Source organism: Lathamus discolor, chromosome 4, assembly GCF_037157495.1.
Source record: "Lathamus discolor isolate bLatDis1 chromosome 4, bLatDis1.hap1, whole genome shotgun sequence".
In the NCBI taxonomy this organism is placed as follows: domain Eukaryota; kingdom Metazoa; phylum Chordata; class Aves; order Psittaciformes; family Psittacidae; genus Lathamus; species Lathamus discolor.
In genome coordinates, this window is record NC_088887.1 from 60,052,988 (window position 1) to 60,165,683 (window position 112,696).

At 39.5% G+C, this 112,696-nt stretch overlaps 1 protein-coding gene across 11 annotated transcripts; it reads right to left on the minus strand.

Annotated features, from left to right (window-relative positions):
- Positions 1-924: 924 nt before the first annotated feature.
- Positions 925-75,281, minus strand: INPP4A (inositol polyphosphate-4-phosphatase type I A). 11 transcript variants are annotated; one of them, XM_065677653.1, is made up of 26 exons: positions 75,231-75,281; positions 48,660-48,717; positions 46,063-46,281; positions 45,191-45,235; positions 43,669-43,787; positions 43,438-43,554; positions 42,361-42,440; positions 40,407-40,518; positions 39,352-39,442; positions 38,729-38,876; positions 35,744-35,874; positions 35,285-35,389; positions 34,373-34,481; positions 32,721-32,738; positions 30,014-30,197; positions 28,438-28,656; positions 26,969-27,107; positions 23,362-23,394; positions 18,850-19,022; positions 17,340-17,463; positions 16,351-16,477; positions 15,825-15,965; positions 14,443-14,540; positions 11,476-11,588; positions 10,970-11,124; positions 925-1,109 (listed from the first exon to the last, which is right to left on the minus strand). In XM_065677653.1, the coding sequence occupies exons 3-26, from the start codon at positions 46,166-46,168 to the stop codon at positions 977-979; spliced, it is 2,820 nt and encodes a 939-aa protein (XP_065533725.1). In that variant the 5' UTR covers positions 46,169-46,281; positions 48,660-48,717; positions 75,231-75,281; the 3' UTR covers positions 925-976. The 11 variants fall into 11 exon arrangements, with proteins under 11 accessions (XP_065533725.1, XP_065533720.1, XP_065533722.1 ...); XM_065677648.1 differs by having other exon boundaries at positions 26,837-27,107; XM_065677650.1 differs by having other exon boundaries at positions 40,407-40,560.
- Positions 75,282-112,696: the final 37,415 nt, after the last annotated feature.

Genomic DNA, 112,696 nt, shown 5'->3' on the forward strand with positions numbered 1-112,696 from the left:
CACTTTCAGCATTTTTGTATTGACATACAAAATTGACATGAGAGAATAAAAATCAAATACCAATAAAAAAAATGTAACCAACCCCCCCAAGATACTTAAAATCCAGAACTGACATAAAAATTCATGGGTAAAAATGTGTTAATTAATATACGACACCATGGGAGAGACCCAACATGTCACATGCAACATTAGCAACCTGCTTGTTGCACTTGCTCTGTAGTGGGGAAGGGCAGAGGGAACTGTTGCTGGTGTTAATGATTAAGCATCACCGTGTTTCCAAAACAGTTCTTAACATCAGATGTGTGCCCAAGTCCTTACTTGCCAAAGAAAACAGGAATTTGTTTTATTTGGACAGAACTAGAAACCAGACTTCATATGCCTGGCCTTTTCTGTACTGTTAATCTCGTTTATGAAGATGCCATCCTATATACAGTAAAACAAATTATACTCCTGGCTTTTATTGTGCTGATTTTTTCTTTTTAAGTTAAACTTCTGTTTCTTGATTGTAACAATGCATTCTACAGCTATTAGACCGTCTAGGATCCAATCCCTTTTTATTTACAACTTTTGAGTTTTACTCGCAGTTTTAAAAAGTTTATGAAAAGCTCAATCTCAAATTCAATTCCGTATAAAAAGATGTGACATGAAACAGCTGCCCAATGCCATTCCTAGAGTCCTTGCCCACCCAGGAGGTACCTAGCTATTTGCATATAGATAATTAGGAAGTAGCACAATATCTGGTCGTCTTACATACACTGAAGGCTATTTAAACGGGCAGAGCGTTTTCACACTATTCTCAAGCTAAGGTGTCAGAATAATTGTTACTAGAGATTCCAATTCTGTAAGTAACATGCTCTGGATAACCTAGCGAAACGTACAAAAAGGTGATTTATCTCCTCTGGATGACAAAATCACGGATTAATCTAGAGTGTATCCACACGTTTTAATGGAACAGCAATTAAAGGACATAGTATGCTTATGTTTCAACTTTTCCATAAGTTCCTTCTGGAGGCCTGTAATACTTTGGGAAAGCCTTCAGTTGCAGGGAATTAAATGCATACTTGCGACATCCAACATTCTTCATTGTATTTTCTCGGCGACAACCCTCACTGGGGAAAAAAAACAAGCACAAAAAATGACAGCAGTAAAAAGGAAAAAAAGAAAAATAAAAAAGACTTAAACTAAGATGAAATGAACTGGTTATTTTATAGCATTGAAAAAAAAAGTTGGTTATATTTAATGAGCGCTTAATTGATTTGCCACTGCAAATATTAAAAATGAGGACTCATCATACAATGCCAGTCAGAAGCACACAGGATGGACACATGCTATGTCAGATTGCTAGTTTTGCATTTCTAAAAAGCAGCAGCACATCTACTGAAAAAAGTTCTCTCCCCGATGGTTTCATGTATTTCAGGAGCTCGCATGCCGCTTCATTGCACAAGGGATCCCAAAAGATTGCTTAGAGGCAGTTCTGCTAATTTATTAATACATTAAGCTGAAAAAGAAAAACTGCTCATCTCTCAGTAAGAGCTTGGAAGTAATTTTATTGTTCCCTGTATTATCAGTACTTACTTAAAGATTAGAGCTGATACAAAAATAAGGACTTTCCAGTAATCTCTGCATGCATAAATTGACTTGAAAACCAACATAGTCTAAAAAAAATCTTAATCATGAAACACCAGCTTTGTGTGGGGGCAAAAAAGATTGGATGCACTGACAGTCATCACTCCAATGAAACAAAGCTGTGGTGAATTCAATTTTCACTCAATGCTTTGGTGCAACTGCCCCACATTACAAAGAGGTTCTGTGCTACAATAAAAAACTACTCCAGTTATAAGGCTTCTTTACACTCATAAATCTACTTCACAGTTCCTTTGATTACATCCAGAAACAGACATACAAAGAGGAAGCACTATTGTTTACATATATATTATAGATCAAGTTAGGCTTGCAGGAGAATGTCTTTCCCTGATAGAGGACTGAAACCTAAACAACGAATACTAGAACTTCATGGCAAAGTGTACAGTACAGCATCTTATGGTGGAAATACCACTTTATTCATGTCCTGGAGATGCTGCAGCATCTACCAAAGAAACTGTGGTCATCTGACTGAAAAGGAGGGTTTGGATTCCCATTCAGTTTGAAAGCTCTCTCACTCAAACTGACCTCACTGTTCTTCTAATTTTGGCTGGTTAAACTGACCAGAACTGTGTTTTGTATGTACCTCCTAGATCGACCTTGTAAAATATAGTAACTTTTTGCTTTAAGACAAAGTTTAAGCGTGTTTGAAATTTGTCTCCAGAGCACATTCTGTGCCTGCCTTTTGTAGAATGGATTGTACGTGATGACACTATTTTCATGGCACTGTTTTGTGTTTTACAGGAACCCCTCCTCCAGAGGCTGCTGCAGTCAACCAGATTAATCAAAAACAGGCACAAATTATACTTCGGAGTACTAATAAAAACAATGGTTAACTAGCAAATACGGCATACCAGATGAGCATTTTCACTCCAAAGTGAACCATTCCGTTCATAATTCATCCCACTGCATCTGATTATTGCACGTGCACCTCCATGGCACAAGGAGGCCACAGAGATGGTGACAAAGACGTATTTCACACACCATCTTATGTGCTGTGTTTCTTCTTCCGGAGGCACATAAGCAGTGTGCACTACAGCATTTTAAATCTGTATGCCTGAATGACAGCATAGACCAAGCTAAAAATAAAAAAGATGAAAACTTGTTCCCACTAAGGCTTAAGAAAATAACTAGACTGTTTTCAGAAAGCCTGGGGTTTTATTCTAGATGAATTTAAGGGTGATCTTACTGCAAAACCCTAGTGATAGTCATGAGCAAAGCCTTTACACTTTATTTAAACAGATTAATAATCTTAGGGAGTTCAGTGGAGATAACACCTACTAAAAATTACTTTCACATCTTGTTAGACTGAGCCCACAACATTCATCACATTGCAAGAGCAAAGGCACAGTCCAACCTGACATTTGTTCACTTTGTAAAAAGGCAGATTTTGGTACCCATAGCAAACGAACCAGTGTTAAGCAGGAAGAAGAAATTGTATGTACAGAGACACAGTGGTACCAGATACCAGCACAGGGTGTGGATGTGTCCAGTACCATCATACCACAATTTTAAATCTCATCAGCAGTAAGGATTTACCTAAATCCATTGCAACTAAAAATAAATAGGATGCTTAAATATCTATATGTAAATATAGATAGATATCTATTGGCTTTCTGTTTGGTTTGGGGTTTGTTTTTTTGTTGTTTTGGGTTTGTTTTTTGTTTTCCTTTTAAAAGAAAATTGGAAGAACAGTGAGGAAAACTACCAGGAGACAGTGTACTGTACAGTCTGATTTCATGAAGATACAAATGTAACCACATACTTTTTTTGGTTTTAGTTAGAATATTCACCAAATTTAGGATTTTGCTCTATTTTTTACTCTAACTGTGCTTTTTTCTTTTCTTAAGCTTACCTCTCTCAGCAGGTAATTTCAAATTCCATTAAGACTGATAATAAAAGCTATAGCTACCTATGGTTTTTAAGCAAGTTAATAATAGTAGAAAATAGAAATCACAGTACTAGGAGAATTCTCCTCAAAAGCCCAATTTTCTGTCATCTCAGGCACCAAGCGAAGTAAATTCCTTCATGAATTTAGCAAAGTACATTAAATGAGGTTAGTTTTTTTAATCAGCTATTGCTATTGACAAGCTCTGCCAGACAACTGCAGCAACAAAATCTTTCAGTTTAGTAGGCCTCTTCCAGGTTGATGTTATATCAACAACGACCAAATTTCATCTGCAGTTATTCTGCGTGACTAAACTAGGTAAGCCGCTTTAGTCTCACCACTTAAATAAATGCTAACTTACCATCATTCATTTATCTCTAAGCCACTATCAACATCATAATTTATTAAAGCTGTCCAACACTTAAAAATGCAAATAACAGTAATATTTAGTCTAGTGTAATTAAAGCGCAGTGGAAAACCTCGAACCCACCTACTAAAGGAGCTAACTGATAACTCCCTCTTCTTGCCTGAAATATTAAAGACTGGTATCTTTAACTTCTAGGATGAGAATGACCCTGTTTCAGAATAGGTTCTATAACAGAGCATCTGAAACAGATAATGGACCATTAGCAGGCCAATGCAAATCACATCCTCTTTCTAACCACAAGTCATTCACTTCATGTCTTTAATACATTACAAAATGCAGATCTACAAATAGAATGAACAAATTCTACATGCAGCGCACTGCAAGTCATTTTCTGAGTGGGTACACTGGTCTGTTAGAACATACTTAACCATGAGAAAGGAACAAGACTATGGCTCTACAAATTGTTCAGCAATGTAATTTGGATATTATCGCTTGAAATGAAGGTAGAAATTTGTTTATTTCGTTAAATAAATTTCTTATAATTTCTTATAAACCCCACCCATGTTTTTATTTTTCTCTTCATACCTCGTAAAAATGAAAGGCAAGATTAGCATACACCTTAAATATACAAAAGATACAAATTCTTTTCAGACAGAGTTCCTTTCTCTGGAATACATGAAACAAGTAACACAAAACTATATTTGGTAAGAGATCTTCAGGCCGGCTAAAGTAACGAGGTAACAGGCCAATGTCAGACTATGTTACAAGCACTGAAAGCAGAACAAGAATTTAAAGTTTCAATACAATTCTTTTTGATAAAATAATTTGATGTGTATTTACAGTTTAGTACAATAGAAACGTAAAATTGTAAGGCATAATAATAATTCCTGGCAGACAATGCTATGACACATTCCTTTGTCCAGCAGGTACCGAGTGGCAATACACATTCAAGCTTTTTTTTTGCTTTTGTTTTTAAACTTTATCTTCACTTGCAACGTAATCTGGCCACCAGGTAAGCTATGCTCAGAAACAGCCACACAATCAGTAAATTGGGGCTCAGAGCTAGTAAAGGAATAGAGTAGAGGAGGCTGGGATCTAGTCTGAAATCACGGATGGGCACCAAGCCACTCAAGTTCTTCTGGGTGACTACCTCCCGTGTTCCAATGCTGTGAAAAGGAAGAAGGTTGGGAGGAGGGAAATAAAACATAAAGGAAGATGGACATGCAAATGAATGTATAAAAAGAGATGGCAACACAAGGTGGTCAAGAAAATGAAAAAACATGGAAGAAAGCACAACAAAATCCAGAAGATGAAGTAAAGAAAGAGTGGGAAAACGTCTCAAAAATATGTGTCAGCACAATTACAGAAATAAGGAGAGGGAAAGAGAATAAAAGAGAAAAATAAGAAAGAAGTACTGTAGTCCACTAAAAATAAACACATGTAGGTTGAATATAAATGGTTTTCCATGTTCATTGTTTCAGATTGCCAAGCAATAATATCCCATGCTGCTCTGCCATGCCTTTGCATGCTGCAAAGAAGTGGAGCTCTGAAAAGCAAGCTGAACATGAATAACCATTATAGTATTTGACCCTTTCAAACATCCTTCCACTTACGCTGCAGTGATATAATTTAACTTCTTAACTACCTGCTCAATATGTAAACAAAAAAAACCCCAAACCACCCACTTAGTTTTCTGCTTCAACATGGATTCACATGTGTATTGATATGCTTTCTAAAATGCATGTTTCTGAAGTGCCTCAATATATGCATGTAAAGGCAAGACATAGCACAGCCCATCTCGTTATGCCCCTGCTTCCTACATTGCTTTGAGCACCAAAGACTGACAGTAGAGAACACCTCTTCAGGTAACTTGAGGCTTTGTAGTGTGGTGTTTCATTTTAGATTTCTCTTACACCCTCCCCAGTTCAACTCTACGTTTAGTTTACAAAGCAACAACTAAATGCAACCTGTGTTGCACTTAGAACAAGTGCACTCACTCCATCCATAAAAAGTGGTACATAACCTTGCTGGTTGTGTAGCAAGGTTAGGTAACCAACAGACAGTGTCTTGGAAGACATCAGAGATACCCTAAATGTGGTGGAAGAGGAAAAAAAACCTTCAGAAGCTGGTGACATTTCAAGTCAAATGGAATTACGTGGGCAGGGAACTAAACCAACTCTATTTCTGATCTGGATTAACACATCAAAATTGGTGATGCAAATGTTTTCACCTCCTGGTGCCTATACTGGATAAGGGCAGATTGAATCTGTGATGCCTACACATCCTGATTATCTTTGTAGTGGTGCGGACAGTGGTGTGTGTGCAAAGTGCTCAGGAGAAGCAGAGTATGTGGAAAGCTAATGCTGACTGGAAAGTTGTGGATAAAGGCTCAACAGAATAGCCTGGAGGAAAGAAAGTGTTTTAGGATATAGATAAGGAAGTAAAACAATGGGAGAGGGCGGGAAGGAAGAAAGGCTCAAAATGGCAAGAAGACGTTATGAACATCACATGCCACATCTGTACCATTAAAGCTATCAAGCTACTCAACTTTACACAAAGACATATGCACAAACACATACAGTGCAAATGGAGGCAAGAGCTGGAAAGCGTGTTCCTTGTCACTGTTGGCCCAGGTAGATGCTTCCACCTGAGGGGTGAAAAGTCACCTCTGGAAATAACAAATATACCAAATTGTACAGTGTCTTGAAACATTCATCAGCAGACTACCTCTAGGAGAGGACCAGGGCAAAGAGATGAAGCAAATTCCCTGCTAATCGAGCATGTGTATGGGAATCCTCTGTGTGAGGAGAAGCTGAGTCTGCCCTGTGTTGAACACATCTGACTCCAGCCAACTCAAATGGACCCACTGCAGGCACAACCAGGCCTCTCAGCCAAGACAGTGGTGCCTTGGGCAAAGTGTATGTAAGAAAAGGCAACACACTGCATGGCAGTGAGGAATGGCAAGAAAATATGTGAGAAGCAGCCGTATTAACACCAAAGTCAGGGAAGGAGGGAGAAGGTGCCCCAGGTGCTGGAGCAGGGATTCCTCCGCACCCAAGGAGATGAGTACAGTGGAGCAGATATCCACACTGCAGCCCATGGAGGGCCTGGCAGTAGAGAAGGTGAATATTTCCTGAAGGAAACTGGGCATGTAGAGAGTCTATGCAGAAGCAAGTTTATCCTGAAGGACTGCAGCCCATGGGAAGGACCCATGCTGCAGTGGGGAAGAGTGAAGGAGGAAGAAACAACAGAGAGAAGCTGCTATAGACCAACTGCAAACCCCCATTCCCCATAGAATCGTAGAATAGTTATGGTTGGAAAGAACCTTAAGATCATCTAATTCCAACCTCCCTGCATGGGCAGGGACACCTCACACTAGACCATGTTGCCCAAGACTCTATCCAACCTGGCCTTGAGCACTGCCATAGATGGGGCATTTACCGATTATTTGGGCAACCCATTCCAGTGCCTCACCACCATCACAGTAAAGAACGTCTTCCTTATATCTAACCTGAACTTCCCCTGTTTTAGTTTAAACCCATCACCCTTTGCCCTATCGCTACAGTCGCTGATGAAGCGTCCCTCCCCAGCACCCTTATAGGCCCCCTTCAGATACTGGAAGGCTGCAATGAGGTCTCCACGCAGCCTTTTCTTCTCCAGGCTGAACAGCCCCAACTTTCTCAGCCTGTCTTCATATGGGAGGTGCTCCAGTCCCCTGATCGTCCTTGTGGCCCTCCTCTGGACTTGCTCCAACTGCTCCATGTCCTTCTTATGTTGAGAACACCAGAACTGTACACAACACTTCAAGTGGGGTCTCATGAGAGCAGAATAGAGGGGCAGGATCACCTCCTTCGACCTGCTCAATATGAGGAGGAGGTAGAGGAGTTGGGAATGAAGTAGTGAAGTACTTGAGCCTGGGACAAAAGGGGTTGTGGAGGGAAGGTGTAATTTTTGTCCTTGTTTCTTACCACTGAAATCTATTGGCAAAAGTCAAGTCTGCTTTGCCTGTAACACTAACTGGCATGGGATCTCCCTGTCTTTATCTCAACCCACAAGTTTTTTCATCATATCTTCTCCTCCTGTCTTGTTGAGCAGGGGGAGTGAGAGAGCAGCTGGGTGGGAGTCTGGCAGGTGGCCAAGGTCAACTCATCACAATTGTATTCTTAAAACAGGTCAACCAGTGAAGAAATCCGACACAGCTGTTTATCCTGGCTGTTTTATTGCAGTGAGTGATCATATGCAAACACAGCTGTCAGTGGTTCATTATGTCATCTGCTTAGCTGGCTCCATGGCAGCTAGAAGAGATCATTTCCCTCACCCCATTTCCAACTGCTTTTCAAGAGCCCCTATCAGAGACAGCTTTTCTTTGTTGGCTGAACTTCCTAATTGGTTTAATGAAAATGAGCTGGGCTACCTTAAATGTTTAAAGGATTTTGCTGCCCAGACTGATTCTGGATTGGATTGGAACATATTCACACAAAGAGCTCCACTGGTGTATCTGGCAGGCCAGTAACCGTGAAGGGAAAGGGAGGTCAGGTAATCACAGGTCTAGGGGGGAGTGTTGGCACTGTTGCAGATGGAAGAGGCTATGTGAGCTAGTTGGACTTTGCCTTTGATTTGCCTTACCAGCCAGGCAGTCATTTCCTCTGTAGCTTGGACTCCCAGACATACCATCATGATTTACTATTTGTAGGCTGTGAGTTACCATATACTTGATTTGGGGCTGAAAAAGCCACAGCTTATTTAACAGAAAACTGAGTTTATTTTAATGGAATATTTGTTTCTAAGGTGAAAACCACAAACTTGTATCTGTGAATTTCTGCAAGAATCTGCAATGCGTACTCAATGTTCTCTCCCTGATGTCCTCCTCACTGAACATAATTATCACAGATACATAATTATCACAAGGCTGGGAAGGAAAGGAAGTCCCTGAGAAAAGTATGTGGGAACTAACACCTCTAAAGACCAACATCACATAAAGAAGAGGGTGCTTGCTTAACTTTTCGAGAAGAGTATAAGCAAGGATGCTTTTCTTGTTTGGAAAGTTATCAGTAGAGAAGAGCTGAAATGCTTTCATTGAGTCCCACTTTCTGTAAGTACTTTTCCTGGCCTTCCAGCTGCCCCCAAAATTTTAGAAGTCTTCAAGGCTGAACCAAGCCTTCATTTTCCAGTGGTTGCACTATAAAAAGATCCAAGTTAAAAGAAAAAGAACATTTTCTGAATGCCTGGAAGTAATTTGCTACCTTTTCACTTCCTATGTCTGTCATCTAGCTCAGATCATCCTGTCCAGCCTGAAATGGATTTGGGTGGAGCTCGACTCCTGTATAGTTGTTCCGTAATGCTCACTCTCTTGTTAAGCTTCGTTAATTCTGTGCCATTGTTCTGAGCAGAACTGGCAAATAATTTTAAAACCACAACCACCTACCCGAAAGAACAATGAGATGTGAGGAAGAAAGAGTGATGGGCTTGAAGGATAGTCTAATCTTAGTATTCCGTCAGGACTAGTCAGTATTTGTTCTGCACAATCTCTCTCAGTCAAAGATTTAACAGGAGAGAAAGTCGCATCTTTCACCTATCAGGGCAAGTCTCTGATGTTGCTAGAACACATGAGCCCAAGGTTTTGATTAAATTTGCCTTCATTCAATATCCCTGTGTAGGTCAACATAAAGCAGTGCTTTTCTTGGGTCAGTATTTTATCTGATCCTGTGTTATATTAAATTGATAGTCCAAAACAACGTTATTATTAATCTCTGCCTCTACTGTGTCCATAGCTGCATTAAAAAACCAACATTTATTCAGTAACAAATTTAAAGAAACAAAATTCCTAATATTATACTCGATTAGTTTTTATTCTCACTCTAAATAAACAACTGTGCAACAAAGCTTTTTTTCTTTCAGATGTCTAAGTTGACAAGTTGCATAATTTAAATAAAGATATATGAGAGCTGCTTAAACCCATTTTAAGTGAATAACTTCTCCCTCACAAAACCATTCCATTTTGTTCCTAGTATCAAGGCTTAATTAGTCTCTGACTGCAGTTTTCATGTACTGTACTAACACTGTAACAATGCAGAAAAAAGGGAAAATAAAAAAAGTCCAGTGACATCCAATCAGATGTAGATATAAAACCCAAATTATTAGTGTAAGAGGCTGCAAGTGTTATTATATGAGACATTTTCCTTCCAGGTAACTGAAGAGTAAGAAAGGGTCAAACAGCAAAAACATACAGAAAGGATAAGAGAATTGAACACTCTAGAGAATTTGGTGAGAAGACACACAGTACAGTACATTCAGTAAGAGTGAATGTTGAAAAACAGGACTGAACAGCATTGTTGAACTACATTGAGAAGAGACTAAAGCTAGATTTCTTATCCTTTCTTTTGGTATGTGAGTTACGGAGTTTTCCAGCAGTGCTTGAAACAAGGCATTGAACAACAGTAAACAGATTTTCTTTTTTTTATTAGTACAGTATTTAACTCTGCAAACATCTCTGCTGCTTCAGAATACAGAACATCGTTATATCAATATGACAACAGCACACTGACACGTTGTGATGAAATTTGGTTGCTGTATCGTGAAACACCCATACTGACATTTCTGCCAGTGAACAGTGTTTCACTGCTAAAGAATACACACAGCAAACCATTGCAAACTGCAGGTGTCTGTGTTTCCAAGAACAAAAGATCATCCCTGAGAAACCTGCCTGATCTAGAACTAGGAAACCCAGTGCTATGACAGTTCAGGTAACCCCATCATTAAACAACATTCAAAGAAGAACCAGTTTTCTGTTCTGCAAGCTCAGCATTAACTGAAAACACATTCTGACATGCTTCTCTGAAAAATCCCAATTCACTGCTGACAACTAAAGCCCATGTGATGCAAATCTGGTAACAACCAGCTTTAGCATATGCAACTCACTAATACATGCAAGGGAGGGATGATTCCAGCAGTCAGTTTTGCCATTTTCTGACTTCATTTTTTTTTTTCCCTTTTGATAGAAACAGAGACCTCTGCTCCTCTGCAGTTTGCATGGTTCTTCATTTAGGAATAAGTGACACAAGTCAAACTCTTACCTCCTCATACACTCCAGAGCCTGGGTGAAGACCTGTGGAGCCATTCCATGTTCATGCTGTAGGATCAAACACTGCTCTAGGGTGACCGACATGGCAGTCCTATCCTTGGCACTTTTACAGCTTGTAAATCGAACACCATTTAGTCTGCGGCATATCTAGAAATGGATATACAATTCATCATTCCTTCCTCATGCATAATCTTCTGTCAGAGAACACACCTGTACTTCTCCTTAGAAAGACACAAATGTTGTGTAGGACTGATGTCAAAAGTTGTCATCTTTGAGAAAGCAGAGCTTTGTTGCATGAGTTGTAGGGAAATTACTGATGTGGAAAATACATTTTATCTCCCCATATCTTATTGTAGAGGAAGCGTAACCTGTCAACATTTCCAAGCTTTGTGCAAGCAAATGAAAAAATTGGAACATATCAGTAATAAAAGAGGTGAAAATACGTATGCATAAAGAAAATCAGCTGAACTATGCAGAGATGCTTAGATTAATAAATACCTCAGCAGCTTGCCAAAGGATATCAACGTTCTTATTTTTCCTTGCATGTACATTTTGTCCCAGAAATCTTAACAGTTCAGGCAGGCACGTCTGACTACGAGATCGAGGTAGACCTGTAAACCAAACAAAATGAACTCCACTTACTTATCTGTATTCAACACTTCCACAAGATAAGTTACGTGGAAAGTCTTCCTGCATGCCTGTTGGAAATGCAGTCACGTTTTCTTGGGTCAAAGCTTGTAAGCAATTCTTAATTAGTACCACCAACAAAACAAATTCAATTTTAATTAAAATCAACTGGAAATGCACATTCATTTAAAACTTCAGGGGCTCAGAATCTGATAGCAATATAATAACAGAGTAAACAAAGGGAGTAAGACTGGCGGAAGGGTAAAGGGCACAACTCTTATGAGGAGAAGCTGAAGGAACTGGGGAAGTCTGGAGAAGAGAAGGCTCGGGGGACCTTATCACTCTCTGCAACTGCCTGAAAGGAGGCTGTAGTGAGTTTGGGGTCGGTCTCTTCTCCCAGGTAACAAGCGATAGGATAAACGGTAATGGCTTCAAGCTACGCCGGGGGAGGTTTAGACTGGATACTGGGAAAAATTTCTTCACTGAAAGGATTATCAAGCATTGGAACACGCTGCCCAGGGAAATGGTGGAGTCCCCATATCTGGAAGTATGCGAAAGACGTATAGAGATAGCACTTAGGGACATGGTTTAGTGGTGGACTTGGCAGTGTTAATGGTGGGACTTGATGATCTTAAAGGTCTTTTTCAGCCTAAATGATTCTGTTCTATGATTAGCAATATTGTGCATATACTTGTCTACTCTGCTTGAACTCTACACCTAGGAAGAAAGTAATACCTGTAAACAAAAAACATGACATAGACCATCTCCCCAGGTATTTCTAAAGACAAGGAGCTAATGAAGCGAAGACAGTAATTCACTTAACTTAGAATTAAAAGCACAGAGGACAGTGGATCAGGAATCAACTTTCCTTCTGTAGTATTCTTGAAAGGAACATTACCTACAACCTGCCAGCAGATACTTCACTAGGCCTCTTGTCCTGAAGAATAATCCATTTGATTTTTCTTTTTCCTCTACTTACTACAGACTACATCACTGGCAGGTCATAATAACCACCTGTTTTACAGTTACATGTAAAATGTTATTCTCTCTTGACAAGGGTTTATGGAAAAGTGTGTTTCACTTTGTACGTCATAAATATCTCCCCAGAGGAGGTAGGTACAAAACACCCTCTGACCTTCCTTATAACAAGCAGAGCCCCAGGTTTGTCTCAGTTGTCCACAGAGCATCTCTAGCACACTTGCTGGTGGGGATACCATTATAGTTTTTTTTCCATACTTTAATCAAAACTCCTGCTAAATCTTTATAACCACAAACCATTTGTCCAAGCTGGATTGCAAAACCAGATACAATATGTCTACATTTACTCAGGACAAACAGTGAAGCAGAAGGAAGTTTTGGCATACGGTGGGTTTTCCCTCTTTGTGGTATCCATTTCATGTGGCAGGGATCAATGTAATGACAAGTAACCAGAGTAAGGGAGAACACGCAGATGGACACAAGACTGTTTTGTTTTCCTTCACTGTTAAGAAGCATGTTAATGCCACCTGTCCCAACACTCTATGCCAGCCTTATTCACAACTTCCGGTTACTTGAAGAAAAACTTTTAGTATAAGGCATGTTACTGGCAAATGGGAAACTCAAGGTCACGGCACCAGTGCTCTTTAAAAATAGAAGAAAATAAGTATAAAATTAAAACAGTTTTAAAGACATGAAAAGGGAAGGAACAAATGACTGGGTACAAACCAGACTGCAGGGTTAAACAGAGTTTCAAGAAAAAAAAAAGCAAAAGCTAAAAGACTATTGGATCCACACCAGAGGTCTGGGGACAAGGGAAGGGACTAAAGTAAGAAAAAATAAAAGGCAAGCAAAATCAAAGAGGAGAGGAAGAAGCTGAATGGGAACTATTATTAAGGAAGATTAGACAGAGAAATGAAGTAATTGAGAGAAAAGTAGAACAAAAATCACTTTCAATTGATTACCTTTTGAACTTTACAAAAAAGTCTAATACTAGAATACTGTAAATAAGAAGTTAAATTTTCAGAGTGAAAATTTCAGAGAATTAATTGTGCAGGATTACGAATGCCTGGAAGGAGGGAAACAGCTTTTGCTCTCAGCTGCATCAAAAAAAAAAAAAAATCAAGGATAACTGGAAGTACAATAACGTACTTTAACATCAGAATTCTCACTATCCCGTTACATGTTACTGCATCTGTATTTCTGCAATAAAACTGCAATTGTGAGACCCACGAAATTGGTTTACAAGAGGCTTGATACTAATAACAACAAATCAATGAATTTTCCCCATGTGTGGTCACACAGAAATAACATTTATGGCACTGCCTCCAAAAACACATTAACAAGCAAGAAATTTTCCTATGTAACCAGTAAAATTCAAGCTTGTAGCTATTATCTCTCTTCCAGGTGCTAGACTTCTCTGTTGGTGGCTGCAGATGCAACTATTATAGGAAAGTGCCAAAGGATAAGCAGAGGGAAAGTGATTAAGTCCCTAAAACCAGCCAGTTTTTCTCTGTATAGGTTATCATAAATGTAGAGAATGTGACCAAAAACTGCACATAAAAGTGCTGCTGCTATAACCTGTTTTTTTTATGCCTTTCCCTCACAGCAATCTAACTCCCTAGCTGTATGTTTATACAGTACATAATGTCACTTAGAAAGAGTATAAAGTAAAAGGAAACTGAAAAAGGAAAGTTAATCAGACTGACCTTTAAACCTCTTGAATCTATTCTACTCAATACCGAAGTATTAAAAGAGATTTCTTGGAAGTAACTAATGCAACATTTAACAACTAACATGAAGCAAAAACTAGCCTGAATTGTGCTGTTCAACCAAATTTGCCATTAATTACCAAATACTTACAATCATCAGGCAAAACTTCCTTGAACTGCTCAAAATATGAATTCAACCGCACTAAGCTTTCCATGTTAATTATTTCTTGCAGTGAAGTGTCTCCAAACCTTTAAAAGATGAAGAATGGAACAGTTAAGCCCAAGGTAAAAGGCTTCTCCTCTTCTTTGAAACACGGGCACTTGCCAATATGACTACTAGAAAACAGTTTAAAGAGTCATCCCATGAAATTCCTAATCATTCAAATGCCAAGTAAAGCGTAACAGAGAAGTGTTGTAGTGATTCATTACAGAAAAAGAAAATACTTGAGTGTGAGGTGAAAAGTGGGAAGGGAGGCGAAAGAAAAATCTTGTAGGAAATAGTATTTAAAATTCTTTGGCTTTTGTGTATCTCTTTCAATATTAAATACCTCTCTGGTAAATCATTTCACCTAAGTTCAAACATTTAATAATGGATTTACTAGTTTAGTTCATAAGCTATTAGTAACCATCAGTAGATAGGATTGAGAACTTTGACTTCAGAAACGTAAATGAAAAATATGGATCTAGGAGTTAAAACCCATGAATGTAATAAATATTGTCAACAATGCATCTCAGCTAACTATAGCTACATACATAGATAAACAGACGAGTACTGACATCTGTAACTATGTTAGTCACATTTACAGGCAATAGAGGACAGCAGTAACTGTGGGATAACTGCTAGCTATCCCCCACTATACAGTCTACCCTGGTACCAAGGCTGCTGTCAAAACATGCATGTGCCTTGTCTCACCGGAGTTCTCCATCAGAGCACTGATCTGCAACGTATTATTTACAGGATATGGCCATAACAGAGGGAAGCTCTGGTGGCTCTTTCCCTAGCAAGTATAATTATATAATTATATATTTCAGCTTTATAAAAACAGTGTTGCATTACATAAGTACTGCAAGGAGATGTTAAAACAAAGGTCCACCTAGCCCATTATCCAGTTTTTGACAGTAGCCACAAGAGGTTGCAAAACCAAGAGGGCAAATACACAGCAATACTCAGAATGATTTCTCAGCGTTTAGTGATCCCTCACTCACAGAGGTCTAAAGTCACAAGCAGCTCCCTGCGTTAAACAGCTCATGATAGATTTCCTTGTCTGTAAATTCACTTCTGAACCACATAAACCTGCACTAGACTCAAACCCATGAGGCAAGATGCTCCACAGCGACATGCCATATAAAGAAGGACCTCCTTTTTTTTGTTTTGCACTTGACAGCTTCATTTAGTATGCCCTTGTTCGTGTACTGGAGAAACTGAATCACTGTTGGTAATGCAACACTGTGACTGCATAGAGACATTCTTCCATCAGAACAGGAGATTGCTGAGCTGCCATTAAGGTTGAGTTTGCATGACTGAATACATACTTCTCTGCTAGGGTTTGCTGCTCATTGATGCCCACATTGAAAAGAACAGGCTGAACCCTCAATAACATGCCACTTTGAATCTCTCGCGGCAACAAATCAAACAAGGCGCTTGGCAAGGGGATCCTCACATTAAATCCATCACTGCAAATAAATAAACAGACATTAGACATGAAGATCAAAAAGCTACATTCTGAGAGTGTATTATTTATGGAAAGACGGATAACATCTGGAACATAATACAATTCTTAAAAAAAAAGTGTCAGTCAAAACTGAGGACTTTAAGGAACTGCCACAGCTTGTTCCTAATCAGAAAAGCTATTCTAGTTCAAAAGCAAGCCTCCACAACCTGTAGTGTTGATTTTACATTCTCATGGACATTTCACTTAGATTTCCAGTTTCCTGAACAAAGCTGATTTTGTTCTGCTCATTAATACCGCAGCTCTTCTACAACTTGGGTAGAAAGAGACCAATTTTGGCATGTCCCCATCTGACAAAGAGCGAAGTATATTTGTTTTGCTTTGTTTACCGATTTCCAGTGATAACTGGCAGCATGTCAGTAGATGTATTTGATGTGGCCTGAGTTACTTTAAAGGTTACATTCCTCAAGTCCATGATTCCCAGACTCATGTCCTCCAGCATTGCCAGCTCCTCACCTAAATCATGGAAGAAAAAGTGAATCATAATCAGAACTCATTACGTACAACTTCCCTTTATCAATTTGATGACAACTGTAGGTCACCGCTCTCTTAAAGGTCTATGGACAAAGACGCTCTGAAGACCAGGCCTCCACCTTGACCTACAGACTGTAGACAATGTCATCATTGACTTTATGAGTTTGGGAAACACCAATTGTCTAGCACAGTCCAGACTACTGTTGTTCAAGTAGATTATATATGCTGATTTTCCAATTTAGTGATGCTAGTAAGTACCTCTGCATTGCCACAGACATGATATCCTTTGTGTTGTAAAAGTGTGTTGGAAAAGTTACAAGATATTCTGCATTTGTTCAACAAAGCGTTCCCTAACTGACATCCAGATGGCTGTTCAGACACAGGACTGAAACATTTTGAACAAAGTACTATCCCTTTTTGTATTCTCTCTTTAATCTTAATTTGTGCTGTAAGATTACAGGAAGCCAAGGAAATTCAAAAAGCATTATTTTGGGCACAGTTTCTCCCAGCTTACCAAAACTTCAATCCATTTCTTTTCTGAATAAAGAATCACTGAGATAAATTTTATTTTTTTTAAAAACCTTTGACATTACAGAATCATAGAATAGTTCGGGTTGGAATAAAACAGGTATAGTTTCTCTTTAGAAGTAATTCAATTAAATGTGAAGAACTTCAGAGTTGTTAGCTAATTAAGTGCTTTAGATATAATGTGCTTTTGCAATTCAGTTTTCAAAATCATTTTGTAGCTGAGCTGCAGCTTGTCCAAAACACTCGTATTCTGCCAATTTAATGCAGAATTTGCTGGCTCAACAGTTAATACCACCCACTTGTCCTCTGCCTTTACCATAAGTACTCAGCAGGCTCTCAAACTGCGCCAGCAAGCCAATGGTGTAGAGTTGTCTTAGAAATCCATCATCATGCAGGCAGTTCCTCAGCTTGATAATGAAACCACAAATGAGAGCCGTCAGCTGTGGGAGAGAAAACACACAAAAGTGAAATTGTTCAAGACAAAAAAGGCTCTTCAGCCCCAAACAGAAACAATATCACATATGAGAAGTGCCATAAAATCTGTCAGACTGATGCTCTTTTCCCTTCAATGTCACCTTCTTTCCCTTACAGCTGAAAAGAGACAACTGACCAACAAAAGCCCAAAACATTCATAAAATCAGATTTAGGGCACACTGCCTTCATGTTGCAAGCTCTCCCAAAATGAGAATGCTGTTGATCTTGCATCTATTTGTTTTCTGGATACAATCACCTGTATTAGGGTCTACAACTTATGAATTACAAAAAAGTCTCCTTGGAGAATTGTTCTAGTTACAGATGGAAAAGCACCACAGCTAGTTCCATGCCATGGATTTTTACAGAATGAATAAATGATTATTTTTTTTTAATGGCATCTTAAGACAGCTTTAAAATGCAGTATCTGCATTATGCAAAGATTCCAGCTCTAGTGTTACAAGATATTCGGGACAACATCCTGAAGACCTAGTACTAGATCAGTACTAAGGTCTAAGATTAGTACTAGTCTTAAGTCACTCTGTCAACAAAGGAATTTCCCAGGTGATTGCCATATACTATGTACACAGGTGTACGACTTTGTTACAGAATTAAATAGAAGGGAATAAAGTTCTGTTTATGATGGGTAAACATAACCAAAGCACTGAGTTTAAAAATTATCTGCACTATGAAGTGGGTTTTGCATAGAAAAAATCCCTGAATTTATTTCTATGAGACATTACATTTTTGGACAACAGCCCTACCAAACAACGTCCAAGAGATAAGCTGTTTGAAATAAATGAATGAGATACTGATTTCACAGGGAAGTAGACACACTACAGAAATGTAGTGGGCAGAAGAAATGTGGAAAGCTTTTTAGTGCAGCCATCTGCTAATCAGTGAAAGAAACCCCAGCAGGCCCAGAAACAGAACTTCTGGGGAAAAGAAACCCAGCGCTCATTTCCCTCCCTGTAGCTAGACTTCTCTCCTTAGCTACTACAGGTCCTGTTGGTTTTCTCAATGCAAAAAACAACAAAAAGTAACTGAGGGAGTACACTTTCCATCTGCTGGTTTTAGTTTGGTGGCAATAGAAGGCAAAGCAGTATACTTTCACTAGTTCTGGAGTAATTTTTGTTTAAAATAGTGAATGTATATGCAAGGGGACACTTCAGTTATATATTGTCAAATGCATGTAAATGACCGGTAAGGACAGGATCTCCTGTGAGAGGAGATCACAGTGTTAAACCTGAGAGTAGAACAGATACGAAAAATTCTGAAAACAGTAATCTTTCAGATTTCATCAGACCCCACCACATGTCAAAGTGCAATCAAATCATCCATATTTGCTTGCTTACAGTTTGGCAGAAGACAACATCCCTGCGATACTGAAGGCTCAGGCAGAGCCCTATTGTCGGGGCACTGTCCTGCATTAATAAAAAGACCATGGCTTTCTTTGCCTTGTCACTCATCATGGCTACACAGTCTGTGAGTGTTGTCAGCAAGGGATAAAGAGCTTCGCTCCATTCACCTGGTTAAAAGAAAATAAAATAGCAGCACTGTAAGTACTTTATTTGAAACAAACAAACATGCATTAAAAAGAAACTTCATGTTGCAAGTTGAAGTTGTTGATAACTCACATTTAGGGCTTGTTTTATTTTGGCTGATGGTTACTCCCTGCCTGTTATTAATTAAGTAATCTTACAGAGTGGTTACCACATGAGGAAAATATGGAGAATTCTACTCCACAAGGCAGTTATGACTTTCCTGACTGTAATAGCTCCCAGATTTGTGCCCACAGAACAGGCTATATAATAGTTGATTTGGAAAGCATAATAGAAACATGAATATCTACACACAAGTGTATATAACTGTGTGTGCATGTTCAAACATACCCTTTCATAGTGTGTGCATGGACAGACACCATGAAGTTGATCATATAACAGAAATAGTGAACATCTTAGCCATTTCTGTCAATGAGATTTCTCCCAAATATCTTGCCTTTGAATTTTTTGTGGACTCATAGGTGTATCATTCAACTGCCTCACCATCTTACTGATCCTTGTTGCACCTCAGTGAGGTAAGACAATGCTTATCTCCCATTTGCAACATAGGACTAATAAGGCAGAGAGGTGAAAAAAATCATGTAGGTACTCTTTTAAGTGTCCTCTGTTTGCTGAGTTGCTTTGAAGGCTTAGAGCTAGCTAGCAAGAAACACTAAGTGATTACAATGGGAGTTAGCCAGATCCTTGGAAGTAGTTCAGACCTTGACTTTCACTGAAACACACAAGATACATCCCAGAGGGACTCTGTTCAAGGTCCTAAACAGGAAGCACAGAAATGAAACTGGGTTGCCAAAGTCCTATTTTAGTACACCAAACACCGTGCCCTTCCTTTTGCCTAAAAGACTGCTCTGCCTTAAAATGCCCCACAAGCTCAGTTTTTCTTTCCTTCTTTCATCTTCTGTCTTAATCAAACACCAATTAAAAAACCCCATTTCTATGACCGTATGAAAGTTACTCAGATGCTATACCAAAATCCATTCTGTCTGCAACATAAAAAGAAAATAGGACAGTGCTTCGGTTTTGCCCTACTTAAGCAAGGTGAAGTTGAAACAGAAACATGCCTCTCTTTTTAAAGGGAAGGACAGTGTGTTCAATTTCTAAAAAGCACTGGAGCTCACAAACAGAACACACAACCCCCATTCTGGTTGGCTGTAGAAACAAGGCAATGTACAGACCAGGCCCCTGAAAGGAAGTTGTTTGGGATTTTGACTCAAAGGCATAACTACGAGCTAGTAATAATGAACATTTCTTTGATAAGCAGCCAATGAGGTGAACTTTGGAAGTCTGCTAACAGAATCATAACTGACAAGATTACCAAAACTATCCTTTTTGCTTTTGTTCTATGCGGTAGATAGATAACCTAATAAACTACACAAAGGGGAAATTGTTTGGCTCTGCTGTTCCATTGCCATTAAAAAACAAAAAAGCAGGAAACATCAAAAGAAAAGGCAAGGAATTGCAGCTTGTCTTTTATATTCTACTAAGTATTTTCTCTCAAAATAAATCAGATGCCATAATATGGCCCCATGAACACTTAAAAAGCAAAACACAGATGATACAAACAGTGTTTCTCGTCCTGCATTTAAGAGCTTTTCTATAAACAAATGAGAAAGGCAAAAAGAACTGAAAATATCTTCCAGCACATCATCATCTCATTGCCTGGGTATACATAGGTGTATACAGTTAACTCAGTGTATAACTCATGTATATGAGTTCTCTCAGGGGAGATTCACAATTTCAGTGTGTCTAGCAGCACTTCATTTGAAAGATATGCTTATCTGTGGTGATCACAAAGCACACTGGTGGTACACGAGCCTGTCTGAAGATAAAGCAATTGTTAGATGGTTTTTTTCCTCCCAGCACTCACATTCAATGCAGTGGCTCATCCAGGGTAATGAGCAAAAATCCTCTGCGCTGTGTATTCTCTTGGTTTAAGATTTTGGCCATGATAAAAACAAGCCCTTGTCAGTCTGCAAAATTCTAAATGCTTTTTTCCTACCTATGTCACAGAGGTGTCACCTGTGTTCTTTTAACTTTTTATTCGATGGTAGTTTCTATCAACAGTAAACATGAATAAAAGGAGTTGCACTCCTAGGCTCAAATTAGGTTGGAACATTTCACTGACAGCATTCAAACAAATGTGAAAGGATTCTTAAGTGCTTACTTTTCACCTTGAGTTCCCTGTCCTTCTGTCTTCCCCTCATTATTTTTCCTAACAGAACTTTATTACTGAAAGCATATTTTCTATCAAATCAACCAAGGGCACTTTCAAACACCAAGAGGCACCAGGTCTAATGTGAAATCTACTCTGAGCTCTGCTGTTATGTCCTGTGATATAAACTGTTACTAACTCCACTGGATAGATCTATAGGTAGGATGATTTGGCATAGGTCCTGAAACAACAAAGATGCAACAAGGTGTTACAGATTTAAGACAGCTGGAGACCTAGTCCAAGCTAGCTGTTGGTATGGGCCACAAATCACACTTTTTTATCAGAGGTTTCTTGTTCATGTTAAAAGTTACTCCATTTAAAAACTGGCACGGTACAAACCAGCAGGATGCCTGTCATTTGCTTTAGGCACTTTATATTGTACAGTAAGAGAAGTCCTGCAGTCTCCACTCAGACAGCTACAACTGAATTCTGGCTGGTAAATAAGGGCCAGATGTGGCTCCATATGTCTTTGCCACTTTTCTTATGACTGCTGCTGACCAAAGTCATACTTTGATATATACTTTGAAATGTAGCATTTTGAAAAGCAGGGAGGGGAAGGGCAGAGAGGGAGTGAGGGAAAGAGGGATGCTATGAGCTCACACAGTGGACCTTCTCTGACTATACACAAAAAGAACCCCAAGTGTCTTGTTTTATGCATTATGTTATGTCTAACATAATACATAAAGCTGGTATAAATCAAGGATGTAATGTCAGCTGGAAAAAGCTTTTGCCTTTTTTCCCCCCAAGAGTTTCTCTTCTACAGAGCAACAAAAATTGCATTAAAGTAACTGTCCTCCAGAGCTCTGAAAAGATATCCTTAGTCTTTTTACATTAAAAACCACCTAGTATCCATAAATCAAAGTACTGGGCATCAACAGTTGCCCTTGGTTTAGGTCACGGTTGCAAGGGCTCATGGTATCTAAAAGATATATTTGTTAATTAAGTGGTAGTTGCTTAGCCCTGATCAGTAAAGTATAATCAGCAACCCATTAAGCACACAATCGCATCACATTTAGCTTCAAAGGGAAGCAGGCATTATGTGCTCCATTACATTGCAGCTTCAGCCACTGAAGTTTTAAGATGCAGTTTTGGGGATATCTGGGTACTCAGCTGGGGGGACCTGACTGCTTTTAGTGACTCCCACCTTAAAAATAAATATATAACATTCATTTATACACTATAAATTTTGCAGAAACTAAAGGGGTGTTCCAAGAATTAAAAACTTGGGGAGTCTTTTTGTTAATTAAAACATTTTCTCAGTGATAGAAGGAGTCGAGTTGTGTAGCTGAGAAGACTATTTATAGGAATATATTATGTGAATATATATGAATATACTTTGTGAAGATGAAAATCATACTTGAACCGGGGCTTTATTTCCCATTGGTTTCACCAATAAACCCAGGAGCCCACGCTGAAACAGTTCAAAGATTGAACTTTCACTGAACTCAGATTCAACTACTCTCAAAAGGCAGAAATCACAGCCATCTGGCTGTGAGAGAGCAGTATTACAGAGGCATATTATTCAGACCTTGGAAATGCAACGCAACACTGTGGAAGCACAAGGACAGAGCAAAGAAGGCTAACAATGGGATGAAAGTGTCCTAAAATCTGCATTCTGAAACACTAGACTTGCAGTGCCCAACACTGCTTGGTTTGTACCCACAACAAAGATTTTCCATCAGCGTTGTTGACTGCTCCATGTTCTGCTCGAGTTCTCATTCAGAAAGGCCACCTCAACAGCATATATGAAAGGGTATGTCTGAAATGTGTAAATGTCAGACTCCCACATACTTCAGCGTCATTTGGAACAGGCCTCAAATCATTGTCACTTTCAACAGTTTGCTAAAACACATTGACTGGAGAAACCAAAGAGGCCAGGAACAAGTGCTCTTCCATACCTGGGCATGAGAAGTTAACAGATACCCCCTTGCACTATTATTTAGGAAACAGTAACTTCCAACATGCTTAGGTAACTCACGTGATATTGCAGAGCATTACCACTTCAATCTTAACAACAAGGCACTTGTTCAGTTGTTAATTATGAACAAACCCCTGCAATTTTCCAAAGAAGCAGAAGCCATGAATGCACATACCTGGGGCAGATTCTTCCGGAGTGGGGCTGCAATCTGCACAGAAATGGAGGGGCGACATGCATGATTAAGGAGCAGCAACACAGTCTAAATATAAGCAACTCAAATGCTTAATGCCAGGGTTCTCAAACACTTTCACTGAGTGAAGAGGAGCTCAGCAGAGATACCCCCTTGCCTGTGGGCACTGAAGGCATGGGCTTTCTCCTCCACTCCACTGTTTCTGATCAGAGAAATACCTGGATGGAGACTTGGAGGAAAGCCAGTATCTGCTAGCTCAGGGGATCTCTGTGGATTACCAGCAAGGGCACTGTCAACCCTCAGTGATCCACAATTTGAGAACCACTCACTGGTTTAGTGCAAGTATAGAATAAGCTGGCAGTAAGGCTGCTAAACAGAATAGCAAAAGATTAGCAATAAGTTCAATGCACTTAACAGAAAATGACATTAAAGCACCCACAATGCAAGAGTAATAAAGAAACAGTACTTTACTATCTTGGACAAATTTCCATTATACAATTTCTGAGGTTGTTAACACAGCACCAGATTGTATATCAAGGGCTGAAACCTCACCAGTGAAGCCTGTGAGTGTTCAACACCCACTTCAGTGGGAGGAACAAGCCGTCAGATGAAAATACACTAGAGTGCAATGCAAACAGTAAAAGAAATTAATACATACACTGTTATAGCAAGTCTTGCACTAATGAAAAGTAGTTTATTACGCTAACAGGATTTGAACTTCTGTTGTTTATATCTAGAGTCACTAGTCAATAAATTACGAATTTGAAAATAGCAACAGAAAATATCAAGTTCAACTGTATGCATTAGGACAATCAGCTGAGTTAGACATCCGAGATTGTCTAACCTCTCAGGTTACCTCTCAGTAAATAAAAACTCATGTTCATTAAAGAAGCTGTGTGTCCCCATGCAATTTTAGTAATGAATACCTAAGCCTATAATAAAAACAAATTTAAAAATAATTTATTAAATCTCCCTTCTACTATTTCAGGCAGTATTTTCTTTCACAAACATTCATTTCCTGCCTCTCTCTTGCCAATTCTGAAACTGTCTTGGTTTGCTGGGTTTTACACTGCTTTCAAAATTTCTGGCCACTCAAGTGTCATTTATTCAAAACTGGGAAATACTAATAGAAAAGTGGTAGTTCTCTGAATACATGACAAGGAAAAACTTTAAAATGTTGGGATTCTGAACACAAGGAAAGAATCTTCCTTGTCCTTCAATTATTCCCATGATCAGTTGTGAAAAGTAACAATGAAAGGGAATGCAGAGAATCATAGAGCGGTTTGGGTTGGAAGTGACCTTTAAAGGTCATCTAATACACCCCTCCCCTGCAATGAGCAGGGACAACTCCAACCAGATCAGGTTGTTTAGAACCCTGGCCTTGAATGTTTCCAAGGATGAGGGACCCACAATTTCCCTGTGCAACCTGCTCCAATATCTCACCACCCTCATTGTGAAAGTTTCTTCCTTGTATCTAGTCTAAATCTACTCTCTTTCAGTTTAAAAGCATTTAACAGGACAGGTTTGGTGTGGAGTCAAGGGAAGTAACTCAATGGGAAAATTCCCACTGATTTCAGTAAAACCAGGTTTCTTGATTGGATTGAACTCTCAAAAATACTGACATTAATTAGGAACTACATCTGATGAGACTGTAATGAAGCACTCAGCTTACCCTGGTTTACAATAAACATCCCAAGTGCAATTCAAATTACTCATTAAGACCTACAACAGTGTTTGCACCAGATACTTCAGAAACAGGATTCCCTCTCCACAATTTTTTAAGTTAAATTCACCCAACACTGGCTGGCAGTCAGACTTCAGATCTAGTCCTTACACTTATGGAACAGTGGGAAATGGCAACATGCTTGTTAGCTTTAAAGCTTGCTACACTTCCTGATTTAATGTTTGTGTTCCAGGTTCTGTGGATTAAAAGGAAACATATTTTTCATCCCTATTTTGAGAAATAGGCAGGAAAGGTTACTGAAACTCTTGGCACAAACAAAACCTTTGGTAGAAGTGCAGCTAATTCCAATTTTATGTGGCATAAGTGTCAAGTTCTAAAGTAGATTTAAAAGTATGACTGAAAATGAAAGAAAATTATTGTTTTAAGATGCCTTCAGCATAATATTATCTTGGCAAAAGCTTTGGTGTCACCCACCACAGATTTTTCCTATTCTTTTTAATATGAAAATCCACAACTTGTAATCATTCATACGAAGTGGCTTTGAAGTTTACTGATAAAACTCCCATGTAAGTACATATAAAACTTCATGTAAACTAGCTTGTAAATAAAAACATTTAAAGGTATCAAACTGATAGAAGAAATTTAGTCAAAGATTAACAGACAATGCACTCTGAAACAAGAACCAATTCTTCTGTTCCTTTATAATACACAAAACTGTCAGTCTAATCTAGAAAAACACGGTCATTTGAGATACAATACTACACAAAAATATATCAACATTTAACTTCCTTCTTGCTTTTTTTTCCCCCCTGAAAGTATTGCCTGCAACATTAACAATGGGATGGACATGAAGTCACAGACATACGTAAGGGACAAAGGGCCATCAAACAATAAGACAGAACAGGAAAAAAGAAATGAAAACACAAACTAATCTTACTAGAGCTTATCTTGGCACACCTGCTCTATTAAGTGGCCAAATCATACTGGCCACATGTAAAGAATGTAAGAATAACCCAATTATGTACATATGTAAATTAAATAATCCTGAAATCTAATGCATGACTGCAAAACTGTCAGCCTAAACTGATAAGGATATCTTTCACTCACATGCTTATGGCATCATGCTGGATTCAATGCAGCACCCACTTTACCTCAAATTTTGATAGGATTATTCCACTGAGAGCTTGCACTGCCAAGTCCTATCTCCCAGATACACGAGGTTTAATTGAGTGCCTCAGCCCCACAGCATTTGACAATTTGCGTTAAAAACTGCTTTAAAATCCTGTAGGTTCACCCAAGTTCAGCTCAGTCGAATGGGACTGCTTGGGTCCCCCCTGTGCTACGGCAGTCCAGCTGGGACCATTACTGTTGCCAATTGCCCTTGCACTTCTCTCATGTTTTATTTATCTTTCACAGAGGTTTGTTGTAATAAGCTTTGATTGCTGCAAAGAAGCTGAAGCCAACAGGAAAGCTACCAGAGGTGGTGTCTGACACATGGTAACCCAACCACCTGTTTTACCAGCTTAAAACACCCAGTGTGAAAACCAAATGTGACTGTCATCAATGGATTTGGCAAAGTTTTCAGTGGGATCAGGATTTCAAAATAAGTAATGGAGCTTCGCAGCTCCCAGGACACCACCAGCCCTTTCTGTGTGACATCAGTGCTTAATACCACCACTGAACTAAAAACACATTGAAGGATGTAACAGAGGCTTAGGGATGATGCCAGCGCACAGGGAGAAAGCGGTGGTGAGAAGCAGTGTCTGGCATACGCACTTGTCTTTCTGAGAGAATGGCATGCAGAGGATGGTGTGGATGAAGGTGGTGAGGATGATGAAGGTGATGAGGATGATGAGGTCTCATTTAAATCTTCTGGGTTTATCCAGTAGGCACGAGTGTCCCGATTACCTTTCTTGCTAGTACAGCTGACGTCACACTGGAAAACATCTTCACAGCTGTCACTCTGCAAGCGCTCCTTCTGGAGAAGTTTGTCCACTCTCTGTATTATACACTCCAGACTTTTGTCAACATTCAACCAAACTTTCTCCTTAAAAGAAAACATTCCTTTCTCAATTTAAAAAGAAAAGAGACACTGGGTAACAAATCCCTTGGCAACGTATTTTCTCCTGTAATTCTAGTCACAATTGCTCTGCAAAGTTTCCTATGAGCTATCCTGCACACAATTTCTGGATATATAAATAACATATACCAGCATGTCAAGAATATGTAAAAACATGACTTGCGTGGCAAATTGTAAAGCTATTTTCTAAGTAAATTTGCTGAGCAATTATTTGCAGTATTTCAATTTCCAGCTGGCAATATTGTTCATTCTTGAAACTCATGTTTGACATAATAATTGTATGCAATCACACATCTCTTTTCCTATATAACACAGTGAATAACATGAAATTACTGTACTGTATTACTACCCAAATAGCTGAATTGGCTTTCTTCATATCTCATTACTCTGAGTTTGACTATAAGTCAATGTATGCCAAAACAATTAGAACAAGGATCTATTTCCAAAATGACCTGGATCTCATTTAAAAATTGGTATTTCATAATATAGAATCATAGAACGGTTTGGGTTGGAAAGGACCTTAAGATCATCTAGTTCCAACCCCCCTGCCATGGGCAGGGACACCTCACACTAAACCATGTTACCCAAGGCTTTGTCCAGCCTGGTCTTGAACACTGCCGGGGATGGAGCATTCATTAGATAGATAGATAGATAGATAGATAGATAGATAGATAGATAGATATAGATATTGATATATATAATTTTTTTCATTAATCTCAACAATTTTTGAGATTTCATTAACTTCTGTTTACATTATACAATGACAGAATTTACACAGCCAAATTCTTATTTCAGTTCGCAGTGTGTTGAGGAAAACCATTTAAATATTTTGTTCAAACAGTATTAAAATGGTGTTCACAATTAAAACAGAGTTGGACTGCAAGTTCTAAATATTTAGATGAGAATAAAAACCAGGAAGGCTGAATTGGATAGCTAATGCACACAAATTATGCTTTATTTTGGAGAACTGTAAATACCCTTTGTAGTAGAGTCAGGTTTTGACTTTAAAAGCTGTTCACTTTCCCTTGGAACTGACTACAGAAATGCCATTCACCTACTGTAATGATTTCCACTGTTTAGGAGACCTGGAAATATTATTAAGGCCTGTTTCTATCCCCTTGCCAAGGAGGAACAGAGCACAGGATAGAGTCAATGTCTTTGCTAGTTGACCAGTACCTCTAAACCACTTGTCCTATGTGTATCTGGTGAGCAATTAAAGAGCTTATAGACAAGAGAACACAGCAACCAAAAAAAATAAAAAGAAGGAAATATTCATCACTCCACTAAGTAAACATACCCATTCCTCTTCATGCCAATCCACCTGCAGAGAAGATCGGCTATTTCTTCCTGTCCATCTGGCCACAAGTGTATCTTGATCATTCCTCAGCATCACTTGCTCCCCTTCTCCAGAGGTTGGAGATGCTTTTGAAGCTATATAGTCTGGCCTTGCAGCATTCAGTCCATGTATTGAATTTGCTAACAACTTGCAGTCACAGACTGTGACAAGTTGCCGGGTCTAAAAAAGTGATAAACCCCACACATTTTAACAATTTTTCATTATTCCATACACCATTTATACTAGATTCTTTCACAGAAAGAAAAAAGAACTAGTATTCTGTAAAAGAAAGGAACCATTGTTTAAGAGTATCTAAGGTGCCTTTGCAATCATTTAACAGAATGGCCTTAAAAAGCAACATAGGACACCCAAACACAAATGGTACATTTCCAAAGTCTGTATTACTATATTAGCCTTGCAGTCGTTGAAAATCTCACTGAGTGTGCTGTTCATCTTTATTTGCACTTCACTCTTCATTTGACAAAAGCTTAGAACAACGTGCAGACAATTTTATAGCTCATACAATAGTTGCCATACCAAAACCCATGTTTAGACCTCCATCACCCTGTCTGAAATCATAACAAGACACAAAAGCAAGACTAAAAATATAACCCACCAATAAATGTAACTTGTTCCCTGTCTTATTTAGTGGTGCTGTATTAAAGAATTTCTATAAGTTACGTGACCATGAAAAGTATCTGGCCTGCGCATCTATTAAGATAACAACAAACAAGCCCTTACTACGTTATATATACATGTTGTCCAGCTGTAGAAAATCCCACAGTTCAGTTATACACACTGTACTCATTTGGAGCAAATATTATAATACATAATACATTTACATTGGGTCACACTGTATTTTGCACTCTGCAAAGCTATATGCATATCCCCTCCACTGGGACAATTTATGGCAAGCTGATTGGCCATTACTGCTGTTTAATAGCCTTCAGATCTGCTTCAGGGATAGAAAACATCAGTGTAACAGTATTTGGGGTTTTTTTTTCCTGTAAATAAGACTGTGTTCAGTTGTGGGTCTAGTCTGGTTTCTGTTAGCATTCATCAAGAAATAACTGATTCACATCACTATAACTCAAGCAAAGGCTGTGTCACCGTTATTCCTTATTTTGTCAGTGGAAAAATACAGAATTGTTTCATTAACTTTGGCCCAGTAGATGCTGCTTGACAGATGATTTGGAGGAACATTACAAAACCCCAGGTGGTTATGGAGAAAAGAGTATAAAAGAAAGTGAAAAATGCACATTTCTGGAATATGATGAATGGAGGGAACCAGAGGACATTGCTCTCCACTGCACTCCCAAGAAGAGGTGAAGGGAAGAGTGTGAGAAGTAAGAGACAACCTAAATAAAAAGCAGCAAATTGTAAAGGCTGGTCTGACTTAGTTTTTTCCTTAGGTCTGTACACATTACAATACACTACTGAACAAGGTAAAACAGATATTTCAAGAAAACCAACTAAAGATAGAGACAGAGAAAAAAAATACTCTGTGCTTTAGTGTGGAAATGCATTATTCTCCTACCTTGTCTGCCAGGATGGCAAGTGTTCTTTCAAGGCCATTAGCTGATCTATCCTTGGCAGCTCTAGAGAGCCTTTCTGCATAGTAACTGACTTGCGTTTTCAGGGTGTTGATTTGTGCAATAATTTCCTTTGCTCTGACAATGTCCTGTGGGATGTATATTATAGACTGGGAACTTGTTGAAGTGCTGAAAAAGAAAGACTGATGTTACAGAGAAAACTGATCTGGAGGTACACACATTACAGTGGCATGCTGGGGAATTAATGGCAGACAACAAAAATTTACCTAACTAGCAATCAACAGTGAAAAGCCAGTGGGCAATTGCACAGCAGGAACATGATCCTAGAGCCTTCTCTGCCTTTACTGAAAGCATTCAGATGAAGATTTACTAATCCCTTATGCCAAAGGGTTGTGGGCAGATTTTGTATACCAGAGGGACAGTTTTGCTGAGGAGAATGTGGGTGATAGATTTTGCCATTGGATACAGAATCACTGTTTGCAGAGACAGGTTGCCCCACTCTCCCTCTCCTTATCACACAGACACTTTACTGAGGCCTGTTCTACAAACCTGTATTATCACATATCTACTAGGACCATGAAAAGAAAATCTGCACTCCTAACACAGAAATGCCACCCAGATCCATAACGCAAATACTGTGGTATTACAAAAAATCCTTGTTAGTGTACCTTTTCCCTTGTTGCAGGCCTGATTCAAGTTACACCAGCAAAAGCAACCTTATGATATATAAAAACAAAGTGTATCTCCAGACTAACCCAAGGACGCTGTCCTTGCTGTACCTTCTGTTAGCACACACTTATACTAAACTAGGGACATGATTTAACTGTCCCTACTCTAAAATCAGCTGTAACAATGTAAAGCAATACCAAATTTTGGCCTTTTCAAAAGAGTAAGGGTAATAAACTATAGTTTCTGTTGTCTAAATTTAGATATCTACAGAAGTTGCTCACAAGACAGATGTTTGGATTTCCTTTGTAAAGAATAGCATTTCTAAAGGGTGATTTAATCCTACCGGAGAAGAACCTTTCACAAAAGCTGTCTTTTAGCTTAGAAAATTACTTTAAAATGAAGTTGTGCTCTTAGTTAACTATTTGGAACCAACCCACCACTATTCTCTTTGTCACGCAATATGCTGGTTTTTTCCTCCCAATAAGAAAGCTATAAAAAGAGCAGGCCTTTACATCAGCTCCAGCTGTAACAAGTGTGATGTCCTTTCATGACACGGCATGATAATACACCAATGGTATAGTATCTTAATTTTATTAATTTATTTCCAGTAATGAGTGGCTTCAGCATAATGACAGCAGAGAATAACCGACTGCTTGCACCAGTCTCAGCACTGTTCACTTCACGCAGCTCCAAGACTACATAGGAAGGAGTTTCTTTTCCAGGCACAGTTACCTCAGATCATGACCTCTGAGGAGTAGGAATTTCCCGACTATCCCTAGAGCAATGCTGTTAATTTCTGCAGCGTATCTGTGAGATAAGACAGGAGGGTTGTGTGGGGCACACTTTAAAATCATCGCCACAAATACCAATTCGCATCCCTTAACTAATATTAAGGCAAGGGTGAAGCTTAATCCCAATATCTGTCTGACCTTCATTACAAGAAAAGATGGGGGATTTGTTCTCAAAGGATATAATGCGTAAGTAATTCCTGAAAGGTTCCTTATTTGTGTCCCTCTGGTCACCCACCTGAGTGGAGCATAGAACAACCACTCCCCAGTACTGCTACACCATACAGTAAATTCATCTCCGCTTTTAGGACTTGTGTACATGATTTATGCTCGTTATTGACTGGTGATGTTAGTGACAATTCCTCTGAGCAATTTCTTTCCACAACAGTGTGGTTAACATGCATAAAGACGTATTTGGCAGGAAAGGCCATGCAGCATATTGAGATCCGATTTAGAATTATTACATTTTTAATCACAAACATTTGCTGGGATGATCAGGGGTAAAATTTATGGTGAAAAATTCACATATATTTACTTTCCAACCTGCAATTGCTTTTTCAAATGAACAGCTCTCATTGTACTATACCAGCAAACTGTAACACAGCCTTAAACTCCCAGTGAATTAGGGGTTCAACCTTTAATACAAGTAATTTAGAGCAGAAATTCTGCACTGTTGAACCATCAAGTAATATTTCCTTTTTGTAGCACTGAACACCACAACATGAAGACAAATAAACAGAATTTAAGTGAAAATGCTTAAATGAAGACATGGGTTGCAAAAATATAAACCATGCCCAATCTATCACCATAAAGATTTAAAAATACATAGAGTTATCTGAATTATCTTCCATCTCTGGTAGTAAGTTTCTCTCTCCAGGTAGTTTTCACTGGAAATAACAGAGGAAAAGATATAGAATTGTGTTCTGATCCACAGCTTTCTAACTTATGCTTGGAGAGAGCCAAGAAGCTTGCTGTTCATTACAAACAAACATTGCAGATGAAATGAAATTCATTCACACATCATGTTCTACAAAGCAGCTACAATTACTTAGGCACAATTAGGGATGCCATGATGCATGACATTAAAAAGCCCTGCACACTTTAAAACACACCACATCTTTGCCAAAACAAACAAACAAACAAAAAAAAAAACCAACAAAGAAGGAAAAGAAAAATAAAAGAACCCAAAGAACAGAAACCCTCTCTACAGAGCTCTCAGAAACAGAAAACTCACCAACACTCCTCATAACTGCTAAAAAAAAAACAGAAAACCAAAATAAAATTAGCAGATTGTTAGCAAATACCAAAGCAGAAAACCAAACAAATGATGTCTGGGGAAATAACTTATTTGAGTCATATTTTCAACAAGGCGGGTACATAATGATTAAACTTGTAAGCAAAAAAAACACAGATTGCCAGATGCCCATGTGTTGTTCTGGGGAAATGTGGATGCATCAAGCACAGTTTTGCCAATGAAAAAAGAAAAAACTGAATGATACCTATGTAACAGTGCAACTGAGGAGATGGATGTCAGTTCTACTATACTGACTTTTATGATAACACAGAAGTACTTAAAAGAAAATATATTCTTCAATTACTGAACCTCGGTCCATTCTCATGGACCCAGAAGTAGCAATTCTGTAAATCTTAGAGGAAAAGTACTGAATAGAAATCAAGCTCTCTGACCAGCTTAGTTACTCTGGGGAGGGGGGAAGGGAAACTAGGTATTGCAGGAACAAGGACCACTTCAGTTGCTGAGCTCACAGAAGGATTTTCTTTCAGAAAGCAATTTCAGTGGTATCAAAAGAATAGTATAGCAGTGCTTCCAGTTTACAGTTTCTCACATATTTCTGCACCTATCTTTTTATCAGTACATATCTGAATGATGTTCATCACAGGATGCTGCTATTTACTTCTCTGCTGCCAAAATGAATTCTGCAGTTGGCAGGGCCTGGTTCCCATGTCACTCCCTCCTCCCATCAGCTTCAAATCCTACAAATCCTTTCTTTGGAAGGGCATTATCAAAGTCTCCTTATTCCTGTCTACAATGTCCTTGTCCTGCTGCTCTCATTGTTCCTTAAATTCTCCATGGTGCAGCACAACTACTGCAGACCCAGACAGCGTTAGCTCTTCCTTGAGAGCTGAAATGGGTGCCATGTAGGTCTCTCCCTTTAGCATATGTGACCTTCCCAATATCTGCCCCTTCCCCTAACACATATGGTTGCACTTTGAGAGAGGTCACTAGAAAGTCCCTGAAGACAGGACTGTGGAAGTCAAGCATCCTCCCTGCAGAGCAGAGTAAGGCCAAATTCAGGAGCCTAATCTGTGCATAAACCTTTAGGTAGTGCAGAAAAGCCTAAAGCAATAGTCCCAGAACGAAACCCAAGTCGTCAAAAGGGAATTTGCCTGTCAGGCATAGCTGTACTATGCCTGTTGTACTATTAGCTGTACTAAAAAGAGTTCAGTGACAGAACTTTAAAGCTATGAGAGGTCTGAAAGTCTCCTGAAAATAATGGGTTGAAAGCATGATGTAGTGCAGCTGACGATGTTCTACAAATATTCTAGTCCACAATTAGGCAGTACACAATACCTAAACCAGCTAAACTAAATGAAGTAACAAATATTTGGGAAAATTAATGATTTTACTAAAAAGACTATCAGAAAGGGCCCATCAGTAAGCAAACAAATAAAACAAATATGGTAGTATAAGAGGGAAACTGTTTTCCCTCTCCCTCTTGGGAAAAAACATGGAATAATCTTTACATTGTATAGTAGAACCATTGAATGAAGGGCAACAAAACCATAGAATGAAGTAATTTTCCAAATCACTGAGCATGGACCAGGACAAAAAGTCACAATAACAGTTGACACAACATTTCTACTTACTGTTTCTTTGCCTCTTCAAACTTATGCAGCTTTTTCCGCAAGCCACCTGATTTAAAGCCTTGACAATGAGCTGCTGGTGCTCCTATGGTGACTATGTCGTAGTTCTGATCTGGGATGGACAAAAAGGACTTACGGATGAAAGCCTGTAATCTTTAATGTTGACAAACAATTGTGGAAATTTAAAAACTACTCTGAAAGTAATTTTTGTAAAACTTTCTGCTTGTGTTTTGAAGGACATGGAAAACTGAGTTTGTTTAGATGTCCTGGAAATCCATCAGGTACTTTTGAGGTGAAAGAACCATACTTGAATGCAGGTCCTGTGTTTCTTAATCTAGAAGACTGACAGTGAAAAAGAAGACTTGAACACTGGTCTTTATACAAAGCCTGCCATTACTGGAATCCCTCATATGGATGCATGGAACAAGGGTGTGCCCCCTGGTTAGTAAGAATTACTGTTAAAAGAAGGGAAAATGAGGTTATTTATGAAGAAATAAGCTTGATGTGAACAAGCTGCTGTGATTCCGCATAAGTGGTTCCAGAGACAAAGCACACAAGCTTGACAAGAAACAAATCAGAACCTTTACTATTCTGCTACAATTCAAAATGACTAGAAGAGACATAGCAGCTTAACCCAATGCATTCTTTCATATAAAGGCTGACTTGTGTCACCTAGGGTACAGTTAACTCCAGAGCCTAGTTTTGCCACCTGTACAATAGCAATAATTATACTTTTCTTCTGGAGAGATTTGGAATATGAGGATAGACGGTGCTACAAAAATGCCAAGTAGCGCTAGTACTACAGAGCAGTAGTTTGTAGAAAGTTGTCTATATGGTTGAGGAAGGAAATGAAAAAAAAAAAAAGGAGAGAAAAGTAACAGAATAAGGTAAAGAAAGAGAGAAAGAAACAAATACCTGATCCTCCATCATCCTGGACTCTCATTCTCTGTATGTGTAAATTCGTAGGAACAAATTCCAATTTTTTATCAGCTTTCAAGCTACTGGCTTTAAATGAAGGACCTGAGAAATGCAGGAGAAAAGTAAGCATAAAACCCCTCTGTTTCTGCTTATGCTAAAACATTCAAGGAGTGTCATTCACCATTTGCTACATGCTGAAAGTAAAAGAGAAAAGAAAGAAAAGAGATGTATCTTTCTGTTACAGGTCATAATTGTTCTGTACTTTCAGGGTAAAATAAGAGAATGAATAAAGCAGACATATCTCACATGATGAGCAAACTCACAATAAATGTTAATGAAAAAATCTAACAATAGCATTTTTTACTTATCAAACTAAAACATTCTGGATTGCCAATTTCAGAGAAGCACTAACAATCACAGCTGTGAAATATCATGTTATTATGAAAAAGAAATCACCTTTATACTGGTGCAGATCAGTTAGATTTTCCTGATAAGTTAAAATAATTGTTTGGTACTGAGTAACTATTTGTCGACGAAGGCTTTCCCAACAAGGGGACAGTTCTCCCAGTTCTTCTAGTTCACAGACCCTAGGCGGAGAGAAGAAAAACAAATAAAAAAGAAAAAGAAAAAGAGAGGTGTTCAGTTCTATAGTCCTCTTGACCAATGGGTTTCACATTGTACCAATGTAGCACCATCCTCTGCTGACACATTCTCAATTCACTCTCACCAGACTGGGAATGTTTCCAAAAATAAGCCCTAAAGAACAGCTGTTGGGGCTCTACTTATAGATTCCTCACAGGCAGAATACACCGAGCTCCCCTCAGCAGACTCAGGTATTGGTCAAGACCAAAGCTTCCTACCTTTCTGCAGGAGCTCCCAAACTGTATGAAGATTTGCAAATGATGGGCACTGTCATCCTGTCAGGTGATCACGGACAATGAGGGACCTTTTTAGGCAACTCCACTGAACTTCAATGGCTCTCAAATTAAATCAGGACTGTGACAGAAGTCAGGTGGGATGTTAGCACCTATCTGACATTAGATACAAGGAGTATTTGCCTTGGCCAGGTATCTAACACAACAGTTTCCAAGGCCAGGCCGGGAAGGCCTAAGAAGTGTAAGCATGAATAAGGGTTTGGAGAGACAAAAGATAAACCAGCAAAACTTTCATCTGAGGTTCAGGATTTTAGGCACCCAAGTTTTACTGCAAGTGGAATAAAAGACAACTGGATACACCTGGAATGAACAGGAACTCCCCTGGCTTTCCGTTGCAACCTGTCTGCTAGGTTTTCAGTCACACACGGCAATCTTGTGTTATGTTCTGTTCCCCAACAGCACTGCTGAGGAAATAGTGTATTTCACATCACGCTTGTATTACTGTCTTCTTGGATTAAGATATTATTTTGGAATAAAGCAAGAAGGCAAAAAGTAAACAAGTCAATGGCAGATACAGTTCAACAGCACATTACCCAGAAAAGTAGAGCAATCACCTACAAAAAGGATCCTGCAGGTTTTTTTGCAGTTCTCTCAGTATCCTTAATCTGCAGTTTTAATCAACTGTATATAGTTTAAGACAGTATTTCACAGAACAATTCTTACTGCACAATATTTAGGATATTAATAAAACAAAGAAAATTTCCAAGAAAAACTCCAGATTGATTAGCCAATAGGCAACAGTGTAAACTGTATTTATTAGTGACTTGGAGAAAGACATTAACAGTTTCATCTTGTAAAACTGCTTCGGCATAAGATGCTATTATGACTACCTTGACAAACTCCCCGCTCAAAACTAACTATGCATCTGAGTCCAGGTCTTCCTGAAGTAAATTCATAGCTTAAGACTCAAGTTTACTTCTTTGTCCCATGGGGCTGAGACAGCAGGGGATGTGTCTGCCATAATTAGGTAGTCAGCATATCCCCCTGGTTAGATGTTTCCTTTCAAAGAGCTCTGGCCCAGAAAAGCTTTATATAAGAGACAGCAGTCATGATTATCCAAGGACATTTTAAAAGTCACCAGTATGTTAAGAGAGAAGCAGCTGTGCTTGTGTAGCTGAATTCCTCTGGCCTGCAGCACAGAGCATGGAGAAAACAAGAGTGCTTGGCCAAATCTGAGAGATCCTATGAATACAAAGTGTGGCTGTGCATGTTGTAGAGTGTGTCACTTCAGCTGGACAGGGAGAAGTGAGTCTTTCTCTTCAATTATATGAAAGTCATATTTACCTTTGTGCCAAGTAATTCGGCACATACAAAGTGGTACTAGCAATCACCTGGGCTGTTATTAACCCATAACTGCATAAAATATGTAACCAATCTCTGCATGATTTTAGCAAGAGCCTCTCAACAGTCACATTCTGTGGCTAATACCTTAAGAAACTTCATTGCCCACAGCCTTATGGAAAGCCACATCTTTTTCCCCCATTCACCCTAAATTCTCCTCTTACTATCTTCAAGTCCTTGAACTACATCCATCATAGATGGCACCTTATGGGTACTCTTGTCAACTCTTTAGATTCTTATAGCTGTACTTCAAAATGAATAGGTTGTTTTAAATGTACTGTGAGGAAAGCTGTAGAGAAACAAAGATGTAAAACGAACAATGAATAACGTGTAATGGCATATCCCAAGCCTTCTCCATCAAGATCGTAGCAGGACAGCTAGAAAAGACACAGTATTCACTCTCTAGAGTCTAACATCTGACTACTCTGAGAGAGCTGGGGTGGTTCAGCCTAGGGAAGAGAAGGCTCCAGGGATACCTTCGAGCAGCTTCCAGTGCCTAAAGGGGGCCTACTCTCAAGAAGGGGAGAGGGATTTACTACAAGGGGATGTAGTGACAAGACAAGGGGCAATGGCTTTAAACTGACAGAGGAGAGATTTAGATTAGATATTAGAAAAAATTTTTCACTGTGAGGGTAGTGAGGCCCTGGCACAGGTTGCCCAGAGAACTTGTGGCTGCCCCATCCCTGGCAGCGTTTAAGGCCAGGCTGGATGGGGCCTTGAGCAGCCTCATCTAGTGGAAGGTATCCATGCCTGCGGCAAGGCGGATGGAACTGGATGATCTTTAAGGTCCCTTCCAACCTAAACCCTTCTATGATTCTATAATATAGATAGACATATAAAAAGATAATGTATTCTAATGTTATAGACCTAATACAGTCACATAAATATGAAACATATCTTCTGTGGCCTTAACAATACTTTTATGAGAGGAACAGATAACCCCTAAATGCAGCTAACTGCAGTATGATCCCAAGTGTTCACTATTCCAACAGTGCCACCGTATGCTCACATTACCATACACTCAAGCCTAAAGTCTATACTCTGACATGAAATCTTAATTCACTGTAACTGTACAGTCAGCAACTTGCTGCATTAACACAGATATATTTCTTGGTAACTCAATAACAGCCGTATCACTGCTGTACGTAAACTGGCCTGAACTTACCTTGCAGCATCTTCTTCTAGAAGAAGCTTCACAAATTGCCTAGGGATGTGTAGTGACAGGATGCTCTCTGCCATTTGCTCCAAGATTCTCAAGTGGTTTCCATCAGTGGTTGGGAAGCGATACATTCGGCAAATGGCGCCACCAAACACTGAAGAATTAAAATCATGTTATTTAAGTTTAAAGTGTACAAAGCCTCTCCTTTCCTAAATAAAAGGCTTCAAATCACTAATGTGAACACTGTTGTAAAGATCTGGTTTAAGCAGGCATCAGTTCTAGCTTTTCCAAGTACGGTCAGTCTGCAGTGACCATTCTCCCAGTGTTTGTGGGAAAAGCCTCCAAATTATTTAAAACACTAGTAAGGAAATACTAGCAAATTGCATGGAAAATTTTATACTACAGTCAACTTAATGACATAAGTTTCCTTCTGCTGGTTTTACTCTACAATATAGTGCAAATGACAAAATAATTTATTCTTGTATGACCCTCAAAGGGCTGCTCAATCAGCAGCCTGCTCCTATTCAAATAAAACATCTGCTTAAACACCCTGGAGCCACAGGCAGACAGCAAGAGATTAACTTTTACTGATGCCCAAAGCTTACTTGTTACAGCACACAGCAGCTTACCAGATTTCAGTAGTGCATCTTTCCGTAATGAAGCATATTTGGATCTGATTCCTAAAGATTCTGTTAAACTTTCATCAACTGGCAACACAGTCTAAAGAAAAAGAAAACCCAGAATTGTAAAGAAAAATACCTCAGTGTCAGGGCAATATGCCTGTGATGACCCTATTTACACAGACTTGAAAGGAGTATTCAAAGCAACACATGGTTAAAATAAATATTTCAAATATGTTTACTGTGGACAAAAAATACTGCAGGCTGAAACAATAAATACACCTAAACCCTCCAATCTAAGCATTCCTATTTACTTCTCCAAAAAAGTTCAAAAAGCTGTAAAACTTTCCATCCGGCCCTTCACAATTATTTTTATGTTAGCATAGCTCTGGAGTCCTTAAAGGTACTGCACCAACATATGTAGCTACAGCTACAAAGTGATACTAATGAACATTGTGACTGTGATACACAGATAGGAGGGCAACTATCACCAGGATATTCAGAACACAAGGTTTACAGACTTAAACGTATGTCTAGGCTGAGAAAGCACTATAAATGTCTGCTCTCAGACAAATATTTGGGGCATCAGAAAATAAAATCCAATATTCAAGTAACTTGTTCAGTTTTATCAAAATGTTTAAGTTGCCTGTGGAAATTCCGGGTATTTCCTGAGCATCCCCATTACAGCTTGCTTAATGGCACCTTTCAATTCTAAGTGTGAACTGGAATAGCACATCTTTGTGAAGCTGGTTATCAATGTACCAAGTGCAGCAACGTACACTACCACAAGCCTATTCTGATGAAAGGCACAAGTACCTGAAGCTAAAGCCTAACCACTGTAAATTAACTTTTTCCCCAAGACTTTCACCCCCAAACATGAGCACCAAGAACACTGCAAATACAAAACTACTTCATCACCATTAAACTGACATTTACAGTATTTTGAAATTATAAAGCCCTACTAAACATAAAGATGGATGGGAAAGTTGACAGCAGACGTCAACCTAGTTTATCCTGGCAATGAATCTGCACTTTTCTGAACTTGATACAATGCTCATACTCACCCTTCCATTAATTGTATCAGGTGACCTTGTCACTGGAGGCCTTTGGTCAGTTTTTTCCTCCATTTGCCATCCAATAACTGTAATGTTACCTACACGGTCACTTTCAGCCGACCTGCAACAAACACTCTGCGTTGAGATTTTTTTGGAGGTGGACCTGTTTATCAACAAGGGAACACTTATAAAAGACTATTAATCTTCAAACTTAATGAACATTTTAAATAGGAAGCTTTTCAACTTCATTTTACATATTTTTATAACGTATTATTCCAACAGCAAAATGCTCTCCTCATTCTGCAGGGATGCTGTACAGACCTCCTAATTGAAGGCAACCTAAAATCATGCATGTGTGTCAATTATTCAGAAGACCCGTGACTTACAGTAAGTTTGGCAGAGACTTTATGTTATTAAGATAAATTCTAATTGTATTTTAAGATTGTTGTTTACATGTAAAAATATGCTTGGACAGCAAGCAAAAAGAAGTCTCTGGAACAGACAATATTGGGAAGGCAAAAAAATAAGCACACAGGATGACTACAAGAAAAAGTTTATGTAACATATTTATAGATCATGCTCAGCATCCAGCTCATACATCTGAGAGGTAACATGACAATGAGAAGGCAAGCATGTATTCACACACTTTGATAATCAGAATATACTTGATATCAAAACAAATAGAGTTTAATAAAGTCCATATTCAACTTAGTTATGAAAGAATAAACCTAGCAGAATAACCTTGTCTAAAACACATTCAACTCCTGCCATCACATTCCTCTTTTTCACTCCCTCAAAACACACTCATCTTCACACCTATGATAAATTTTAGCCAACATCATACTTCTCATGCCTCTTCTGACTCGTTCACCTACTCCCCCCTGTTAAATCATATAATTTTAAATGTTTAACATATAAGTCATGTCAAATAATTTTTTCTTTACAACTCATTGTGAAAAAAGCTGAAAACCTTACCTATCTCTTCTCTTAGCAAGAAAAGCTTTGCCCATGTTTTGTTAGTTGTATCTGGGCTAAGAAATTTCTGCAAGTTTATCACAGTAACTGTTTCTAGTGCTGATTATGCAGATACTACCAACAGCATCTTCCTCAGTCTTTCTGATTGTTTTCTCCCTTAGACTGTCTTCCCCTTGCCTTCTCTAACATGGATGCATGTCCTATTTTTAACACATACTACAATGCGCCTTTACACATCAGAGCTCTCCTTCCTTAATCTCACTTTGCTGTCCTCATTTTTCTCCAACCCTCTACTTAACTGTGTCCCACACTGGCTTTCAAGAGTATGATTTGATTCCTATGATTATAACTACTACCTTAAGCATTGGTATGAGACTCACACTCTCTTTTTCATTCTCTCCTGAGTCATGTTCCTTCCTTGAAAGTTTCCAATATGAATTAAATTAGAAAATTACATCAATCAGTGCTATTGTAATGTGACTCCTTCTATTCCTAGTGCATTATATCGATAAATACACTATTTAGCAACAAATACACAATTTAGCAACTGGTAGGGGGTGAAATAGAGCCTAGATTTATCTAAGCCAAGGTATTCCAAACAACTAAGATACCTCTCTCTTTCAACGGGCTTTATTCTTCCCATCACAGGCTCTTTACACATCAGCACAGTCAAAAATAGTCTATTTTGCCACTCTTCATGGCCATGTGTGCTGAGGTGATAGGATGAAATGCACAAAAATAAAATTGGTCTTGAGAATACTTTCTTGAATTGGAGAACTAGAACCAATGTCTAACATTATGCACCATATTGGAAAGGTCTTGTTCTGATTATCATGCAATATAAAATAGGTTTTTTGTAATAGTGGCCTGGAACTAAAAAACCCAACCAAACAAAAGGTTTTCTTCATATCTTAAAGTTTTCATCACATCTTGAGCATGCTTTCAGGAATTAAGAATTAATTCCTAAATGGAGCAGGATATTACAAACCTTAGTGTTAAGTGCAACCTGTGATTCTTCTCCTGAAGAAGTTCTTTTACAGTGAACATCCCAGAACCCAACATATACATCTGAAAGAAGATGAGTACCAGAATTTTACAATGAATAAAGACTTCGTCCACAGCACTGAAGCCCAAAATACAATTATTATGCACAAAAGTCTGAGAACAAAAATATAATTACATATGCCCGTACATAACTAATTAAAACTTTAAAATGTAATAAATGTGGTAATCTATTAAAAATCCTTTTTCTACCAGAGGACAGCAAGCGTTTTTCTTTCCCTAGGATTTGAGAGGAGGTACTTCAATATATACAAGTTTAGGCCAAGCAATACAGGAATGCTGAAAGCAATGACTGAACAGGGCTCAGACTGACTAGGTCTACATTCATAGTCCCTCCCTGACCCAGACCTGGCTCCTCCTGAAAAACTTACCTCTCCCTTTTTCCCTAGAAAGCACTGTACAGAGAGGGACAGCTCTCCTGCCCTTAAGGAAGCCTACATGGGGCCTGGAACTGTATTTTCAGCAACAGTCTGAAAATAAATGGCTGAGTTGCACCCAGATACATGTAGTTACATGGGAGGGCTGGCACTTAAACTTTTCTCAGTAGGGAAACAAATCTTACCCCCGAACAAAATCACTAAGGTATCAAGGTAGGGCAATTTCTAGAATTCAGCAGCTCTGTTCAGAAGGACTGTTTCATCATGGGCCCAACAAGTCCAACATTTTGACAGAGGTTAGAGGCCTCAGTTAGGGGGGTTGGATCCCACTCATTATCTAGCTTAGTAAAAAGGTCCACGACATAAGAGAAAAAGTGACAGGACCTCTTAATTTATATCAGTGTTCCCCAAACTTGCTGCAGACAAGCCTTATTTGAGAATACTGGCAATGGTCCCCACTCTGCCACAGCATTTGTCCCTCCTTTCCCTACACATCTTGCTTTCTCCAGGATCAATGCTGCCACACCATGTTGCTTTCTTCCACAAACCCTACTAGTTTTATCTCCTTGCCTCTCATTTCCTTGCTTAACACTGACACAGCAAGCAATGAAATAAAGAAAACTTACTGTTCCCTGAGATCTATCTTTGACATCATACACGGAAAGTTTGATTTGTGTCATTTGATTGATAAGAGAGTCTTGGAAAAAGGCAATGCTGCTTAGGAAGATAGGATTACTTGTTCCCTGTAATCATAAAAAAAAGGTCAAAAATTAATGCAAGGTGGTATTTGTTAGGAAGAAATGCTTCCTGTATTAGCTTCAATTTTAAGTCTAATCCAGGAGTACCTCACCACTTACCTCAATAATTTCTGTCTGTGCATGCTTCGTCCAGAACGCCTGAGGAGGTGTCGTTACACTCACTGCTACAAAACTATTTGGTTTTCGATCTAGCGATGGAGTTAGGAGCTCACTGCAAGCTTTAGGTATGCAATAAATAAATAAATTTAGATACAGGCTCTTTTTCATATTGCTGTAAGAGTCTACATTTGCAGAAAAGATTATTATACACCCTGAGCAATAAACCCATGAAGGGCCTAATATTCTTTCTACCACCACACTGTAAATGCAGACATCACTCACCTTTGTGCATGCAAACATTAAGCATGCAATCAGATCAGTTTGGCTCCAAGCTGTAGAGCTGTAATTTAAACTTGTTCCCTTCTAACACCTGCCTATTCATGCCCCTGGCACAACTTATTAGAACAGCGTACAAACATAACTTTTCCTCTGGGAATCTCACGAGCATGGCTGTAGTTGATTTGAAGTCATGGTCCATTAAGCCCATTACCAAACGGCATTTTGCCATGGAGAGCCAATAGAAGTGCTTAAATATTGATCAAGCAGCTCTACTATGTGAAGAACTAGCCTGTAATTGTAAAAGGACAGTAATTTATTTCCTCTGAAATGTTATTGTGAGTTTAACTGCTGTGAAGGGCCTATGGGGAGTAGCAAATAACTACCAAAAATCACAGGGAGTGACTCTATACAATTATATTAAACTTCAGTGCCAAATTCTATCTAGCTACAATACAGGTAACTACAGTGTGGTCTGACCCTAGGACCACCAGCTAGGTACAGAAATTTAATTCTGAAATTTACCTGGGCAAGCAAAATATTTAAATGTACACTAACCAGCTCCGCAGTTCTCGGTATTTTAATTTATCTGAAAATATCCAAAGTACCTTACTCAGCTCTAATTCTTAAGATTCACAACATGATTACATCTGAGAAAATGTTCTCATTTTTCATTTCAAGCATATCGTTAAGAGCCTAACCTTCAACATCAGTCCACTGTCAGGCCTAGAAAACCGTGCTGCACTTGAAAATGTGGACTGAATTCTCATGAAGCAAGTATTTTTCACTTATTCTTCAAGTGAGGTGGGTTAATACCCAACGTTCTTGTCCAAATTTAACCATCTTAGAAATTAGGTCACTTCTGCATGTCGAATTATCCCTTGATAACAAAGGCCACAGGAAAGTGGCTGATGTACTGAGATACTTCTGAAGTACTGATATACTGAGACTGAAGACAGCTTCACAGTACCTTCACATAAAAAACCCAAACGTGTAAAACTTACACTCATATAGCAAATATTTTAAATTTTATAGGACAGATGTTTTAATTACAGACTTTCAAGAACTGCTGGCTGCTTATCAAAAGATACTGTTCAGGCAGCAAGAAAATGGTACCACATTTCCATAAAAATCAAAGTTTCAATCCTTACTATATGAAAAGCGCTTCAAAATCAACAACTACAAAACCACACACATACTCAATAGCATGTATCATCAAAATTAGCATAAAAATCACTAAGCCTACCTAAACTGAACTCTAAAATCGGCTCATCTGGATCCTGAATGTTTCCTGTAAATCAGAAAAATTAACACAAGGTTAGCCAAATACTGCTGTCATGTGAATCCTTTCCTGAAGTTGCAGTCATGCAGAGAAAGAAATTCAATTTTATAGTAAAAAAAAAAATTGTATTTTTAATGGAATGAGCCATGACTGGTATTTAAAATACTTATTAGCTAATCTTTGCTATTTAAAAATTATCTGAGAAACCTGAGATGATCTCATTTTACAAAACATGCTAAAATATGTAGCACTATTCATTTGGAATATGGGAATATAACATGCTGAAGGTCAGTAAAAAACAACAGGATTAAAGCCACTTAGTGTCTGAGTCACAATTTACTCCAAATTACTAAATCAGCTACATCTCCTCTGTGATCAGTAAATAGGGAAAAGTTTGAAAGTACCTGTCTCTTTCACTAATCAATGAAGGCCTCTGGGGGTTGCAAATCCTAATTTTCTCACCATAAAAGGGAGAAAATTCTCAGCTCCCTCAAGTCTCTTGAAAATTTTATACAATGTCAGACAAGGAGGTTGCCAAGACTGTTCCTAGACCTTGGCATTCGTTTGTTGTTTTATCTTCCTGTTTCTTACTTTTGACTGATAAACACAACTGCACAAAACCTAGTTTAATTTCTTTTTTACTCCTCTCTCAAATTTTAATGTTTTGTCTATTTTAAAAATGGTAAGTTTAAGATTTTTTAATTTGTTTATTGTAATTCCCTCCAGCTAACCAGCCATATCTAAATCTTCAGGGATTCAAAGAAAAAACCCAATGTTAGTACAGAGTAGAATTCTGAAAGGAGCAACAGAGCAATAGCTGACAAGAAGGTACATACCTGCCAGAGAAAGGCCTAGCATTTCAGAGGTGACATCAATGGTGGAGGCCCGTTGCACAGTGCGGGATTTTGCACCATGGCGGGGACTGTGTTCTCTTGCTGTCATTTTGTCATGAAGAACCCTTCTTTTCTTGCCGCTTGGCTTTACTGATGTTTGTCTTACAGAGCAGCAGAGTGCAGCAGGCTGTCTCCAATTGCTATTCCTCCAACATTACCACACTAAGCAATAAAGACAGAAAAAACATGCCAAAATTTTAGGCCACTATCAGCTACTGGTTTTCTAACAGCAGCCATAAAATTGCCTCAGGTCATTCAAATAAAATGCTCAAGGCAGATTAAATGCACAGTAACTTAATTTGCATGAGCTGTACATCTGTAGCATTTTACTGCAAATTGTTGAAGACTGTACCACATGCAAGAAAGGCTCTTCTGTCAGAGAATGGGGGTTGAGAGACTCGTTAACAGACCAGCTGCTCTTCTTTGTCTAAGTTATTAAACCATCCTTAATGAAGTTTCCTGGTTTTCATAATCCCCAGAGAACACAAGTAAATTCATCAGATGGGGCCTCTGTCTGCAGAGGTAGGACAACGGATAAGGACAAAGGGACAACGGGTCAGCAGAACGCAGAACAAAAGGGCAGGAAATGTTGTTAGTGTCCACACACTGTGTTGTTCCAGGCTCTACTGCCATGTAGGGCTGTTGAAAACTATAAATAAAGCCTACTGGGTCAGAGCAAGGTTGAAATTCTGAGATGGTGATAGCAAGTAAAAAGGGATGCCTGCTGATGTGGCACATGGCAGCGGCTGTGCTTTTCCTTCACCCTAAACTTTACTGCTTTACAGACATCCATGACAGCTGCTCTTCCCTTCACAATTCCTATAAAGTGAAATGTTATCACAACAATGGAACACAAAGCATATAGCAAATTTTGTTACATTGTTATATGTGGTGCTTTTGGTTTGGCTGATAAATTTGAATATTCCTTCTGACAGCCACACTAGCATTGCAGTTACGGAACTTTAGTATTCATTTCATACTATTATGACAAGCTCCATTCATTTAGGAAGTGAGACTAGGAGTAAAATCTGATAAGCCTGAAAGGTAGTAATACAGTGACTAGTACCTTCACAGGAGCCCCTCATTTATTTTACAATATTTGAACCATGCTGCATAATGGGAGCGTATTTCTTTTCCTTTCAGGTTGATGGGCCTAACAACAGGCAAGATGCATTCTAAGTAAATAAAGCACCTAGCTTTTACTTGTGTTTAAAATGGGTGTTTCGAAACTGAAGCCCTCCAAAGGAACACTCAAACTGCCTAACTTAAGTCTCTGAATTTAACTAGTCAGTATCTCCCTCTGGAGGATTTGAAAAGAATCTTCCCCTCTTCACAGGAACTCAAGCATCTTCTTAACTAGCACTGGTTCACTGGACATCTGAAATTCAGATGCAAATTAAGCACCACTGACAACTGAACTAAACACAACCTTGGTCATCTACATGAGCTTAGGAATGAGATTTAAATGGCGAGCTCATTGCAGGCTGGAAGGAATTTCAGCTGCATCCATTAGATAGGTCAGTCTGTTGCCAGTCAGAACAAATAATTTGCCTTGGTGATTCAACTCGGCTTTATACAATATAATGTCATAAGCCAATTCCAAATAGGAAAAGAAAGAACTCTTGAGTGGAAGAAGCAGAAATTGACAGCTCTGAACATCCCATCCCTAAAAGCTTTGAAACTCAGTGACAGCATACAAAACAACACTCTGCTTACAGATATAATTAATGACAGACAAAAATTAAAGCAGGCAGTTTTCCAATTCATACATAATCACAGAACAGCTGAGCTTGGAAGGGATCTCTGGAGTTCATCTAATCCAAGTCCCCTGCTCAAAAGCAGCATCACCTAGATCAAGTTGCTCAGGACTGTGTCCAGTTGATTTTAGACACTGGCTGTAACGCCTCTGGCCAGCCTGGTTGTTCCATAGTTCAATCCCTCTCAAGTGGTTAAATGGCTAGTGAGCCACTGATCTTTCTTGAATAGTACTGAATGTCCTAAGATTTGGTCAAATAAAACTTCCACCAAAATTATTTGCCAGTTTCCAAGTCTTTCCATTCTCCTAATTATTTTTTCTTCTTTCAGCAGTTGGTTTTCCTTGGTCTGTTGTTCAGGTAATGTAGTGTTTCGTGGATTGCAAGCCCATTAAACCTAAGCTAATGAAACAGAAGACTAATGAAGCAGAATACCTACAAAATGTGCTTGCAGAAATTTAGACAGGATGCTATAGCTCCTTCCCCCAAATCCTACAGATACCTTAATTAAAGAATAACTAACAGTTCACATAGGTACAGGTCAGACAGCAGTTAGGTTAGAGTCCAGATGTTTTTCGGCTAAAATGTCTGTAGTTGCTGACAACCTTAAAAAGGGTAAATCCTTGAGAAGTTAAAATAGTGTCAGGTATTTGCTTTGAAACTATTTCTATTTAAGTATTACTGAGCATAATAAATTTTCAAGGCTAAGTTCTCAACTATTCATTTAAATTGCAATATTAATTTCTCGCCTAATGATAATTTTCAGCTTACACTGATCATACTTACAGAGGGCTCGTTTCCTCATGTGTGGAGGGACTTTGTGTATCATCGGTTAAGTCCACATCTAAAAAAATAAACAAAATAATCAGCATAAATAATAAATCTTTTCATACAGCATAAATCACAACAAACAGGCAGGTATCATTCTTAGATTAACTGTAAATTTAACTTCTGATTAATAACTCTCACATTAATGTTTATTGAAAATGAAAAAACAAAGAGTATGATCCTCTGCTGAACCTCACTAATCATAGCAATAGCCAGTCAGAGCAAGAGCACGAAGAAATAAGGTTATGCTGAAAAGGTCTTCAGGTCAGCATTTGGTGAGTGGGTAGAATAGCTGTAAGAAACATATGTTAACATGCTTGCTGAAAGGCTTGGTGCTATTAAGAAAAAGGAATGTATATAGAAACATAGAATAGTTAGGTTGGAAAGGACCTTAAGACCATCTAGTTCCAACCCCCCTGCCATGGGCAGGGACACCTCACACCAAACTATGTTACCCAAGGCTCTGTCCAACCTGGCCTTGAACACCACCAGGGATGGAGCATTCACAACTTCCATCGGCATCCCACTCCAGTGCTTCACCACCCTCACAGTATTCTTCCTTATATCCAATCTAAACTTCCCTTTTTGAGTTTTAACCTGTTACCCCTTGTCCTATCACTACAGTCCCTAGTGAAGTCTCTCCCCAGTATTCTTGTAGGCTCCCTTCAGATACTGGAAGGCTGCTATGAGGTCTCCAGGCAGCCTTCTCTTCTCCAGGCTGAACAGCCCCAACTTCCTCAGCCTATCTTCATACAGGAGGTGCTCCAGTCCCCTGATCATCCTCGTGGCCCTCCTCTGGACTTGTTCCAACAGTTCCATGTCCTTTTTATGTTGAGGACACCAGAACTGCACACAGTACTGCAAGTGAGGTCTCACGAGAGCAGAGTAGAGGGGCAGGATGACCTCCTTCGACCTGCTGGTCGAAGATGATATCTTGAGTATGAGACTTGTCACATGCTTGCTTTTCTATAGTTAAACGTACAAAATTTTGCTGCTTGGAAGAGTTATAATCACTGTCAGGAGAAAAGATCCTGTGTCAAACCACAGAAGTTCAAGAGATGAAGATGTAGGGCTTTCTCTCCATTGAGTGAAATTACTATGTGAGGTAGGCTTCTCTGAACAGCTACCGATAATCATACAGGAGAAGTGAATTACTTTTAAATCTACTATGAGTTAACTGAAGGTCTGGAATTGCTAGTAGTACCATCTCATTCAAGTACATATACATTAATAGCATACACCTTTTAAGACCTCCCATGTATGCCATACTACAATAAAAGAGATGGGGAAGCCCAGTCTGAGCTTTTTAATGTAATCACCAGGCCTACCAATTACCCATGACTACTTAAGAACATAGGTATAAGCTCTTATCACTTATAGAAAGGTCTTTTATCTCATCTAAACTGCACAGGAGGCAGGTATCTGATCTCAGCTCACTGCCCAGGGTCTCTATATAGTCAGTGGTGAGACATAGGCACTTCCAGAGAATGAGTCACTGGTTTCCAAGGTAGGTGGGGTGAATCACCACAAGAAAGAACCTCTCCTCCTCTCTCTAACTATACAAAGAATTTAGGTGACTAGGTTAGGCCCGATGCTGCAGCTGGGCAAACTGGATCCCTCACACAGTTGTGCCAGCTCAGGCAGGGGTGACTTCCCTCTGTTCACTGCATAGGCTGACATGACCCAACCGACAGGTGCCCTGACCACACTCTTGAATTACAACCTTTTCAACAATTACAACTTTATAATAGGTGGAGGTAGGATTCCTACCAAAAGAAAGGTAATATTAACATACTGGATAGCTCCCTCAGATGGTACCAAACACTGGTTCCAGTTCCACAGCCAGCAATCCCAAAGGCTGATGCAATTCATGTCCAAACAAACCCTATCCTGAAGATGGAATGATGCATCTATATGTAGTCTTTGGCTTTGCCCTTAATATTGCAGACAGTGGACATTGGCAATGTGTGCAACTTTGCACTTCATGAAGTTTTGCTGCAAGCCCAGTTTTCAACTGTGGCTTCAACAGAAGTATGAAAAGCTGCTGTTGACCCCCAATGGTCATTTTCATTGTGCAGAAAAGGCTTCTGAACAAGACTCCCTTCTATTATGTAAATATTTATTGGGTGCTCTATTAGCACAAAAGCTAATAATCAGAAGAAAAGATCTTCATCAGATGCCACTTCTGGCCTGCTGCCTTCAGTCCTGGCGGTTGGCCATGCAAAGCAAATGTCACTGCTCAGCTGCATGGCCTCACATCCTACAGGCCTGAAAGTTTCAGATATTTGGTCTCACTCTGACTGCTTAAAAAATCTCAAGCAAAACTGATGATCATCTCAGCCCCAAAATAATCCCTTAATGATTAGGTTGTATATAAGTACCAGCTAATACTCTCCTTATCTCTGTTCTCTTTGGTCTGTTCCCTTCTTGGAAAAAACAAATTTCCTACCAAACTACTCCTTCAAACAAACATGTCAAGTGAGATCAAACCTTTTTTCACCTCAACACCCACTTTTTTTGACACTCATTTTACAACTGTAAGAAACAAGATTTTTCCAATTCACACATCAATAAGCAGGAGAAAGAGGCTACTCCAATTATAGACTAAATCAAAGTCTACTTTAAGACTTTCCTACCGCAAAACTGCTCTGGGCTCATAGCATTTGATCCAGCAAAGAGGCATGCCAAAGCAGAAAATGCCACAGCAGCAGAATACTAAATGTTATTGATACATCTACATGAAGAGAGTAAGAGAAAGGGAGGGTGTGGCAGCCTCTTTAATGCTTCTTTAAAAATGGGGATACAATCCTACTACAAGTTCACCATCACCTTCAAGAGGGAGTGGAAAAAGTAGTTGTGAGATACTTACTGAACTGCAGTTAGTTTTACCACTCTCAGGACCCACTGGACTGCAAGGTTTACTCTCTGAACCTTACGAATTTTTACCTCCAACCACAGAAAACCTCGGTAGTGAAACAAGATTCACCATGTTTGCTCAAGACGAATCTTCCAGCAATTCCAGCATTCCATCTCCAACAGCAATTTCAAAGAAAATGCAAGGAACTTTCTTAAACACACTTCAGGGTCTGAAGTGAATGTCTGGATCAATCCTATCACTCATGCCTGAAGAGGCAGCTCAAGGGCAGAACATCAGCTCAAAGGTCACAGGTTCCAGTGAAAGCCTGCTAAGACTGACACCAATTAAGAGCTTTCTTCTTTTTTCATAGTGTCAGAAGCATTTCACTTTTCTGTTTCATTTAATGAGAGACTGAATGTCCTGAATCTCACACAGATCACAACAGCAGCAAAGCTCAGGGCCATGAGCTTGACACTGCCCTGGTTTAACCCCAGCAGGCAACCAAGCTCCGCAGAGCTGCTTGCTCACTCCCCCCTGGTGGGATGGAGGAGAAAATCAGACGGCTAAAAGTGAGAAAACATGTGGCTTGTGATAAAAGACAGTTTAATAGGTAAAGCAAAACAAGGAATTAATTCACCACTTCCCGTCAGCAGGCAGGAGTTCAGCCACCTCCAGGAAAGCAGGGCTCTGTCATGCTTAACAGTTACTTGGAAAGACAAATGCCATCATTCTGAATGTCCCCTCCTTCAGATTTATGTGCTGAGCATGATGCCATATGGTGTGGGAAATCCCTTTGGTCCTTTGGTCAGCTGTCCTGGCTGTGTCCCCTCCCAGCTGCTTGTGTACCAGCAGCCTACTCGCTGGTGAGGTGGTGTGGGGAGCAGAAAAGACCTCGACTCTGTGCAACACTGCTTAGCAATAATGGAAACATCCCTGTGTCATCAGTGCTGGGTTCAGCCCTTAAATAACTATCCCAGTCAAAACCAGCACAAACACCTTGAGCAAGATTCTTCCCTCCAACCAGACTCATGGGGACAGCAACACAGACTGTGTTTACTGCAGATCCATAAGCAGGCAGCAAAGTTTCACTCCAGTCACTCCATGATCTAGGACATATACCTTACCATGCCATTTGGGAAGTCAAAAGAAAGCAAGTGGTGCCAACATCCAATACAGATCTTTGCTTCCCACTGAAACTACTTCCCCTTCAAAAACATACTTGGACAGGTGCTAGTCTGTCAGCAAAGAGCCTGTATTTCCCCCTCTCAGTCTACTCCTTAAGTCTAAGTTCCCCTCACAAGCCGGCTGAATGTCTCCCTCTCCCAAGGACCATAATCTTGATTACAAAGGACAAAAAAATAAGTTTGCCCTGAAGAGCCTTCTTGCCACTCTCCAAAGCCCTCTTGAGTATCCTGAGCAAGTGGGTAACCTCTGCAAGAACAGGGAAAAGTCTTCCACAAGAAAATGAAATAGGCTACCACAAGACACAGTGAATGTATTTGTGCAGCATGGAAATATCCAAACGCAACCTTTCAGTGATATTTGGATAAAAGGTCATTTCAGCAGCAGAAAGTAGCTTGCTTTCTCTTTGCTTTCCTGTCTACCCTCTCCCTTACAGAAAAACATGCAAGTCACACACTTTTTTTTTTAATCCTTTCCTGCTATGAACTTTAGCAAACTCGATTAATCTAAAAACCTTATTTTATCTCTTTAATACATTTGAGTACTTTTAATAGAAAACGGCAATTTAGGCCACTTAGTTCTTTGTGCAAATTAAGACTATTTGTCTATATTCACAACTGAAATAGAATTAGCATTCTTAATGAGACATTGTTTTAAATTCATTTGTCATCACAACAATTCTGTTTCTCCTGTACTCCTCCTATGAGTCAAAAATATGTACACCCACAGGCGGAAGTGAGCATTTGTAACACACACATTTGCTGACTAAAAAGGAAAATGCACAGCTCTGTTTCGTTTTGTAGAACAGCTTTCATCAAGTTGAGCACAACACAGTGCCATGGAAAATGAGAGCAGTTTGAAGTCCAACCCTCTCAGCCTCCTCTGTTGTTTTACCAACAGAAACTGAAACAGCTTACAAATGGTCTTTATCCTTAATTAATCTTTTACCCTCTTCACAAGAAACATGCTGGGTACATTGAGGTGAAGTTTCCTGTGCATGGGTTGACCTTCCTCATGACCCGAGGTTCTCACACTGCCTATACAGACATGGAAAAGCCCATGAGGGCAAGGGACATATTTTCTATTGAGGACTTTGGACTGGAAACACATTTCTGAATCTGATGGCCCTTTGAACACAATCCTACAGCCTGCCTCTTGTCAAGCAGTCTTTCATCATAACCATGATGCTCACAGTGCAGAAAGAGCATTGCTCTAACCAGAAAAACAAAGAGCTTAACTCTGTCTCTGAGGTCCTCTTGCTGCAGGAAGGGCTGGGGCAGAGGAACAAAGGTAGGAAAAAAAAAACCAAACCTGACAAAAAACCCCAAACAGTTTATGATCTGAAATGGAGACGACCCAGGCACACATACTGCTGTTGGTTACAGACAGAAGGCAGTAAAATATCCTGCAACATACATGCAATGAGAAAGTGGGACCACAGAAGACACAGAGGTATAAAAACACTGAATAGTTTCAGGTTTACTACATCTGTAATCAGAAGTTTTGGTCAAGCTTGGATTACAACAAAAAGCCTAGGGAATTATTGGAATCACAGGCTACTGTCAGCACTGTCCTCTAAGTGTTTGATGGGATCACAATGCTCCAGAACCATTGTGCTTCACCTGTGCAACAGGATTGTGCTCCAGGGTCACAGTCTAAACATATGTTTATTTTCCTGACACTACACTTTCCCACACAGAAGGAATGCTCCATTGTGTCACAGGCACAATGGGAAAATCTCCCAAGCACTCTTCATTTTTATGTGGCACTGGTCTGGCTTGCTGTGATTCCAATGCTTACTGTTTAAAATGTTTACCTAAATTTAAAAACACAGAACAGCATCCAAGGACGAGTGAGCAATGAGTGAATTCTTTCTCTAACACACGTATTTCCAACAAGACATAACTGACTCAGAAAATGAAACCGTGTCAAGTATTTAGAAAACTTCAAATAAATATTACCATGATTTAGGCAGCACAGCAAAACTGAAGTCTTACACTATAATATAAACTTGCCTAAAAAGATGCACATTTCTCCACCATATTGTATTCCTGAACTGTGTTCTGTGTGTGTATTCCTGATCTATACATTTGTTTTTCTTATACAATGCATGCCTAAGCTAGGTCTAATGGCCACAAAACCAGATGTCTTTTCAAATTAAATAATTATTTTTTGGTTCCAGATATCTGATCCCTTTGTGCTGTTTTCCTTTTTAATTCCTAGAAAATAAAATGATCTGTGTGTTTACCCTGATCTTTCTAATCAATGGGGGAAGAGGTTGTTGCAGGCCAAGATGCTGACTACAAGGCTCTTTCCTGGATTCCTTTCTGGAGTCATGTAAACAAGTGGTGGGATGCCGGCAGCATAAGAATCCATCACCACACAGGGCAACAATAGTCTATGCTTTCCACTGCTCCCATTTCAATGCTTTGGTGGGACAACTGTCCCAGTGAAAGGAATCCTTTTTCATGCCAGTCCTACCCTGTGAGTTAACAGTAACATCACCCTGTAAGATACAATGGGGGTGTGTATGCGTGTGTGTGCTGCACCAGTGTCTTGCCAGTTTCTGAAAGTGTTTTCCTTGACAATCTTATTTTGACAGCATGCAGACCCCACTTTGCTGGCCCTGTCAAAGACTTCAAACCCATCCAGAAAACCCTGTCCAGATTCCTAGGACCTGGGCCAAAGGCCCCCGACAGTGGGTTAGCTTTCTTGCCCAAGTTGTGAGGAGAAACTATGGAGTTTCACAAAAGGTTCTCCACCAGCAAGAAAAAGGGCAGATGTGAGCCGAGATGACAGCCAAAAGGGAGTAGGGCTGCTGGGCTTGAGGAAGGATGAATTGCTAAGCTGCTTCTCAAGAAGTGGTAGGACTCAAGACTAAACAGAGCAAAAGACATTGCTCATCACCTGCCAGCCATCAGCTATGCTTCAAGACAGACACTGAAAGAAGAAATAAAACTATTTATGAGCAGTCTTGAGCAAGATGCAGCCTTTATATACTCAAAAACATTTATACATTCAAAAATTCAGGAGCACAAGCACTGGGAAGGAGCAAGAGCATGCTCAGGGATGACTAAAGGGACTATGTTATCCTGTGTTTGCATCCCCCAATGCAGCAGGTACACTCTGGGTCAATGGATGCACATCTGCTGTCCCAGTTCTTCCCTGCACCCGATACCCCCCTCCCACATGCACACACAAATACATATACACTCCCTCTGTCCTTTAAGAGACACTTACACCAGCTGTATTCTGATCAAGGCCAACAAGAAAGGGAAGTGGGAAATCAAGTGACAGCGTCTGAGATACATCAATTTGCCCAAGTGCTTCTGCTATAGGCAAGAAACTGCTGCAGACACCTCTCTTTCAGAAAAGGAAGCCACAATTTCATTTCCCAACAAAGCCAGAAAACATTAAAAAGTCATTTCTTACAATGTCACCATCTGTCCATTGTAGGTCACAAGGAAGACCACAACCGATGCTCTTCAGAAAGGACAGGTTAAGAGTTCAGAGAAACCAACATTTCTATACTTCAACAACGATGGTTTTATTTTAGTGGCTAAGCTGATGAGAATTATCAGCAGCAGACAGTACATCTATAATTTAGGTAAGAAAAAAGAAATAGGAATATGTAAGCAAGGCCCAGTGAAACAGTTCACAGAAAGCTGTAATGGGACCACATGCCAATTATATCTGCTGATCAACATATCTGCCTAGTGTTTTCAACAAGGAATAAACTTAATTGTGAGAGAAGGTACATTTCACCACAATTGTAAAAAGCAAAGTCCACATGAAGTATAAGCTGAATTGTTGCTAATAGGACCTGACAATCACAGAATCATAGAATGGTTAGGGCTGGAAAGGACCTTAGGATCACCTAGTTCCAACTCCCTTGCCATGGGCAGGGACACCTCACACTAGACCACGTCGCCCAAGACTGTATAACCTCGCCTTGAACACTGCCAGGGACGGAGCATTTACCACTTCTTTAGGCAACCTGTTACAGTGCCTCAGAACCTTCATAGTAAAGAACTTCCTTATACCTATCCTGAACCTCTGCTGTATAAGCTTAAACCCATTACCCCTTGTCCTACCACTACAGTATCATTTACCAAATGGATTCTTAACTTGTAGCAGAGCTACTGAAACACAGCCATGCAGGAAAGATTACAATATTGACAGCCATAGGTCATTTGAAAACATACTGGAAAATACATTGAAACTTGTCATATTTGAATGCTGAATTTAAAAGACCTAAATCAGTGGCACAAAACTGGAATAAATAAAGTACACGACCTACAAAAAATAGATCATAAGTGTCTCACGTGTCTTTGAAGTGACCTCATAAGAGGAAATAAGGCCAAATATCACTGAACTTTTTCTACAAATCTGATTATAAATCATTCTCCAATGCACAACTGGCAGCTTTCTATTAGAATATCATATTTCAACGACTGTCCTCTACTTGTGAAAATTCTCATGAAGTTCCCCAGCTTTGACCCTCAGCCTCACTGAAATACTATATTCTTTGTTGAGGTCTGATTGAAGAAAGGAGCTATTACAAAATAAATGTCTTGCAGTGGATATTATGATCCTAGCTCTGAGACATAAAAGACAAAGATAAAACAAACTTTGGAAGGAGTAACTAAAGGTATTTCTCCTACTCTGATTGGTTTAATGTGTAAAATGGGGTGATAAATGAACATCTGTGGACAAAAAAAAAAAATATCATGGGTACTTACTTAGAAGGTTCATTACTCCTTGGTCTAACATATTACAGGTTAAAGGGGCCTGTTTAGACAGAAAAGGTAGCAAGTACTTGTGTAGCTGAGGTGTGCAACATTTTATTCCACTACAACAACATTGTTTTCTTTCACGCTCATCTGCTAACAGACCAAATGTAATAAACATTTCAGTCCAAAATCCAGAGAAAAATAAAGCTTCCTATAGGGCATGGCCATGGATTTCTGGGGTCCAGGGCTTTTAAAAACAGTTTTCAAATAGCTGCAACTACAATCTACTGGTTTGTTTGTACTGTAGTGATCAATCTTTAGAACTGACATAGTTTAGTGGGTTTCAAAAGCTTATTTTTAAAAATAACAACTGCTGCAGGGATGGTAGCAACAATCGCAAAAAGATATAAATGCTATGCAAGGCCAAAGGGCATATATTAGTGGAGTTCTTTGCAGCACTCAGGGCTCAAAACTATGAGCTTAAATGTCAGTGTTTTGTCAATTCTCCAAGCACTAGCACACTTCATGAAACTGGTGTGTTACTACAGGCCAAGTTTATCTGAATCTCACTTTTTTTTAAAGCAAATTTTGCATGGATATAGAAAAGGTTGAAAATGTAAAGGATGCATCCCAAATTACTTTCTGTTCTTAAAGTTCATGACTAACTCACTCTCATGACTGATATATTTGACTCTCAATTTTTGCCTGCTGAAGGCAAGCAACAGTGATGCCGACTTCTCCCGTTAACTCCTCGTGCCTCCCACCACACCTTATCACAAATTCATAAGCATGCTGCCTACCTCAGTAGTCAAACCTCCAAAGCAAGGCAGCAGAGATTATATTTCTGCCCACGACTATCCATCTTGCTCTTCCAGCCCAGATGAGAACACGTACTTTCTTTTCAGGCACAGAAGTTTATAGTCCACCATCTCATCAATGCCACTTTCAGCAGCTGGTTAAACTAAGATACTGAACTGCATCTCAGTGTGGACATGCATTTCTACACCCACTGCCTTCTGGCAAAGCGGAGGGACCAAAGCTAAATATGAAGACTGGGCTGGAGAAAAATGTTACTGGAGCCTAGGGTCCTCTATGACAGCAGGCAGGGCTAGTCTGAGAAAAAGAGTATAATGAGCAGTACTGGCATTTTGTGAGCCATCTCCAGGTTTGTACTCCTAGATTCAGCTCACAAGCACCTAGGAACTTTTTGAGCTGGGCATACACATCCAGACCTCCATATTTAATGGATGGTGGTAACATGACAGCTAAAGTGTTACCAGAATTCATCATGGGCCCTTGCAGCACTGTTACCCTATAGCTCTGTAATACCATATTGCCAACACCAATGACTACTGGCCATAAGCCTTGTAGTGGAGCTTGCAAACCCTGAGGACCTAAGGCTTTTCAGGCTTGCTTTGCCTGAACTTTTCTCTATCTGCCGGTAACTTTGTTTTAGCCTGCAATTAAACTTGGTTTAGTTGTAACAACAATTTTTCTAACCGCCCAGATGTCTGTGGCTAAATGGTTTTTACTTTTGTTTATCTTTGTATGGAACCATCCATCATTTTACAACTCTAACACAATAATGTTGTGTAGAAAAAGACAGGCCTGGTGTGATAGCAGAGGCCTTAAGAACTGGAGACACAGGATAAAGAGGAATACAAGCATAGGATAAAGAAAGATTAGGCACACAGCTGACACTCAGAGACAGCTTACCCATAGTTAACTAAAGAATTGCAGACTTAAGGTGGACAAAACTTAATTTAGGGATAATAAACAGAACAGATAAATAGTATCTAATATATATGTAAGGTACCACATTTAGTAAATTTGGATGTAATGTTGAGCTGCAAACCAATGAAGAAAGAGCCAAGTTTAAAAGCTTGTTAGCAAGCATGTTAAAGATCCCAAGTGAGTCCTAGAGTGAAGAAGAAGAAACTATCAACATAGAATCATAGAGCAGTTTGAGTTGGAAGGGACCTTCAAAGATCATCTAGTCCAAACCCCCCTGGCATGAGTAGGGACACCTTCCACTAGACCAGGTTGCTCAAAGCCTCGTCCAACCTGGCCTTGAACACTGCCAGGGATGGGGCAGCCACAACTTCTCTGGGCAACATGTGTCAGTGCCTCACCACTCCGACAGTAAAGAATTTCTTCCTAATACCTAATCTAAAGCTACCCTTTTTCACTGTAAAGCCATTCCTTCTTTTCCTGTCACTATATGTCCTTGTAAAAAGGAACATCATATACCTCCTATCAGCATCTAAAGTCCTTTAGATACTGACAACTGCTAAAACACCTCCACATCCCCACCACCAGCATGAAACCACCTCAGGACCTAAAGCAGCTGGGGAAGAGTGTGCATTACAGCACGATAAAGAGGTAGACACTTTGCGTGTTCAACGATTTTAACTGTATTGTTATCAATTGAGATCTCCCCCTGTATAGAAGCATTCTTTCTTTTCCTGTAATTATTACATTTCAATGAGCAATGACTCCTGGATTAAACAGTAAAGACTTTAATTATAATAACAACTTCTTGCCTTTAGATATAAAATGTGTTTCATCTTTGCACATAAAAATATTTTGAGTGTAACAGCACAGATGTGGAATTTAGCATCATTCTCCACTGCTTACTTGTACCAGCAGATGCTGTTGTCATCCAGTGTTTTAGGAGATAAATTTTCGGACAGTGGGGAGCACTAATTTTAGTGTTTCCAGCTTTTTCAGGTCATGCAGATTTCATCCCTACATTTACACAATTTTTATAGACTAAAGATGCAAGAACAAGAGCTAGACATAACATTATCAGGACAGTTTGTGATCACTGGGATAACATCTATGCTCTAAGCACAACTTGCTTCCACTGAAGACATAAAATGATCACCTGCCCACAGTGAATCACTGTGAATCAGAGACATCAGTGTAATGCATCTTTGTAAAACAGTTATTTTAAAACAGTAAATGTCATACAACTAATTTTTTTAAGTGTTTGAAGTGAAACAAGCTAGAACTACGTCAAAAATAAATGGATTATTAAACTCTTATATCAATAGCTTTTAACCTTTTCTGATTTGAAAATTCCCTGAAAATTTCCCAGTGGAAGAACCCTTTGGTACAAGCTAATTTAAAGCTACTGATCGTAGGCTTGCTTTCCTCAGTCACTTCCCACCAACTTATTTGCATAGTTCATGGACAATTTCAAAACACTAACTTGAGCACTGAAAGAACCAAACAGCAATGATTGATTGTCAGGACTAATTCTTTTTTTTCTCATTTTATATTGTTTCCATCTGCTCAGAACTACACAAATTATTCACCTAACATTCTACATTCTTCCATGTTTGGTCTCAATTTAGAAGTAAATTTGTATTCAGAAAGTGTGAGCAAAAGGCTTTGTGGGCATTCTCCAGTTCTAAAAAGGGAAAGTCTATTAATAACGTCTTTATCCAATTAGAGAAAAAAACCCACATATTTTCAACAAATTAAGTAAAACCAAACTATAGCTGAAGCCCTACAGGGCAATAGTGCTTTATAAGGTATACGCTTCCAAAAAACTCAAACAAGCAATTTGCAAACCCGAATAAAAGTAAGTTAGAGCAAAATCAGAGTCTGGCATTACCTACGGGGAAAGGCAGGGACCACTGATTGAAATGCAGAAGTCTAGCACTCAATCCAAGCCCTGCAGATCTTTTAATACTGAAGTAACAACAGTGTCACATTCCTACGAAAACTCAGGCTACTAAAGGGTGATGCAGTAACAGTGGTATTAGTGTGCACTTAGCAAGCACTTTGTTAATGGTTCCATTTTGAACAGCTCTGAGGCTGAGTATCCAAGGGATGGTTCTGTGGTAATACAGCACCAGACTTTAAGGAGAACTCCACATGAAACAAGCTATCAAATCACATTCCTATCATGGCTATGAAATTATTTGACTGTTAGACGACCTCAGGTATGCAATTCACAATATAAACTCTGAAAGCCACAAAAATACTGTTTTCTATGCTTCTGCTGTACTACAAGTTTTTGTACGACCTAAGCCCCACAAGTAGTTTAGCTAATTTAAATGATTGGAACTATAAACTCTAATCTTACAAATGGATGAGTGTTTTCAGAGATCCAGAGGAGGTGAGAAGGTAAAGAAGTTTGGTGGTACAGTCAAGTAGAAGATGCAGAAGTTTATACATTTATCAACATTTCCATTTTAAAAGTATAACCACTGCACAAATGGGCAGTTTTGCTTGCAGTTAAACTGGCATAAAGGCAAGTGTCATAGAATCACAGAACAGTTAGGGTTGGAAAGGACCTCAAGATCATCTAGTTCCAACCCCCCTGCCATGGGCAGGGACACCTCACACTAAACCATCCCACACAAGGCTTCATCCAACCTGGCCTTGAACACTGCCAGGGATGGAGCATTCACAGCTTCCCTTGGCAACCCATTCCAGTGCCTCACCACCCTCACAGTAAAAGACTTCTTCCTTATATCCAATCTAAACTTCCCCTGTTTGAGTTTTAACCTGTTACCCCTTGTCCTGTCACTACAGTTCCTAATGAAGAGTCCATCCCCAGCATCCCTATAGGCTCCCTTCAGATACTGGAAGGTTGCTATGAGGTCTCCAGGCAGCCTTCTCTTCTCCAGGCTGAACAGCCCCAACTTTCTCAGCCTACCTTCACACGGGAGGTGCTCCAGTCCCCTGACCATCCTCGTGGCCCTCCTCTGGACTTGTTCCAGCAGTTCTGTGCCCATTTTATGTTGAGGACACCAGAACTGTACATAGTGTTCTAAGTGAGTCCTCACAAGAGCAGAGTAGAGGGGCAGGATCACCTCCTTCGACCTGTTGGTCACGCTCCTTTTGATGCAGCCCAGGATACGGTTGGCTTTCTGGGCTGCAAGCACACATGGCTGGCTCATGTTCATTTTCTCATTGACCATCACGAAACTGCAGCTATATCTTTTACAACTGTAGATAAAATTACATTGTCTGGGAGTGGACATCAGTGACATCCAAATAACTAGTGTTAAAACATATTAATTTCCTCCCCAGTGACAGCCCCCAGGTCACTCCTCCATAACTGGGTACAGAGTTTGCAAACACTCACTCAAACAGATTTTCCTAATGTGATCTCTCATATTATAAAAGCAGTCTTCAGTTTGCTAAGATTACAAATCAGACTCTGGGAGTCAATACTGAAAAAATCCTATGAATTTCTCTTCGGTTCTGGGAAAGCTGTGACCATGTGGTAATTGCTGTGTCTGTTTTTCAGGCACCTTTACAATCACAGTCTTTTCAGCTCTCATGTTCAGATTATCCTTTTTGACCAGTAATATGGAAAATAGCCTCAGGACAGAAGGTATCTTACTCCTTTTGTTCTATATGATTTCAAAGCCAAAACACTAAGCTACAATATGCCAGTGCTGTCTCTGTAGTGATGGATGCAGCTGGACATAGAAGGGATCTTTCCTATTCTGTGAGGCTTCTATTTAGCATACTGATTTTGTCTAGTCTAATGAAAGATGCTTTGTAATGGATGCCAAGTACTTATTGGTACTTACTAGTGCTCCTGGGGAAGGGGGAAAAGGACAGTTTTTAAACACAACCCAGAAGAGCAGCTCCAGATGACTGGAGCTGTGCTGGGAAAGTTACAAGCTGCTTTAAGACTTGAAGAAAAACAATGCGAAATCTTCTGTCTGTGTTTGCCTCTTCTCTTCATCGCAAAGCAAGATATACAAGCTCTCAATTACTATCTGCAGTACCACCAAATACATTTCTCTGTAAAGCTGAGTAATTATCAACAAACATATATGGTAAAATACAGTGACTTAAGGCCACTCATTCCCAATGCTCTGGGCATCTCTTTTGTCCATGGGATCTATAACCAGTGCTCCCCAAATGACTTTTGCTCCAGCAGCACCTTCCTGAAAAAACAGTCCTCAAGAACTTTTTCTTTCCATTTTTCCTCTTTCCACATCAAATACTACCTGAAAGCATTGCTCTCCCAACTTTCCTTCTCAGAGAAATAAAAGACTGTGCCAGGGCTCTTTCACTTTATTACTTAACCCACCAAAGCGAATGGGTTAACACATATAACCCATTGTTTGTCTAACGATAAAATGCACCAACAGGCACCATACAAAACAAAGATGGTTTGTCATATTTATGAATCCAAAATAGAAAAGGCTTTCTTCCTGTTATAGTATACGGATTTCAAAGCTGACTCATAGAGAAATATCAGGGAAGTAAACCAGAAAGTACTAAGAGTTTGTTATCCAGAAATTAAGTGCTACCTTTCAAGCTATTACTAACTGTTACATGTATCTGAAATGTTTACAAAATGCTTTTTCTCAGAATTTCTCTTCAACTGCCATTTAAGAATGCTGTTGAAGAGCTCACCCTTAACTAGCAAAGAACTCATCTCTTTGACAGTACATTGCTTCACTTAGAATATTTTGCATTATCTCCTACTTATTGTTCAAAAGATTTAAAATCCCCCTCATTTTGCTTTTTCCCTGTTATTTCTATAGCCTAGGAACTATAAAACATTAACAAACAAAAAACAGTGACAACATTTTTTTCCACTAACAACAAAAACATCGAAATCACTTATATTGATAAATGACTGCAATTCTATATCGAGCTTAAATCTGCATAAACTGGCATGTGACAATATTCATGGCTTTTCTGCTAAAATAAAATAAAAAAAATCACAAAGAAAAATTTCATCAAACCAAACTAAACTATTTATATATATACACACATAATTAGAAAGGAAAAGATTCCTCTCCCAGTAACAGTGGATAGAAGGAAGATAACATTAAAAATTGGCTTTTGCTGCAGAATATGGTACTTGAGCCAAAAAGAACGGAGTCTGATTATTTACCATCTTTTCTGTATTCCCATTACCAGCAGATTATTACCATGATATTCCAATCACAACCTGCTTTCAACTTGGGTTTAATCAGTCTTCTTTCGTAATGCTGTTACTTTATCTTTGTAAGGAAGGCGTTACATTTTTAATTTCCCAAAGGTTATTAATCTTCATAGTCAGATCATAGAGTTTCTGTATTAACCTGGGCTCTAACATACAGGGAGTCCCAGTCACTTAAGAAATAACAATGTTGGAAAAATGTTTCAGGAATGTTTTCCTTTACTTTCTGTGCCCACTTATCTAGAAAAAAAGTTCCCCCTCTCTCTAGACTGAAGACAAGATCGTAACACTACACCTTAGAGCAAATGAAGACCTTTAAAAAAGGAAAATCAACAAAAGATAGCTCACATCAGCTGCTTCCCCTCCCACCATCGATACAAGTTATAGTTAGTGCCTTAGTTCAAACAGTTCAGCTTCTACAGTCAGGCCTTCTTCGCATAGTGAAGTCTTAGTCTTCCTTGAAGACTAAGATAGGGTCTTTATTAATAGGCATGTTTATTAAAAATGAATCCTGGGTCACCTTATGGAATGAGATTAATAAACATGAGAGTGTCAGCTGAATAACAAGTAAAACACCTCAAGGTGGAGATCTTTGAGTTTCTGGAATGAAAATTCCAACTGAAGCACTGGAAATCATAGAATTGTGTTAGAAAAGACCTTTCAGATCATCAAGTTCAACTGTTAACCAACAGCTGCCAAGTCCACCACTAAACCCAGTCTCTAAGCACTATGTCTACATGTCTAACATACCTACAGGGATGATGACTCCACCATTTCCATGGGCAGCCTGTTCCAATGCTTAAAAACCCTTTCAGTGAAGAAGTTTTTCCTAATATCCAATCTAGACCTTCCCCGGAGCAACTTGAGGCCATTTCCTCCTATCCTATTGCTTGACACTTGGCAGAAGAGACCAACACCCACCTTGCTAAAACCTTCTTTCAGGTAGTTGTAGAGAATGGTAAGATCCCCCCATGAGTCTTCTTTGGACTAAACCCCAGTTCCCTCAGCCACTCCTCATGGGAGCTGTGCTCTAAACCCTTCACCAGCTTCATTGCCTTCTTTGGATATGCTCCAGCACCTCAATGTCTTAGTTGTAGTGAGGGGCCAACAACTGAACACAGGATTCGAGGTGTGGCCTCACCAGCGCTGAGTACAGGGGGATGATGACATCCATAGTCCTGCTGGCCACACTATTGCTTATAGTTTCCATTGGCCTTCTTAGCTGCCTCGGCACAAGCTGGCTTGTGTTCAGCAGCTGTCAATCAGAATCCTCAGGTTCTTTTCTGCCCAGCAACTTTCCAGCCACTCTTCCCCAAGCCTGTAGCGTTTCATGAGGTTGTTGTGACCCAAGTGCAGGACCTGACACTTTGTCTTGTTGAACTTCATACAATTGGCCTCAGCCCATTGATCCCACTATACGAGATGCTTCCAGGATACTACATGAAACCTGTAGGTTTACACAGCTAGGTTTTCCTCCACACAACATTTTTTTCTCTGCACCTCCACTTAGAATGTTAAAGAATATTTGGCATTTGCCTGAGGCAGCTCCAAAAATCACCTTACCACAAATCATGACAGGTTTGCCTAAAGGAAAGTCACCAGGTGACAATGCCTTCTTTTTTAAGAAACACCAGATCAATGTTCAAATATCTGCCTAAAAATAGCTTGGTGTTAACAGCTGAGCAGCACTTTATTATTCTTTCTCTTTGTTTGCTCATGCTAACATGGGCAAAAAGTCAACAATAAAATACAATTTCAGACAGCTTATTTTTTAAATGTTTTCAAGGAGAGCAAGCTCTCACAAGCACCTGAGCCATGATATATCTTTTAGACTATTTCATCTTTGTGTTCTAGACACTTCTGGGGTTAAAGTCAAGCAGGAGCTGCATGTTTTTTTCATATGGAAATTACAGACCAATCTTGAACATAAATATTCCCAAATTGATGTATTTTTTGTTCCAAAGCAAAATTAGCATAAATACATTTCCAGAAGAAATTAATATTATATGTGCCTGTCTACAAACACCCAAAATACCTTGGCACGTTTTATTTTTAGGTTTTATAGCATACAATCTATAAAAACAGAAAACATACTATTAAAAGTAGCATGCCAGAAAGATCCAAATAAGCTGGAACAACCTTCTCTCTTGTACTGCATCCAGTTCAGCAGAGACAGAGCTCCCACAGACCCTATTTAATTGTACAAAAATATTTCTGGTTTCTTATTACTGTTTAGGAATCCACATGATCAAACCACGAGGACAGTGTTTATCTTGACTAACAACTATGCTATAAAAAGGTTAAGCAAGGTGTATAACCTTCAGATGGGATTCACTACACTGAACCATACTGAAGTTAAGCAAAACAGGCAACTAGTTAGAACTGAGTAGGGAGGAATAAGAAACTTCAAAAGGTAATCCTTTCTGACTTGTAAACAGCTATCTTAAGAGACTATGAAACAGGATTAAATTTGCATTCCAGCATCTCATGTTTAATAATGATCTACAACAGTTCTTGGGCAGATCAGGGAAGTATTCCAAACCTTGTTTGTCTCCTCACTGATGCTCCTTTCACCCACACACTCCCCAACTCTCCTAAAGAACTATGATGGGAAGGAAAGGTTTGCGAGAAATTTCTCTATTTCTTTGTTTTCCTCATTTGGAAAGATGCCTTTTTCCTGAAACTTAGAGGTGGAAGTCCCTCAGACCTGATCATCTTTTCTCCTCCACAGACCTCTTCAAGTGATAATTCTTCCCGTTTTTCTAGGCATCCTTGTAAGTGACAGCCATGCAGGCCTGAGATGTTCCAAGTGTTACCTCTTGCAAAGAGGCTTAGACAGATTTTCAAATTGAAATCCCACTTTACTAGCCAGAAAAGCATGACTTGAAGCTAAATAAAACCTAGAACATAGAAAGAAGGCCAAACCTAAACTGGGACAGAATCTAAATCTAAGGGAGTTGACCACGTCTCTAATACATAAACCTGAAAAAGCACTCGCACGTTTTCACTCTTATATTCTCAGTCCCCCCTCCTGCCATACATCCTCTCAGACTGTCATTTAAAGCACTGTTTCCAACAGAACACCCCCCTTCCAAACTATTGACAATTCAGTTCATAAACAGTGTTTTTTCTTTACTGTGGCAATTTTCCAAGTAAGGATCGTGAGATCATCACACAATTGTGTTTACTGCAGAACAAGAACAACTTAGTACCATTATGTAATAATTAATTAGGAAGCAGAAAAAAAAAAAAAAAGAGAAGCTATATTACTATTTCCTGATACTCTTCTAGGCACTTAAAAACCTCAGAAACATAGGCTAAGCACTTACTAATAAACAAATAACTAGAGAACTAACACAGCACTGCCGGAAGTACATTAAAAAGGTCTCCTACTGTGGTGTCCTCCTCCTGTTACTTTATAGAGAATTCTGCTAAAGAATGACCTATCAGTGTCTTAGTAGCTGATGAAGCCACTAAGAGCAACGCAGGACTTGCAGCAAAGCAGGAAAAACATTACTTACCCCTACTCAAAGAATTCAGCTCCTTTTTGAACCTGGGGCCAAACCAGCATCTAGGCAAAGGGCAGGTCTTCACTAACACACAGTTACAAGTTTCAGCATTTGTCAAACTAAGAAAATATCTGGGGCAAGGGCTGTCACTGACTGTAACTATTTCACTTGTCATTTGTCATTACAGGCACATCAGGTATCTTCAACCACAATTTTAACTTCAGAGCAAGCTTTTCTCTCGGTGGGATTATCACTATGCATTTCTATGTTGGTTAAATATTTTATCCATATGCTAGGTACACACACGAACTTCAATCACTAAGAAGTGCCATATATTCAGTTCATTTCACCTCTAAATCATACATCTGGATACTCCTATTTCTGTATCATAACCTTCCTACAACACCACATTGTTACATGCAGACTTTCATTACGCCTCTGATGGACTACAGATACCCTGTTCGTTAGCTATCACCTAGCTCATATCAACCATGTTCCGAGGCTCCCCATGACTCCAACAGCATAGCTGCAGCAATTTTATTTCCCATTTTGCTAGTCTTCTGGACATATCCGAAACAGCTGTCTCAAACTCCTCTTGTAGCTTCAGTCCTCTGATCTTCGTTGCAGCTCTTCTCTGCATCTGTTACATACTGAGTTTCTTGCATATTGCAAAAATGTGTTGCACACTTATTCCAGATCAGGCCCCAGCCCAGATGCACCCAGCTGAAGTGCCCTCCCTCAACTGGAAATACCTCTTCTGACACTTCCCTGGATCCCATCCATCATTTTCATGATGGTATTAAACTGACAGGCTAGAGACAAACTTGAATGCACTTACCCTCACACAGGCCTTTCTCCTTCAAAGAATCCACTGCTGAACTCCCTCTTCATAGGAAAAGTTGTTGCATTACTTCCTAAGTTGAGGCTGCAGCACCATCCAATTTCAGGCACTCAGCACAGATGCCAGAGTCAGGTGCCTAAGCTCTGTTAACAGCCAACACAGAAGTAGGAGTTGGGTGCCTAATTAAAAATCTGCCTCTTGCTACTCATTATATAAGAGCTTACTTAGACTGTTAATTTTGAGACCAAGGTTAAACTCAGTAAGTGAATTCCTGCCAGTGTGTGTGGCCTGACACATTGCTGTGTTGAATTCCATCCCTTTAGTATTACCTAATAGTACAACTAATTGCACAGCCATTCCATTTAAAATCGTGTACTGGAAATTAACATCCTCCTCCCATCAGGAAGTCTCAACAGTCCGATTTCAATACAACATGACAACAAAATGGACTAAATATAAAAAAAGCCTCGAGAAAACTAAATAAGTCAACCCCCCAAAAATAATTCAGCACATTTGTCTACCTCCTGTTGTCTCCCCTTGTGCCTGTTCTTTGCATGAGTTCAGAGTTCTTACACTAACCTATCTTCCTCCACCTTGAACAGTAATTTTAATACAACACCATGTTAAATGGTTCAGTAGAATCCAGAGAGACCACATCTAGCATCACCTTTCTTTTTCTAGAAAACCTACTTTCGTATTAGAAGAGAAGATACTAGGTCAGTCTGACATGACCTATCTTAGCAAAATAGATTGTGTTTCATTCTCCTTGCACTCAACTCCCATGTCTTTAATTATTCATGCCTCCAAAAAATTTCCTAATGTTATTAAGGTCAAATTAACAAGCTTGAAGTTGCCTAGATCACATTTTCCATTTCTTTAGATAACTGTATATATAACATTCAGTAGTATAAAGTAATAAAAATCCTCTAAGAATTTTTAGTAACGGATCCGTATTTTAATTACATTAAAAAAAAAAATTACCTTGAAGAAATTCCCAATTTGGGAATTCCCAGTACAGCAACTTAAAAAGTCACTCTGACAGCCAGAAAGTCTGATTGCTTTTAAAATACAAGATGGAAAAACTGGATGCTTCTCCTGAGATTACAAAAAGTTATATGAAATGATGAGTAGAATACCCAAGACTTCCTGAAAGCTCCCAAGACCCCAAAATCACAAGAAATACAGCAAGATATAGCTATTGTCCTTGTTTAACTTGATATGGGAAATCCCAGTGTGAATCTGCAATGCTTCTGGGAATTCTGTTACACAAGCCTCTTGAAAAGCTGCATACTACCTTAGATTCCCAATATTCAGTACGATTTCTTACATTCATGAACTGCTAGTGTAGCCTTTCCAACTCATATGCTACATCTGAAAAGCTTTTTTCTATAACGAATGATTTTCTTAATAAAATGGAAAGGCTTTTAAAAAGTTATCCTTTTTAATCCTTTATCCTATATCCTAAATACACTATTCTTTTAGTGTATTTGTCATACGCTATTCACTTCAAGAAAACTGTCTGATAGGATGCAAGATCCTTCTTTTCAACTTTTCATGTTGTTTTAGCACTTTTGTCTCTCTCAGATTGCCAAACATGAAAAAAAAAAAAAAAAGGGGGGGTGGGGGGGAATATTTTAGAAGCACACAAAACATTCCCTTAGTCTGCAGTTTTAATACTTTTTTTCACCCAAATTGGCATTTCTATGCCTTGAAACAAAATCAGTGGGGCAGGCACCTCACATACTCAAAGCCACTGAGTTTCAGAGCACCACATGAGCACATGTGTTAACTATAAGCTTCAGTCCTACTGAAATGAGCAGAAAAGTAAGATTTCTGCTGATGTAGACTTTAAAGCTGACCTGACTTCCTGGGAGACCTTAGATCACTGACAGCTACTCCTGACTTCACCAAGGGCTGCAGGTGCTCAGTGTCTACACAAGACTTATTGAGATGTCCGAGTTCAGATTAAACGTAAGTATTTGAAAATCTCACCTCAGGTATTTAAAGCCCAACTGTTCTGCCCTCCCCAAAGTTCTGACAAATCGTGCACTAAAGCTAAAAATAACTAGGAGCCTTTTCTGCTATTTATTCTGCAGAGACTAGCATGCCAGCCATGCCCCAGTCTGAGGCATGCTGCAGATTTTTGTCTTTTCTTACCATGCTTCAAGCTATTGGGTTCCACATAGCATTAAAGAGAGAGTAGGCAAGTATTTGTACTGCACAGTCCACACCTTTCGATGCATAGAGGTCTGGACTTGAGGACCCACACAGTGACTTCCTATCTTATCTTCCGAGCTATAAGGAAAATAAAACTGGAAGCAGGAAATGATCCATATGCAAAGTCTCCAAGAATGAGAGTAGCACGGTAGGCAGCTGATTTTGAGGGTTGGTTTGGATTAAGTGTTTATCTTCTCAGTATGTTTTAGTGAAACAATTAATCCAGAAATTCTCATAATGATTCTGTGGTAGTTCGTCTACGTATCTCCCACAGATAATGCTGAGATTACTAACAATTAGGTACTGGACATTTTGTAATTTAATCACTACAACAGCTTTATAATTAAAATGCAAACACAGGATAAAATTAATAGGTTATTGAATTCAATGTTAACTTGGACAGGATAATGTTCCAAACATTTCAAAGGTCTTGATGTAAGAGTAATATTTAATTTCAGAAAACCCATAATTTATTCTTGCGCTTGTGCAGAATATAACGTAGGTTGAATACTTGCAAAAAGAGACAGAAGCCACCAGAGCAAAGAAGCAAAGTAATAACCCATGGATTGTGGTAGTCTCGACGCTTAAAACATCTGAAATTCTGCCACCTTCTCCCTGATTTTGCGCCCTCTACAGCCATTCTCATTAGCTATACAACATCATGTCTTCTTACCCTTCTTTCTGTCCTCCCTGCATTCAGGCTCTATTCAATCTGATTATGCTTTTATTTAAGATTTTATTCAAACTAAGTCCTCCATCTCTGTTTTCACAGCTAAAGTGATGGTTAACTCTGCAGACTAGAATCAGCAGAGTCAGAAAAACAACTAATAGAATAGACAACATTATGGAAACGGCAAATGCTTCACATTATGCAATAATTGCACATGTAATTATTGTAATTATAAACACAAATCCAGCATCGTGCATGCAATTGATCTAGCACTAACAACAGAATGATGAACATGATGGTCTAAGAAATAGGATCACTATATATTTAACACAGCCATGCATTTACATATGGCCTACTCTGCACTTTAACATACTTAAACTGATAAGAAGAGAAAAGCAAGAGGGGAAGGAACAAACTAGTGAATGCTGGGTTTTGTTAAAAAAACAAACTGCAATAACAGATAGTAACCTTGCAGTAAAAGCTAACAACAACAATCATAAAGCAGATTGCTGTGCTAATAAGAACTACCTCTCCTTAGGCAGTCATTCATGCAGTTTGTCTGTCACCTATACCAGTGCATGTTTTCTGGACATGTCACCCAGAGAAATGTCTGAAACATGGACTGCTGCTTAAGAAGGGTGCCAGTGGAGAGATGAATTCTGTTTTATACACACACATTAAGGAGCCTCAATCAAAAAAGCTATGTGGAGCTTTATATATCCAACACTGAGTATGACTCTCAATGAAGAAGCCATTAAAAAATCCAAATCAGCTGAAAGAAAATATACACCAAAATACCAAGCAAGCAGGCAAACAGAGTGTCACATTCTCTTTTCTTACTTTTCTATTTTCTCTCCAGTCCTAATCTAACACAAAATCTCAAATGAGTAGTGGGATCTGTCTGTATGGAGTTGATTGCACAGCTAGAGCCATATTGGAGAAACACTTAATTAGGATGATATACTGTCCCTGTAGGGGAGCCCCAAATGCTGTTTTCTTCCTCTATTGTTACAGATTTCTTTGAAAGTGTGGACAGACCCCACAGGGGAAAAGAAATGGGTGTTTTGGGAAAGTATGAGAATTCTTTTTTCATTTCTTCAGCAAGAAGCAGCACTGAACTGGACGGAGATGGAAGATTGCCCCAGGCATATCTTTTCCAATGCAGACAAGGATTAATAGAAGAAAGATTATATTCATTATTAGTATTGCTGCAGTTCCCTTTAAGTCACAGTAAAGATAGCTACAGGGTCTGGCAACGCTCATTTGCTGCTGGCAACTTCATCCCTGCCTTTTTGGGATTGAGAAAGATCTGTAAGTGCATGCCTGATTCCCAAATTATTCTTTACTGAACAGTTCAAGATGGTGAAAGGAAAAAAATTACACATAAATCCCTGGAGCATCCTGTTGTGCACTGTATTCTATTCTGGCCCAGTTAAATAATCCAGTACATAGTATTGATCACTTGCTTAATTCCATATGTAGGCACAGTCATGGCAGCACACCTCTCCAGACTTCAGTAATTGATCCTCAGTCTGAATTAAGACACACATCTAATACAAGAAAAGCAATGCTGCATGAGAAAGTGCATTTGCTGATCTGTCTGCTTAATCTTACAAATAAGTTTGCTCTCCTTTACGAGGTCTTGAGGAAAAACATCTCTGAGAATTCACTACTGCTCACCACTGACTCTACTCCAACATTCATTCTTTGCTGAAACCTGCACTGGGGGCACCTGTTTCCTTTTTCATGGAAAGAAAATCACAGTACCTCCTCAGGTTGAACAAACACAGAGCCAGAACCCACAAGCATGACCTGACATTAGGTCTGTTACTCAACACTGTCACATACACAACTCCACAAGTTAGTCTAGCTAAAGAGTGTTGTCAGGCAAAATGGGAAGCAAGGAAAAGATTACAAAAGACACTCACTACATCAGAGATGAGAAGGCTGAGGGTTCCCTCTCAATTTCTACACATGATTACCCAGGTGACTGTGAGTGTCACATGTGACTGTGAGCATCACATTTGACCATGAGCATTGCATTTCACCTCTCACTGCCTCCCATTCCCAGACTAGTAAAACCTCTTACCTTTACCAGAAGACTCATTTCACTGGTGTCTGCCTCATACTGCTTTGTCGTTAAGGCCATATCCCACACATCACTATGTGTACCACAACTTCTCTTATTCTCTGAAAATCCAGAAGCCCAGTGCAGCTGGCCAGCCTGACAACATAACCCACCAACAGCTGCTCTGTCCCACAGGAAGCCAGAGGAGTCCTATGACTGAGCTTTGCTTGGAAACAAGTGGGCAACAATCCTACCACAAGAGTCCTCTGCTAACAGGAACCCCCCACCAGGACAGGACACCCTTTCACTTCCCAGGGCCTAGTAATGTGACCATCAGCCTCTGCCCCCTGCCACATCACAGGACATAAAGTAGCTCTTTCACTGTGGAGAAGTAAACACTTGAGAAATGTTCGTGATGAGTCCAACAGGATTCAGTTCCCATCCTGAAGGATATTGCTCTATGCTACAGCAGTATTCAATGACAACAAAGGCAGATCTGCTTTCTTCCATTTCTGTTGATCCAGTATCCTGGGTTCAGCAGTAGCAGTCATTTTGCTCCTTCTTAGTAGCTGGTGCAGTGCTGTGGTTTTGACTTTCTGCCTGGGAACAGCGCTGATGACACCGATGGTTTTAGTTGTTGCTCAGCAATGTTTACTCTGACCAAGGACTTTCTAAGCCTCATGCTCTGCCAGGGAGGAGGGGAAGCAGGAAGGAAGCAGAGACAGGACACCTGACCCAAACTAGCCAAAGAGGTATTCCATACCACAGCACATCATGCCCAGGATATAGAACTGGAGGCAGTTACCTGGAAGGGCTAGATCACTGCTCAGTCAGGCTGGGTATCAGTCGGTGGGTGGGGAGCGGTTGTATTCTCTTCCCTTGTTATTTCCTTTATCATTATTATCATTGTTGGTAGCAGCAGCAGTTTGTGTTACACCTTAGTTACTGGACTGTTCTTATCTCAACCCGTGGGAGTTACATTCTTTGATTCTCCTCCCCATCCCTCCAGGAGCTGAGGGAGGAAGTCGGGGGAGTGAGTGAACGAGCTGCATGGCTGGGCTTAAACCATGACATCCAGGATGTTCAAGAAGGAAAATTAAGAACCACTGGTCTGTTCTTATGGTGGAAACAGGTGACAAATATTGGTCTTTCAGTATAGGTTGTAGTTTGAATCTCACCAATTTCCAGAAACACATCAATTGTTCAAATATGAACAAATCATACTGTCATTAGGTAATGACATTAGCTAATCATTAGCTAATTAGAACCCGAGCTTCTGTGGACAAAGCACCCAATGACAACAGAAAACCTCTGGCCAACATAATGAACTACCCACAGTACAAAACATAGGGTAAGCATGCCACTGATAGCAGAACATAGGATCTTGTCAGCACTTCATTATTTCTGAGGCTAAAGTTCCTTTTGCTTTGTCTGCCCCTAATTTATTTAATATTTGAACCTTTGCATTCAGTGTCCACAGATCATCACACATTATAGTAGCAATCTCTAAAATCATATTACCTTACTCCGTCTTTCACAGATGAAATTTGGCATGTGCATCCAGTTGTTTTTTAATAGTCTGAAAGACAAAAAAAAGGACAGTTTCTGACTGAAAGGATCTAAATAAACAGGTTAGTATTACAGGAAAAAAGTTTTGGGGAAGCAATAAATATAAGAACAATAAAAAAAAAATAAAAAACTTGTAAAAAACGCAGTGTTAACATTTTATAACATAGTTCCTTTACCATTTAAGACAGTATATGGACTGCAAATGAGTTCTGAAGAAAGAGAAAATAAGAATAAAGGCAAAAGAGATGTTTCAGAATTGGTTACTGTTACCGTAATATTTCACACATAGGGATTATATTAATGAAAATACATTGGCCATAGAAAATGTATTTAACTAAAATTACTTTTCTATTATGCCTGTAAAACACTCAATGCAGTTACAGTATAATAAAGTAGCTCAATACAGCTCAATAAAGCAGCTACTTCACGTCAGCAGCAACAACCAATCTCTCCCAGCACAGCTTTCCAACTTGGCTACCTTGTCCTATCTACTTATTCCATCTACAGTCAGTGTTTGGGTCATCACGTAGCAATGCAGCTCCTTCCCCACGAAACAGAAATGTTAACAACTGAATTAACCCCCCCCCCCCGCCAAAGCAATTGGTACTTCCTGCAGGTCCAGACTGAATTCAAATGCCCCGGCCAGAGAGATTTAAGAGTTTCATTTCTTGCTTCCAATACCCACAGCTCTTCCACTGAGACAAGGAACATACTGTCCTTGGCCATACCAACACCACTCACCACACCTAAGCAACAGGCATCTTAATGGGTTTTTTTTCCCTTCAAGAAGTATAATCAAGATATTCCCTTGCATGTTTTATCCATAAAGCAATCACTAAAGAATCTCAACCAAGTTCAATGTCAAACAGATTCACAGTAAAGGAAAGTAACGCGGCTAGAAACAAAGAGAAAAACAGAGCTACTTTGCCCAGAGGCTAGCTTTGACAGCTTTTATCTGGGGGAGCTCAGCAAGTGGAGGCTGAGATGATTTACAATTTGCTCTCCAGAAGTACATGACAAGGGCTAAACACTGGACAGGTGAAAAAAGTATTAAGATAAACAGGATGTTAACAAAATAACTAACCTAACTGCAACAATAGCAACCAAAAAAGCTAGTTTAGCCAAGGAAAAACTTGGTTTCCATGGAAGAGGAGCATCATGCCACTGTTAAGACTAGGCTCAACAACTCAAGAAACTCCACCCAGCCCTATGCTTTTACGCACTCATCAACATATCACCTAAAATTTCTTACAAAATTATACCTCTTCACAGAAGTGGCCTATAAGGCAGCTCAAGTTTTTTTCTCTTTTCATTGTCCAAGGTGAAGGCAGAACCAAGTTGAGATTCACTTCTACATGTCTCAGTTCAGATGAGAAGTTACAAAGCATTTTACTTACCCTATCTTTTGGAGAGCTCCTCAATGAGGCCAGAGACATCTGACATTAGGTAGCTCTTTTCAGAGTTAAATATGATATGCATTAGTTTTTGGCAGTAATTTACTATTTTAAATAATTTTTATTTTGGTAAATTCAGTGTAGGCACATAAAGTCCCATTTTGGTACCCTTTATAACTTCAACTGCATTTATTTAGTTGGGTTTTTTTTCTTCCATTCTAAAAGCAAAGCACATACTGTGAAAGCTCCTAGACAGCATGGAAGCTACTCACAGAGCAAGTCAGAGTCAGCCAGTCACCAAATCAAGGGCTGATACAATGGACCTGCTACATTATAACCCTGTAATATACTGTACCAGCATTCACCTTCAGGGCATTTAATATAAATACTTAAACCTGGTCAGTTATGATTCATTTCACTTAAAATTAAGAAATGAAAACAGCAGACATGATAAAGGAATCTAAAACTCCTATTTACAACGCTATTACAAAGATGACTAGTTCTCTGTCCAGAGGCAAATCCCTTTCATATCTGCAGCTTAGCTCACACATCTGTAAAACAGAGACATTGCAACCTAGTAACTACATTGAGTTTCTCTGCTGACAAGTTACGGTCACACCTTGCTCACTACCATCAGGAAGTCACACCTATTTTGCAGATCAGCAGTGGAAATCACACATTCTAGGGTAATGTACTTTAAAATCAGTCAATCAGTGAGATTTTTAGAAAAATACTGCTACTTCTGCAGAGAAGGCAAATCCTACTGACCCCAGCAAGTTCTGACCTCCTGCAGGTGCCCTCCTGCTCTGCACCCCATTCTAAAAGCAACTTTGGTTCTTCAGCTACATTTCAAGTTCTACATTTCAGGAGTCTGCCTGGAAGTTCTCTTCTACACAATCACATTTTTAATTGCACTACAATTCTGTGGTGCTTTGGTACATGATTAAGAACCACTAATGTGCTAGCTCTAGCCATGACAACTAAATTGAATACTAGCAGTACATCCAAGGCCAAGCTGGATGGGACTTCGAGCAACCTGGTCTAATGAAAAGTACCCCTGCCCATGGCAGGGGGGTTTCGACTAGATGGTCTTTGAAGGTCCCTTCCAACCCACACCATTCCATGATTCTATGCCCAGGTAGCAAGCCCAGAGAGTCCAATGTCACTTGCATATGAAAGATTCTAACTGGGCACCAACTCGAGCCCTCTTTTTCACCCTACACTGTACAGGTTTTTAATTACATTGCCCTGTAACAGCAGTAAGACCACAGCAGTGTGGTAATGCACTACTGCAGGCCACACTAAAGCACCAGCTTCCTGGCATGTTCTGCCTCTGGCCTTCTGCATTGAGAAATATTGATGATAGAAAAAAAAGATTCTTCAAAGACTGCAGCATATTTTTGCTTAATTAAAACCATAGAGAAATTGTTCTGCAGTTAACTGATGATGGCAGATAAAGCCTTAGTGCTTGTGCTGCCAGATTTTAAAAGCAATTCAGATGCTTCACTATAAGGAAATGATATATAGTGACTTTTTTTCTCCCCAGTCACTTGTACTTGCAACCAGAGTGACTATACAGACTGAGAACACCGGCTCTCAATCAAAACTGTCACACCATTATTCCTGCACACTGCAGGAAGTGAAGCACGTGACACTATTCCCTGGGAAGAAACCTTAAAGTATGATACAAAACAAACATCAGAACGACAGGGTGTGTACATGCTCCCCTTATAAATCCCTCACTTCCTCCTCTGCCACATGTTTCTCCCTCTTTCTTACTCACTGACTGGACAGCAGCTAAATAACTGCAGGGAAAAACGAGTAACTAACCATTTTCCTTTGCAATTAAATGCGGTGTCAACATCTCTGAAAGGTACCCATGACACCAGGTGTGATTTTGTCCATTAGTTAAAGAGAGAAAAACAGAGCTACTTTGCCCAGCGGCTAACTTTGATAGCTTTTATCCAGGCATAGTTCAACAGACATGCTATTCCCATAGGAGTGGAGCCAATCTAAGCTACTACCTCCCATTGCTTGCTCTCACTTTCCCCCTCCTCCTATATGTCAGCAAAACTGCAGAGTTTTGCAGTTTTAAACTTCTTTAAAAAACAAGCAAGCAAAAAGCCCCTAACAACAAGAAATCCTGGAATAACTTGGACAGGGGGGAAAAGGCAAACCAGAACAGCTTGCAAAAAGTACAACTTAAACCTCTGATAGAACTCTGACAGAACCAAGCTGGGAAAGGACTGTATTTGTTCTTTATGCTGGCAAATTCGAGGAGCACGAACCTCTGCAGTGGGCAAGCAGCAGAGGATGAACCACATGACAACAGCAGATCTGCAAACTAATGTTCATACAAGGCAGTTTGTCAGACCTAATGTAAATCAGAAGACATTTCCTGTAAACATATTTTAAAGGCTCAAATTTCCAATAATCAGCCTACAAACCCACACAGCACATTCTTTTTGTAGGTCAGGATAGTTAACGACCCCTGCTACATGCCTCAAGCTGACAACAGGCTGTGTCCCCTGCTGTACTTCGTCTTATCTTCTCCTTTGCCTTGTGGCAAATAAACTCTTTTATAAACTACATATGATTTCCTGAAGTCTTCCCTCATATTCCCCATTTTGAAATACCAGTCCTTCAGGATTTTAAAGAACATAAATTCTCTTCAATCTGAGCAAATTAGTGTTGTGACCAATGTGGCAACTCTTTCTGAAGTACTAAATTACACAAGATGCTACCACCATTATATCAAAATATGCCTTACAGAAAAAGAGGAAACTTGCTTTGTCTTGATCTGACTTCCCCAGAATTACTTCAGATTTGCTTGCACTATGTATGCAACCTGTAGTTTCACAACATTAAAGTTTCCGCTATTTTCAGCTCTTGGTTGGGAAAAAATAAAACACATATCTGACTGTATTTGCATCACTGTTTGAAGCAGTGCTTTAGCATTCCTAATGATAGGCTGTGTTCTTGTCACAATTTACCCTGCTCTGCACCTGATTTTCATGAAAAGAAATTCACAGTACACGCCAGTACCTCCTCACGTTGAACAAACATAAAGCCAGAACATACAAGCATGCCCCGAGATTTGGTCTGCTCCTCAATATTGTCACATATACACCTCCACAAGTCAGTCTAGCTAGAGTGCTCTCCTGCAAAATGGGAAGCAAGGAAAAGAAGATTTCAAAAGACAGTCTTAAGGTCAAACTGGTTTGCACAAGTGGATTTCACATTCTATTTTTAAAATACGAAACAGAAGACCTGGTTTGCTATTACAAACATGGTCAAGCCAACCATTTACTACACGCTTACATAGAAGAGATTCAAGTGTATGAAGACCACCAAGAACCAACTTGAACAGTTTATTCATATTGTTGACAGTACATGAATGGTGTCCAGTACCTAAAATTCTTACTTCCTTCATTTATTACATTAGTGTCACAGAAAGACACATTTTTCTTAGCTATCAAATGCCCACATGCCTGTCTCATTTTTATCATTGGAGGCTACGCTTTCAGGCTAAATAATATCCCATTGTAAAACTAAACATTCAAGTAGTAATGGGTAGAAATTATTTTCATGCAGTGCAACCAAGTAATAATTTTCTAAGTGTGTTCTATTTTACGCAAATCCCTGAGATGTCATCAACATTAAGATGGGTAGTACAGCCTTATTTTATCATAGAACCACAGAATCACAGAATGGTTTGGGTTGGAAGGGACCTTAAAACTCAACTAGTTCCAACCCCCCTGCAACGAGCAAGCATACTTTCCACTAGACCAAGCTGCTCAAAGCCCCATCCAATGTAACATATTTTATAAACCCCAAATACAACTTGATAGGTGATGTAAATTAAGAGCATTGTGCACTCCAGCCACGAAATGTGCAACACAACATGGCTAAATCTAGGCTGCATTACTCATTTTTGCATATAAATAATCACATGCTTACTTTGAAGACATTGTGTTCTTATTTTTCATATTCAGAAATATGAATCACAGAGGAATGAGGGGAAAAAAGTGCAAGTTGTTGGAAAGTTGGGAAAGCTGTAGGGAAGTTGGGAAAGATGTCACACTTTCAAAAAATAAACGCTGCAAAATATTACACTCTCCAGCAGCTACCGCAGCCCTCCCAAATGCCTATTTGCACCTCCCTTTTCTTAAAAGCCTTTTAGACGTTTGCGAATGTTAGTGACAAGTAAGCACTGTGCTAGAGAGGAACAACTCTTCCCATTTTTCCTAGATGTCTTACTCGTGACAGGAAGGGGTATCAAATCTTCATACAAATTGAGACAAATTACTAGAGTTCTTGTCTGCCACTTATCACAAATATAACCTCAGCTAAGCAGATCTTCACTGGTAAGTGTTCTACTCTCCATTTGTCTTTCTGCTAAATTTTATGTTAAATTGGTATTTAAAGACACCCCCACTTTTCAAAGAGGCAATTGTTACATGTACCAAATGGTTTTTAGCCCTCAAAAAATCTTACCAGTGGCCCCTTGTGACATTTTTCGATTTTCCATTAAATTAGAGGCTGTAGAAATGTTTACATAGCTAAAATATAAATTCCATTAATGAGCACAGAAAAGAACATTCAGTTCTTCTTGAGCTATTAGGAAATACTCACATCTCACAGAAAAAGGCAAAGCATTTTCAAGGTAGTCAAAATTCAGCCACTATGGGTGTTGAAGCCAAGCTCCTCTGTTCCTCAGCTCACACATACGCGCTGGAAGCCTCCCGTCATGTCCAAGCACAAAAGCAGCTGCTTCCTGCAAGTGCTGCCTGTGCAAATGCAAGTTTATTCTTCCACGCGCCCAACTAGGTCCCCCCTCTTACTGCTTTCTGTATCCTGAAGGTGCTGAGTCCTTTCTGCAACCTCCATGCATTGAAATGACATGGCAGCTTCAAAGGATCCTATGAGAGAGCAATTTTTCAAGGGGAAAAGTAAAACGTGCCTATTGCTCCATGCAATCTGCCAGCATCTTCACCTGCCTCTCTGTGGCACAAAGCAGCTGGCAGAAACTGAACTTTCATGGCGTAAGGGGAAGAGAAAGGTGCTAGATGGCAGGAGCCAGGAGGACTGTTGCTGCCTCAGCCTCTCACCAGCAGGCATCTCTGCCCTTCACAATCCAGCTTGCCCCATGGCTCACTCTGCCCACTCAGGTCCACGGGAGCTGACTGCTAAGGGCATTTTACAAGGTCATGGAATGATGGGACAAGGGGAAATTGCTTTAGGAAGAAGCATTTCACTGTGAGGGTGTTGAGACACTGGCACAGGTTGCCCACAGAAGCTGTGGCTACTCCACCCCTGGAAGTGTTCAAAGCCAGGCTGGATGGAGCTTTGAGCAACCTTACCCAGGTGAAGGTGTCCCTGCCCATGGGTTAGGTCCCTTCTAACCTAAACAATTCTATGATTCTATTATTCATTTGCAGTTTCACTATGGAGGAGCCCTCAGATAACTGATTCAGTCTCTCACAGACCGTATCAGTTAAAAGGGCAATAATACTCATGTTCATTTAATTGCAAAAGATGCTGGTAAAAGGCAGGCAACAATAAAGGATGTAATTTCACTGTATAACAGTAAATGTGACAAATTAAGGTCCTGGCATGGGAGACAATTCTGACTTATATTTCACTCTGACCCCTCCAGCCATGGCTTCGTCAAGCTCTGCAAAATAACTCTCTTGAGAACCTCCAGCAATGCAGTGATGGTTTCACTCCAGAGGCCACAGGTCTGGATCCTTGGAGCATGGATTAAACACAATTTCACCCAACTCCCATTTCTTACTTTAATTTGTGACATTGCCCACACCCCTAAGTGGCCTACTTTCATTCACCATGTATATTAATGAAAGTGCTATAGATAAAGTGATTGTACAAACTGTTGTGAATATGCACTAAACATGGCAAAGCCCTGAAGGATCTTTCATAGGATCCTCTGTAAAACACTGTATCACTTCAACACAAATTTAGGACTAAAACTTCATTTAATTTGCTTCTGCCCAGTAACAAGCAATATCCAGTCTTGGGAAAAAGGAAATTAGATGACACCTACTCACACTATGTTATAAATTCTAAAAATGGCCAATCTGCAAACATAAGCACTCTCATCACAAGCAATTTCCCTGAAATTCATAAATATGAGATCAAACTTGTCACAGGTCCCTTACATTCCCCAGTTGAACTGTGGGCTTCATAGGAGAGCAGTCAAGAAGAATCTGCTCTAATTCCTCATTATTCTTTCCTTCCAAAGTTCGTTTCTTGTCTACTTTACAAGTCTGTCTCACTGCATATGTACTGGCAATAGAGTAGTCACTTTTCCATGCAACTTTTCTGTGTAAAATCATTTTCCTGTAGAAGCACTTCTAATACCATGTTCTCACCAATGAGTCTACAAAGCCATGGGGACAATAATGAGATATCTTTCTTATGTAGGCAAAACCACAAAGGTCACATTCTTCCTATTACTCACTACCTCCTGTTTACTAAAATACAATTTGAAAGTCATCCACTTATCTCAAGAACAGAGAATAATTTAATGAACTTTTCCCAGGCACCAACATTTCAGAGAGAGTTTATAACAGAAAGACCTCAGTCTAACCAGCTCAGCTGTATGCATTTTTATGTCATGCATTCACAACCACAATATTTAGTGATAGCAATACTCAGGACGTAACCCTTTTCATACAAATCCTCCATACATGTACAGAGCTCAAAAGAGCTCTTCTTGCAAGCTTTCTGGAAACAAAAGACACTGTCAGCATGATACTATCTTTTTTCATGTCTTTCTACGTGTGTTAAAAGAATCAACATTTTACTATGTTGGTCCATATGTCCTCTGGAGAAGCCCTCCCAGTTGCTCAACAGAAATAACATCGATGCCAGGGAAAAAATAAACCTTTTGCTTTAAAGTCAGACCATTGGTGTCTATTTCTGAAATGAGTGAGAAGAAATCTTTTATAGCAGCATGTATTTCAGGAATCTGGGGCTTAAATACGCTTACCTATCACACATAAGAAACTTGATGAAGCTACTGGCTTTTTAGTGCAATCTAGAATATTGCAGCATTGTCATTTGCTTTTTTAAAATCAGATTTGCTGCCCAAATAACTGCAAAAAATGGACATGCTCTGTCACTCACCTCTGCCTGTAGCAGCTCTACTATCCAGCATTAGCAAGTATTTATCTAAAATGTAAATCTGAAGAAAGGTTCATGAACCCACTCCTTTTAAACTGTTTCACCTCAATACAGAAGATCAATTTACAGTCATGTGAGACATCAAACATACCAATTTACTATCACTGATTTAAGCTCGCATAGCAGAGGTACACTGCTGCTTTAAGAGATGAAGCATCGACTGAAACAGAAATGGAGCTAATCCCAGATTTCTGCATCCCTACAAAATACAAGGAGAATTCAGCACAGAAATAACATGCCATCGTAAGCCAGGCCATAATCCCATTTAACCAGAGCAAAATGGACTATACTCATCCTCAAACTGGCTCCAACTCCTGAGCAGGGCAGGGGGACTACAGTCATGAAGGACTAGTCAAGTGGAAATTCAGACCCTGAAGGCATATAAAAGGACCATCATTGCTATATTCACAGTACAGGCTGCACTCTTCACTCTCTATTTAAACTAGCACATGGTCAAGAACACACAAAGGTTTCAACAGACAAAAATTGAGACACTGATTTTTTCTGTGTGATGTAAAGCCTTTTGCAATGCCCAACTCTAGCAGTCTGGGCAGGGCAAACAGGATGTGTTCACCACCTCTCTGTGTCTCCCTGTTTGAACTGCTCCAGTATTAAGTGAAGAGTTTCTTAGGACACACTATAAACAAAGATTTAACAGTTCTTTTCCAATCCTTTTTAAAACAAAGCAACAAATCTAATCCAAACAAGAAGACTTATTTGTAGAACAAGGAAAAGGACAAAGCAGATGCTCTCTAGATGCATACACATATATGAGACCCCCCAAACAACTGATGTAAATATTGTCATTTCTAAAAATTATGCAAATAAAAAGACACAAAACTCCCAACAACCAAGACGGCTCAGCATTGCAAACAGTGCTATTCATATTGCTCATATGCAAGGACTTTATTCCAATATAACTCCAGTTTCCAGGGCTTATTTATAACATGCAATAAAGAGAAATAAAAACCTGCAAAACCACCCCAACAACTCCAACTTTTTTCCTCCCCCCTTTTCTAATTTAGATTTGATTCTTCTTTCAGAAAGTCTAATGTAAAAATGCAAATTAGCATAGAAAGTAGGGCAACGATTTTTTGTGGGAGAAAAAAAGATCATTATTCAGCGTATGGACCATCTTCTGCTCTGTGTAAAACTCAGCATCTGATACAGCAGTGCTCCAGTTTGGCTTGATCATCAGGTAAAACTGTAATATAATAAAAAAATTACCTGTATTAAAGATGATTCATGGAAATTTGTTTCAATAACAAGAGAAGAATGGATTTCCCCTAAGTTCTTCGCCAGCCATTTGGCAAGGCTAGCTATAAGTCATTGCTAATGTAGCTTTTGTGTAAAACAAGAGTAGGTACTTCCTCCTACTGAAGGTCTCAGAGCTTCAAGAATTGTGGAGAAATGTTTTGATTTCTCTTTGCTCCCCATTTCCCCACTTGCTACCCACAGCAAAAGTTGTGTTTCCTGCAGAGTCATTTCCCCCTGCCACGGCAGGGAGAGGTAGAGCAGCATACCAAGGATGATGGCACTGCCAATTTCGAAACTTCAAGGACTGATGAAGCAGAATATGTAAGAGATCACAGATAATCCAGCAGCATTGTTTCCCAAGTGCCAGGAAAGCAGACGAAGGGCTTAGAATAACACAACTAAGGCATGGCCACAAAGGAAGCAGTGGGTTTTATGTAGGAAGAAACAAATAAAAAGGACAGGTGAACACCCCGTTTTGTTTGCGACACAAGCAGCACAGGAGCAATAGGTAACTATGTGAGCCTTGTGGCTTTGCTCCATTTAAAGCTTGCTTAGGTGGAAAAGCTACCAAGGGGAGAGAATCATTAAACAGCTCACAATAGAGCAGCTGAAGTGAGAATTGAAAAAACGGGACTTAAATTTCAGCAGAAAGTCCACAAAAGCTTCAGTGAGGGCAGAGATAACAAAACATAGCTCTGGAGTAATGCAGAGATGAGAAGAACAGCTGTGCAAGCACCAGTGATGTCCTGTAGATTAGGAACAGAAAGGGAGAACAGTGAGGTGGGATCTTCTGCTTGGGTTCACTGGAGATAACAAAACTTCTACACAAAAGAAAGGCCAAGGAGATCATGAACTCTCACACTTCAAGTTCTGCCAAAAGTACAAGTGAAATAGTTCCAACAGCTTCTGCTATTTGTTGCCTTTACAGCCTGATGCAAAACCAACTTAAAGGAATAAACTTTCAAGGTGCCTAGAGGGCAGACTTCGGCAAGTCCTATTTTACAAAACCCCAGCATAGAAGGATCAAACTCAGCTGCTTTCTTTGCACTTAACATAAAGTTATGATCACTTCCCTGCACAAATCTTTCCTACCCTGGATATTTACATTTCAGTTGTGACTTGATAATATATCCAAAATGTATATATCTTGTAATTATCAAGACAGCATCACAACAAACACTGCCAAGATTGCTTTAGCTCTTCCCAGCAGCTTTCCAGCAAACTGTCTAGCTATCTTGCGAGACTGGGCTTTTTCTTCTTTTTTGAGCTGACTCTCATCTTCTCTCAGTGCATTCCAGCCGCAGACAAAGGAACACAGGAGGCAGCACAAGAATCAGACAGATCAGAGGGAGCTCTCTTTGGTGGTCAGCACTTGCACAAAGAGTTTATGGACAAGTAGGATGGAATGGCTGTCTTCAGGGCTGTGTTGACTTGGGGGCTGTCATCCTGTTCTTTAGATGTTAAGCATCTTCTTGAAATTTCTTTTCAAAATATTAACTGTTAATAAACTGTGCCCACAATGCATCCATAAGGAAATTATGTAAACTCAACTGAAGATAATTGAGTTTTATTATAATATTTGTTCTGGTTTGACATAATACAGAATTCATACTCTAAATGCATACATACTTAAAAGGCAAATATGAAGGCAAACACAATTCTGACACACAGTCTTAGAAAACAATAATTAAGGTACAAATCAGTGGAAAAATTAAGACGGTTTTATTTGGACTTGTTTGGATTTGGGAGGGGAAGGAAAGACTGCCATGTATCAGAACTTTGCTAGTGAGTAGTCCTAAAACCTTAACATTATTTAAACTAGCTTGCATTTATAATGCTGTAACATGAGAAATATTTTAAATCGGGAACATAAATTAAACTTAGTCACTAAAATTTTGCTCAGGGAGATGGGCATCCATGAGTGACATTGTTTTACACACTTCTCTCACATTATGGTTTTCTAAGTTGCGTGCCAAAAGAAGTGTAAAAAAATGCACTAACAAATCTTACTTTTCATTTTATTAAGAAACCTAGTATTTTTAAAAGGAGGAAGTAACACCAAATCTATTTAATTAGTAGGAATGAAAACACCGTGTATCAGTGAATGCTATCAGCTGGCAAATAGAAGAACCACCTAGAGTATGCTGTGATTTTTCAATGACCTTACTCCAGCACAGTGTTTCTTTGACAGTGGTCATTTTAATGTGAATTTTACAACGAAATGAGTGGTAGTGTCAAGTACCTGAAAATAAGCTAGTACACCATCAGGTTTTGAAAGCATTCTTATTCTCTCATTCTGAAAACAATACACAGAAGAGACCAGGCTCCCTTGCTACTAAGAGCAGCTGCCAGCTTCACTGTAAGATGCACTTTAAAAGGACACTGCCTTGCAAATCCGAAATAAACTGGGCAGGAGGAAAGAAAAGAGCTATTAAGATAATTAGTTACCACAGTTCAAAACCAGAATCCCTAACTTAAAAAATCTCTTGCGAGGAGCCCAGCAAAGGCTCAAGATTCAGTGGATTTTTTTGAAGGATAATAAGCGACACCAGACTAGGCTACATTAAAATTACAGCACCAGAGTGAATAAAATAGCATTAAAGTCACTACAGAAAAAGTGTTTTACCCATTCTGCATGTCAACACTAATTAGAATATGTCCCACTTTTTTCACATAACTAAGTGTAAGAACAGGACATATATATATGAGCTTTTAGTGGCACAAAATGAAAATCAGCCCAATATCTGGAAGCATCATTTAAAGTATTGAAGAAGCTGTTTACATTCAAGTGCTGCACAGATCACAGCATGCATATAGTCCCAGACTGAATGCTCAAGGTAAAACCCTGTGATTCTAAATGTAAACAATTATTCTGCTCTTTCTAATGCCACTGGTTTTTATTCTATTAACACATAAAATCAGAACTTAGCATATTTAGTTTTAAGCAATAACTAGCGAACTGCAGTGCTCTCCAAAGAAGAGAGAGCTGCTTAAAAACTAGTTTTCCTTGCCCTACCATCTAGTAGTACTGTTTCTTCAAGAGAGGTCTTATGTCCTTAACATGGCTGCCATGCCTTACATAACATCAATGAATGAGAATATATTTATTTTGTTTCCTAGGATGTGCACTGCCCATTAGCCATATGATTCTCCATATGGTGCTGCAAACAGTTGAGACAAAGCTTTACAGTAACACAGCACCAAAGATCAGCGTCCTCCGAGAATAAGCACCAGCAGAAAGACTTAGCCTTCACTAGCTCTAAATTCTCTTTCATATCTTGCTCTAGTAAATAACAGGCATTCTTACCTTAAGAAAACAATAATAATAATGGTGCTCAGTAGAGCCTCCTCTGTTTCATCTGTGCTTGTAAAAAAAGATCTTGGCGCAACTGTCTGCTGCAGCAGGCAATCAATAATATAACCTGCTTCTTCTGTTGCCAGAGCTGCTCCATCTGAACGCTAGCTAACGTGAACACTGTCAGTGTGAGTCATACCAGTGACTCAGAGCAGATGCAGAGCTGCAGGAGGAGTTTAAGTTTCAGGGCTTCCTCTCACTCGCTCGCTCACGCTTGCTGTCGCACAAACATGCATGCATCTGCTCACCACCCATGTGCCTCTGTATGCCTGCAGACTGCCCCAGCTTTTTCTTTCAGCAGCAGGTTTGATTTCACCCTCTGCATAATCGTGTCTGTTTGTTTGTTTGTTTTCCCAAGATACCAATTCTGTTTCTTTTTTTCATTCTATATTTTTGAATGCAAAAGCTTGCTCTGCAAGCCAGGTCAACACTGTGTGGCTTGCCAGGTGATGTGTGCTACTACAAGATATCTGTGGGCTCACACCTCTCATCAAGACTAGGGGAAGCACTCAAATACCCCAGGAAAGATGCTAAACCAAAAGTACTGTTAGGGCAATATCCACTTATTCATGACAAGTTAATAGCAAAGTGCCTCTGACTTCATCAAGTACTCTGGGGAGGACAAATCTGTCTCAAATGCAGTGAGATAAAATAACTGCAGGAAGGAGTATGGGATGAACATGAGCATAACTCCTGTGTGCCTGACACCAGTTTAGCAGGGCAAAATGCCTCTAGGGAAAGAGCATAGCTGCTTTATAGACAGGAGCAGCACATTTGGGGTTAAGGTTAAATTCTGGCAGTCTCTCTGCTAGCTGTCGATGATTGCCACAAAGAAGCAACCTGATCACCTATTAACTGCCCAGGCCTGCCAGACTCCCCACAACGCACAACTGAGAATAGGCATCATGAAGCCGAAGTTAGGCACTTAATGTTAGACAGTATTGATATACAGTGCTCTACTGATTACACTTTATTTCTGAAAAGCACGTTATACTAAGCAGTTGCACTGTTGAGCAAATCCAGCTATCAAGAAGCAGATGAAGCCCTGTACTACTGATTCACCAGGTCAGCCACATGGAAACAAATTCTGGTGGGATGAATAAGCTGCTGGCCCAAGGAACAATGCCATTAAAATGCACAAACCTGCTTGACAGCCATTCATATAAACATTCCAGTTAGTTTTGGGAAAAGGCACTTGGTTTATGTCAAAGCATTTACAGCAGAACATCTTTCTTCATATTTAGCACATGTCCAGCTGGCTATCATCCAGATAAACAGATTTGTCTTGAGATTTCTCATGGAAAAGCTAATATTAAAGCATTACTTTCATGGTTCTGTGGTATTTGTCTTTTTAAAGAACCCCTTCTTTTGCAAAGCCCAATCAAACGAAACCCATCCAATCCAAGTACGTGCACAGCACTGTTCAGTACTGTATCTGGTTGTTATTAAAATTGCTGAATGAACTTCATACTATTGATGGTGAATGTTTATTCCATGTATCCCAAAGCAGCCAAGAATACTGACTTGGCAAGGATCAAGAAACGAGACGGAATCAAGCTGAGCAAAACAACCCTTGAAGTATGGTCAAGGAGATAACATAACATAAACAAGGGGGACAAAGAATAGCTAGTGTCTACGACGATACACTGAACTAAACTATTTCCCTTAAACCCATGAGTATTCTATCACTTGCTGAATTCCATCCTTTCCTGCAGTTTACTAATGACAGCGAATCTTTGCTCCTGTCAAGCTTTCAGTGCTTTATTTTCATGTCTTAAGTAGCTGAATTAGCAAAAGAATGCTAAAATCCACAGCATGCCTGGAAAAAAGAAACAACCAACCAACCAAAAAACCCACACAAAAACCAAAACCAAAAACCAGCAGCTACAACAAAAAAGCAAACCAAGACCCCTGAGATTTTAAGCAGGAAAACTAACATCAAGGCTGTGGTCTTGCGGTATAGACTATTATACATTCTTTAGGGCTAGAGATAACAGTTTTTCCTTTTTCTCTTTTACAAAAAAAGCAAGCAAAGGCTTTTCTACAGTACCTATTCAAAATGGTACCCCAGAATACATTAGGCTAATGAATCCTGTTCCTTCTCATCATCTCCTTGTCTCTGGAAATTTGTTTGCTTGTTTTTAAAGTCATCATTATGCCAACACTGGTAGAAATGGCCTCTTCTAGTTTGTCAGATTCCATATTACCCTGCTTTCTCACAAAAGCTCAGGCTACAGTTGCATTGCCCTTACTGAGAGCACCAACCTCTGCTTCTGTTCTTGAGCCTATTTTCTTCTTAGCTATACTCTCCCAAGAGGGTGGAGGGGGCAATAAAAGTAAGCAAATAAAGAAGGCATTCATTTTCTTTAAGGATGGAGTTGGATCCCAATGCAGTGGAGTAACAGAAGAAAATTGAGGACCACTGCCAATATCCACAGCAATACCTCCCCTACTCCTTTCCCCCTCACGCTCCTAGCATTCTAGTTATCTTCCCATCAGCTCCATACTCTGCTGAATCCTAATGTTTTATAGCCTTGTTTTTCAAAGTCCTGTGGAAATGTGTAAGTTCAGAGACACTAATTTTTGAGATGTAGTGACACAAATTTTCAAGGCAAAAAAGCAAAGTTCACATTCCGAAGAGGTTCACACTCCTTTATCATGGTTATTGTCATTACAGTACTTTCCAGAAGTTCTCACCAGTGAGCAGCCACACATGCAGAAGGAGCACATATTTTGAAAAGACATATAAGCAAAAAGTTGAGAAGATAAACGTTTTTTGCATCATCTTACAAAGCACAGCTAACAGACTTGGCCAAGATTGTTCCACATGTTCACCTCAAAGCCAAATGCAGACACTAGATTTTAGTGGCTTGCTCACTAGATCAGACTTCCCTTCAGGTGCATTGTAGTAGTATGTTAATTTCTTCCAGCTAATTACCCTTTGTGGGTATTTTGATATGCTATGACAAAAGCACTGTTTGCTGCTGGGAAGACATCAATGTCTCAGTAGCATCTTGCGCCCATCTCTACAAAAGCACTTAGCAAAGCCACCCACACGAGGCTGTGGGAAACCATTTCCTCCACACCACACAAGTACACCACTGAAATCACCTCCTCAAGTTCCTGCTATAGCTATGACCTAAGTAATATGTATTTTTTTATGTCTTGTAACAATCCAAAGACAGGTATTCTGCACTAGGAAGAGACTACAAAGTGACAAGCTGCCTGTAACACATTGCATGCACACATTTCAGAGGGAAGTACACATCCAGTTCACAGTCAGAGGGAAGTTCACATCCAGTGAAAATGCACAAGATGATCTAAATGCCCATTTCCCCTTTATGGTCTGTTCTCAGCAAATGAAACAAGAGACACTGAGAGACTAAGATCAGAGAAATCAGGCTAAACAAAAAAAAATGTATCTCATCGCAACAAAGACATACTGACCAGATGACAGACCAGTTTACAGGCACTGCTTTGGCTCCTGTGTGTACAGACATCAATATATTTGCTGCATGCAAAGGTTTGCCTGGATGAGGACTCCCCAGATTGCACTTGATGTCAGTGTAGTGTCAGCTGATCATTCGGCAGCTGGCCTGCTCTTATCTATCCACTTCTGTTCTCTTTCTCTTTAATGCTAACATCTGCCCATGTTTTCTGTTGACAGAAAGGTCAGCAAGACCCTAATGATACATTAAACCTGATAATCAAGTGATGCATCATTTGCAATTACCTTATGCTCAATCTTATTCCCCTTGTATTCAGAGCTCTGCTTTTTTTTCTAAAAAACTATACAGTGCAAGTGCAGAAATATCTGTAACCTCAGATCTAAAACACATGCTATAGAGATCACGCAGGACAACAGAGAAAGCATGTCAGAAAATACCTAGTCTCTCCAGGCTTCCAAGAATATTAACATCTGTTCTGTCACTACAGACAAATTTCTGATTCCAAACAATTTTTCTCCACAATGCACAACTACCTCTCTGTTCAAACCAATGTGCCCCATTTTCTTTACTCATACAACAATTTCAGTTGAACATTGAGCTGTGAATCCTAACAAAAGAGAGAATCAAACCTAGGCGTAAACTCATTTTGAAGCAAGCATGTTACTGCATGACTTAAACATTATGGTCCCTTGCAGTCTCTAACAAAATGCTATACTCTGGTGGGAATATGTCTAGATCCACTCATTCTGCTCATTCAATACACTCTAAACATTTTCTGAGTAAAGCTTTTCCTGTTGCCTTCACAATGCAGGACTTGCAGAGCTCATGTTGGTCTTCGTGACCTATGACTGGTATGTTCGCCAAATGCCTAAGAAAGAACAACAGTCAATGCTGGAGAAAGTCAATGCAAAGAGTTATTGTTTTCTCGGTACCATCTGCTGCATTGGGTAAACTAAATCAAAAACCAGTAAAACTGAATGTAATGCTGGACAATCTTGATGACTGCTCTGCAGTGTTTCTTATAAAATTTATTTTCCTCATCTGCACGAAGAAAAAAATCTAATTAAAAAAAAAAAAAAAAGCCCATGGTTAAACTATTTTTCTTCTTTCTCTCTCAAAATTCTGTATTCCTTCTTTCAAAATAAACTATGTAACAATACGATTAAAAAAAATATAATCTGCAAGGTAACAGATTTTAAACCACAACACAGGAATCCAACCTTTATTACTGATGCATTGTAAACTATTCCCCAGATTAACTCTACCAAATATCAACATGACCATTCAAAGATTAAGGTAACATACATGTTGGATTGTGTATCAGACCTCAGACCATTGGGAGCCTGAAGTGGAAAACACTTACTAAAAGTGTTGATAATGGAAATGTTTCTGTCATGATTAATCTAAATTTTGACATTCAGAACTTAATTGACTTCAGATCATTTGGGATTTTTCCTAAAATTAGGCCATGGAAAAAACCTCACAAAAAGAAAGTAGCACCTCCGTGTTTTTTAATGTGTTTTCAAAAAAACCCCAAAATGTTAAAGGCTGTATGTTTTATTCTAAGAACAGTCAACTACAAACCAGAAAACCTACACGGATGGTAAGAGAAGGCAAAAAATAAAACTAAATAAAAAAATAAGAATTCCACCAGTTATGATACCTTTTTCAATTTATGTATTGGAAGATCAGACAGCATATCAGAGCTGTGAGTGGTTGCCTTGGATATTTTTAATCAGTTTCATTTGTTTCTGTATAATTCAGAAGCATGCACTGATGTATTGCTGTATATATTTCTAGATTATTTGCACTGGTAAAAAGGTCTCATTTTTTGGAATATCTAAAGAGGCATCACGGATGACAGACATTTGCATCATATAGTGTTTTAGGAAAAGACTGAGTCCTTGAATTTAAAGGGAATTAGACTGAGTAGATAATAATTGAAGATATTGCATCATTTATTTACCAGGTTTAATACATTTATTAGAATCCCATCAACTTTCTCTAACAACGTTTGTGTGTCTGAATTAAGGAAGTATGATTAGTATTAGGGAATTACAATTAAATGGAAAACATTGGTACCTGTGCTACTTAGAGGTAATGCTTTGGTATCTATACCCTATGATTCTACAAAGCCTTCACTCTCTCAGTTTCCCATCAAATATATGGCATACACTCATTCAGTTGTTGAAGAGAGCCATATAAGTCACCAAACAATTCCAGCTATGCAGAAAAGTGATGTGCACAGGTCCATATACAACCTCATTTATAGTTGAGTTCCACCAGTCTAAACTGGTAAGATTACTGGCAATACCCTTTTATAGTATAAAGGTAATAAACCACTGATTTTTGTATTACCCTGCCCTCCCCTACTTCCATCTTCTTCTAATTGTCTATGATATACTGCAGCTGTGTGGAATTGATGGCTACTCCTGCACTTGCCTGATGAGACCACAGGTCCTGCACCACCCTGCACCAGTGGGAGCTGCAGCTGTCCTTCCCAGCCTCACCTGGGCCACAGACCTAAGGTTTCCTTGACATGGAGATGAGTTTAGCGAAAAGCACAGGGCTGTTGGCATGCGTTTTACACCCGAGACAGGATAGAGAAAAAGCATGCACCTGGAAATCTGGGAATCAATAGGCCGTGTCATCCTCACTGCCTATTCTCCAGATCACCTCACAGTTTTTAACCCAAAATAGAGGACGGTATGGTTTCCCCTCCCCCTGGCTCGTCAGTTTGGGCTTTTCTGGGGGGTGTGGTACTGGGTGGTTGTAATTTGTCATTTTGAATTTTTCACATGGAATAATGAAGCAGAGACTGAGGCTCAGAGGCACAAGTTGCTAGGGCCCTTATCATTAGCTGTAATGATTTTATTTATTACTTACCTGACATTACCCAAAGAGTCTCAGGAATCAAATCTTGAGCTCTGATTAGTCCATTAAATAATACCTTTCAAGGCATTATTATGTAATTTTGGATAATGCTTAGTTTTGGAAGGAAGATATCTATTTAACCCCCATGCAAATCTTGTGAGGTTGACTCTAATCAAAGTAGAGCTGTTTAAAGAACTATTTAATAAATGATAGTCACATTCCTAGAAAGGTGCACTCCAAAATGCATTCACTTTTGCAAGTTGAGGACTTTAAACACTCATGAAATCATTTTAGAGTTAGAGAAGACATGCAGAAAAGAGCTGGCTATAAATACAAAAACACCAATACAAGCATCAAGAGCCATAAAGACAAGTAGTATAAAAATACTTTATTGATTTCTATTGTCCAAAATAGCATTAAATCTCTCTTAATTTCTCTTGGGAAAAACAATTTTAATAACCCTCCATGAAAAGGCTTCTGAAATAGAATACAGTATATTCATCTTTGCTGATCATATCAAGATTGAATGGAGACACCAAGCTGAGCAAAGAAAGAAGACAGAGCCTTTATCTTGTGTCAGCTCTTCAACACAATCCCAGTAAGAAATCCTCTCTCAAATACAAAGAATAGTCACTTATGGCTTCAGAACCATCCATTTTGCTTGAGAAGCTGCACAATAGTTCAGTGAGGAAATCACAAGTAAGGGTATGGAAACTACATGATCCACACCCATAACTATGGAAAGACTCTTAAAATATACAGGCTGTAATTTAGTGTAACAGCTGTAATTATGATGGAAAAGGAAATGGACACATTAAAATTAAAGGAAGGCAAGTAAAAGTTATCCTCACATTAAAGCAGGTTCAGAAGTATGCGTGTCTTTCTTTATACAGTGGGTCTAAAAAGGGGTAAGATGCAAGCAGCACCTGTTAGGCAGTGTTTCTAAATAGCCTGCTTTTTCTAAGAATCCATATAATAGGCTGAAACCACAGAAATACTGGCCAAACACTATTTCAAAAGGACCTGAATCTTCATCAGCTTCATATAAATGAGTTTAAAGTTTATTTTATAGACTATAATTTAGATAGCAGCTAATCAGTACAAGTCCTTTTTGTACAAAAATGGTGCTCATTTTTCTACCTGCTCCTCCCCCCCCACTTCTTCCTCCCAAAAAATAACTGATTGCAGGTTCAAAAAGCATCACTGAGACCTGCCTGAGTCGTTTTACAAATAGTAACAAACTTTGCATGAAATTGGTAGCAATTATAGCTTATGTAAGAGAGTGAGAAGGAAACAATCATTTTTTAACCCACTTAAAAATCTTTCCACACAGGAAAGAAACATATTTTTGGTATCTTATTTAAGTTCTTTCCATTTATTTTTAAGAGAAGCCTTTTTAGCTTTAGTACTCCAATGTTCCATATCACTGTGTGCTAGAACCCTGTAATCTAGGCACTAAAAAGAAGAAACACAGAGAGTTTAATTTTTCATTGAAAAATCTCCCATTGGGGGGGGGGGGGGGGGGGGGAGAAGAAAAGTGGGAACTTCAAAACCTGCATTAAGGAAACAATCTATTGATTCCTCCTACAGATGCAGCTTAACAGGAACAAACGAATAGTTAAGAACATGAATTAAAAAGTTGTGGCTTAAAATTCTCTAACGCCTCTGAGCTCTTTAATGGGTTGAAAATTACTACCATCCATGCATGCCCCTTATATTCACTGTGGAGGCTGATGAGATGACATTAACAAGAAAGTCCAGGAGAGTCAGAAAATGCACCGAATTCTCTACTTTCTCAGAAACAAAACAGGTAGGAGGAGTGTGATTCAGAGCAACTAAGCTAAGTAGGAGTGAAGGGGCTATAACTTAGGTGTCAGTCTCTGAAGACACTCACTTCTCTCTAAAACTGCAGAGGGGATGAAGTCTGCTGGTGTTAATATGCCCCAACTAGGCCTACCAACAAACCAAAAAAGCCACAGAAGTTATACAGAAATGTTGCAGTGGCTTAAGTGCTAAAGTTAGAGAGACTATCCAGTAAAAGCAGAGCTCAAAATAGAACATAGATGGGAAGAATTTGGCTGTGAAGTATGAGATGTTTTTAGAAGATGACAGACAGAAACAGGAAATGTCAGAGCTGGGGAATCAAGACTCTCAGCAACGAAAAGATCGATGTTCCCATCCAGAGGATATGAGTTCCAGTTAATATACCAACCTGTGAGCAGTTTCTGGTGCATGGTCTTGAAAGGAGAGAAGTTAATGGCACTGTGGTACCTTTTTAATTGGGCAAACTGGTTTAGAGCACAGGAAACGGAGAAGCAGTGGCAAAACTGCACAGCAAGTCATCTTAGAGGAAAGTGTGGCAGGGCAAATCAAACAGCACCATTAACTATGTGATGGAGAAAGATCCAAGGAGGTGGATTCAGAAGAGGAGTGATTCATGCAGAGACTCAGGCACACCTTTGTAAACTGCAAGCGTGAGCTGCCTGACTGACAGACTGCTCAGAAGCAAACACTTGAAAACAAGATGCCTGGGGAAACTGTGACAGTAAAGGGAGAGAGAAGAGACAAAATTACCTGGGAAGAGATCAGGAAAACTTTATGAAAGTGTTTTTGTTCTTTTTTTTTTTCCCTAAGAAAAACAATGTTTGTCAAGTCTATGGGGAAAAACCCAAAACTTCTCAGCTCTGTTTCCCATTTTGAATTTAGGCAGAAGAGTTTTAAGCCTGTTAAGACTTCACTGTACTTAACTGTGCTCACTCATAGCCGTAAGACCTTTCCCACAGACAAGAGGGGTCTGAAGAGCCATGCAGACCTACCTCTGCAAGTTTCAGTCTGGAAAAAAGTCCTTATCATATCTTGAACAATGGAATTTTCCAACACGAACCTATTACTCCCTGAAAGTTTGAGTCTGACTGGCAGGAACCCAAATGAGACATTAAACCATACAACTCTATTATCAGAGGCTTCAAAAGTTATTCCCTGAATCAAGCCTTCCTTGTTCAGTGGACTAACCATTTACCATCATGCAAAAAATTCTTCCATTAAAGCAAGTGCTACTTAACACGAAGTATTTAGGGTCTGCTTAGCCTCTTAAATGCAGTAAAGGCAATAATAATTAATAAAGGAAAAGCAATACCATTCAAGATTTCACTGTTCAGAGACCACAGATCAGAACCCCCTGGCCTGCCATTAAGCAGTGCTCAAAGGCTTAGTTACAGAAGCTGCAATACAGAGCTATGCAAATCCTCCATGGTCCTCCATGATCCCGAAGTATGTTGCAACTCAGTTACACAAAACTCATGCTATGTTGAGCTGTTTTGGGCCACCCATCCCTTAAACTCATGGACTTTTTGGCTCATGATAGAATACTCCTTTACAGTCACTATAGCTTTCTCCAAATATCACATTGCCGACTGGCTCTAGCACCATTTTTCAGATTCTGTGGCACTGATAGAAAAGCCAACAAGAAGAAAAATATCAGTAACTCTGGAAGAAGTGCTGTGCAGAGTCTCCAGAGAATATTTTACAGCACAGCCAGGAAGCCTGGAAAAGTACCACGGCAGGTTTGGCCTCTAATACTGCAGAAGCCACACATCCACAGAAAAAGGAGAAATGGTACTGCAAAGTTCAAGCCTCCTATTATACTCTATTAACAACACCCTGAAATTTATAACACACCTACCTGAAACAGTTGCCTTTATTGTCTTCTTATCTCAAGTCCACACACTGTTTGTTGTACTATTAGAAGCTACCTTGTACAGAGAGTTCTTGAGAAGATGGATGACAAATACAGGAGGAAAGGATAACTATCAGGACAGCTTATTTACATCTTGGAAATTTTGGGGACTGCTCATACTCCTTTTTCCCTCAGAAATCTTCTACTTGTCAGTTTTCGCACAGTACAGAGATCACTGAGGGAATATGGGGGAAAGGGGAGAGAGAAAAAGAGAGAGAACATGCAGTATTATGGTATTCCAGTCTCAGCCTTTCCAGCCGCAGTTTCTAAACACTAAAGGCAGTAACAGCTGAAGTACAAAACAAATCTGTTTTGGATGCAACACTGTGGAAAATAAAGCACCAGTCAGAATGAAAAACGTCTTTAGCTCACATAACACTCAACATACCCCAATTTGTGTCCCAAAGAAGACCAGCCCTAGTTTTTCAAAATAGCCTAAAATTAATCCCAGCTAGACATGAGCCACTAGACAGCATCTTTAGCATTCAATCTGGAGAGCACTGAGAGCAGCTGGTGCAGAGCAGGATGCCTCTAAACTAATCTCTTAACTGCTATCAAGTCCAGAGTGCTCCTACTGTCATCTGCTAGCACAAAAATGAAGCAATTCAGCAAATTACTCTTACTCCTTTTTCTCCCCTCTCTCAAGCCCGAGAGCTGACAACCCTAATAAGAAAAGGCAAAAAAAGGGAAAAGAAAAAAAGACAAAACCATTTTTCAAATAAGTAATTAAACTAGTACATCCGACTTTAGACAGAGATTACACAGTGAAACATCCAAAGAGCTGGATCCCTTTGTAAAGTTTCTGTTTTGTTGCCAGTTTGAAGAAACAAATTATAACCTATTTTTGCAGCACACAGTCTGAGGTAGGGGTGCTAAACAGTGAGACTTGTATGGTTGGGGCTAATTCAAGGTAATGTCCTATTCAGGCACACATACACCACAATCAAGCACTTTCCTTTCTTTGCAGGTAAAACTACAAAAATCAATCAGCTAGATTTTTAGTCATTTTGCTCTGTTTTGCCAAGCCTGTTTTGTCACTCTTCAAATTATTAACATGGAGCTGCCACAAAATCATTCAGAGCTAATTACCTACTTGAAAAATCCACCTATAGGCAGGTATAATTTTTAAAAGTAAAGGCAGGAATGGATTTCTCCTGGCATTCTTTTAAGCACTGTAGAATTTGTGTCAAAGAAGAGACTCTTGTATTTACAAGAAATCTTTTCATGTATTTCTTCAAGAAACATATTTCTTCAAGAAATATAGGTTGTTTGGTTCTATTTTGTTGTGTGTGTTTTTTTTTAAGGAATATTAGTTAGAATCAAAATAGCATAAAAAAGTCTTAGACACATGTAAAGCACTGATATAAAAGACAGAAATACCATTTTTTGGCTGAGAAGATATGCCTGTCACAATCAGGTATTCTACATTTATGGCTATACAGATAAAAGCTGAGGACCAAAGTGCTGAAGTTGAACAAGTTACAACACATCACCTGAACCCCAGCAAACACAAAGCAAAATCACTTTGCTTAACCTCACTCCACTGTGAACTGCACAGATAAATAACCCTACAATCGCAGTGAGCTGCCTGCATAAGATTGCTACTACTATATGCTGGCCTGTTAAACATCAGTAACAGGGTGAGGAGTCTGGTCCTCAAGTCACTGACCCGAATAGACAAAATCAGCCGAAATACATCTTTGACAAGCTAGACTTTCTGCAGATCAAGGGCTGCTGAAGCCATGAAGGAAGAATACCTTTTGACATATCAGACCATCCTTGCAAGAGACTCTTGCATGGCAAGTATAACAGTAACACATGCAAAGAAGTAAGTCAGAAGATAGATCCATCAAGGATAAAAAAAATCAAGACTTAATACTCAGAGGTTTCCTTATGAAAATTTATGATAGTTGTTCATTTCCTCTAATCCACTACTAACACTGGGATCAGAGAGTTGTCAAGATGGTACCTACATAAATAAAACAGAAGTTTTCCCCATTAATAGTTCCACAGACATATCAGCCATTCTCTGGATTTCTCAAAGGGTTACATTAAATAAATTTCCTATGCTAACAATTATTCAATGCTGTAATAAAAATCAGAGCTGACTTTTAACATTATTTTAGGCAGTCTATACTGGACACCACACTAAATTTTCTGTACGTCATTGAGTTCTAGTAATGTTTCTTTTGCCTCTTGGCAATGAACTTTTGCTTTTCCTTCACAATCATGGAAAAACCGAGCTGGTTCCCTCCATAAGGACAGTGCTTTTCTCTCAGAGGAACACCACCAGTGTGAGATTTTCCCCTAAAAAGACACAGGCATCTCCCGTGCACTGCTACATTCCAGGGCGCTCTTTATTCAATTAGTCCTGCCCTCTGACTCTATAGCCATATATCCACAAGGAAAGCCACCTCTCCTCCTCCCTCGAGTAACTCCTTTTAATTTGTTTTTTAAAAATGCTTACTGGTTTTCCCTGTGATTATAGGCAATTTCTTTAACTGAACTTATTCAAAACACTTTCTCCAGTCAGATAACTCCTTACTCTGCAAGTAATTTCACTGATGTTAGTAAGACACACTCAGCATAAGAAAAGCACCAAAGCTCAACTTCATGCTGTTTTAAATATGTACAACCAGGTGGCACACAAAAAGAACTCAGCTTCCCAAAGTGAGAGTTTTGTGCCTCTGAGCACAGCTGCCAAAGAGGTGAAATCCAGTATGTGCTATCAATCATGAGTGCCTCAAGTGTCTTGTGCAAATTTGTCCCCTTTAGAAAACAGCTAGGATGCACTAATCAGTAACTGTACAAAACTGTGAATTTCTTCACTTTGTGTATGGCTGAAATATTCCATTTGGCAGTGAGTAAAAAAGACCAGAGAATCTTTGAGTACACAAGGTGCATCAAAAGAGAGATTAGCAAAACTTAGCAGGTCTGTGATACACATTTCTGAGTTTTTTGACAGGTATAAACAAAAGAAACATCAAAGCTGAAGAATTCTACTGTGAAATGCAGACTACTTAAGAAATTCTTAGCAACTGCTTCCTTGTTTCATGCTTCAGCAAAACCACTTTAAATATTCTAGTGACAAATTAAAAGCATGAAATATTTAACTTTGCGGAGACCCCAAGTTCCTGTGACTGCAGCTACTGCCTTCAGATAGCAATCCCCTGTCCCATTTGAAATCTGTCAGTGCTTTAGACATCAACTTGCCTCTGGATTGCAGCTGCTATCCCCATAACCCTTCAGGAGAAAGCACTCATGCCACTAACATGTCATGTAATTTCTCACCTCTTTACTAACAGACTTTCTAATGCGCCCACCTGTACAGGCCCAAGCAAGTTTGTTCAAAACATATTGGTGCTGGGTTTCACCAGTAAAACCTGCAGAAAAAACAACGTCAGTCTTTCTCTGCCACCCTACTTCCAACAGCAGGCTTGCATCCCTGAGAGTGCAGACAACTGGGTGGAAGCCTAGACAAACAGTGCAATGAACAGCCCTTACAAAAACAGTAATGCTGATGCAAACAAGCACATCCTGTTTCAGCTAGTTTCCAACAGCTCCCTAATTAACTAATCTTAACTGTTTACATTGTTACCTTTCCTCATGTTTCCTTGTCCTATTTCAAACTTCTTGGGATTTACATTCCAAGAGGGAAGAACATGTCAATTAAAAATTACTTTCAGTGGTCCACTAGAATTTTTTTTCTTTATTTATACACATTGTAACAGAGAAATACAGACAACACATATTTTTTTAATGATTATGAACAACATGTATTCTGTCTGTTCACATGATTAATTACAAATTATTTCCCTTCTCTTCAGTCTGGGTCACTTTGAAGTTCTACCTTTTCAGGAGCAGTTGTTACACAGTAAAATCATTCAGGTGAGAAATACAGGTAAAATGCAAATCATGGAACAAAACACTGTACTTAAACAGCAAAACAGGTATAAACAAGTACTATAACTTTTCATCATTAATAGCCATAGAGGTCTAAATGCAACTCCAATGGTCAGATGTTCACTGTATATTTTCCTTAGATTGCATGATTTTAAAGGCAGAAATGTAAGGTTACAGGACTGTGACTTAACACAGGAAGGTAGCCTTTTCCTGGGCAACTAATGACATCTGCTACCTAAAACTACAGGGAGTGTTGATCATAAGACTTTCAGGTTTAATTGCCTGTAACAGCAAGCAATAACCACAGTAGGAAGTCAGCTAATGAACTTGCCGCAAATGTAACAATTGCTACCTAGGCAAAATTATGAGGCTGCTTTAAGTAACAGTATCCTTCCTTCCTGCAATACTTACATTTTCTTCTGCTACAAAAAGTTACAGATGTTTTTTTCATCTCCAGTCTCTAAAATTGTCACAGAATTAAAGGTTTGATCCCACACCCACTGATGTCACAGGGAGAGACAAAGCAGGCCATAAAGACGGGAAAATATCCAGGTCCTAAAAGGTCTGTTCTGACCAATTTACTGTTTGGCTTTAGTAGTTTTTAACGACACCAAGAAGAGCCAAGAACAGAGACTCCCTAAGCTGGGGACTTGGCAGATACCATAAGCAAAGACAAGGATGGGTTTTGTGTAGTCTTCATTCTCTGTGTACTTATCATCCTGAAGCCCATTCACACACTTCAACCTACTTATGTTTCCATTAAAAAACAGAACTTGAAATTCTTTTTTAAAAAAGGAAATAAATAAAACCAACCCACAAAACTGTAAAATCCTGAATCTCTTCATCCTGTCTTCTGTTACCTACAAACTTTGTTGTCCCTACTTACTTGGATACATGACCAATACAGCCATAAAACAAAATTTAGGAGTTTGTATATATATATGTGCGTGTGTATTACATACATGGGTAAGTTTGCGTATTCGTAAATGTTTCTCACCCACAAATGTGGATACAAATACCTATTTCTGAGCAGAAAACAATCTACAGATGTCTCATTTATTGGCTTTCTCTGCGCCCATAACCAAAAAATAATTAATGTAGCTTCCCAGAACCTTAAGCAACTCTGTCATTATTACACCAAGTTCAAAGAGGAAAGCAGCCAACAGGTCAAAATAAATAACTAAATAAATAACCTGTAATATTCACGTTGCATTGGAAAGAACACATACTTTTTCCACAGCAAGATCGTTATTGATCACACTTTTCCAATCACCAACTGCCATACACTTCATGCCCCTCTGTAAAACCAAACTTACGTTTAAAACATACCTACCAAATTCAGGACCTCAGCCTCATTCAACTGCCCCAAAAGAGACAGCTGATTAAAAAAGTATCTGCCATGACAACCTAAGGAACCCACAAGTCCATATGTAGCACAAGTTCATACACTGGCGGTGCATATGTTAAGAAACAGAACTAAGGGATGTGCTGAACACTCTGGCCAGTACCACAGTGTTTTCTTGATGAGGCTCACAAGTCTCTTCCTCTGCAGGGAGTCCCAGACTGGGTTCTGTTCACCCATGGCTGTTCACCCCTTCTACCAGCAATCACTTTGGACAAAACCAGAGCCAGTGAAGAAGAGAATCTGGACATCTGTAAATCGATGGGTCCGGATGGAATGCACCCACGGGTGCTGAGGCAGCTGGCGGAGGTCATTGCTCGGCCACTCTCCATCATCTTTGGTAAGTTGTGGGAAACGGGCGAGGTGCCTGAGGATTGGCGGATGGCAAAGGTCACACCAGTCTATAAGAAGGGCAAGAAGGAGGACCCGGGTAATTATAGACCGGTCAGCCTTACCTCCATCCCTGGAAAGGTGATGGAACAACTTATTCTTGACTCCATCACTAGGCATATCAAGGATAAGGGGGTCATTAAGAACAGCCAACATGGTTTTATGAGGGGGAAGTCATGTATGACCAACCTTATAACCTTCTATGAGGAAGTGACTAGGTGGAGGGATGATGGTAGAGCGGTAGATGTAGTTTTTCTTGATTTCAGTAAGGCATTTGATACTGTCTCCCACAGCATCCTCATAGATAAGCTAAGGAAGTGTGGGCTTGACGATCAAGTAGTGAGGTGGATCGAGAACTGGTTGAAAGGAAGAAGGTAGAGAGTTGTGGTCAATGGCGCAGAATCTAGCTGGAGGTCTGTGACTAGTGGAGTTCCTCAGGGGTCGGTGCTGGGACCGGTGCTGTTTAATATTTTCATCAATGACCTGGATGAGGGAACTGAGTGCACCCTCAGCAAGTTCGCTGATGACACAAAACTGGGAGGAGTGGCTGACACACCAGAGGACTGTGCTGCCATTCAGCGAGACCTGGACAGGCTGGAGAGTTGGGCGGGGAGAAACTTGATGAAATTTAACAAGGGCAAGTGTAGAGTCTTGCATCTGGGGAAGAACAACCCCATGTACCAGTACAGGTTGGGGGTTGACCTGCTGGAAAGTAGTGAAGGGGAAAGGGACCTGGGGGTCCTGGTGGATAGGAGGATGACCATGAGCCAGCAATGTGCTCTTGTGGCCAAGGCGGCAAATGGCATCTTAGGGTGCATTAGAAAGGGAGTGGTTAGTAGGTCAAGAGAGGTTCTCCTCCCCCTCTACTCAGCCTTGGTGAGGCCGCATCTGGAATATTGCATCCAGTTTTGGGCCCCTCTGTTCAAGAAGGACAGGGAATTGCTTGAAGGAGTCCAGCGCAGAGCCACAAAGATGATTAAGGGAGTGGAACATCTCCCTTATGAGGAGAGGCTGAGGGAGCTGGGTCTCTTTAGCTTGGAGGAGACTGAGGGGTGACCTCATCAATGTTTACAAATATGTAAAGGGTAGGTGTCAGGATGATGGAGCTAGGCTTTTTTCAGTGATATCCAGTGATAGGACAAGGGGCAATGGGTGTAAACTGGAGCATAGGAAGTTCCACGTTAACATCAGGAAGAACTTCTTTACTGTAAGAGTGATAGAGCACTGGAACAGGTTGCCCAGGGGGGTTGTGGAGTCTCCTACACTGGAGATATTCAAGGCCTGCCTGGACAAGTTCCTGTATGATGTACTGTAGGTTACCCTGCTCTTGCAGGGGGGTTGGACTAGATGATCTTTTGACGTCCCTTCCAACCCTTGGGATTCTGTGATTCTGTGAAGAGAAAAGCCTGTAGATTGTAATACAAGCAGTGACCTGTACTGAAAAAATCAACAAAGTAACTCCAAAACCTAAAGAACTACTATGATGTTTATGCTTATGCTTTTTCTTGGGATATTCTAAAAGGACTGGAACTCACACCAGTCAATAGCCACATATAGCCTTTTATGTCACACTCCTATGAGCCATGTTGCATTTTTTCCCCCACGATGCAAGCCACCAGAAATAGATGTGGGAATCCAAAAATATTGAGATTTGTTTTCTTGTCTTAAAAAGGGATGAAGGATGACAGAAAGGGAAAAAAAAAAAAATCATACAGTGCAATCCATTTAATTACACTTAGAATTGTCTGGGGGGAGGAGGAGAGAATCATTGGAACAAATTAAGCATCTAAAACAAAATCCAGAGTTTTACAGCACACCAAAATAAAAACACACAAATACAGAACTATCCCAAAGCCAGAGCACAGGATGTGCGTTTACTTTATATAGAATCCATCACTGCACATGGTAGACATTGATATCTATTAATTAGACATGAAGATACAGTTTTTCCCTTCTATGTCATCACAGCTACCCAGAAGAAAAAAACACCTAAGGAATTTGACTGGCTTACAGATGCTGATTTGAAACAGTTTGATTTTCCTTCATCAAGAAAACATCCCATAGTCAAATATATATTGCTACAACGTATTTTTATTTGGACTCCAGGAAACTTACTGTTTTTCTTGAATATTTTGGTTTTCACTAACTATAAAGTCAAAGAAAATCTGAAACCACAACCTGAAAAACAAATATTCAGGACATACCTAAAAATATCTGTGAAGAAGGTAATTTAAATTGTGAATAGAAATCTTTCCAGACAAGTATTTTCTTCACAAAACAGAAATAAGCATCTGCCATTTTATTGTTGGTTTGTTTGTTTGTTTGTTTGTTGGGATTTGGGTGTTGGTTTTGGGTTTTTTTTTTTTTTTTTATAATTATAAATTTAAGCAGTGAAAATATAAAAATACAGAGCTTCCTATATCTGATTTCTGAAGAAAGCCTCAGAAAGATTCTTTCCATCTCAAGATCTTCAAGCACTTCTATTGTCCAAGACATTAGACTTTGACTTAATAATTAGTGTTTTTACATAGTTTTTACAAAATAGATTATTTTTTGCTATGTAAACCAGGCAAAATAGTATTGGAGTTTAATTTACTGGAGGTGTATTAGAAAACAGAATTGGTAACACCCATATCACCAGTTAGATTTCAAGCTTTGCTGTATTTTAGTTGAGAAAATACTTTTCTTCAAACTCCGGCACACAGAGTTGCCGAAGAATTAGGAAAGTGTATGATATCACAGGTATCAGTGAAACTTTGAGTCAAAGAAATCTTGATAGTTTATTGATACTGATATCTTGAAACTCTGGCATACAAAAGTAAAATTCTGTTCCTAAAAATAAGACTGTTAGCTATCAGAAGAGTGAAACATCACACAAAAATCCTAGAAAATATGTCTGCACGTATAAAAGTGATCACTGTTCAAAGTTTCCAGACAAAATGCAAGGTGAAAAATAAGTGATTAATCACTGCCACTGAAAATAAAGCCTACTATATCCTTTATTACAATTTGAGAACACATCCAGAAAAAAAGATACAGAATTTTTTTCATGCAAATGTTTTCAAGTAGGATTAAACACTGCACATATCACTTTCCCATTACTTCTTTAGCAAGCAGAAATGACCGTTTTAAAAGTAGAAGCATTCAATGCAAGTGGGAGACAAGTCCTTCGTGTTCTTCAAAAAAAGCTCTTTGTCTGAATAAAGGAAAAATTTTAATCACTTTGCTCAGTTAAGCCTTTGTATTTAAGACATATTTCTGGACAGGAGCTTTGAAAATGATCTTTTAAATGTTTGTATGAAACCAAGGTGATCTAAACAAAAAGGCCTTTTTTCTCTGTAGGCATCTTTTTTCATTAAAAACAAGTCTTCCAGTTCAAGACCTGCAGTGTCAAGGAAAATATGCTGCTGTTGCTCAAACTTTATACACTTAATACTCCCTAGCTGTGAAAACACACCTTTCAGCAGTTCAAACTTTAAACTAAAGGAAAAAAAGACTTCCACAAACACCTTTGGGTTCACAAGGATTGCATCAGAGCTGGCACAAAAGCCTTTTGCAATGGACAATCCTCTTACACAATTAATAGCCTAAAAACAACATTGTCTCTCAAGATGCTCATTATGGAGATAACACAGCAAGTTTGAAAGTCCTTGTGGATGAGCAATTTTACTTTGGTTTAGTATCCAAGATTTCTAATGTTGCCCTGGAACCTGTTCATGCTGTGAATGACCGAGGGGGGCTCTCCACTCAGAGGAGGCAGCATCCTCCAATGCACAAACAGCCCTTGCCCTTCCCCTCCTATTCTCAGCAAAGGAAGGACAGGGAAGAGGAAGGTCCACAGTACTGACCCCTACAACTAAAACGTATACGCACACACAATCCAGGCCCGTGCACTCTTTCCCTGCCACGCAGGCTGCCTTGTTCAGCTGGTGCTAGCAGGACCCTACTGTTAAGCAATTACCACCTCACCCGGATGTTGGGTTAAGGCATGCTTCTCAGTCCCACACACTAAATTGCTGATGCAACAACAGGAAAAACAGTTATAAATTATTTTCAGCAGAGCGTGTGACATTCTAGAGCCCAGCTACAAAGTACTCTGTTGAGCAAATTATGCAAGAAATTTCTTCTCATACATGCCCAAAAAACTAAAAATGGCTCTACCTAAGCTATACCATAGCTTAAGCTATACCATAGCTTAGGTAGACAGTAAACAGTTCCCCTTTCACCCTGCACTGGTCCATTTACATCTGTAAAAATTATCTTGTACAATCAGACCCAGACAACCACTGCTAATGACTCAGTGAAGCACCACTACTAATCTGGGATTTATGCCATCATTTCTCAGTCAAGACTGATTAAAGAGATTTGGCAATACTGCAAACATAACTCAGCATCTCTGGCACTGTTTAGAAAACTGCGATCACAGCTTCATATGTATTAAGACTGGTTGGCCATCTGCAAAATTTCATGCTGATGCATCCAAATAATATATATTCAGCCCACCATCTGAACTGTGGGCAGAAAAGATGGGTGGGAAAAGAAGAAGATCCCACATAGTATGATTAAGCAAATACCTTGATCTAGAGAGGCTAGAACTCTAGTATTAAAAATAGACACTGTGCAATATCATCAAGTGTTGCACACGTTAATATAAAAATATTTTGGTTTTATAAAACAAGATGAAAACCAAGATCTCTGTTGAAAATACAGACAATTTATTTTGATACATCACACCTTAAACTAATCATTATTTAAATGTGTTATGAAACTGCAACAATGTTTCTCCCGCAGACTTCCTCCTTCCTTGTGACTTTGCCTGAAATCAGTACTTCAACAACAAGAACAAAACCACATTGCTTCAAGCACTCTTCTGGCACCAAGAAATAGAAGCAGGATATTAAGTTAATGAAGAGCACATTTAAAGCTGTGGCATCAGCCAAGTGAAGGTGCAGACAGCAGCAGATTTTCTGTGACTCTACTAGAAAACTTCCATCTGAAAGCCAGTATCCTGTGCTCTGAGTATGGCAATTCAGATAAAGCCCTGAGGTCCAATGGCTGCCAGCAACAGATTTCAGATTCACACAGAAGGCAGAGAGAAACTCCAGCTCTGACAGGTAGGGACTACTGCTGCTATGTGGGGCTATGCCTTCATTTGCAAGATTTTCATACAGTTGCCAGCAAATCCTTTTCAGAGGAAAGTAGGCCAGTCAGCCTGACAGAGCAAACAAATCATAGTATTGCATTTCCAAAGCCTTCCAATGTGGTGCATGTTCCCACCATCATGCCCACCATCACCACCACATACTCCAGTAAGAGTCATCTTTGTAGGGGCATCACAGACGTCCCACTCCAGCTTTATGCACCTCCTGTTCTCCAGAGAGATCACTCCCTTACTACTCATCTTACAAACCTTGCTCATCATGTATGCCATTTCAAGGATTTCAAGCATTCAGTAAACACAATGCTACATCCATCACTACCAAAATATCACATGCAAATGTGAAGGTGGCAGAAGAGGAGGTCTCTGGGAAAGGACTTTTCTGAGCATCTGAAGCACACTGAGCCAATATCAGGTCTGGAGAGCATATGGCAGAATTTCTTAAATGTAAAGTCAAGGGTACCAGAACAGGACATGTGCCTGAAGGGCAACACAAAAAATGTCTTTAGCTGAGGCGTCACAGGAAAAGAAGTGTTATTAACCATGCTGGTATTTTGGTAAATATGAGCACATGTTATATACACAGTCAGGTGCAATTGCTTTCTCTCACACAAATTTTCACTAATGCAAATGAATGCCCAAAGCCATATAAAAAACAACAAAACTACCCAACCATAAAAAAGAAACAAAGCTTTATCTTCTTTTTCAACTTTCAGCTACCTCCCCATGACCTTACTCAGCCTCATGCAACATGTCATTTAGGAGAAAACCAAGTCAATACCCAGATTACTTCCAACCACATGTACCACAAAAGGAACACACAAATGTACCTTGCATCATTACACCATCTTGTTTCCCTACCGTTACCCACCTGCACAATGCATGTAACCCTGTTAACTAAACACTTTCACAACACATGCCCACTCACCTTGTAAAAAGGTCCCACAGCTGTTCAAAAGTAAACAGGGAGGCAGGTCACCAGATGGGGAAGGGGACTGACTTCCATTTGACAGCCTGGGAAGGCTTACGATTTAGTAAGGGCAGGAAGCACCTCTTCAGAGGCAGAGGTTGTCCTCTGACCTGAACCAACTCTCATGCTGCCTAGTCTAGAGGAGGACAGAGTTGTTTCTTACTCATGGGATGTCACCCTCTTAATTTGGGTTCTATAAGAAACAGAAAACACTTTACACCCTATAGGCCATGGTACTCAGAGCTGACAGAAAGGACTACAAGCCAACATTTCAGAAATGCAGCAAAGTTCCAGCTTCAAAACACACCAACCACGAGAAACTCACCTTGAAAAAAATACCCTAATCAAGCATCCAGTCAAAAGTAAAAAGCTGTTAATTAGGGCCACAAGAGAAAAATGCTGGCATGTATCCTGCAGCTGATGGAAACCGGAAAGATGAGATCACAATGGTGGAATACCAATGACAGGATAACGAGCCATTTCCTCAGTGTCAATAGCTCGTTGAAGACAGTCAATTGAGCCAACCACAGTTTTACTTTTAAGTCACCTTTCTTCCTCTCTGGAAATTAACCATTTGCATATTTCTTTCTACCCTCAGGGTAACCATTAAAGAAGTTTTTGTATTAGTAATCATTGTCACTAAAAGCATCTGAAAAAGTATTTTAGGATAACCATACAAAGTGAAATATTGTTAATTGCAGCTCATGCAGATAGAAACAGTTTTCTTTGATTCAGGTACCTGTAGTCAATGTGGGAACCTCAAGCCTCACTTTCAGGGCTTCTTTATTCCTGTAACGCTTTAGGAGGCCAATTCTGAAAGTACAGCAGATTCTCGTCATTTACAAATTCTACACGGCCTCAGTTCCTTCAGAGTTCATAGTTCCCCTTCCTTGGTTTTTGTTTTGTTTTGGGGTTCCCCTCCCTCTTTATTTTCTCCCCCCTCGTTCCCCCCCCCCCCCCCCCCCCGCCCCCCAGTCCTGCTTCTTTCAGTTCTCTTATGTTATGCTCTCATGATTGTCAATCGTAATTCTGGAGGGTCTTTCATTATTTCCTTCCCCAACAACTACATCATAAAAACAATGACAGATAAATTATAGTTGCCCTATTTTCTGCACAAATTAATACCAAGGTTTTTAATATCTGTTTCCCTAGAACCCATTCATAGAATCATATAATCAGCTAGGTCGGAAAAGACATTTAAGATCATCAAGTCCAATCATTACCCAAGGACTGCCAAGTCCACCACTAAACCATGTCACTGAGGGCCTCATCTACATGCTTTTTTAGCACTTCCAGAGACAGCAATTCCACCATTTCCATGGGCAGCCTGTTTCAATACCTCATCACTCTTTTGGTGAAGAAATTTTCCCTAATATTCAATCTAAACCTCCCCTGGGGCAACTCACGACCATTACCTCTTCTCCTATCGCTTGTTACTTGGGAGTGATGCAGAGGGTTGACCAATGTACAGGGGGGTCCAACTAATGTACAGGGGGGTAGTACAGAGGGTTTGTACAGTGGCGTGTACAAGGGGGTTAGAGGAATTCGCTTGCTTAAACAAAAGTATTGTATGTTATAAATACCTATCATGCCTACTAAGCAGAACAAAGGCACTAACTACTGATAAGGGGAGAAGCAGAGGCCTGGTTCTATTGATAAGCAACTATTGATAAGGAAAAGCAGATGCCTGAGTCTATTGATAAGGGGGAGAAGCAGATGGTTTATGGCTGGGTTAGCGACCAAACCCTAAGGCTATGCATGAAGATAAAAAGGTGAAAAGTTTAAGAAGAGGAAGACTCATTTACTTCATCTTGAAGACCCCTACTCATAGGAGGAAGCCTCATTTACTTCATCTTGAGACCCCTGACCATGACCAGAGGGGGGCACTGCGCAGGCGCAAAGGACCGTCTAGCTCATTATAATACGAAGCGGGGATAGATATTAAATATGTATAGGCGTATCAGTAATCTAATGCATATGTATACCTTAAGAGAATAAATGTAGAGGGAAAAACGACCCTGGGTGTGCATACTTTGGAGGAACTATCCCCATGCACCTCAGTGCTGAATAAAAAGCATACCTACTTTACAACTTTAACGAGTTGTGGAGTCAATCCGCGTATCAGGAGAAGAGACTGCCCCCATGTTTTTTCTTAATCCTGTCAAAGTTTCACAGACTCATGCCTCTGAACTTGTGCTCTGCAAGTACCCCTTCTATTCAGGTATATCTCTTGCCACCTCCATAGCTTCACTTCATGGTTTCAAATGGCCACAATTCTAGTCTAACACTAAATTGCAAGAGTAACCGCAGTAATGGGGAAAAAG

Coding starts and splice junctions, on each gene's coding strand:
- INPP4A (XM_065677644.1), bottom strand. CDS start 46,168: ATGACAGCAAGAGAACACAGTCCCCGCCATGGTGCAAAATCCCGCACT. Junction 19,023..23,361: donor TCCGGAAGAATCTGCCCCAG/GTATGTGCATTC, acceptor TCTTTTAACCAG/GTGAATGGAGCGAAGCTCTT. Junction 17,464..18,849: donor ATGTTGTCTTCTGCCAAACT/GTAAGCAAGCAA, acceptor TCTCTCCCACAG/CTGACGGCTCTCATTTGTGG.